The sequence below is a fragment of the Balaenoptera musculus genome, chromosome 2, assembly GCF_009873245.2.
Source record: "Balaenoptera musculus isolate JJ_BM4_2016_0621 chromosome 2, mBalMus1.pri.v3, whole genome shotgun sequence".
NCBI classification, from domain to species: Eukaryota; Metazoa; Chordata; class Mammalia; order Artiodactyla; family Balaenopteridae; genus Balaenoptera; species Balaenoptera musculus.
Window position 1 is genome coordinate 142,832,617 of NC_045786.1, and position 129,081 is coordinate 142,961,697.

The following is a 129,081-nucleotide window of genomic DNA, read 5'->3' on the forward strand; positions in this document are numbered from 1 at the left end:
TTTGTTTCGGTTTTAATTTATTTATTTTATTTATTTATTTTTTTTGGCTGTATTGGGTCTTTGTTGCTGCGCGCAGGCTCTCTCTAGCTGCGGTGAGCAGGGCTACTCTTCATTGCGGTGCGCGGGCTTTTCATTGTGGTAGCTTCTCTTGTTGTGGAGCACAGGCTCTAGGCATGCAGGTTTCAGTAGTTGTGGCATGCGGGCTCAGTAGTTGTGGCTCACGGGCTCTAGAGCTCAGGCTCAGTAGTTGTGGCGCATGGGCTTAGTTGCTCCACGGCATGTGGGATCTTCCTGGACCAGGGCTCGAACCCATGTCCCCTGCATTGGCAGACAGATTCTTAACAACTGCACCACCAGGGAAGCCCAGAACATGCTTTTTAGTGAGTGTATGATGTTACATCCTATAGGGATTTTCTAATTTGTTTAACCAATCTCACTTGTTGGACACTTTGACTGCTTCCAGAGTTTGCTTTATAACTAGTACTGCAGTGACCCTCAGGCTGACGTATCTTTGCGCCCCTCCTGACAACTTCCCTAGGATTGAATCTTAGAGGTGGAATGTCTAGAATATCATAGGACACGTTCATCTCAGCACTCTGGAAACAGGTTGCCAAAGTCCCCTCCACAAAGGTCATACACTTGGGTGAGTGGGGTGGGAGAGGCTTGGCCCCTGACTGCTTCTCTGGAGGAAGAGCAGCAGTAGCAACATGGATTGGACGGCTGCTATGTACAGAGCACCGCACCAGGCACTTGATACAGATGATTTCACTCAATTTCACAACAAAAGAGGCGTTATTATTGTCTCTGTTTGACCCACTAGGAAACTGAGACTAAGATTCAGACACTAACCCAAGGTCAGTCTCCCAGTCTGCACCAAAGCCAGGCCCGAACATCAGGTCCATCAAAGTCCAAAACCCATGCTCCTCAATTTTTAAAAAGTTTTGGTAAATTTTCAAAGAAAACCATTTTTCTAGGTATCCATGTACCTGGGGCCACAGTTAGGGTTTCAGAGCAAATTGAGTAGGTCCATGAATTGGTCAATAGGTTTTGAAATGCAGATATAAATTCCACGCAGACATAAAAACAAACCAAAACAAAACCACCAACCATTTAGCCAAGATACTGGAAATGACAACAACAAAAACTTTTGGGAAACAAATTCTTGATTCATAACCGTCAGCCTTACCTTAAGAGTGTGGCAAAGGGAAGTCAAGTCGTGAGTCGTGGATTGAAAAACCTTGGACAGAACAGAATGACGGTAGAGCCAAATCATGGCCTGTGTCTGGGTGAGCAACAGAGGCTCCCAAGTGCCTCAGTCAGGCCCTGGGGCGCAAGTGGTCAGGGCTGCAGCTCAAGCAGGGCTGAGCGAGCCTGTGGCCTGTTTCACTGGGTCCTAAACCCCTGCATGAAGTAACCAGGAGAAATCAGACGGGCCTGTCAGCCTCCGAAAGATGGGAGAGCCACGTGGGCCAACATCCACGGCCCAGAGGCAGTGGCAGAGCCTGGACACAACATAAGCCGCTGTAAACCCTGATTTCCTGGGCCCCTGGGCACAGGGGCCTCTGGGCCGGACACCTGACCCCGAAGGGATATTAGAACCCAGTCAGCAGGCTATTGCTTCACTGTTTAGAGAAGCCCCACAGAGCCTGGGGATGGCGGGGAAGAAAGTTATCTTTGTCTCTCAGGCCAGCGCGGTCCGGTGGAAATATAACACGAGCCACCTACATGGCTTTAAGATTTTCCAGTAATAGCATTAAACAAGTAAAAAGAAACAGGTGAAACTAATTTTAACATATTTTATCAAACCCTGTATATCAAAAATAGTATCATTCCAGCATGTATTCAATATAAAAATTACTAAGATATTTTAATAACTTTATTCATATACTTTACATTCTTTTTTTTTCATATTAAGTCTTTGAAATGCAGCATGTATATTACGTGGACAGCACAACTCAATCTGGACTCGTTACATCATTTCAAGCGCTCACTGGACACGCAGGCTGGTGGCTGCAAGACGGACAGCTCAGGCCCCACCCCTGGTCCCCTGTAGTCACCACCCCTGATGTGAACAGGCCCACAGTACCATCCCACCCAGCCTGACATCTCTCCACCCCTGCTCTCCTCACAGTGCTTTGCACCCGGGAGCCCCTTACAGAGCCTTTGTAACAAGGGAAAAGAAGCCACTAGGATTGGCCTGGGATCTAATCGGGCGCTTATGAGACAGGTAATGCTATCAAATCACTCCCTAACTCTAGTTCCTCATGGGGAACATGGGGAGCCCAATGGTTTCCCTGCTTCCTTCATGGGCCTGGGGTGGAGAGGATCCAGTCCCAACCCTTGCCAACCTCATGGCAAGGCCAGGGATGGGCTCATTTGTCCTCATCCACAGTTCACTACACTTTTACCTCCCATCTTCTGAGAACCCTGTGTGCTCAGCTCTGCCCCAGGAACTGCAGAGTGGACCCGAGAGATAGAAAACAGCTTCCGTGGCCTCAGCAGGGCTGCCCAGCCTCCTGGATGTCAAGATGGACATTCAAGGCAGCCAGAAACCACATGCATGCCCCAGACTCCCAAGCACAAGCCCTGGAAGGGCAGCACACTTGCACAGTTTGGAACGGAGAGGGTAGAGGGTCCGAAATGACCTCTCCAGTGGGGGTACTTAGGCGGGGAGAGGTCATAGCACCCTTCTGTTACTCCAGAGGCAGAAAAACTGCCTCTGTTACTGCAGAGGCAGAAAAACCTCAGATGAGAAGCAAAAAAGAACTACTACATTTCATCAATACTAAGATGTACATTTTTTTTCATATTTTATTGCCTCTGAAATCTGAATGTATCTCACAATTGCTGGCAGGTCAATTTATCTGGCAGTTTTTTTCTTTCTCTCTTTCTTTCTTTCCTTGTTTTATTTCTTTCTTTGATGCCTCTTAGAAATTTTTTATTGAGGTATAATTGACAAATAAAATTATAAGATATTTAAAGTGTACAATATGCACACAAACATCATGAAAGGATTCCCCTCGAAAGATGCTTCTTAAAATTGATGGCATGTTAGACTCAATGAAATACATTATTTATTGAGCCCTGAATATGTTGCATGCACCATGTTGGTCAATTAGCATTCATTATCATACAACTTATTACAGATGAGGAAAGCGACTCAGAGAAGTTAAGTAAATTTCCCAAGGTCACACAGCTAGTAAGCAGCCGAAGCAGGATTCACACTCAGGTCTGCTGGTCCCCAATGCCCCTGTGTTTCCCACCACATTGTCCTAGCCTCCCTCCTTCTAGATGAAATGAGGGGGACAAGGTGAAATCCAGGTTGTTATTTTTGTCTTGGATGTGTATGTCCTGGATGATTCTCCTGGGTAGGTTACTCCGTCAGCTCTACTTGGATCCTTACTATTCAGCTGCAAGCTCAGAAGCTTAGGAAGCCCTAGTTCATGGCTCACAACTCACCTGGCTCTGGGGCAGCAGCACAGACATCCCTGGCCTGTCTCCACCTCCCGTCCTCCCCAGCTCTAATTTTGGGTTTCCTGTTGCCTTCCCAGGCTCACTGGGTGCTTTCCTGGGCAAGCCTACCCCCTGCTCCTCCGCCCACCCCAGATTCTGGGGAAAGAGGCTAAAGGAGCTCCACAAGGCGGCAGTTTGGGGCAAGACACTATTGCTAGTTGTCTCAGCAGACTGAAACTGACAGGATGACCAGGCCAGGGCTCCCACTTTCAAAACAGCCCATGACAGAAGAGGCCACTGGGAAGGCCTGCCTGGGTTCCAGCCCTGGGGGAGCCAGTAGGATTGGAGGTCAAACCAGGGTGAAGCGAGGGGACAAGTCCCGAAGAGTCTGAGGGACCCCTCTCCTTTCTCCTCCTCTATGCTGCAGCCACCCACCCCCCAAGGGCCTGACAGCACCCCCCAGGCCCACGCCCCACACCTCGGGGCTCCGGCTTTGCCTGTGTGTTCAGTTTCCCCCTGCCAGGCCCTGAAGTTTACGTGGACCCGAAGTCGATGCTTTGGGTCTCAAATCTTTGCTGGAAGACTGCTGCCTCTAGGCAGCCTTCAGCCCTCCCAGGCCCACGGGTCCCCTTCCCCTCCGCCAGAACCCGCCTCCCTGAGTAGTTCTCACCTGTACCACCATGTGGCCTCGTTACTCTCCTTGGCTTGTGGACAAAAAAAGCTGCCTGCCATTTCAGTAAACAGGCTGCCCGCCCCCAGGCCACCAGCCACTGCACCTGTCCCCAACAGGGGCACCCTGACGGGAATTCGGGATGGAGAGAAACAGGATACTGGCCCCGGAGAGCTGAGGTGCGTATCAAAGGAATGATTTCAATCAGCCCAGACTCTTGCATCTTCCCCTACAGAGAAAATCTCTAAAATCATTAACTTGAGATGTCTGCTTTTGTGATTAGCAGTAATCTTTTGATGTTTGACTACATGTTTGTTTGTTTGTTTTTCAGCAAGAACTGTACATCCTATCTCCTCCCTTACCCGCTTGGAACAGTTCCTCAGAGCGAGCTATCTGAGAGGCTGTATCCCGGGCTGTAGTCCTCAGTAGGGTCCCCGAATAAAACATAACTCTCAACTTTTAGTGTGTGCATTTTCTTTTAGTCAACAGGCTCAACAAATATTTGTGCCTACAATAGGTGGACACTCTCCTGAGTGCTGCGGGGACAGGACACCACAGAGGGGACGCGGCGTAGGAGCAGACACGGTAGAGCGCTGCAGGCGGCAGCAGCGCTGCCAGGGAGCGGGCTCACACCGCCCGGAGAGCAGCAGTGGGCACCTCCGCTCTACCCTCCGGTCTCAGTGCCGTCAGCTTGGTATTGGAACTCAGCCCTGCTGGGAGGATTTACTCCATGGAAATCAGCAAACCAGGACCTTTTTTTCCCCCCTAAACAGCAAGTTGTTAAAGACGGACCAACAGGCCACTGTGGGAGGAGAATGATGCGGGCCATGGGCCTAGGGGGAGCCACTGGTTTGGGTTCCTCCTAAAAACACACCCTGAGACAAGGATCTAGGAAGAAGTGGTTTATTTCAAAAGTGATCTCAGGGGACAGCAGCAGTGAGGCAGGGAAGGGAAGGAACTTATTTCAGGGGGTATTACAAGGCATTTCGCCAACATGGGCAAGCAGAGCTCAATCCTGGGGACCACAGACAGCGAGGAGCAGAACTCAGTCACCCACCAAGCCCTGACGAAGCTGGGGCGTTTATTCACCCCTGTGAGTCTTGTCGGCACTGACTCCCTGCTCCTTGGACCCAGCCTACTTCTGCCTTTCGGAGACTATAAATCCCCCAGGGCAGAGACTCTGCTACTCTGTCTACTGAGGTTCTTGAGACTCTTCCGGGAAATCCATGAAATCAAAACTATTTCTATAACAACACTAAGACGTTAGTGTTTTGCCTTCTCATTCTCACATGGGTCTACAGTAGAATTTTCCAGAGGCTGCATGACATGTAATATTGCAGTAGATTGCAAGCAGAAGCAAATGTGAATGTCCAGCTGTTCTTTTAAGCCAGACATTAAAGAGATTTGTAAAATTGTAGAAAAAATACTGATCTTCTCACTACTAACTTTTTTTGCTTTGGAAGGTAAAATTATTTTTCTTAAAAAGTATTTCATTATAAATATGACAATATTTACATTCTTTGTTATTTTTAATCAATAAATTCTATTTTAAATTTTTCTTAGTTTTCAGTTATATGGTAAACACTGTTAAAAACAACAGAACAGGCCCAAAATGGAGTCACTTATGCTAAGCCCCATGTCACCAAATTAAGACTTAAATACTTAATTACTCTTCCAGAAATGGAATCTTAAACCAGTCAATCAGGAATCACCTCTTCACCACTAGGGAGGTGATGTGCCTGGTTGATCCCTGCCATCCCCTAGAGGAAAGTAACCTTGCTACAACCAATCCACTTTTTGCTAGTATAACTTCTTTGTCCTGCTCCCTTCTGCCTATAAAATGTTTCATCTTGTACAGATCTTGCTACATGGTCTGTTGCCCAATTCATGAATAATAAGATCTTTAAAATTTACTCAGTTGAATTTTGTTTAAACAACATTGATAGATATAACCCATACAAACAAAAGCGTTTGCGGGTTCACAATTCTTTAAGAGTGTAAAGGAGCCCTGACACCAAAAAGCTTGAGAACTGAGGAGTTACTGTTTAATGGATAAAGTTCCAGTTGGGGGAAAATGAAAAAGTTCTTGGAGATGGATTATGGTGATGGTTATGCAATAATGCAAATGTACTTCACGCTGCAGCACTTTACACTTACACTTTAGGGCTTCCCTGGTGGTGTAGTGGTTAAGAATCCGCCTGCCAACGCAGAGGACATGGGTTCGAGCCCTGGTCCGGGAAGATCCCACATGCCACGGAGCAACTAAGCCCGTGCGCCACAACTACTGAGCCTGTGCTCTAGAGCCTGCGAGCCACAACTACTGAGCCCACGTGCTGCAACTACTGAAGCCTGCACGCCTAGAGCCCATGCTCCACAACGAGAGTAGCCACCACAATGAGAAGCTGGTGCACCGCAACGAAGAGTAGCCCCCGCTCGCCAAAACTAGAGAAAGCCCGTGCTCACCAATAAAGATCCAACACAGCCAAAAATAAATAAAAATAAAAATAAATAAATTTATAAACTTACACTTTAAAATAATTTAAATGGTAAATTTTGTTATGTGTATTTAACCACAATTAAGAGAAAAAAGGGGGGAAAAAGTCTGAGAATCACTGTGGGCTCAGCTCAAGGAACAAACTGCAGATGTGTTGTGGTGACCATGCAGAGAAGGTTCTTTGGGGAGAATTAGGCCTGAAACTTTAAAAACTAGGAACATACCAGATGATTGCTTCATGTATCATTATCTCCTCTTTCATCAACCCCATTTTACAGATGAGGAAACTGAGGCTCAGAGAGGTGGAAAGATTTGCCCAAGGTTAGTACCCTCAGGATTTGGCCCAGGCAGGATGGTCTGACCCTACTGGACCCTCAGTCCCCCAGGCCACAGTCCACCCAGACCAAGAGCTCAGCTCCAACTGAGCAAGTCTTTGTCATGACAATATGTAACTTAACCCAAGGCAAACAGTCCCTATCTAAAAGGAAATACCCCATTCCCACTGCAAAGCTGTTTTGCAAGATGCTTTGTCATTTTCCCAGATCTTTGAGCCTTATTGCAAGTGCTTAACAAAGTCTCAGCAGGGGACCAGATTGGTTGCAATACAAAAACCCCATCACCAAGTACTGGGGACGGAAGCCAAGCACACAGGTCAACAGAGACACTATGGGGGCAGCTTCTGTTATTGAGTCCAAGCTCACCCTGCTCGCCTCACGACAGACCAGTGAATCGGGAGACGAGGTGTTGAGGCAAGGAATAGCTACTTTATTCAGAAAGCCGGCAGACTGAGAAGATGGTGGACTAGTGTCCCCAAAATACCACCTTCTTGGGGTCTGGATGCCAGTGTCATAAGACAGAGAGCCGGAGGAGGTGAGGAAGTAAAGTAAAAATGCCATTAGTTTTGCCTGGCTTGGCCAGCATAGGGAGGGGATGTGTTAATTTCTTCTTTTCTGCAGCCATTCACAGGCGGGCAGGGTCAGATTGTCTCCCTGTGAGCTGAACAAAGGCACTGTAGTTTAACATTCAGGCACAGGGGCAGGGTTCCCTGAAGCAGGCCATTATGTATGATTATAATAACATAAGCAACAAAAAGCAAAGTTTAAAGTCAAAGAAACAGATCCAACATGGAGTCAGATTTGCTCTTCCCTCTTATATGTGTACCTGCAGCTGTCAGCCCAGAGGAGCAAACCAGGCTGCTGGGACTGTTAGCTGTTGATTCTACTTTAGAGGCAGCAAAAACTGAGAAATGTACACTCTCTACTGCAGCCGTGGTGTCTGGTCCATCTCCATTAGAGGAATGTGACCAGGGCCATGGGCCCAGGGAGACCACAGGGCTATGTGGCCAGGCTGGACTTGGTCCTCATCACTGTGCTTATAGATACTTTGATGAGATTTGAAAGGAAAGTTCATCACACAGTTAAAATCTGAGGCCCATTATGAGACCATAGAACCTATGGTAATTGAATTAAAATGCTAATTAATCCTGCAGTGATTTTGTGATGCATTCATTTGTTAAATGTAAACTCTTAAAATGTGGGCAATTTTGTAACCCTGGTTTCTTTCAGTCTCCCTCTCTCTATCTCTCTCTCCACATATGTGTGGGGATGTGTTTATAAATATACACATAAGTATACATGTGTATACACACACATATATGTATATATGTTATACATTTATATATACGTCATAGCCTTCAGAACCTAGCTGACCCAAGGGGGTGGTCAGGGGAAGGGACAGTCCCAGGTGGCCCACCATCCCAGCGCCTTCTCCAGGCGGAATCCCAGCTTGCCAGCCTGGAACCTACAGACAGCAGGCCACACAATCTACAAGAGCCTGCTAGAGGCCAGTGTTTCTGGTTTCCACCTAGGATTAGTCCTCTGGGGCTGCAAAGTGGGGTGTAAGCCCCCACTCTGCAGATGGGACCACCTCCCAGCCCAGCATACAGAAACTACCAGGGCCTCTGAGCCCCTGCCTCTGGTCTAATGGAGAAAATTGCAAATAAATAGTGAAAACAGCGCCACATACAAGATTGTTTCACGCAGGTTATCTCACTTCATCCCCCCAGGAACCCCACTGAGGTACTGTTGAAACTGTGCAACCCAGATTGGGACTTGAACTCATGGTCTTTTAACTGAGATCACACACCTGGTCTCAGGACTTAAAGAAGCTCAGGTTCTTGATGTCTCATCCCAGAAAGAATTCAGTGAGGGACAAAGTGATAGGTAAGAAGTGGATTAATTTAGAGAGAAACACACTCCACAGACAGAGTGTAGACCATCTCAGAAGGCCAGAGTGGCACCAGGGTATGGGATTGTCAGTTTTTATAGGGGTGGGTAATTTCATAGGCTAATGAGTGGGAGGAGTATTCCAGCTATTTTGGGGAAGGGGCAGGGATTTCCAGAAATTGGGCCACCACCCACTTTTTGACCTTTATATAGTTGGCCTTAGAACTGTCATGGAGCCTGTGGGTGTGTCATTTAGCTTGCTGATGTGTTACAGTGAAGGTATACTGAGACTCAAGGTCTAGTGGAAGTCGACGCATGCTCCATCTTGGACCTATCTGGTTCTAATGGGTTTATGTCATTCTTTTCAAGGTTGTGCCCTGCCCCCTTCCCTTCTGTTTCACTGTTACACCCACTTTAGAGAAGAGATCAGGAAATGGGAAATTGAGAGAAAGTGTCAGAGCTGGGATTTGAGTCCAGGCGGGACTCTAAAACCCTCACCCTTACCTCTGAACCCAGCTGCTGGGTGAAGAACTGTACAAGTGATCCCTATTTAGGTGGCCTGCAATATTTTCTATTTCTTTCCGTGGGAAAGGCAATTGATTTTTTTCAGTTATTATTTTATTTTATTTTTTTTATTTTTAAAACTGAAATGAATTTTAATACAGAAAATGAAGACAGCGTTTTGCAAATTTATCACTCACAGGGGTATCTCTATTTGAGGACATCAGCGTGTTACACTTTGAGAGATGAAATGTTACAGCTTGTACACCAAAATCAAAAAATGAAATTAAATTTAAAAATGAAATGGTTACCAAGGTAATGGCAGGTCAGGGGATCAAAGGTGAAGGGTCACACATTATTAAAAAGAAATCCAAAAGGACGGCTGCATCATGAGCCCTCACTAGTGTTCCAATGGTGCCTCTCTTTGGGAAAACTTGAACATTTCGGCAGACATTCAAGCAGCTTTTTCAGTAAAAAGATTTTTACATGACTACTATTGCTGTTCCCATGGTCACTTTCTATAGGTGGCACGGTGCTGAGGACACAGTAGGTACTAGTTCCGCAGAATACACTTTGGGAAACGCTCTTCCGGCTTGTTTCCGGCAGCCGTTTCCCCTCCACCCGCCACATCCTCCTCCTCCTCGCGACCGGGACCCTGAGCGCGCGGGTACCGCCGCAGCTGCCAGCCCACCGACCCTGCTGCCGCCGCGCACCCACTCAGTTATTATTTTAAAAGGAGTCTTTTCTAATGGAGAAGTTGGAAAAGTATAAATAGTTACAGTCAGCATGATACCAAAACCAAGCAGGACCCTAGGGGGCCCTCCCAGATACAAAAGCCTTTCTGGGCCCCCCTTTCTCATTTGCAGAAAAAGGCTTTGGTTTCCTAGACCTTACTCGAGTTCCAAAGAGCAGAATCAACCAGTACTAATTAGGGAAGTGAAGGCATGGAGAAACCAAGGAAAAGCAGACAAGAAACAACAGTGCAGAGATAAAAGAGAGTCCTAGTTCCTCCTCAAGAGATGTACATAACAATCTGATACATATCTTTGAGTTGTTCTGCAGGAACTAAGGCCCCCACCCAGGAGGAGGATGGTAACTACATGCTGAGACCCCAGACTGGCTGGAACCAGAAGGCTGATGATTGAGATTCCTGGAACACTGCCCTGTTACCTCACCACCAACCAATCAGAAGAAAGTCACACACCTGCAGCCCTCACCCCAAATGTTGCCTTTAAAAACTCTTCCCTGGGGGAGGGAGGGATGAATTGGGAGATTGGGATTGACATATATACACTATTGATACTATGTATAAAATAGATAACTAATGAGAACATACTGTATAGCACAGGGAACTCTACTCAGTGCTCTGTGGTGACTGACCTAAATGAGAAGGAAATCCAAAAAAAAGAGGGGATGTATGTATACGTATAGCTGATTCACTTTGCTGTACAGTATAAACTAACACAATATTATAAAGCAACTATACTCCAATAAAAATTAAGACAAACAAACAAAAAAACTCTTTCCTGAAAACCCTCAGGGAGTTTAGGTCTTTTGAGCACAAGCCTCCCATTCTCCCTGCTTGGCCCTTGCAATAAACCTTTCTCTGCTCCAAACTCCGATGTTTTGGTTTGTTTGGCCCCCGTGTGTGTGTTGGGCACACAAACTTGAGTTCGACAACAATACCACCACCCAGAAATAAACACTGAACATTTGGGGTATGTTTCCTGTATACAGTCATTCACTGATGTATAAGCTCAATATTGGGATAGAATGTATTTGCTCTTGTTAAAAATAGACTGAAGCTATTACAAATTTTATGAGTTTATTTGAGGAAAAATTGATTCAAACTGGGCAGCATCTCATCTAGCAGAGAGAAAGGGCTCTGAGGAGCTGTACAAAGTGAGACGTCTATAGGCAGAAAGGAGCAGGGACAAGGAAGTTAAACCAGACAAAAAAGCAGATTGGCTACTGCAAGGCCTCTTTCCTCTAGGGGATGGCAGGGGTCTACCATGCAGATCACCTCCCTAGTGCTGATCAGGTGAGTCCTGATTGACTGGTTTAAAATTCCATCTCTGGGAGAGGCCAAAACTATAATTAAGTCTCAGTTTGGTGACATGGGGCTTTGAAACAGGAGAGAAGGAGGCAGGGCACAACATTTAAAAGAATGACATAGCCATAGGACATGACAAAAACTGGTTAGAACTAACTAGATCCAAGATGGCAGAAGATTTGACTTCCAGTGAACCTTGAGCCTCATTATACACTCACTGTAATACATTAGCTAAATGACACACCCGCCAGCGCCATGACAGTTCTGAGGCTGACCATCAAAGATCAAAAAGTGGGCAGTGGCCCAGTTCCTGGATATCTCTGCCCCCTTCCCCAAAATACTTGGAATAATCCTCCCCCTCATTAGCCTACGAAATTACCCAGCCCATAAAACCTAACCACGCCATATTTCAGGGCCTCTCACCTTCTGAGATGGCCCACACTCTGTCTGTGGAGAGTGTTTCCCTCTAAATAAATGCACTTCTTACCTATCACTTTGTCTCCCACTGAATTCTTTCTGCGACGAGACATCAAGAACCTGAGCTTCATTAAGTCCTGAGACCAGGTGTGTGATCTCAGTTAAAAGACCGTGAGTTCAAGTCCCAATCTGAGTTGCACCGTTTCAGCTTTGCATAAGTGACTCCACTTTGGGCCTGTTGTCTTGCTTTTAACAAACCCCATGAGGAAACGGAGGTTAAGAGAATTAATTAAGTTGCCCAAAGTCACACAGACAGGAAGGGACAGAGCCTGGGAGTTGAACATAAGCAGCTAGGCTCTGGAGCCTGTGCTTTCAAGTGACAGGGTTCAGGACACGCTACCCTTAAATACGGCACCTGGCATATTGAACATGCCAAGCTGAAGGATTTGAGAAATTGTACGTGCAGGAAGGAATTTCTGACCTTCCCCTGAAGCACGTTAAAAAAAACCTCGTGTGAGAGGTGCCCTCCCTATGCCCAGAGGAAAAGAGCATCCTTATCTTTGAAGATGAAGGGACACAGAGAGGAATCTGAAGGAACAGGCCTTGCTAAGTTTCCCCCAGTTTACTACACTTCCCTCATGCTTTCTGTCCTTTCATATTTCTCCATGACTTTCCATTCTTCATCAAACCTAATATAAAAGTGCTCAGGTTTAACCATTTCTTTAGGTCTTCATTTTCCTTACGAAGGCTCTCAGGTCACATAAAATGTATATTAAGTAAATGCATACACTTTTCTCTGGTTAATCTGTCTTTTGTTACATGGTCCCCAGCTCAGAGTCCAGAATTTAGACGGGTAGAAGGAAAGATATCTTTCCTCCCCTACATGACTCTACAATTTCCTTTATATCCTACTTTGGGCTTAAATTTTGGGCATTCCTCCATGCCATCCTGCATTCTTCTCCTACATTTGTGTAATACTTTGTATTTCTTAGTGAGCAAGGTTTAACCACACCACCAAAAAAACAAAAACAAACCAAAAAACAAAAAAAAACTCTCAGCATCAGCCTGACACCTGACTTTAGCCTTTCTCAGATCAGGGTCCTTAAACCTTCCCAAGTTCAGGAATCAAAAATCCTATGAGTATTTTTAAGTTTTGTGTTCATTGAAATAAATAATCTTAAGATTTTTTTTACAGGTTTTAAAGGTGAGGTTTTTATATCGATATTTCACAACTGAAAGACACTTTAAAGTTGAATAAGCCCTTAAATTTTCAAGTCAGGGGGCTTCCCTGGTGGCACAGTGGTTGAGAATCTGCCTGCCAACGCAGGGGACACTGGTTCGAGCCCTGGTCTGGGTAGATCCCACATGCCGCGGAGCAACTAGGCCCGTGAGCCACAACTACTGAGCCTGCGCGTCTGGAGCCTGTGCTCCGCAACAAGAGAGGCCACTATAGTGAGAGGCCCATGCAACGCGATGAAGAGTGGCCCCCGCTTGCCGCAACTAGAGAAAGCCCTCACAGAAACGAAGACCCAACACAGCCAAAAATAAATAAATTAATTAATTTTTAAAAAACAAAAACAAAAAAACAACACTTTGTCGAAAAAAAAATAAATTTTCAAGTCAGAATTTCTCAAACTGGGTTCTGGGAGGTTTTCTTAAAAATCTGTGAGGACATGTTCCTTTTAAATGAAATTATTGCTCCCGGTGAACTAGCCTGTTTTACTGAGGATTGCCCAATATGTGCTTTTCCCCAAATGAAAAGTATTTTAATATATGTAATTGTAAAAATAACACTCGCTTCATGTAAAAAAAAAAAAATCAGGTAATACAAATGGTACAAAGAGGAGGTCGTGAGGAGGGCACACCCTAAAGAAAGGAGAGCTATGGCGGGCGAGGAGGAGTGAGGGGGAGCCCGAGGGGTCCTGGGGGTGGGGACGAAGTCCTCCTGGGTAGGAAAGCGAAGGCGGGGGTGGGGATCCTCTTGCAGGCAAGGCTGCTACTTAGGGACCCAGTGCCTGGGCAGGAAGAGCCGGTGTGACCACCACCCCCAGCCTCTGGTACACCAGGGCCAGGCGGCCCCAGAATTCTCCCTCGGCTGCCAGTGTTACCGAACCAAAATCGGGTCCCACGTAAATCACATACACATTCTGGCAACTGCCAGAGGCCGTGCATCAGGTGAAGCAGAAGCCAAGAACCTAGTGCCCCTGCCCCCAGCTCTGTCCTTCCGCAGGCCTCCCCTCCCGGCTCGCACAGCTCACAGAAACTCCTGGCCCTCTCTGGCTGGAGGGCCTGGACCCCCGGGGCACAGAGGAGGGGTGGGCGCACATCGCCCCCTCAGCCCCTCAGGGCCCAGCCACGGAGGCAGCCCCTTCCCCACGCAGCCCTGTTCCACAGAGCCGGGTCAGAGGACTCACAGGCTGTCTTCTGCCCAAATAACTGAAGGTCTAGGCAGGGACCCCAAGACCCTTGAGGCCCTGAGCCTGGGTGAACATCAGGCCTGTGGCCACAGCCCCAGCGGGCTTTCCCAACTCCCTCGGGTGCCCTTCCCTGGCTGTTAGGTTGGCCGGGGGCCTCAACTGGGGGGAAGCACAGCAACAGCAGTGGCAGCGGGGCCCAGATTGAAAAGCTGGCCTCCCTCCTCGCAGCCTGCCTCAGAGTTTTCCTGCCGCTCCTGTGCAAGCCCTGGGTTTACCTGGTGGGAGCTCTTCACTGCAGAGGGTGTGTCCTGATTGGATGGCACTTGTGGGCTCCCCTGAAAAGCAGCCCCACAGCGACCGGGACTTGGCTCCCAAAAGGCTTGTTGCAGCACCTCGTCTTCCCCTGTGAGGCCCTTCCCAGGGACTAGCTGCTCCAGATCCCAGGACTGATGCCACCCTAGTGACACCTGGGGCGGCTGCTCGGCAGGCCCACCAAACCCTCACTCAAGCCTGCTCGCGGCAGGTGGGGCGAGTCAGCTCAACAATATTGAAACCCAGTCTCCCAAACCCGAGTTCCTCTGCTGAGTTTATGATTTATCTCTCTATGCAAAACTTTATTCCCTTTCTTGTCCCAACCCTGTACCCTCAGGATTGAGGAGTATCAAAGAAAAGGGGGATTGAAACTGAGCAGGATCCTGTGAGGCCCTCCCAGGTACAAAAGCCTCCGTTTCTCATTTGCAGAAAAAGGCTTTAGTCTCCTAGACCTTCCCTGAGTTCCAAAGAGCAGATTCAGCCACTTACTAATTAGGGAAGTGAGGGGATGCAGAAACCAAGGAAAAGCAGGCAAGAAACAATAGTGCAGAGATAAAAGAGTCGTAGTTTCTCCTCAAGGGATGTACATAACAACCTGATATATATCTATGAGTTGTTCTGTGGGAACTAAGGCCCCTACCCACGTGGAGGATGGTAGTCATGCTGAGACCTCGACGGGCTGGAACCAGAAGGCTGATGATTGAGATTCCTGGAGCACCGCCCTGTCACCTCACCACCAGCCAATCAGAGGAAAGTCACACACCTGCAGCCCTCACCCCAAATGTCACCTTTAAAAATGCTTCCCTGAAAACCCTCAGAGATTTTAGGTCTTTTGAGCATAAGCTGCCCATTCACCTTGCTTGGTCCTTGCAATAGACCTTTCTCTGCTCCAAACTCTGACATTTCGGTTTGTTTGGCCTCACTGTGTATCGGGCACACAAACTTGGGTTCAACAAGGATGCCATCCTGTGCTTTCTCCGTGCCTCCTGCCAGGCAACACAAAGGTCTCCAACAATGCCAAGGTGCTTGATTTCCATGGGGGTGCAGGGGAGGGGAAAAAGTCTTTTTTTCCTCTACCCTTCTTAGGTTCATTGTACAGGGGCCCTGTATATTATACTAACAAAGCACAGATTAACCAGAGAAAAATAAACAGAAGTTTAACATGTGCACCCCACTTGCACATGGAAGCTCTCAGAGTTGAGTAACTCGAAAGAGTGGTTAGAACTTGGGCTTGTGTAGCATCTTAACAAAAGAACAATACATTTTTAGAGAAGTGACATGCAGCTCGATATCAAAAAAACAAACAACGCAATCCAAAATGGACAGAAGACCTACACAGACATTTCTCCAAAGAAGATATACAGATTGCCAAGAAACACATGAAAGGATGCTCAACATCACTAATCATTAGAGAAATGCAAATCAAAACTACAATGAGGTATCACCTCACAACAGTCAGAACGGCCATCATCAAAAAATCTACAAACGATAAATGCTGGAGAGGGTGTGGAGAAAAGGGAACCCTCTTGCACTGTTGGTGGGAATGTAAATTGATACAGCCACTATGGAGAACAGTATGGAGGTTCCTTAAAAAATTAAAAATAGACCTACCATATGACCCAGCAATCCCACTACTGGACATATACTCTGAGAAAACCATAATTCAAAAAGAGTCATGTACCACAATGTTCATTGCAGCACTATTTACAATAGCTAGGCCATGGAAGCAACCTAAGTGAATGGATAAAGAAGATGTGGCACATATGTACAATGGAGTATCACTCAGCCATAAAAAGAAACGAAACTGAGTTATTTGTAGTGAGGTGGATGGACCTAGAGTCTGTCATACAGAGTGAAGTAAGTCAGAAAGAGAAAAACAAATATCACATGCTAACACATATATATGGAATCTAAAAAAAAAAAAAGGTTCTAGGGCTTCCCTGGTGGCGCAGTGGTTGAGAATCTGCCTGCTAATGCAGGGGACATGGGTTCGAGCCCTGGTCTGGGAAGATCCCACATGCCACGGAGCAGCTGGGCCCGTGAGCCACAACTACTGAGCCTGCGCGTCTGGAGCCTGTGCCCCGCAACGGGAGGGGCCGCGATAGTGAAAGGCCCGCGCACCGCGATGAAGAGCGGTCCCCGCACCGCGATGAAGAGTGGCCCCCACTTGCCTCAACTAGAGAAAGCCCTCGCATGAACCGAAGACCCAACACAACCAAAAATAAAATAAAATAAATAAATAAAGTAGCTATAAAAAAGAAAAGTGCTTTTAAAAAAAAAAAAAAAAAAAAAGGTTCTAATGAACCTAGGGACAGGACAGGAATAAAGATGCAGACATAGAGAATGGACTTGAGGACACGGGGAGGGGTAAGGGTAAACCGGGACGAAGTGAGAGAGTTGCACTGACATGTATACACTACCAAATGTAAAATAGATAACTAGTGGGAAGCAGCCGCATAGCACAGGGAGATCAGCTCGGTGCTTTGTGACCACCTAGAGGGGTGGGATAGGGAGGGTGGGAGGGAGACGTAAGGGGGAGGGGATATGGGGATATATGTATACGTATAGCTGATTCACTTTATTATACAGCAGAAACTACACAACATTTTAAAGCAATTATACTCCAATAAAGATGTTAAAAAAATTTTTTTTTAGAGAAGTGATAAGACACAGGAAAAGGACTGAGTTTCTAGGGTGGAAAATTGTGGGAAGGCAAATATATGGGGAAGCCAATGGTAGCTAAGAGCTAGTTTTAGCAAGGTTTGTGTGTAGATTCCTCTGATGCTGTCTCTGGGTTGCTGAGGATCTAGCGTTGCAGCCAGTGATAAACTTCTGGACTTCCTGGTAGAGAGCAAAGTTTACAAATGATACATACATTTACAAATTTATGTCCTGCTTTTAGGCAAATAGGAGAAGGGAAGAGAGCTTTTCTTGTATCTTCTTCTTCTCAATTGCCTTCAGTTCAAAATAATCCTTATGTTGAAGTGGCATTTTTTGCAGTGGCATCAGGGGCTACCCACCATGATGGAGTGCCAATGAAAGGAACCTCAAAATAGAAGAAAGGAGAGGAGGGATTTCTTCTCTCTTGGAGGTTCACACCCTGGCATCCTCATCTGCAAATTGGGGCCATCAATCTCCAAGAGTCACCAAGGACGGGAAATGAGATTGCATCTGTGAGCACCTACCAAAATGCTTGGCATGTAGACATTAGTTTGAATCAGAATATCTGACTATTATAAAGTTCTTTCTTATGTCCTGACAAATTATCCCTCCTATTAATGATGAGATCTTAATCTAATGCTTCCCAAAGTGTGGCCCGTGACCCTGCTTGGACTACTTACTAGATTCTACCCATAATGTCCCGGGGACAGATTTCCAGTTGTCTTTGCTCCTCTTAGACCCACTCAATCACAATCTTAGGGGACAGAGCCCTGGATTCTGCATCTTTGACAGACTCCCTAAACAATTCTTGGGCATAGCAAAGTTTGAGTACCACTAGTAAAGTGAATGAAACATCGTTTCTGGAGATTAGAGAGACCTGGGTTCAAATCTCAGCTTGGCCACTAACTTAAGGTTTCTATGCCTTGGTTTCCTGGTTTTTAAAATGGGGATAATAATAGTATGTGTGATGATTAAATGCAGAGAAATTGCTTAAGACTTGGGCCAGCACAAAGTAAGTGTCAACAAGTGTTAGTCATTGTTTTTCTCCTGCTAAATGTTGCTTCTGCTGTCCCTCTGTGGCACAGACCATGGCCCCCAACATCCCAGGAACAGCCCAGCTGGGACCCGTTGGGAGCAGTGCAAAAGCAAGCAAGGAGGATGTGAGGGCTCAGGCTCGGGTCTTGCCCCCTGCTCCTCTCAAACTGGGTAACGCTGTAAGGACACATCTGGCCACTGGAGGGCAGCATCCACCTAGCTATTTAAGAACAGCTTTCCCAAAAAGCAGCTTTCTGGCAGCAGTGGGGAAGGTGGAAGCCTTAACGGGGGCTTACTGGACACTGGATTAGTTGCTTCATTCTAGGATTTCATTTACATCCACCCTACTCTAGGCAACCCTTAGTGGATAGATGTGTTCTAAAATATAACCTATAAAGAGAGGTTTTACGTAAAGAACCCTATTTTCCCATTGCCTTGAATTATAAAATGAGAATTTTGATCCTGACTCTGGGCTCTCCCACAGGTGCCCAGTGACAGTTTTCTGAGTGCCCACATGCCTGACCACCAGGACTCCCCACACCTCCCCAAGGCATGCAGGAATCTCCCTATTTTCCAATCCTGCCAGCTGCTGGCTGCACATGAAGAAACACGTAGGCAGCCCAGAGAGAGGTGGCAGCCCCCTTCCCACACCTTTGGTGTTCCCTTCTCAACGCAGCAGCAAGGACAGTTTCTGCAGCCAGCGGGTCCAAGTGTTCTAGTACTGTGTGAGGACAAGTCATGGGGCCCCTGGGCGCCCATCTCAAGAGTCTCAGGTGCAGTCACTCTCCCAAGCATGTCCCCAAGAATGGTCTGTGTCTTAGTTTGGGTTACTTACCCCCAAGGAAATCTCTAGACGATGGTGTGCTGTGAACTCACTGGACTGAAGCAGGACAGCATGTTTGAGAATGAAGTCCATCCAGAGAGACCAGGTCCTGCTGGCAGCATGTAAGCCCCTGCCTCAGGCATTACCTCTGGACACTTCAGATATCCAGGCCAGTAAATCACCCTCTGGCCTTACCAGCTTGGGTTGGGTTTTGTGGCTCTTGGTCTAGAAGGGTCCTAACCAAATACACAAGCTAATAGTTACTGAGCATCATGCTCAAATGACGCTGGGTTGAGTACATGCATGAGGTATTACATCTAATCATCTCAGGCTGATTGTGTATGAAACCAAAATACCCTTTTCTCTCTCTCCATCCCCCCTTTCTCCTCCCACCCACCTTGGCTCCAAGCTTGGCTGTTCTGGACAGAGCAGGAAAAGGAAAATGTGTCACGAGGTACCAGGATCCAGTTCATCTCACTCACAAGCTTGAGCAGACATGGGGCTAGGTCTCTCCCCCACTGCAGCATTGCTTCATTTTGTCTGTTAAAGACCAGCTTTCCATGCTTCTCCTGCAATTGGCAGATAATGTGAGCACAAGCGTCTTCTGAGTTTCCAAGCTATTGGTCCAGCGCAAGATCAAATTAGCTCTTTGAAGCTGCTTCTCCACACTGTTCACTCATATTAAGTTGAGGATCTTGGTCTCGTTTCCAGGGTATCTCCCACATCCTGTTTTTTTTAGACCCACTTTCAGGGTTTTACATGCATTCCCATGAAATGTAACCTTATAAGATTACTCCCATCATTATTGCCTGTTGAGATCTTTTGAGATCCTAATTCTCTCATTTACCTTATAGGCTTCATAGCACCTGTGGGTTTGATGAGTCCAAGTCAGTAGGACTTAAACAAAACAGAACCAACAATCAGTCCTTACAGCCTATAGCAACCTCTCAGAAGTCATCAGATTCATAAGGCAGCACACTCTGGGCACGCTTTTTGTTTACACAGCCACTTAGCACTGCAGTGGGGCTCTCTATCGTCCCCACCAGGAATAGAGGAGACGCTGCTTGTCTGAATTTCAACAAGGACTGAGACATCTTTATATTGCTGTTTCTGAAGAGCCCAGTACCAACCCCAAAAGAAGACAATGTTAGTCAAGCAGCGCCTGCTCTTCATGGAACCGGGCTGCCCCCAGGGATGACTGCATCCTTTTACAAGTGTTCACAAACCTCTTTCAAATAGCTTGCTTTCAGAAGCCATCTTCCCAGGTATTAAGAGTTTGCAAAATCTCTCTTGCACTTTCTGTTGGAAAAGTAGGATTCAAGGAGATGTCTAAGAAAAAAAGGATAATTAGAAATGGAAGATGCTAGAGAGGGGCGATTAGAGACCATATGTTAAAGTAATCTGTGATAAGAATGGATGTTTTACATTGCCTGAGGATCTCTTAGCTTGCCGAATTACATAGAGTAGGTTTAGGATGAATCTTTCTTTTGTTCTCTCATCAAAAATAGAATCCAGAAGGTTGGGGAGTTGACAGGGAATCTGTTCCGTGGACCATATTTCATTGAATCTAAAATACGGTCAGATTTAGAAGATGCTCCATTATTTTATAAACCATCAAGAAAGAAAATGTGTAACCAACTAAACTGTAATACAATGCTTTCTTATCATTCTTTTATTTTGTACTTATGTGCATTATGTACTTATTGAAAGAGCTCTTTTAGACTTTAAACGTTTTTATCATCTGTCACTCTTGCGCAGAGATAAAAAAGAAAGTATGAGCAAAACAAATTTGCTAAAACTTCCTCAAACGCAGAGTCCAACTCTTCTGAATTCCTTGTCAGAGTCTTTAAGTGCATTTTCCACACGCCATTTCGATCCATAGCATTAATAATGCAGCTTTTCATAAGAGAGAGCTCCACTATGACCTCCAGATTGTCTTTCTGTATACCCCTTCTGCAGGCTTTGATCCTGGTGCCTGATCTTACTAGAAGGTGTTAATGGAAGTTTGAGACAAAACCAGGTCTCACTTTCCTACTTCAAAAGGGCAGGCAATGACTCTAGGTCATGACTGCCACCTTGCCAACAGCAATGGTAGGATACCATTCATTCTAACGTGAGATTGGTCATAAGCTACATCCCAATCTCAGAGATGTGAAAATTGATGATGAACTGAGGTAGCTCTTATAAGGCCGCCTTTTGAGTTATCTGTCGCACCCAGCTCCTGACCGATGGCCCCAGCCTCATCCACTGGTAGGAATCACCGAGTCAGACCAGGCCAGGCTGGGCCAAGTGGGTCCTGCCATCTTGGAATTGGGACTAGCTCCTTGTGTAGAGGAAAACACTGGGGTACGTGGGGTCAGCCTCTCCCACCACAGGGGTCATGACCAGAGAGAGCCGGGCTTGAGAGAGGAGCAAAGCTCCCACACAGAGAGGGGCCAAGACGAGATGGAGAGATGGCAGGCTCCTGGCTTCCCGAGGGCTTTCTGGGGGCTGTGGCCAGTCCCTACCTGAAGCTGGGCTGCCGCCTAGGCCCTGGGTTCTGGACACACCCTGAAGCCTATTTCCCCTTTGTCTCTAAGCCGGCGAGGTGGTCCAATCACTAGCAAAGGGTCCCACTGCAGCACCTTAGCTGTGCTTGCTCAGACAGGGGCTCCTCCACCACTCTTGGGGCTCTGAAAGCCTCCACGGTCACAGAGTGGCTTCTAGAGCTGTAGTTTAGCTGAAGGATCCTATCCCACCATGTCTGAGCGTCCTGTTATCTCTGGGCCCTCCCTGCCTCGACGTAGGCTTCCAGCTCTGATGTCCAGGTTTGCCCGGTGCTGGGTGTGAGAGGGGTGTCTGTCCAGTGTCATCCTCCAGGGCACTGCATGTAGACAAGGTTCTTCAATGGTTTCAGTGGCGGTGCTGCTGTTTAGTTACCTCTCTTCTGTCCCCCTAGGTTTGGCCTGGTCTGGGGGTGAAGGAGCAGCCTGTGACCTCGGGGCAGACTTGTCCGTGTGAGGTCATCCACCCCATCAGGGGTTAAGCCCACAGCCTTCAGCCCCTCAGCCAGTGCCACTAACCAGGTGAGCTAATCAGCCTACCCACCTCCTGCTGGGCCTAGTCATTCTGGCCCTTTTGGGGTTTCAGAGCTTTGAAGCTTCCATCTCCCTCCTCTGCAGACTGGCGATTTTAGGGTTAGGAGTTCTGGTCCAGTAGCTGTGACAGCCTCCCAGGGCTGACGTTGCAAGTTCAGGCCTTTGAAGCGGGGGTGGTTTCTCCAGAGCCTCAAGCCTGTAACATGGGTCACTGGCGTCAGGGAGACAGCCAGGCTTCCCAGAGGCCTGGATAATGGAGCAAGTATTAGTGTCCTATTGTTGCTGTAACAAATTACCACAAACGTAGTGGCTTAAAATATGAATTTATTATCTTACAGTTCAGAAACCCAAAATGGGTCAGCAGGAGGCTGACCCCTGGAGGCTCTAGGGGGAGAGTCCACCTCCTTGACTCCTACCAGCTTCTAGAGGACAGTGCATTCCTTGGCTTGTGGCCTCATGTCATTCCCACCTCCACCTCCATCATCACATCTTCCCTCTGACACTGCCGCCTGGCTCCCTCTTAGTAAGAGCCCACCCAGATAATCCAGAATAACCTCCCCATTAAGAACCTCAACTCAATTACCCTCTGCCAAGTCCCGTTTGCCATGTAAAGTAACACGGTCACAGGTTCCAGGGATTAGGACATGGACATCTTGTGGGGACCGTTATTCAGCCCACCACAGAGTTCAAAGACTAGAAGAGGACTCCTCTTAATGGTATTTTCCTAGATATACATTATATGTTATCACCTGAAACTTTGACCCCAAAAGCCAGCAATGAGTAGGAAAGGGACTTGAAATCGCCTATTTAGAAATAAGTAAACAGATGAAGTAAATCAAACTCTTAGTACTAATACTTTGGTGGTGTTCAGCAGTTTTGTAAGCATCATGACAACCAGTGGGTTAATTTAAGGTGACTGAACACGTCAGAGAACCTGGCATATATTAGCTTTGTGGTTTTTCATCTGAAATGTATAATTGAAATGAGACGTGTGATTTTAATTCTGGATGTGTAAGAGAATTGTTAGTAAACAGCTTTGAACTGCTCCAGAGAACGTGATTTACTACATTTATAATATTTCAATTGCTTTGTGCTGAGTGAAACTTTGCCGCTTGGATTTGAATCTTCCTGGGTTGGGAGTCTGTTGTCCTGGAAAGAATTATTAAAACTTATAAATACATTTAAAATATCTACAGGAATTTAATGATGTTTGCAAGTGGGGTTGTTTTGGGGGATTAAATCTGTTAAATGTATGAATGATTAGGACAAGGAAGAGTGTTTTTATTTTTACAGAAAAATTACATTATCAATAAAACAAGATGTCCATGATGACCTTAAAAGCTTAAGAAATCAATTCTTAAGATTTTACCTCTTTAACAGATTGAAAATTAATTTAATTATAGTCATTTGCACACATACAAGCACCCCTGAACACTGAGAAACGCAAACTCTTGAAGGCTGTGGAATAACTCTGTAAACACTTTGTTCAAATGACTCACACATTCTTTTGAGGCTTTTTTTAAAAAAATATTTTGGCCACGCCGCATGGCATGTGGGATTGAACCCACATCCCCTGCAGTGGGAGCATGGAGTCTTAACCACTGGACCACCAGGAAGTCCCTGGAAACTGAAGCTTATTAAAGCACTTACACCCTGAGTTTAGGAAACTTTCCGGTTGGAACAGTTTCCCTCTCCTCAACTCCTATACCACCATGCCCTTGGGTAGACTTGCACGTAAATAGCTAAAACAATGTATCTTGCTTATCGGCCTCTCTCAAAAGACTTTGAGGGCAGGCTCCGGCCTTTCTCCAGTTCTCCCCACAGAGCTGCAGTTAAGAGCAGACCCACCTTGAGCATTTACTGGCTTTTTACCAGCCAGTGGTAAAACCTATAGGAATGTTTCCCAAAGCAAAAGTCAACCTCTCTCCGCATGTCTTTTCTCCCGAGCAGCCTTGCCTCTTTCCCAGGGCAGGGGTGTTCCAGAAACTCATAGAACTAATTCCTAAACAAGAGGGCCTCACACTGAAGAACTTGTTATCTTTGGCCCCAGTTCAATAAGTTCTGATTTAGGCTTAGTCCTCTTACATGAGGGGACGCATCATGTTGAGGGTTCTCTTTTTAAGAGATCCTTCAAGCAAATCCCTTTAAACTTAAAATAAGATTGACCACAGCTAACATTTATATGCACTAATATTTTAGGAGCTCTGTGTACTATAGCATCAACTTTCCAACAGCACTATTATTCCCTGTTAACAGATAAGGGAACTGTAGTGCGCAGTTACCCATTTTGTAAATGGCAGTCATGAATTTGCACACTGGCAGTCAGACTCCACAGACCCAACTCCCTGTAACCACTACACCAAACTGTTTTACTCCTAGACACAGCCAGAACTGGAACACAGAACTTTAGCTTCCGTTGCTAAGTTACATTTCTGTAAATCACTGCACTGTTACTATTACTGATATCATTATTGGCAGTCTTCATCGCCTGATAACCTCGAGGAGGAAACACATGTAAGGGGAAAAAACAGGAGAAGCTAGAGCAGTGCACACAGATGTCCCGGGGACCTTGTTATAAGGCAGATTCTGATTCAGGAAGGTCTGGGGTGGGGCCTGAGAGCCTGCATTTCCAACAAGCTCCAGGTGATGCTGGACAGCGGCCGCCTGTGGGACAGTCTGAATAGCAAGGGATGAGATGCCTCTGAGAATGTGTCCCCTGTGGCAAAAATAAAAGGAATGGGGGCATGTAGATGTCACAGAGCTGTTTGATGCTGTGGGAAACAAACGAAGGTGGAGTTTACTTTCAACTCATAGGAGCCTCGTGAGGAAACTACCTTCTCCTTTTAAAAACGAAACTGGTGTAAGAAGATGGAACGCGCCAAGGTCAAGAGCATACTAGGGGTGGTCCAGGTGCCCCCACACCATCGACCCCACACACACTTCTGGAAAACAGTAAGCAAGGAGCAAGCAAAGAACTGACATGGAGTGTTGTTGCTTTAATATGGTGTGTGCCAAGCTGTATCAAAGTGGTCCACACTTGCCAATTTTCTCCTGACCATTTTTTTTTTAAGTGTTGCTTTTTGTAAAAAAGTAATTAATTAATTAATTTTATTTTTGGCCGTGAGGGTCTAGGGTCTTCGTTGCTGTGCGTGGGCTTTCTCTAGTTGCGGCGAGCGGGGGCTAATTTTCGCTGCGGTGCACGGGCTTCTCATTGCAGTGGCTTCTCTTGTTGCAGAGCACGGGCTCTAGGCGCGCGGGCTTCAGTAGTTGTGGCACGTGGGCTCAGTAGTTGTGGCTCACGGGCTCTAGAGCGCAGGCTCAGTAGTTGTGGCGCACGGGCTTAGTTGCTCCGCAGCCTGTGGGATCTTGCCCGACCAGGGATCGAACCGTGTCCCCTGCATTGGCAGGTGGATTCTTAACCACTGCCCCATCAGGGAAGCCCCTGTCCTGACCATTTTTAATGAGCAATATTGTTTTAAAAAAAGTGTGTGCTGATAAATAGGCTAATTATACCTCTGGACTTAAAAATGAGAAGACAAGCCACATAAATTCTCTTCCTTAAAAAAACAGCCATTTCAAAAGATTTTCTTTAATATCATAAAATATTTTCATGGACAGGTGAGCTAGCAAACACACATGCACCAATGTGCCTTTGACAAGATTATCCCCTACCCTCACCCCCCCACTCCACATCAAGGTGGACATGAGATTGGAGAAATGAATACAGCAGATGGTACAGATAGAAAAAAAAAAAAATCGATAAAAAGGATGGATATAACATTGTGCTTGGTTATTTTCCTATGTCACAACAAAACAAAACATTTCGGTGCAAATAGTTAATTCTTCCTCTTTTCCATTTAAGTCTGGTGGAGAAAAAAATACTTTTTCTATAATAAAATATGTGGTTTTTTTGGTTTTTTACTTTTTCTAACGTAACTTTTTTTCTTTTTTGCAGAAAATAATTTTGTAAACTGTCACTTCGCGGGCTGGGAGGCTCGATGCCACTTGGGTCCAGCTCGCCCCTTTGGAGGCAGAGCGTGAACCAAACCCGGGCGGGAGAGGGGGGACAGCTGAGGCGCAGGGCTGGGCGCGCATGGCGGACGGGGGTGAGGGCGTGGGCCGGGGGGAGCGGGCTAGAGGTCACTCTCGCCGTACAGCGCCGTGGAGAAGGACATGTAGTCCAGAGCACCGGGCACGGCGTCGGGGCCGGTGTAGGGGGCCATTCGCGCGATGCAGTACTCGGCCTGGTCAGGCGGCAGCTCACGGCGCAGCTCGTCCACAGTGATGTAGTTCTGCGGAGAGAGCGCGGTCAGGACGGCGGGTCAGGGCGGCCGTAAAGCAAAGCGGCCGCAAAGGCCGGAGGCCGTAAACCTCACTCGTGACATTAGGTACCTTGTTCCGTCCCCGTTCTGGCCCTGTCCTCATACTTCTGGATATAGAAATACGTGTGTGTGTTGTGTACATATACACACGCACATGTATATTACACATATATATGTACGTATATATGTATGTGTATGTATATATATACACATATATAACCATATACATGTGTGTATATAAATACGTATGCTATATATACATATACACATATATAACCATATACATGTGTGTAAATATATGATATATATACATATACACATGCACATGTATATTGCACATACATATGTACATACATATGTATGTGTATGTATATAAATATATATGATATATATACATATACACATATATAACCATATACGTGTGTGTGTGTGTGTGTGTATGTAAATCCCCTTACAAGTTTTCCACTTCTATAACTACTTGAGGCGGTTTCCAAGCTAACTGGAAGTGCTACCTGCACCTGTAATCTTTCCACGTATTGCTCTAGCCCGCCCCGACCTCAGGCTGGAGCAGGAACAGCAACACCATATCTGGTGGGACAGAGTAGGGCCCCTCACACCCACTCAGCTGGGCTCCGAGGACATCACCCAATTCCTGCAACTTACATGAGCATCAAGTTTTGGGCATCATCGCCACAGACAGCTATCTGAACCGTGTTTGCAAACTTGGGACCTGACCCCACCTGGCCTGGTTCCCAGCCTGGGCCTCTGCTTTCTCCCCGCCTTGGGCTTGCCCATGAAAGTCTACTTGGAAGCTACTTCTTTTGGGAGCTTGAGGCTCCACAGGAGCTCAGGGGCTCTGACCCACAAGGCGGGCCCCCGTCCTATGCCCTACTTCTGCCAGAGTCCCCCAGGAGCCAGTCTGAAGGAGGGAGGGGCTGGCCCTCAGGTCACTTCAAAAGTCAGAAGACCAGGTCCCTTTCTGGGCCCCGGAGACCTCCTCTACAAAATGAGTCACTTCAAGGAGGTGGCTTCTCAGGGTCCTTCCAGCTCCAAAGTGCTATGACTCTAACATGCTGCCCTCGAACTTAAATCAGACCTTTAGGAACCACTTTGTGGGTTGAGCCTTTATTTCCACATAGATTGAGACATTGCAGAAACTATACTCCCTATTGGCTAAGGAAGATTGGCATAGGGATTATCCTGTGAATTTTTCAGAAAGGGAATCTGGCCTCTAGATGCCTCTGCCCCCAAATTCCTCTGGATGCTCCCATGTTTCCACTGTCAGGCAGGGCACTGCAGGGAACTTGGGAGATTTGGAAAATTGAAGCTGACTGCTGCTCAGGGTAGAAAAATGAGACACACGCTTCCTTCCTGCTCCCCACCTATACGCCATACCTTGTGCCCAGAATGATATAGGGGCGAAGTCCAAGCTCTCAGATGGACCTTCCATCACCCACTCACACACTCCACCTGACTGGACTGCCCTCCACCACCCATCATTTCATCACCAGTATCTCATCACAAGTATGACATGCAGTGTCCCTGGCAGGGGACCCCCTTAAGCTAACGCTGTGTCCTAATGCCTTAGCTGATCCCAGGACATTACAGAAATGGGTAGAGGTGACAGCAAGGAGGCCCGGGGCGGGCGGTGGGGGGGGGAGGAGCAGTGGAGGTGCTCACGACCACCCCTCCAGATCAGTCCGCCCCAGCATGGTGCCCACACCACAGCAGACCCACCTTATCCCCGGCCAGGATCTTGAAGGAAGCCATGACTTGGTCTGCTGTATCTGTGTCAGCCGTCTCACGGGACATAAAGTCGATGAAGGCCTGGAACGTCACTACCCCTAGGCGGTTGGGGTCCACAATGCTCATGATGCGGGCAAATTCTGCCTCTCCCTGGAGGGAAGAGCCAATCCCAGGCCTGTCATCCTCTCAGCCATGATCTCCTCTCTCTATGGACCTGAAGCCCCTGTGGGCTCGGAGTAGCCTGAGGCTATTAGAGAGGGCAAAGCGGACCCCTGACCTAACCTGGGTTGTCTTGAGGGCATGATAGGAACATAATACCCAATAGTGAAGACCCAGTTCACGCTTCCCAACCTCTATGGATGCCTTGATTCCTCTTGGAGCAAAAATGATAATGCTGATAATAATTAATGACAGCAATGGCCGACACTCACATAGCGTATACTATATACCAGGCAGTATTCTAAGTGCTGTGTATAATTCATTTAACCCTCCTCACAACCATATGAGGTAGGTATTTATTTTATTATTTCCATCAGGTTTCAGATGAGAAACCTAAGGCCCAGACAGGTTTAGTGACTTGCCCAAGGTCACACAGCCAGTAGGTAGAAGAGCTGAGACTTGAACTTGGGTGGTCTGCCTCCACCGCACTGTACTTTCTATGTGTCAGACATGGGCACAGCACTCACGTGAGTTCCTTCATTTAACCATTACAACAGTAGGGCAGGGTTCCCCTCACCTTATCCAGGCCCCCAAGCTGGTGATGGCAGAGCTGGGATTTATTCCCGGGTTCCCTGTTTCTAAAGCCCGTGCCCCTGCCCCTCTGCTGGGCAGCCCATGGGCTCTGCACTCTGCACCACAGCCCAGGCGTCGCCGGGCTGCCTGGCTGAGGCCCCTGTCCTGCTCAGAAGGCTGGCACGAGGGCTGGCAGCTGAGAAGGTTGGGGATGGGCTTGAGGAAACGGCAAAGGGGCAGCAGGCCTGGCTGGAGCCATCACACGGGCAGAGGTGGAAATCTCCAGGCCTCATGCAAGACGAAGCAGGACCAAGCCCCACCCAGAGTGCCCACCACCAGTCCTTCCTGGCAGCCCTGGGGTCAGCCCCACCATCCACAGTGGGAGAGAAAAGGCCCACCTCCACTGTAAATATCAAAAGATAAACCAGCAGAGAGAGGCGAAAAGGCCAGGTCTCTGGGACACACACAGGCCCTGCGGCTGGGCTCAGCCTTCAGGGCGCCATCTTCCCCACGGACCAGAATCTTGAGGCCCCTCTGGGGAGGGCACCCTGAGCCCGAGGGCCTCCAGCCCGCCACAGCCAGGACTCGGCCTCTCCAGTCAGCCGGCTGCCCCTGGCCGGAGAGCGGGGTTTACGTTACCATGTTGTAACCCATGGAGATAAGGCAGGCGCGGAAATCATCCGTGTCCATCATGCCTGTCTTCTTCTGTGGGGCCAGTGGCACCGAGACACAAGGAGGAAGGGCCGGCCGAGGGCCAGGAAGACGTGGCACAGGTGGCCAGAGGGGAGGTCGAGGTGTACGGTTTGGGGGTCAGGAAGGGGAGAGGAAGGTAGGAGGAGCAGATGCAAATACACATCCGGGGAAAAAGTCCACAGGAAGGAGGAAGACAGAGCAGGGAGATGCAAAAATCCGTCCACAGGATGGAGAGCGGCGAGGAGAGAGGAAGGTGGGCACCGAGCGGGTTCCCACGAAAGACAACAGAGGGCAGAGGTCGGAGTAGTGGGAGGAGGAGCCCGACACGGGCCGGGGGGGGACAGCAGGAGAAGACGAGCCCCGCGGCCCACAGGAAAGGGGAGACAGGGAGATCCAGACAGAGAGAGAAAAGAAAAAGGAGAAACGCGTTATTTCTCGCCCCGGACGCCACCCCTGAGCGTGCTCCATGCGGGAGGCGAGTACCTGGGGGTCGTTGCCAATATCATAACCCAAGCTGATGAGGCAGGCTTTGAACTCCTCGGGACCCAGCGTGCCGGAGTGATCCTGGGGCCGCCGTGCGCCAGCCAGCGAGCCATGCGGTGCCGGGGAGGTGGAGGCCGTGAGGGGAGGGGTGGGCCATGCCCCGGTGGAGGGGGTGGAGGGTAGCGAGTGTGGGGAGACACAGGGACAAAGGCATGCGGATGGGGAGGGCGGAGGGTGGAGGGTCGGGGGAGGAGGGGAAATAAAAGTGCACACGGTTAGACACACAGACGAGGCCCAGGGGCCCTCTCCCTGGCACACTCAGCCCTGCTCCGGAAGGCAGGCCACAGGGGAGCACGGTGAGCCACAGGGGTAAGCAGCTGCCTCACAAGTGCCCAGCCCACCTCCGGCCCTGCTGCCCAGACCGGGGTTTCCAGGAGGGTTCCACCCACCCAGGTGCCTGGAGGGCAGTGAAGCAGGCAGGGGGGGTGGGCAGCACCTAAGCCCATGCTCCCGCCCCCTGTGGCCACCGCAAAGCCCCAGGGCACTGGGAGGGGCAGCCCACGCAGAACTGTCCTGTCCCAGAGCTAGGAGGAGAACCCAGGACTGACAACTCTGACGCCCCCGCAGAGTGTCCCAAAGGCTACACTGGGGGGGACGGAAGGAGGGAGCCCCTGCTCTGTCCTGAGGCGGAGGCAAGGGATGGTCCCCACAGCCAGGGGACAGCAGGCCTTCCCTTGAGGCTATGGCAGCCTGGCTCCCGGGGGTGGACTCCTGGTCGCAGGAGACCAAGGGTCAGGGGTCAAAGGCCCTCTCCTTAACTCACAATGCAAGCACTCTCTCCAGGAAAGCGGGGAAGCTCATGGGACACCAGAACAGCTCCTAAGGCTGGCTCGGTGTGGTGCAGAGTCAGGGCAGGCTGACAGCAGTTCCTCCGGGCCACCACCCCCTTCACTTGCCCAGGAAGCGGGCCCACGTGCTGAGCAGTGCCCTCCAGGGCCCTGGGGCAGGGGCTGGGGCTGCCCTAAGCGAGTGCAGGGGGCGGGGCTCACCCGGTCAAAGTGGTTGAAGGAAGCCCGGAACTCGTTCATCTGCTCCTGGCTGATGCCCTTGGCATCCCTGGTCAGGATCTGGTTCTCCACCTCGTTGATGGTCCTGGCGATGGTGGTGAGGAGTTGCTCCCAGCCCACGCGGATGTGCTGGGGGTGGGCAGGGCCTGTCAGCAAAGGGGTCCCAGGCCTGGGCCACCCCTGCTACTCCTTCCCCTGACCATCAAAATGGCCAAAGCAATCGAACCAGGCCTTCTGTCCAGATTTACAGTGTCACCAGAGGCAGGGGGACCAGGACCAGGACAACCCACCAGGACAGAGGACCCTGATGATGAAGGGGGAAGCACAGGAGGGTGGTGGCCTCTGCCCAGGATGGCAGAGACCAGAATGACCAGTGTGGTCAGGTCAGGAAGGAGGGCAAAGTTGGCAGCAGGAAAAACTAAAGGACAAAAAAGTGGGTAATTCCCTGAATATCCAACTCCATAACCTCACACACATGCCTTCACGGTCAAAACAAGTAGGTCATTTAGAAAGCAGATGCCAAGCCAGCGTTTGGAGACCACCAGCCTCAGAATCACCAGGCTGCTTGTTAAAAATTTAGATTCCTGAGCCCCATCCCAGACCTAGTGAATCAAATTCTGGAGACGGGGCCTGGAAATGTGCACTCTCAACAAGCTCCTCGGGAAATTCAGAAGGCACTGAGGACTGAAGACCCAGAGCTCCAGGAGTGAGGAGAAGCGAGTATCCCCTCACTTAAAAGCCAGTTTATCCTACTATGACCAGTTTTCTTGGATGATGGGTAACCCCCCACCACTACCCCAGCCCAGGATGGCGAAGCAGAACGGGATCTGGGGCTCCCTCTCTGGAGAAGCAAGGCTGGTGCCACCCACCTCCATGGTGTAGTTGGTGTGCTTGTTGTCGAAGATGAGTGCCTCCTGGATGAGCTGGTGGTCGCCCTCCAGCTGGTCGATCTTGGGCTTGTAGTTGACGATGCTCTTCTCGTATTGCCGCAGGTGGCTAAGCTGGTCCTCCAGGGTCCCGTGCATCTCAATGGAGATCCTCCCAATCTCCTGCTCACCCGGGAAGGAGGCCCTTGTCAGACCACCCCACTCTGGGCCCCTGGGGTGGAGACTGGGGCCCCCAGGTCATTGACCAACCCCTCAGATGATTCTTGGCATGGAAACAGCATCATAAAGGAGTATGACCAGCATCGTTATCACCGGCTGAATACCTCCTGTCTCTCGGGCACCTCTCAGCCTCAGGAAGGGGATGCAAGGTCAGTTGCTAACCTAAATGTTCACTCCTCTGCTCCTTAAACTCCCTTCTCAAGCCTATTCCCAGCTACCATCCATCTCAGGCACTCTCCCACTGAGCTGGGTTCCTCACAGGCTCAGCGCACCTCACCTACCTTCTCAATGGCCATGCTCCTGCTGTTCTGTTCCTAGGATGCCTGCCTTGCCCACCTCAATCCCACCTGTCTCCGTGGTCCAGGACTAATCCCCGTTTCTGTCAGTCTTTCATCCATGTAAACACACCTTGCTCGTAAAAGCACCTTCTGTGCACTCAGTTCAACTCAGCAAATATATCCCGAGCACCTACTATGCACAATGTGCTAAGCAGGTGGGGGTGGGATGCAGGGAAGACACAAACATGAACTCGATGTGGTCTCCGCCCTCAAGGAGCTCAGAGGGACACCATGCTCTAACCCACACAGTGTCCCTTCCTTATCTACATCACCCCCATACCTGGCCCAACAATTCAGCAAAAAATTCCACGCTTGCCCAAAGCTCGGTTCTCTCTCTGGGGAGATCACCCTGTCTGACCAAGATCACGACTCAGGAGGAAGGGAGACCTGGTCAGCCACATAAGCCAAAGGGCAAGCCGAGTCAGTCACCTAGGCACTGCTCCTTCTGTGGGACCTTGTGACTCTTTAGTGGTGTCCCTGTGTGGGTCTTTGCTCTCAAACCAGACACCGGAATCACCCCACAGGCCTTCCCCGCATAGACTCCGCCCCCACCCACAGGGCAGCAGACCAGACTCCACAGTCCCCGCAGGTCCCGTCCCAGAGGAGACAGGGCAAGCCTGACGGGCTGGGATGGTGCTGGGAAGGGTGGAAACCCTCTCCCTGCTTCCCACGATGGGCCCCACCTCCATCTTGGTCTGGATCCAGGGCCCGATGACGTTGGCCTGGGCCGCAAACTGCTTGCGTAGCCTCTCGTTGTGCTGCTGGCGGGCGTGCTCCTCCGTCAGGGCCTGGTCCCTCCGAGGCACCAGCTGCCGTACCTGGGGCAGGAACAATCATGGGACATTGGGATGGGCCAGCCATCTGCCCCCATTTCGGCAGAGGAAATGGAAGAGCCGTGAAGGGAAGGGGCCAGTCAGTAATAGAGTGAACACATTGACCTGTTCTAGAAATTCAGCCATTCATTCACTTGACAGATAATGAGTACTTACTATGTGACAATGAAATCAATGAAAAATCAATGAAAATCAACAACACACACAGACAAAAATCCCCGCCCCTCTGAAACTTACAGTGGCTCCGCCAACGCCCCACCCAGCCCTTGGACTCACATGGTCCCATTTGCCGTTGATCTCCTGAGGCGTGATGGTTGTGTAGGGGTTGGTGCCCGCCATGTTGACGTGGTAGGTCTGGACAATCTTGGACACCTCATTGTGGATGCCTAGGATGGCCAGGCGCTCCTTGTCCGCATCGGGGAGGGTGGCCTTGAACTGCTCATGGGCTGTGGTCAGTCCCTGGACATAGACGGGCATGCAGGAGAAGCCCAGTGACTGGGAGGGAAGTCCCAAGGGAGACCCAAGTCCCAAGGAGCCAAGAGAGACCTGCAGGCCCCAGGGTAGAGGTGGGTGGAGGGGCCACCGGAGGCCGGCCCCACACGAGCTGGGAGGCCCAGAGGTATCAACCCAGGGCTCTCGCGGCTGAGAACCAGGATGGCCGGGCTGCCCACAGGAAGGTGCCGACAGCTTCACGCTCAGGACTGGTGAAGTCAGCAGCAACCCCCCGGGGGGCGCTCACCACCCCACAGTCAGGTCGGGGACAAGGGGTGCTCCAGGTCTGCTCCTCAGGTGACCTCCCCCAACACACGTTCCTCAGCACTTTGCAAAACCTTTTTCATCTGACACTCTGCAGCTGTACAAAAGAACAGCTTATTGCTATGAAATGGGCTCCTAGATAATTGTTAGGTTAAAAATATAAGGCTCGGGATACAGTTTATAATGAACTTTTTGCATAAAAAAAGGGGCGTGGAGAAGAACATGTTAAGAAATAAATGTGCTTGCCTACGCAGAGACCATGTGGTCATACTGCTCACCTCTGGGGAGGGGCACTCGGGGCTGGGGGACAAGGAAGGGAACTCATTGCTTAGCCTTTTTAGCTTTTAGATTTTATACCATGTGCATATATTACTGAGTCAAAATAAATAAAATGCAAAGCTTTCAAATCTATAACATCCTGGGGATGCTACCCTCAGTCCTCTCCTTACAGGGGCAGTCCTGCAGTAGTGTGAGCCGTGGGCAGCTGGGGAGCCGGCCTCCGGGGGCAAGGGGGAGGGCGGCAGCACACCTGGATCTCCTCGATAGTGTGCACGATGAAGGTGTCCTGCAGGTCCTCCATGGCCCCCTCCATCCAGTTGTTGAAGGGTGCGGCCCTCTTGGCATATTCCAAGTACAGCTGGTCAATGGTCTCCAGCAGTTTCTCTGTCCGCTGGGAGTGCCAATGGCACGGGGGTGGGGAGGTGTTTAGCAAAGTCATGTCCAGAATCACCGCGTCCCCCCACCCCTATTCCCAACAGCCTTCGAGATCCTCCCGGCCAGCCCAAAGGGGTTCAGGTCTGGAAGCACAAGACTAACTCAGACAGAAAAAACAGGCTCTCTCTGAGGTGCTGGTTCTTAATATGGGGTGTATGGACCACCCCCCAACTGAGTCACCCAGCCTGGCCCCCAGAGAGTATGGTTTGGAGAACAAGAAAGTTCTCAAACAGCTGGGGTGGGGCTGAGTACACTAAACCGGGAGGATGGGATATGATTAGGACATCTTCATCAGGGCAAAGGCCAAGTCCAGGGTCAGTGTGAGCCTTCCATAGGCAGGCCAGGCCTGGGGAAGGCCCGGGGAACCCAGTGGAGCCTCTTAGCCCAAAGCAAAGAGAGTCACGAAGCTGGAAGGAGCACACAGAGTTGCTGGAGGCAGGCCTCCATCTCCCTCGGGGGCCCTCACCTCCAGAGCTTCCCTCCGCTTCTGGGTTAGGGCCCCCAGATTGTCCCACTGGTCACAGATCTTTTGGCACCGGGCGTTGACACTGGGTGAGTCGTAATAGTCCAGCTCACTGGGAGGGAGGAGACAGGAAGAGTCAGATGACCCAGGTGACTTCCGTGGCCTGCTCTCCTCTCCCTGGGGCTGGGGCGCTGGTGGCACCGGAAGGCCAGGTGTGCTGGCTTCATGAAGACCTTCCAGGACTCCCCTCCCACTTTCAACTCCTCGGCTTTCAGGAGACCGCTGGCAGGAGACCAGCGAAGGCCAGTTCTCCTCTGCAAGGGCCCCCACCCCAACCCCGCCTGTAGGCCATGCTAGTCTTGACCCCAATGCCCAATGACAGGAAGCCACTAAGACCAGCTGAGAGCTCAGAGCCAAGACTTGGTCATCCTCTGGTCCCACACCAGTTACAGGTGAGGACCGAAGGCCTGGGACAGAACGATCACAGGCTATTCCCCACCTGGGGGGAACGTCCTTAGCCTTCCGCACTGATGAGTTTTCAGGCCACACTCCCACCTCCCACAGCGCCCCCCGCGCCCGCTGGGCCGGGCCTACTTGAGCTCCTGCGCAATGGCGGCGATCTGCTCCACGCGGTCCTGGTGGGCGGCCAGGTCGCTCTCGAAGGCCTCGTGCTTCTTGAGCAGGGCCTTGATCTCCGAGAGGGTGGCCGTCTCGAAATCCTTCTGTTGCAGCATGGCCTCTTTGCCTGGGGTCAGAGACAGGGCACAAGGCTGGGCGGGAGCCGGGAGGCCCCACCTTCTTGACCCCAACTACCCACCCCTCAGGGCCCAGGAGGTCCACTTCTGGTACATCCCGAGGAGACGTGCCCTATACGATGATCAATTATCTGCAGTTCGAGAAAGCAGATGTGCAACCGGAACACCCATCCACGATGGGGCAGGGGCGGCAAAGTCACTACTTTCCACGGAGCATGTCAGGGCCATCGGGCGTGGTGATGTACAAAGGCTATGCCGGACTAGGAGGGGAGGTTAGGGCATAACATGAACTTTATAAACAGCAGCAAACAATGATCTATGCCTGTGGCATAACCAGGGAAAAACAAGCCAAGTCCCTCAGGGATACCCCATCTTTAGAGTTTCTCCAGTTATAGTTGCTGGTCCCCAGCAGCCCGGCAGGGACCCCTCCCCTCAATTACGCTCAGTGTGGGTACCATGTCCAGTGCACTCTGCACAAAAGCCATCAGTGGCCAGAATCTTCTCCAATCATCAGGTGCACAGCCCTCCCTTTTTAGGGGCAAGGCAGACTTGGATTTCTTGGATTTTAGTTTCCCAGGAGGAAAAGGGGATGAGAAATGACCTCCCAGACTGTTGTTAGACGATGGGTTATCAGCTGCCCTGGGAAGCAGCTGCTGCAGGACAGGGGCTGACCTGGCCTTGCCTGCACTCCCACCTCCTGTGTTTGCACCCATCAGGGATGCTCAGCCCCTCTCAGTAAATGAAGGCTGGGCTGTAAGGTGACGGCTTCTTTCCCTCTCTCTACTCTTTTTTCTTTGTCAGAATAATAATATGACAAGTTTAGGGAAAAAATATCACAGATGAGCCTACTTATCTACTCCTTTTCAGTCTTGCCTTATATGGATGTTGTGTTAAAACCATCGGGTGTATATAAATAAAGTTTCCTGCTTTTAAAATACTCAGCAGCACATCATCAGTTTCTACTCTGGCTCCAGCGGCTTCTACATGAGCCACTCTCATGGCTGCACGACATTCTGTTGCATGGCTGAACCGTCACTGGCGTAACCACTCATTGCCCTACCATGGGGCATTCAGGCCCCTCAGCTTGCGCTATTGTAGATGGTCTCATCGCAAACATCCCAGACACGTGACTTCAGCCATGCTTAGGGTTAATTTTTTTTTTTTTTTTTTTTTTAGACACTTTTTTTTTTTTTTTTTTTAATTTATTTATTTATGGCTGTGTTGGGTCTTCATTTCTGTGCGAGGGCTCTCTCTAGTTGTGGCAAGCGGGGGCCACTCTTCATCGCGGTGCACGGGCCTCTCACCATCGCGGCCTCTCTTGTTGCGGAGCACAGGCTCCAGACGCGCAGGCTCAGTAATTGTGGCTCACGGGCCCAGTTGCTCCGTGGCATGTGGGATCCTCCCAGACCAGGGCTCGAACCTGTGTCCCCTGCATTGGCAGGCAGATTCTCAACCACTGCGCCACCAGGGAAGCCCAGGGTTAATTTTTTAGACAGTCTCAAGAAATGGAATTCCCAGGTAAGCGGGCAATAACACTGTCAAGCGTGAGTACGTGTAGCCAGACTGCTGTGCCCAGCAGCTGTGCCAGCATCGACTACAGGCATGCCAGCACCTCTCATGCCCTTGCTGGTGGCTGGCAAGCTGGCGGGGCCAATCCTTGCTCTGTACCTTTTGGCAAGCTGTTCCTTGGCTCCGGAGAGGACACGATAGAAGCATGTGGGTGAATAGGTGCAATTTCCACCATCCCCCTTCTACTCCGCACAACCACGCTTGGATAAATAGCTCCGTACATGCACAGTGGAACGTGGGGCAGCAACCTCATATCACTGTATACAAAGCTCAGCAAACCCCCTCTGCTGAGTCAAGCACACTCCTATCCCCCACCAAGCCTCGCTACCCCCAAGTGGCCGTCCCTACTCGTCTCCAGCCTAATGTTCGAGGATCACAACAGAGCTGAGTGGGACTGTCTTAGGGCACTGAGCTCCACTGGCCAGTTGGTCTGCCCCGGGGGCTCCAGCTGAAAAGGCTGCATGGCCCTAGGAGATCGGCAGCATGGCCCCCTCTCCAGCCCCAGCCCAGGTTCTGAGGAAAAGACCATTCCAGGTATGATCTTCTCTCTTTGGAGTTAACCTTAGCTGCCAACAAGCAGACACCAGACATGGCCCCAAGAACCTCCAGGTCAGAGTGATGGAGACACACAGGTGCTAAGGCCAAGGCTCCAGGTTACTACAATGGGAGGCCAGAAACAGGAAAAGGGCAGGCACTGGAGGGAAGATATCAAGGGCTACCATTTACTGAGTGTGTTACATGTGCCAGGCACCCAACTAAGCATAAAATGCACTTATGATATGTACGCATATAACAACCCCATGAGGAGGTATGCTGAGTTGAATAGTGTCCCCCCAAAACTCCTGTGCAACCCAGAACCTCAGAATCTGACCTTATTTGGAAATAGGGTCTTTGCAGATGTAATTAGTTAAGATGAGGTCATACTGGATTAGGGTGGGCCCTAAACCCAATGACTGGTGTCTTTAGTAGAAAACTGAGAGGCAGACTGAGTCACAGAGACCCAGAGAGAAGCAGCCACGTGATGATGGAGGCAGAGACTGGAGTGACGCTGCTACAAGCCAAGGAACACCGAGGACTGCCAGCAACCACCAGACGTGGGGAAGAAGCATCGGACAACCTCCCCCTCAGAGCCTTCAGCAGGAGCCAACCCTGATGACGATTCAATTTAGGACTTCTAGTCTCCTGAACTGTGAGAGAATGCATTTCTGTCCTGTTAAACCACCCACTTTATGGTAATTTGCAGCCCTAGGAAACTAATCCGGGAGGGTACATCATCACCTGCATGTAATAGACAAGGAAACAAGACCACTGGTCCAAGTTACACTGCTTCAAGGTGGCAGCGTCGGGGTTTGAACCCCAACCTAATTCAGGGAAGAAGAAATCATTATAGTGACAAGAATAATTAACACATATATAGCATTGTACTATGCCAGGAACTCTTTTCCGTGCATCTAATGTATTAAGTCATTTAACCCTCATAAACCTATGAGGTTGGTACTATTATTGTCCCCACTTTACAGATGAGAAAACTGAGGCAACCAAAAGGCTGATGAACTTGCCTAATGTCAAGGAACTAGCAAGAGACAAAACAAAACAAATAAAAAACAAGAGAAAAAAGGAGTTGTGGCTGGTGGTTCAGCATGAAAGCCAGACCCTTGGAATAGGGGGCAGGGGCTAGGCTGGCCTTACCGTCCGTCCAGGCCTCGTGGATGGAGGCCTTCTGCCGGAACTTCTCTGCCAGGTGGTCGAGCCGCTCCAGCCTCCGGATCTCATTCAGCAGCCACTCCTCATAGCCCTTCTCTGCCTGCTCCAGGCAACCCCAGGCGTTGTTGATGTCCTGTTAAGGATGGGCAGCACAGGGTCAGCCCGCCTGGCCCCCGAGACCCCAGAGCTACTCCATGCCTTCCAGGAGGAGTCTCCCCCCCGTCTCAGCCATCCCCGTCCAGCCCGCACGGTGTTTCCCAGGGCTCCCGGGCACCAGGCCTCCTGGACAGAGAGTGGGGCCACCCAGCTACGGGGCGTTGGGTGTGCAGCTCAGTGGGGAGAAAGCCCAAGGCCCTCTGTGCTCCAGGACTGGCTTCTGACAGGATTCTGAGCAATCACAGAGGTCACAGGGCCAGCCAGGGAGACACAGCAACAGACTGAACGAGGCAGGCAGGTGTGGGAGCCTCCCAGCCTTCCCACATTTCTGGGTCCACTCACGGGCCCCAGCCTCCGGGCCCTGGACAATAGCCTGGAGCCTGTAGGGACCCTGGCCTGGGTGAGCCAGCCAAGAGTTGCCCAGAGATAGTGACAGGTGCTGAGCACAAACCCACAGGCCTTCAGACAGGGAGCCACTGACAGGGCCATCCCCTACAGTTAGCACAAGGGCACCCCTGGGCAGTGATGGCTGACCCAGCTCGAGTGCCACCCAGGTCCCTGCCATGTGCCTGGGGCTGCGCTGCGTCCCCCCAGAGGAGGGGCTTTACAGCACAGAGCACCCCCCAGCTAGCAGCAGCTCCGGCCATCTAAAAACTGCTGATTCATCCTGGAACCTGTAAAAGGACTGCAATTTTCCAAACTGCATGTACAACGTCACAGCCTTTTTCCTGTCCCCCAGAGTCCCCCCAGGATCCTGCTTCCTTTTCCAATGCTGTTTGCATGCTTCTCCCCTTCCCTTCCATTCCTGCCCCATGAGCTCATGTCTCCTCATCAACTCTCCATTGCAAAGGGCAAAAGCTCTATCCTGTTGAATTTTAAATTTTCTTTTACATGTTTCTCTGGCTCATAAAATTTCTCAAGTTCTGAGGAGAGGGTAAAGAGGGAGGAATAACAAAAAGTGACATAAATGAAGAAAATTTTATGACATGGAAACCTGGTCACAATATATTGTTGTTTTTTTAAGCAGCTTATTAATTAAAACATGCTTTAGGATTCCCTTAAAAATTATATTTACAGAGACTAAAAGAATCTCTTCCCCCCCAACATCTTTTAAGTTGATCCTGGGTAGTAAGATTATGAATAATTTCTATTTCCTGAATTTTGCTTATTTTTACCTTTGAAATATCCTACCAAAAAAATCTATTACTTAAGGTAATAAAAAAAATTTTTAAGTAAGATTCCATGAAAGTGAAAATTATCCTTATTGCTATTATACCCTGTTTGGTTCAACATGTCAAGAGGGATTTTGTTTGCAAAGATGATTTTTTTGAGGGGTAGGGAGGAAGGTGCTGGGGGCAGATCCAAGTGGATGTTCAGGGGTCTGGAAGGGCAAGTCTGACCCGGAATGGTGAGGAGAGAAGGGGCTCTGTTCCTGGGGAGGGAGGGAACCCCACATGGCTGAGTGTGGGCTGGAGCCTGGGCGGTCACCTGGAAGGGAGAACTGGTCTCTGGAGCACGGTGGGCAGGTAGAGAGCACACGCCCCCGCCCTGCCCCACTCACGATGCCGCCTTTGATGGTGACCGGGCACAGCTCAGGGTGGGGGCAGTCCGGGTGCTCACCGAGACCATCCTGCCCTCGGAGGGCATGAAGGCGGGCCGGTTGCTGAGGCGCAGCTTGGTCTGCAGCGTGTTGAAGTTGATCTCCAGCTGGCACTTCTCCTGCACCTTGGGCGGCTTGTGCAGGCGCCGGTAGTCGCGGAAGTCCTCCAGCTTCTGCTGCATGGCGTGCATGGTGTTCTCGGGCGCCCGGTTCTCCAGCCACGGGATGGTGCGGCGGATCCACTCCAGCAGCTGGAGGGAGTGGGGGAAGATGCTGGGATGGGGGCAAGGACTGGCCTCCCTCTCTTCCTGATGCTGGGGGGGCATCTCTCCTGACAGCACACTCTTTCCCAACTACCACCCCAGGCCATTCGGCCAGGTTCCACGGTGTTCCCTCTGAGAATCAAAGGCCTCATGAAGCCTGGCCGCTAGGGTACATCAACTCACAGCCAGCATCACTCAACCTCCCTGCTCTGCCAAGGGAAGACCTGGGGGCAAGATGGCTCAGCTAAGAGCAGGAGACCCGAGTTCTATTTCTAGGTCTACTACCTGGCTGGGCCTCAGTTTCCTCATCTTACCATGGAGGTGTGAACACTCATTCCCTGAGGCCCCTGCCACCTGACCTTCTAGGATTCTAGAATGTGGGTCCCTGACTCAAAAAGGAAGAGGCTGGCCTCTCGGGCACAGGCAGGGATTGTTTTCCTCGATGAGGTGATGGAGGAGGAGGAGGAGGAGGAGTGGAAGTGATGAGAGGAAAGACGTGATCCCCTGCCAGGTACCAGGCACGTGGCCTGAACTAACTCATCTGAATGATGACGAGAGCTACGTGGTCATGGGGTTAAGTACTGTGATCCTGCCTCAGGTGGCGGAGGAGGTAACCAAGGCACTGTGAGGCTCTGTGACTTGCCAAGGTGACCGAGGTGGAATGGTAGCACAGAGGTTAAACCCAGGCACCTGGGCACCAGAACTAGGGTTGTCACTATGCTGGACGGCAGATCTGATCTACCAAGAGGCTGGGCTGGGCTGTTCAGAGGGCTGAATTCTTCTAAGGAAGAAGCAAGTGGGGCTCTAACCCCAATGCAGCCAGTGGCAGAGCAGCAAATCCAGTCCTGTCCCCTCCTGTCCCCTGGGTGGGCCCGGCTGCTAAGCTAGCCTGAGGCAGCACTGATTTACTCCCCGTTCACGTCCTCTCTGAACCGCATACTCCTTTTCTAGTCCAAGCGAAACCCCCAGAACAACAGTACACTCACTGATCTCGAAGGGCCTCCAGGGTCCCTTAGCACAGCTTTCACTTGTTAAGTGAAAACAAAACAAGACCCAGAGAGGTGAAGGGATTTCCCAGGCTTACTCTCGGTGATAGAAAAAGCCTGGAACTCGGCTCTCCAAAGCCCAGATTGGCCCCTGACGCACCCTCTGCGGGAGCAGAGCCGAAGCTGCCCCAGGAGGACTGCTAGGGATGAGGGATGACACCCAGCCTGGGACTGTGCCTGGGCACAGATTTGGAGGTACGGGTTCTGGGGCTCCCTTGTCTCTCAGGGTAGGGCGGCAGGGCCTTGCGGGGCCAGGCCAGGAGCACCCAGAGGTACCCACATCGCTGGCCAGCTTCTCGTAGTCTTCCATGAGCTGCTCATTCTCCTGGTTGACGGCCAGCACCTTGCAGATGCGATTGGCGGCTGTCTCGGCCTGGCAACAAGACAGAGAGGGTCACGGTCAGCCTCACAACGGCGGGAGCACCTGGCACACGCCTGCGGTGACAAGGTCTCCTCCCACCCCTGCAGGTCACGCGGTTGGAAGGCACCTCCCAAGACTCTGAATTCACAGGCTCTCCTCACCATCCTCTTTGCCAGCCTGGGCCGAGTCCCACAGATCAAGCGAGCCCAGACGGAGATCTTAGTGGCTGAACTGGGGGCCCCTGAAGAAGAGCCTAAGTTTGAGATCCAACATGTATGTTGGGAAGAAACTAATCCAATGACTCGTATAATCGAAATACTCAGCTCAGGTGGAGGGGTGAGAAAATCCATGCCCATCCTGGGGCATGGAGACCCTGGGATTCCCAAGGCTCAGGCTTTCAGATTGGCTTTGCCAGGATCTTGGAGGTGCAGGAATTCAAATCTGGGAGTCCTAGAATAAGGTGCTGATAAGGAGCGGGGCCTCTCAGGACCCCTGCAGAACCTCTCTAGGCTCCTGGCCCAGAGCCCAAAGAACTTTAGAGAAGCTCCAGGAATTAAGGATCAACCCAGCACAGGCAGGATGTCCAGAAAGCCGGCACGGGCACCTCCGGGAAAGCTAAGCGCACATTCCACACCGAGTGCTGGGCCAGCAGACACCCGATGTGGGCCTTGGTGGCAAGAGGAACGAAATAGGACTGAACGGCAATCGGATGCAAAGGCCCAGAAACCCCAGGGGACACCGCTTCTCCCGCTTAGAGGGCATTGTGCACCTGACACCAGCAGGGGCCAGGCGCTCCTAAACCCACTTTGCTCAGGTGATCTTTAAATGCAGTTCTTGTGCACATCCTAACCCAACTGCAAGGGGAGGGGAACTCGAAGCCGTTTTGGGGTCCTGTGATAGGAAGATGGCCTAAGGGTGGCAGCAGATAATGCCAATGAGCAAACAGATACGCATCCTGGGGCCCTGGAGAAGGGTGACCCTGCAGATGGCAAAGGTTTAAGGGGGAGAAGTATGGGACCTTGCACCTGGTTGATGAACAAGACAAAACGGATTTCAACTGCAGCAAGATAAACTGAGGCTAGGCATCAGGAAGAAGTTCCTGAGAATGACGGTGCTTTGACTTGGGAAGGAACAACTGAGAAGATGTAAATGCTTTTTCATTGCAGAACTCTGCAAATAGAACACACGCCCACCAAATCATGTGATGCGTGGGTGACTGCCAGGAGGTGTGTGTGTGAGGGGGCAGGATGAGATCACCATAAAGGTTCTTTCAAGCTCCAAGCGAAGACACTGCACCCTCCAGGGTGAGGTGTCAGGGCGGGTGGGCCTCTAGCAGGAGAGCTGTGGGCGTGGCCAGAGGGGGGAGCTGAGAGTCCCAGGTCTCAAGAAACTGAGACAAGCAGTCACATCCTTAGGTCCTCACCCGCTGCGCCCCAACCTAACTCTGTCCTGGAGATGCCAAGGCCACTTCTCACAGGACCATCAGGAACGCCTGACGGATCATCCTTCCTCTTAGGAACCAACAAGCAAACATGGGGGATCCCAAGAGGCCACAAGGAGGGAAATTCCTTCCTGGAGCCCGTCCCAGAAGATGCGGGGCCCCGGAACGAGCAGGGTCATGGGAACTGGGCTGATGTCCCCATGAAGCTGCCCCAGGAATCTGCCTGGAGTCACCGGGGCCACTTCCCTTGAAGGCTGGGGAGGGGACCCGGGGGAGGCCAGTGCTCTCCTGTGTGCTGACATGTATGTAAGAATGTGGGGTGGCTGCAAAGCCCCCAGCCCAACGTGCTGATCAAGCAAGTAAGAATCACAGGTAGCCCCTAATCATCGGCAAGAAGCAGCTGCCACTGTGATGGCGAACGGATCAAGCCCACCTTCACCGTGTTATCTTCCTGATTCATCTTGAGATCCTGGGCTCAGAGGCCATAAGCTTTGATTTGTGTGTCAATTCATGAACTTGGTGGACTGAGTGAGGCCTGCGCTCATGGGATTCTAGAAGACATGTCCTGCGGGCCTTAAGGGCCTCGGCCGTCCCTCAGAGGCTCCAGGGTCAAAGGGGGCTCCTTTTGGATGAAGTCTAGGGGAGTTCCCGAGTGGACCTCCTGGGGACTTTTTATAAAGATCATCAAATGGGCTGAGAAAATATTTTATAGAAACAGGCCAAAGGATGACTTCCAAGTGCCAAAGGAAAAGATTACTGGAAATTTGTGTTGACCCTTCCATGGTTTGTTTTTTTGTTTTTTATGACCCACTTTAAGGTGTATTGTTATACAATGTAATACAAAACAATGTGCTTAGTTTTATATTAGTTATTTGTTTCTAAGTTATGGATTATTAGCCCCGGAGCGCTTAGCTATCCCCAAATGAAACCCTCAGCTATTCCAGGCCAAACTGCCACTCTACTAATCAGCATCACATTAGCTGGTACAGGTACCGTCTGGAGAAGAAGCAGCCTCAATGCCGGTGACATCAAACAGCCAAATGAGGCCAAATGACGCGCCGTGGCGCTGCCACCCACCACCTACAGAGTCATGCGAGTGCCACGAAGATCTCATCTGTGACATTTTTAGTCAAAAATTTCCCAAATCTAGCTAGAATTGCCCATTTCCTTCCTCCCACAGCTTCCCACTGCCTAGTCTTTCTCCACGTCCCAAGTCAGCTCCCTGCCCTGGTGTCCCTGGCAGCGAGGCCCCCAGACAGAAGGGAGCCAACCCCACGGCGCTCAGCCCTGACCCCAGCTACCGACTCTGGCTTTGCCCCCAATCCTCACTCCAGGCAGCGGGACGAACATGCTCTCCTCTGGAGGCTGCACTGTCACACCATGAAGCGTCGCACAAGCTGTGACCACCTTCCTCAACCTTCCCTGAGCCTTTCAGTTGCAGATCCCCACCACTCAACACTTAAGACCCTCAAGCTCCAGTGTGTCCTGCTCAAGAAAGCCTCCGTGTCCCGCAGCCCTGCAGCGCCCCCCCCCCCCCACCCCTGCTCAGGTCTGCAGCAGAGCAGAGATCAGACCACAGCATCATGAGCTTCTTTTATTAAGAGTTTTCCCGGATGGACCATGAATCCCTTGAGGGCAGGAACGGCGTTTCTTTCCCTTAGAAGACTCACAACCAGCTGGCGACAAATGGAAGGCTGCAAACAGCATCATCTACTCCTAAAAGCATCCAGAACCCCCTACAGCAAGTCCAGTTCGTGCCCTAAAAGGCTGTTTCTCAGAAACAGTTCCCAATAGGCCGTGAATGTTAAAGCAACAAACTACACAAAGAAACTCTGGTTGCTCACAAGCCATTCTAAATCCCTCCAGGGGAAGAGGAGGGGAGAGGAAAAATGAGAAAGAATGAGAACCAAAACCAACACGTCAAACAGAAGTTGGTCCTCATCTGACTAGGAACGTCAATCACACACACTTGCATCCATCCAAGTACAGTATCCACACAGGCACACAAACACGTGTACACCTGCATGCATGCATGTATTAGACACGGCTGTCTTTCTAGTTCCACCGCCCAAGGCTTGATAAGAGAAAGACAGTGAAGAGGATGCGGGGCACTGGGCGTGGGTTTCAGGAGACTTTCCCCCATTGGCTCCAGACATGGAGACAGTCAAGACAAGAAGAGTCTATGAGTCTGAAAGATTCCTCCTTCTTCCACGGGAGAGGGGCAAGGTTCCCCTCCCACTGGCCTGCTGAGCTGTAAGCAGTTGCCTGACTCCTTCGAAGTGGGATGGGAGGGGCAACTCCGGGTGAGGCCCCTGACCCAGGACGTGAGAGGAACACCCCCCCCATCCACACACCCCCACCCCATCCCCCCAGCTGGTGACCTTGTCCTCATGTATGGACAAAAGGAGCATGAAATGATTGCAACAGGGATGAGTGAGAGGGAAGAGGGCATGGGGGGAGGTGGTATGAGATTCGGGAGGGAGAAAAGCAGGCTGCTTCACACACACACACACACACACACACACACACGCACGCACGCACACGCACGCACACACACACACACTCCCTTCCGAGCATCAACAGCCAGGACACAGGGAAGGCTTCAGAGGCAGGGAAGGCCAGTGTCAACGGGCATGAAGCCCAGGAGAGAACCCTGCAGGAGCAGGGGAGGAGGAGGAAGGAGAGCTGGAAAGAGGGGAGAGACCACGGCCGAGAGCTCAGCCTAGCCCTGGGTGCAGGCAAGACTCTGTGTGGTTCTCAGGGCTGGAGGCCCAGTGAGGCAAGTAGACAGGTGGTGCGCACATCCTGCCTAAAAGGTGGGGCGGAAGAGGGGCCAGAAGAAGCTGGCAAGAAAGAGCAGCGGCAGAGGTGGGACAAAGAGAAAGAAGAAGCAAGAGGCAGGCCAGAGAAGAGGCTGCAAAGGGCTGGGCCTCCTGGGGATGCTGGGACACCCAGGACGGGGAGCCTCCAGGCCGGGCTGCTTCCTGTCAGGCAGTACCCATGAGGCCTGGAAGGAAAGTGAGGAAGGTCTTGGGTGCCCATCCAGGCAGGGAATGGGGCCGCTGCTAGCCCACATAATGCTTTTATATATATATATATTTTAAAGGCACCTCTTCCCCAAGGCACTTCTATTGCAAAACTGTCATACTTATTCTGTTAGAAGACATTTTTACTGCCATTTGCAAGGTTATTTTTGTAAAAAATATTCAACTCTTCATGGTCTATGGTGCACACAGGGCACCCTTGGGTAGTACGCAACCTGCACCACTGTCCCTGGCAGGCCTGGTTGGGAAGGATCAGGCAGGACCCTGAGCCTCTGGACTGGACACCAGGGGGAAGGCAGAAGACTTCGCCCTGCCCTGGTTGCTGGGTAATTTGAGAGGGTAGTCTTGCTTAAGTAGATGGAGGGAGAGAGAGAGAAGTGAGGAGGTCCTGGATATTTAAGAGAACAGGCAGGAAGCAGAGCCAGGAACGGTGCTGCTTGGGATAAGGGCTCTCAACTCAGCCCAGGGAAGGAGCTGAGACCGCAAGCTTGTTTCCCGTTTGTGGCACCTGTTATGCCCAGCGTGCAGGGGCAGAGATGCAGGCCGTCAGAGGCTGGCATTCTCAGGCATCTTTAAGTATCCTGGCCAAAGCTCAGAGAGCATCTTGCCCTCCTGCAAGAGGCTGGGGTTGCGGTAGGGGGAGGGGGGCTTTTCTAATCCCGCCTTTCATTCCAGGGGCTGCTGCTGGAGTATCCAGGGCGGATGGAAGAGATGGGCAAAAGGGCGCTGGGAGAGAGGGCGAGGCCGAGGGAGAGCTCACCTTCTGCGCACCGAGAAGGCGTGGCAGTGACATGAAACATTAGGTCACATGGCCTTCCCATCCGGCCTTAGCGTGCCTACACATCTGCACAGAGAAGGAGAAGAGGTTGAGAGAAGAAAGTAGGCAGCAGCGGCGCAGAACAAACCCAAACAGCCATGGTGGACAGAGCACACAAGACAGACAGACAGACAATGAGGGAATGGGCAGAAAGAGAAAATGAGACGATGGGAGGAGAAAGGGGCTGGGGTGGGAGAGAGTTAGGGAAGAGGTGGGGAAAAAGGGGGGGAGAGAGGGGGTGGGGCTGGGGAAGGCTGGGCAGAGGGTCGGGGAGGTGGGAGCGTCGCCCCATCATGCATTTCAAAACAGGCCACTCAGACTCCATGCAGAGGGTGGGAAATTTGCCTGAGTATGTGGCAGCTCCAAGGCCCAGAGCTGAGAGGGCCAAGCCTGTGGTCTGTCGTCATAGCGACCTGGATGTTGTGCTTCTGGGGTCCTGCCTGTGAGGGGACCTGGGGGAGGGGCGCCTGCCACCCGAGATAAGCCTGCTAATGAAAATATTCAAATCTTCAGTGTCTGCAGTGTGAATGACGCCTTTGTGGAGCGCAGAACCTATACAACTGGACTTTAACCTCAGGTCTCCCTGGGCAAACCTGGGTCAGGACACTTGAAGTGTTCACTGCGGCCCACCCTTTCCCTTCGTCTCCCCAAGGGGTTGTGTAGAATGACCCCGCATGGGGGCCCCAGGCAAGATATAGAAGGCGCCAAGGCCCAACAGGGCTGTGGACAGATTTGCTAAACCACGCCTGTGAGCGGGAGAAAGGCGGGGGCTTCGTGACACCTCTGTAGAACAGGTCAGTGAAGACAGGAGGCACCTCCCCAGATCTGCCTCCGTAAGGCACGCCTGCTGCTCTGTTAAAGCCGTAGCTTCAACAGAGGTGGGCACAGAGGGGCTGCTGCCCACAGCGCTTCCAGGCCTCCAGAACCACCCCTGGCTGATTTCACCCATGCCGCCCTTCCTGCTGAAGCCTGCCATCTGGGTCCCAGAAGGTGACCGCTTTCCCAGTGTTCTCCAAGGCAGTAGAGGAAGATGAGAGAAAGCAGAGGGGCGGGTGGGAGAGGAGTTGAGCAAGAACGACATGCCACGTTGGCACCGGGGGCTGACGCTACCGAAGAGACAGACCATTGGACCCTGTCGCCAAGGAGAGGCGGGGAGAGGAGGGGCGGGAGGGCATGGCTTGGGGTCTGGCATGAGGTGTGCTGGGCAAGGAAGGAGCAGGGGGCCCCGGGTACCTTCTGGGCTCCAGAGAAGGCGTGGTAGAAGCTGGACACGTAAGTCATGATGGCTTTCTCATCCGGGCGGGCGGTTCCGACGATGTCTGTCAAGAAAAATCTGGAGTTAAAGCCAGCTGGTGAACACATGATACGCTTCCTGATGTGATGGGGAAAGCAGCTCTCAGAACCACCAAGTCTTCTTGCCAAGACGCTGAGCCTGCATCTAACCAGCCATCTGGCATCAACTTCCACTTATGGGAACGCGAGAGGTAGAGGAAGGAGTGAAATGGTACCCGAGGAAGGAAACAGACAAACCAGAGTAAGGGGCACTCGGGACAGCTGGCCTGGGTTCTACAACAAGTTCAATGCCAGGAACGAAAGGGGTCGGAGGGAAGAGAGAAGTGCGACAGATTAGAAAAGACACAAGAAATAGAACAACGAAATGCCACGTGCAGACTCTGTTTGGATCGGGATCAAAACAAAGCAACTAAAAAGAAATAATGGGGAAATTTGATTCTGAACTGGGCAGCAGATGTATCAAGGAATTACTGTCAATTTGCTTGGGTGAAAATTATTTTATGATTGCATAAGAAAATATTGCTATTTTTAAGGTATGTATTCTGAAGTATGTAGTAGTGAGATGCTGTGATGTCTGGGACTTGCTTTAAAATATTTCAACAAAGAAAACAAAAGCGAAAAAAAAAGAAAGTGTGACAAAATCTCAATAACTGTTCTATCTGGATGGTGGGTATATGGAAGTTCATTATATTATTCTCCCTGCTTTTGCGTGTTTGAAAATGGCCTTACAACTTGACAGACATTGTCACAAACTATCATATCTTCCATCTATTCTCCTAAGGGCCCATTCACCTTTCCAAAAAGTCATTTGTATTTCCACAAGTGCCCTCTCTCCCCCTCCCTTTCCCCTGTGAAGTCAGGTATGTATATACACCCCAAACTCAAATCACCCCTTTGAGTTACTCATCACTGCAAGCTCCCATGTGTGTCCATGATGCATATGATAATAAACTTTTTTTTTCCCCTCCCCTACAACAACAAAGGACCACTGCACTCCACCCCAGCACCCACTACCCCGACTCCAAGACCAAGACGAGGATCATGCTCAGGCAGCCCTTTTTGACACCAGCTACCACTTCTCCCTCCAAACCTCAGGGAATCTGTCTGTGGAATCCCTGAGAGACAAGTGACCCCCTGGCTCCCCAAATGAAGACCAAGCCTTCTCCCTTCTGGCCTCAGGTGCGGGGCCCGCCCTTCCTGGCCGCTGGACGCAGCCAGGAGAAGAGCCGATGGCCCAGAAGGAAAGCGCCTTTCACCTTCTGCATCCAGCATCTTGGGGATGTCCAGGTACTTCTCCGCCACATCGAAGGCCGTGTTCAGGTTTGTAAGTGGGTCGTCCTAGGGGGAGAAGAAGAAGAAGGCGGGTGAGAGGCACAAGAAGTCTCTGGCTACCCCCATCTCGATGATCACCAAGACTGGGGGCGGGGGGACTACCACATGCCGCGGAGCAACGAAGCCCGTGCGCCACAACTACTGAGCCTGCGCTCTAGAGCCCGCGAGCCACAACTGCTGAGCCTGAGTGCTGCAACTACTGAAGCCCGTGCGCCTAGAGCCCGTGCTCCACAGCAAGAAAAGCCACCACAGTGAGATGCCCAAGCACCGCAACAAAGAGTAGCCCCCGCTCGCTGCAACTAGAGAAAGCCTGTGCTCAGCAACGAAGATCCAATGCAGCCAAAAATAAATACAATTAAAAAAGAAAGAAAGAAAGAAATGCAAGCTGAGACCAGGCACTGGCCTGGGAGCCATCAGTCTTGGCTTCTGGTTTCAGCTCCGCCACCAGCCAGCTGGACTGGTAAGTAACCTAACCTCAGTCTCCCCGCCTATTACTCAAGAGTTGGCCTAGGAGTTCTCAAGCCCCTTTGGCGCTCATATTCCATGAAATTTGGGGCTCCTTCAAACAGCTACAGTCTTCTGACTATATTCTGGCTCTGCTATCTTCTCAAGAAAACTTATTGGGGCTTGGTGAGGAGGTGGAGTAATCGGAACCCTTGTGCACTGTTGGTGGGACTGTAAAATGGTGCAGCTGCTGTGGAAAACAGTACAGAGGTTCCTCAAAAAGTTAAACAAAGAACTACTATATGACTCAGCAATTCCACTTCTGGGTCTATACCCCGAAGAATTGAAAGCAGGGACTCAAATAATTTGTACACCCACATTCATAGCAGCATTATACACAATAGCCAAAAGGTGGAAATAACTCAAATGCCCACTGACAGATAAACAGATATGGAATATTATTCTGCCGTAAAAAGAAAAGAGATCCTGAGACAGGCATACTATAGCACAGACAACCTTGAAAACATTATGCTAAGTGAAATAAGCCAGACTCAAAGGGACAAATATTATATGATGCCACTTATATAGGTACCTACAAGAGTGGTCAAATTCATAGATACAGAAAGTAGAGTGCCAGGGACTGGCGGAAGGGGGAGCGGAGAATGATGGTTTAATGGGTTCAGAATTTTAGTTTTGCAAGATGAAGAGTTCTGGAGTTGGGTGGTGGTGATGGGTGCACACCAGTGTGAATGTACTTAATGCCACTGAACTGTACACTTAAAAATGGTTAAAGTGGTACTTTAAAAGTTATGTATATTTTACCAAATTAAAAAAAAATTTTAATGTGGAAAAAAACCTATAACTTAGTTGGGGGAGTTCCTTGCTGGACCTCCCACTCGATTCTTGGTTCCCAGACTAACCTAAAGCAAACTGGCTTTGTCAGCCTACCACTCAGCTTCCGCATTTGCTAAGGTGAGAACCACAGGGTACAAAAGGATAAATCCATTCATCTGGGACGCTTTCAGGAAGAAACTGCTCAAAATAGAGAAGGTGGAGTCCTTCTGGGAAAGTCTCTGACAGCTTCCAGAATAATAAAAAACACTGTCAAGCAGCAACGGTCATTTCCGTCCAGGCCCTTGGCCATCCTCAGGCCCCGGGTGCACACCCACCTGCCCCCCTCGATTCCCAGGGACCGCCAGGCCCCCCACGCCCACCTAGAGCGGGTGCCGGAAGGAAGTGCTTCCCGGTCAGAGCCCTTGGCTCTCCCCTGTTCCCAAGCACCAGAGGCTCTGGTAACCTCTGTGCTTTCTGGAAAGAATCCACGGTTCAGTGGGAACAGGTCTGTGCTAGGATTTGGGCTGGATTGTACTGTTGCTACTGACTTAAAGAGAAGGGGAGACAGACACAGAGAAACAGGGAGAAATGAAAAGACACAGAGAGGGACAGAGGGTGGGGAGAGGCTGGCCGGGAATGAGACAAAGGCCCCTGGACTCTCCCCTCCCGAACGGCTGAGGCTCCTGGAGTCGGGCAGCGGGGCGGGGGCCGAGACTGAAAAGACACAGTCAGCACGGACCCCACTTTATACGGGGGGTGGGGAACAGCTGTGCACTGACTGGCTGCTGCCCACCCCGGCCCCCCAAGCAGGGACACAGGCACATGCACGCCTGTCACCACAGGGCATCGGCTGACCGCTAGGGCGGTACATGATGATGATACCTTTAAAAAAAGTCTCCGCCTCTAGGATTCCCCCACCTTGGCCCCTGTTTGATTTGGCCACACAGCTTTCAGGCGGGTCAGGGGGGTTCTCAAATCGATTTGTTTTCTCTTTGCAAAGTGGCTGAGTTAGAGGGCTGGGACCCGCCCCCCCATCCCCCAAGAGGTTAGCTGGACCCTCGTCCACATACACCTGGACACCGCCACGCACAGGGCCAGGCAGCGGGCTCTCTCCTTCGGCAGGTGGGCTCTTCCAGGTGGGAAGAGGCCCAGCCTCAAGTTTCAGGCCCAGCTTGGGGTTTTTGGAGGGGATAGGAAGCTACTCTTTTCCTCCCTCACAAATCCTTTTTGGCGGTTCACCCCACCACCCACACCCCAAAACGGAGGTTCTGATGCCACAGAGCTGCTGCTGCACCAGCAACATCAAGTCTTGCTTGGCCACTGGGGGCAGAGGCAAGGTGGGGGACTTCACTGAACACTGGGCTCTCCAGGTATCAAGGTCAAGGAGACAAATACCAGAACGGTCATTCCTAGAAGCCCTTTGCCAAGAGATTCAAGCACCAACAGGTGACATTCCAACCCAAGCTCCAGACCATATACCGGGGGCATGGGGAGGGCTCCACGGGTGGCCTCTCCTAGGATGTCTGCACCACAGGGCCTCTCGGTGCTGGGATGGGCTGAGAGGGGGGATGCTGAGTACAGTCCGAGTGTCCCGGACAGACCTCTCCCAGGTCAGGCCAGCATCTTGAACCAGCCCAGACACTAAGAACCACCACGAGGCTAGACACACAGCTCCCACCTCCCGGTCTGCTCCTCAACATCTTGTTGCTCAAGAAAACCCCCTAGCAACTTCACACCAAAAGCATAAATGAATCAAGCAGCAATAAAATCCCCAGCCAAACTTCAGCAATGAGGGAAAGCAAATCCATGGCGGGAACCTGCCCAGGACTGTAGAGCAAGTCTCGGACAAAGCTGGGATAGATGTCTCTAAAAATATGCAATATCTTAAATTATGAAAGTAATATATGCACCTTGCACAACCCAGAAAAACAGAAGGGGAAAAGGCCACTTAGTATCCCATCATCCTAACAAAATTGCTTTGGTGGTTTTGATATTTTTCCTGGCAGGTTGGACATGTCAGCAAGTATGCGCTATGCACATACATACTCAAGCAGCCCTGACAGAGGAGGTGTTTTTCTCTTACTTCTAGAAGGGTTGTCTCCTCAGCTAGTCTAAGGAGACTGACACCCCTTCACACTGGGCCATGGGCTCTCAGAACAGGGGGCCCAGTCCTGCCCATCCCCCACCCAACCAAGGGGGACCAGTCGGTAGGAGCTGCTGGGGGAGGGAGCAGGAGGGTCAGGTGAGCAAACGAACCTTCCGCAGCTTCCCATAGTCAATCAGCTCAGGCCGGTGTCGGTGGATCAAGGCACAGAAGCCAAGGCCGTCCTTCCAGCTGCCCGGGGGAGAGAAGGGGGGCAAGTTGGTGAGTTCGGCCAAGCAGTAGGGGCAAAGCACTAAGCAGGGGTCTCCTTTTTCCAGAGATGAGTACATAACCCTTAGGAGCAGGAGTTGGGAGAAGATACTATGGGAAGGAACTTTCTTCCTGCCACGATCCCAGGCACTGGGGTACGACACTGTGGGGCTTGGTAAGTTGAGATACACCTGCCACATCCAACCCTACCCCCACCCAAGGTCCAGGGCCCTCGTCTGCTCTGTTCCAGAGGCCCAGGCTAGAACTTCCCAGACACTCTCCTTGGGGGGCTCCAAGGGCATCAACCAAAGGTGTATCAGGCAGTAGCTAGGAGGGAGAGGGCTCCTCTCCAGGAGGAAGGGGGCATCAAACGATGACCCTCCCTTCCCAGAAAAGCGACTTCTTCCCCAAGTGTCTTTGTTCGTTCTAGAGCTAAGACTGACCCAGCCAAGTGTGCCCTGGGGTCCTTGGGGGAAGCAGCCCAGGTTCCACAAGGGTCCCTCAGACCCCAGCCACTCACCTTATGTGGAAGTTCTGGATGTTGACGTTTTTGTAAGGGGCTGTCTTTCTCTGACACCACAAGAGCAGCCCTTCCTTCGCTGAAGTCTCTGTGGGGAAGGGGATGACGGGCAGAGAGGTCAGTGGCTGGCTTGGTGGAGGCAGGGGCGTGGGCTCATGGAGGTCCCACCGTGACCACAGGGTCCATGCTCTTTCACACAGGGGGTCCACACAAAGACCCCTAGATTTCAACCCTGCTGCTACCAGGCCACCAAATCTATTTCCTTGACAAAGTTTGAGAACTTATTTGGGAAACATAGAAGTAAGCTAGGAAGCGTTTCATAACTGGCCACCTTACACATTTAAATACTGAGAAAATGGCTTTTCAAACTTTCAGAATATCTCCCCTTCACTCCCTTTTATGCAAAGAAATGGCAACAATACAAAATAAGCTGGCAACTTATGTCAGGTGGCCACTTTGGGGAGGAAGGTTTGATTGGTCTGTGAAATCTGAGACCCAGGAATCTTCAGAGAGGGGCCCCATGTGCCTTTTGGAGGACACACAGCCATGTGGGAAGAAAGCATTAGGACTTTCGGTCGCATTTAGTGTTCATCTTAAAAAAAAAATGGTTTCCTTATATTTAATGCCTGGATCGACACTGTTGCTGTGTGTAAAGCAGACATGTGTCAGTAAGATAGGGCAGGTATCTGAGAGGACCCCAGAAGCTCCCAGCCCAGGAGGGCTGCAAACCGCACCGCCCCCATGTGTTCGTGGCTGTGAATTGCAGGTTATAGTACTCAGTAAAGTGGGTTTGTGGATGATCTCATTTACTTTCGATTCACAAAATGGACTTTAAAATGATGTTAAACAATTCCTGCAAAGATAATATAATAATTCAAGCACAAGAAAACGATTAAAAAATCAGCAAAGCTAATGCTTCTGCTTTTAGTTCAAGCTCTTTGTCAGTCACATTACAAGATGAAAAAACAACGATTTAATCAGAGCTGACAAGATGTCTACCCAAAAGAATAAACTCATCAAGAAAGCTATTTGAAAACCAGATTTATATCTATTATCACTAACAAGCACCAAGCCCTAAGTGACTACTGTGGGTATCACTTCAGCCCTAAATACCAGGTATCTATAAACCAAACTTAGAACTTCACATTGCTGTATCACCAAGTGTCAAACCAAGATTTCCATAACAAAGCGATTTAATCCACATTGTTCTCATTAAAAATTATTTTGAACAAAAATCTTTTCAAGATTTGATTTCTAGGCCATTAAAATGAATAAAAAATATTTTAAAAATAACTCCACTTCATCTTTTAAAAATTTGGTTTGGTGTGTTTTATAATATGCATAGAAATACATGCATATAATTTAGTGCAAAATAAATACACACGTATCAGACATAAAGCTCAAAAACTGCTGGAGTGTGAAATCAAAAGTTTAGAGAGATCACTGCCCCAGACCATGGTGGCGCCTTGCAGATCTACAAGGTGGCCACCAGAGGGTGCTATGGGAGCAAAGTGGAGGACCTGGTGTCGGCTCACTCTCCTGTCACTCCCTCCTGACTGCTATTCCCCTACCCTTTCAGATTTAACAACCCAAGAGCCAGGTGGGGTGTTTCCAATACACTTCCCCACAGCAACCTTGGGCTTTCTCAAAGTGAGGGGTCTCCCTGGGGACAACACATCTAAGGAGACCAGCACTCCAAACAGTTCTTACTTCCCTGTAGATTAGGAGAGAGCACAGATGCCAGCGATGGGTAAGCGGCCCAGGATGTGGCCCGTGATCAAGGCCCTGTTGCCCCGGGGATCAGGGAGGAAGACGTGATGGTGAAGGCACAGGAGAGGTGGAAGCCTGGGGATGGCATAGGACAGAGCAGAAGACCTACCTTCCACGGAGATGTCCTGGATGGCAAAGCGGAGGATGATGGTCCAGATCATGCCCAGGGTCATTTTCACGTTCCCATCCACGATTTCTACAGAAACAGCAGTAGGACACATTAAGAAGGGTCTCGGGCTTCCCTGGTGGCGCAGTGGTTGAGAGTCTGCCTGCCAATGCAAGGGACACGGGTTCGAGCCCTGGTCTGGGAGGATCCCACGTGCCGCGGAGCAACTAGGCCCGTGAGCCACAATAACTGAGCCCGCGCGTCTGGAGCTTGTGCTCCGCAACAGGAGAGGCCGCGATAGTGAGAGGCCTGTGCACCGTGATGAAGAGTGCCCCCACTTGCTGCAACTGGAGAAAGCCCTCGCACAGAAACGAAGACCCAACACAGCCAAAAATAAATAAATAAATAAATTAAAAAAAAAAAAAAAAAAAAAAGAAGGGTCTCAGCAGGGACAGAGTTCACACTCCCTGAGTGCCCATGTCACTCCGTGCGCCACTTAGGAAGTCAATGACCACACACTCCACTTCTAGAGGGAAGTCTAAAAATTAGTGCAATTACATGTCACAGGTGTCAGGAAGGAAGTCTACTTGTGGGTGTCTTGGGGGCACCAGGAGAGTGGTCAATTCGACTGGGTACAACAGGAAAGGCAACAGAGAAGGGGGTGTCTTAAACCCTGAGTGGTGTCCACCAGCCTAACAGAGAAGAGGGAGAGAATTTCTATACCATCACAAATGTCCTGGCACCTCTGTGAGCTGAGGACCTCTGGGCAAGCACAGCTCTCAAAACAGCCATCCACAGCTGGAAAGCCAGTGCAGGCAACAGAAATTAACCAACCCGACTAACGTTTATAAACTGCCACTGGAAGGATCCACTAACTCACAAATCAAGTTCATGATGCCACTAGCTGGGTAATTTTTAATAAAAAACAAACAACGGCTTCAAGATCACAATTAAGAGGTACCCCACTATGGGTTTCCCTGGTGGCACAGTGGTTAAGAATCCACCTGCCAATGCAGGGGACACAGGTTCGAGCCCTAGTCCGGGAAGATCCCACATGCCGCAGAGCAGCTAAGCCTGTGCGCCACAACTACTGAGCCTGCGCTCTAGAGCCCGCGAGCCACAACTACTGAAGCCCGCGCGCCTAGAGCCCGTGCTCCACAACAAGAGAAGCCACCGCAATGAGAAGCCCACGCACCGCAACGAAGAGTAGCCCCCACTCGCTGCAACTAGAGAAAGCCCGCTCACAGCAATGAAGACCCAACGCAGCTAAAAATAAATAAAATTTTTTTAAAAAATGAATAAAATCTATCTTTAAAAAAAAAAGATACCCCACTAAATTCAGTCTAAGCAGCACTTTCTAGACTTTTTAAAATATGTTATAAAATCTATGAAGTAATTTTTTTTTTTTTTCTGTACCAGACTCAAAGGCAGGGAATACAAAGATAAATAAGCCCTGTCTTTAAGGAGCCTAAGACATGGAGTCATTTATAGTCTTGGGGGTTGAGAAGGGTAACAATCAAATGCAGACTCCTTACCCCCACCTGCTTCCAGGCCAGGAGATGGTAACCTGGCCCCATGGTGAGGTACTCTCAGTTAAGACTCAGGCATCCAAAGAATATCTCATTTTCTCCTACCTGCAACACTAGTTTTAGGGGAGACCCAACAAAACCATAAGAGGGGGCAACTTCCAGGGACTCCTAATCCCCTGAGCCCACATCCACTTGGGTTTGCTTCCCACAAAACAAACCCCTTAAACAAGAGTGGATTCCACTAAGGAAATTAGGATCTCATCCCCTTCCTCAAAAGGGAGGGCAAAATTACATGCAAGGTAAATGCACTGAGCAGTGATGCCTGGCCACAGCAGCTTCTGGTGGGGACAGTGGGTAACTCTGCTGAGCCTGCATCAGGGTGCTGAGTAAAGGAAGCACAGCGTCCACTCTGGACATGGGACAGGATGTGACTCTTCCTGTAAAGAAGGGGGTTTGAATGCCCCTCCCAGAACCCTAGGCATCCGCAGGACAATGATCCAAGTTGGAGAACCTGGGTTAGAGAGACAGAGAGATGTAGCAGCATACGACCATCCTCCTTAATAACTAAAACAGCCGGCTGCACTTTGCAGAGCAGGCTTGCGGGGAGCGGGAGTAGAGTCAGTTAATCAGTCAAGAATCAGTTCCTTGTAAAGCAACTATACTCCAATGAAAATTAATTAAAAAAAAAAAGAACCAGTTCCTAAAAGTTTGGTATTTTTAAAATGCCCTTTCATTTGTGACCCCCAATGGTTTTGCATCTGTAACGTTCAAAGTGTTTATATAAATTGATAAGAGAAAAGTCTAAATTCATAATACATAAGTAGGCAAAAGACATGAATACACTTCACAAAACACGAAATACAAATAACCAATTTGTAAGAATGTCAATCTCACTTGGAATTAAAGATATAAGATACCATTTCCCAGCTATTAAATTAGCAAAGTTGAAAAACAAGCGAACACACACCAGGATGGTAATAAGGCTACCATACTGTGGCTAGAAGTTTTTTAAAAAACAAAAAACACCTTTCTGGGAAATAATTTGGCAATAGGGAGCAAGCATCTTGAAGTTGCTCAATTTTTTGAGAGAAAAATTCTCTCTCTAGCCCCAGCCAGTGGAGTGAAATACAGAGCAAGGTTGCTGTGTGAAGGCACTTGCTGCCAGGGTATTTATCATGACCACACACTGGAAACCCTGTGAAGGTGCAAAGTACAAGGCATGACTGAGCAAATCCCCAGACTTGTCCACCCCTCTGCTCAAAACCTCCACTCGGAGCCAAAGGCAGTGGCTGGTGGGGCCTCTGGGACCCCTCCTCCCTCTACCCCTCCAGTCACACGGCCTCCCTGCAGCTCTCCCCCCATCCTGGGATACCCCTCACCTCCCTCCTGTCTCCACTCACCCTTCATCTTCTCACTGAGCCCTTCCTGGACCTCCCATTTTACTTTTCTACAACTGACATATATATTTTCTTTCTCCCTCTTCTAGAACGTAAGCTCCCTGAGGGTAAAGATCTTTTGTTTTGCATCACTGCTTAAGAGCCCAGCATTGTCCCTGACACAGAAAAGGTCCTCCATCAACATTTGTTGAATGAATGAACAAATGAATGAATGAATGAATAGGACACTGGAGGACACTAAACAGGCAGGCGAGCGGGCAGAGAACATAAGAGCACTCAGGCTCCTCCAGGACCAGACCCAGGTCTGGAGCAGATCACAGCTGTGCTCACCAAATAGACAATTAGAACATAATTAAACATTATGTTCACAAGGTTTTAATGACTTGGGGCCAGTGTCCCGCCCCCAGCTGCCCCATTTGTGAAGATCAAAATATCCCAGCCTCCTGCTGGCCTTGAGCTCAGTGTCCTCCCAGCGCCAAGGAAGACAAGGCAGCTTCTTCTCTGGGTCTTGCCTACTTACATCTCTCCTCCTTCCACAGAAACACCCAAGCCCTGGGGGTGTTGCTTACTGAATTCTAACTCCTACCAAAGAAGCAGTTTCACTCCAGAAAACAGAGGGGCCAAGGACAGGCAAAGAGAGTGGTGTGTGTACAGTTAACAGCCCATGGACCACCCATCCCCAGTGCCCACCTGATTCCCCACACACCCTCAGAGTGTAACCCTCTGCAGAGGGCTCTCCTGCCCTGGTCCCGAGAACAGTAGATCCTTTCCCCAGGCATCTCTGTGTTTGGAGTAAGGCTGCCCATCTCATAGGCATCTATATGGCCTGAAATGCTGGGTCCAAAAGAAGGGTTCCAAGGCCACAACCGGGCCCCTGGGGGAAAAACCATGACGCTAGATTAACAATGTCTGGGACTTCCCTGGCGGTCCAGTGGTTAAGAATTCGCCTTCCAATGCAGAGGGTGTGGGTTCGATCCCTGGTTGGGGAGCTAAGATCCCACACGGCTTGTGGCCAAAAAACCAAAACATAAAACAGAAGCAATATTGTAACAAATTCAACAAGGACTTTAAAAATGGCCCACATCAAAAAAATCTTTAAAAAACCAAATCAAACCAAAAAAACAGTGTCGCTGTGGGTGTGGGAAGAAGCCATTCCTAGACCACAGCTACGTGTGAAGCTGTTCACATCCTGCTTTTACTCAGAACCTGCCTCTCCCCTGGCCCCAGTCCAGGGCGGCAGTCACCTGAGCAGTATTCAGATGGTGGAATGAATGATGCCGAAGGAACTCCACGTGATAGAAACTAGAACCCTGGGGGTCAGCACCTCCCAAGACCATTGGGTTTAGCTACTGTACCTGCCGCCCCCTCCATCCTAAGGACAGATGCTAAATTACCGAGCCCACCCCCAGGCTCTAGCACCCAAAGCCATCAAGGTTTCCCTGCCTCAAGATTTTAAAAGGAAAAATCCTTCTCAGGTGCTCTCATCTGGTTAAATCCCAACCACTCACCCACATCAAGTCCCAACCCCGTGAAGTCTAGACATTCTAGAATCAAGTATCACACAAGAAATCCTAAGGATCTATTCTAACCCCTGCCGCGGTGTGGATGCTTCTTGCCTCTGGCCTCCATCTGAACATCTTTGGGGGCAGGGAACCCGTGCCTTTCCCAGAGCACCCTTTCCCTGCATCCCCTAAGGTTCTGTATGTTATCCACAGTCAGCCTGCCTACAGGGTCTTCCTTCCGGGCCTGGTTCTGCACGTCAGGGTCAGCCAGAGTCGACACCTTGCCCCACGTGATAACCCTTCAAAGGTCTGGGGCCTTTCGCCTGGGCTGGGCCTGGTCCCCAGGGCACCCCAGCCAGGACAATTGGCAACATCTCCCCCACCCCATCCCCAAGAGGGCTCCTTCCAGGTGATCCATTCCACTGCCTTTTATAGTCTACAGCAGTAAACTTCACTTCATTAAAATAAACAAAACCCATTCAGGGCCTCATCCAGTTTCCTGGCTCAGCAGAGCGGCCGTCCTGGCATGATCTCGGTGCTCAGCTTTTTTTGTTTTCTTTTTTTAAATTTATTGGAGTATAGTTGATTTATAATGTTGTGTTAGTTTCAGGTGTACCCCAAAGTGATTCAGTTATACATATACATATATTCATTCTCTTTCAGATTCTTTTCCTATATAGGTTATTATTTCAGCTTGAAACGGGAGCAAGGATCTCAAAGAGGGAAGCCTTGGCCTAAAGGCAGCAAGAAGGTAGGGAATGTCTCATTTTAAGGAGGCTTTAGAAATCTTCTGAGAAGCGAGGCCCGTGCCAAAGGAGCTAGAAAACTCCGGCCAGCTAGGTTAGGTGACTCCCCAGAGATTAGAGGGGCGTCGTGAGCGTTTACACCCATGTCAGTCTTTGCTCCTTACCCCTCTGTTGAGACAACACAGCCAGCTTGACCTGCCACTTCAGAGCTGAGGAAAATCAGACATGCAATTTCTGTCCTGGGCCCCTGCAGAGGAGGCAGCAAAGCCTTGGGGTGATGGGAGAGCTTTAGACCTCAGCTCCAGAGCCCAAACCCCCGGGGTTTACTGGGCTCTGCCATATGCAAGCAGTCTGGCCCAGAGCCTGTACTACACACTTCCATTCCATCAACTTCTTCGAGCCTCAGTTTCCTTGACTGTAAAATGTGGCTGGTGACATGACAAGCCTGTTAAAGTATCCTGTCTAGTCAGCCACAGATCTGGAACTCAGCAAGTGCTATTCTCGCCCATCTTCTCCTTTCTTCCTTCCCTTTGGTATTCAGAGTCTTTACAAAAATATTTTTTTAGGTAGTTGCTAAATTTTCCTCACTAAAAATCTGGATTTCTGGCTTCTTTTGAAAAATTGGAAGATCTAGCAATGCTTGATGAGTATTCCCACACAGCAACAACTGGTTAGATCTACATGGCAGCTGCCCTGCTTAGAAGAACATGTTCTCCCCTCTTCTCCCCACTCATCCCTACCGTTCACCACAGCCCACGTCATACATCCTCTACTTCCGTGTCCCAGCGAGCATCTGAGCTTGCACCAGACGACCTGAGTGGCAAGTTCTTTGGCTTCCCATACCTGCTTGGTTGAAACTTTTTCTGCCAAGTCTTGATTCCTCCCTAAGAGAACAAACTATTCTTTTCTTCTTAACAGGCAGCGATTATTTTCCCACTCACAAAGTGAAGTATCCTGCTACGCACAAGCCCTTCGAACATTTACTGAGCACTGACTGTGCATCATGCTGCTAGGAGCTGGGGCCACAAGGATGTAGAAGACGTGATCTCTGCCTCACAGCTGAGGGGATGGGATGCATAAGGCACCACCCGTGATGGCCTCAAGTACTAGCCTGAGTCCCCGGTAAGGAAGGGGTCAGCAAGCTTTTCCTGTCAAGGGCTTGATAGGAAATATTTTCGGCTTTGCAGGCCATATGGTTTCTGTCACAACTATTCAATTCCGCCTGTAGCAGGAAAGCAACCAATAATATGTAAACAAATGGGTATGGCCGTGTTCCAATATTTACAAAAACCCGGGTCAGCCAGGTTGGACCCCATGGACTGTAGTCTGCCAACCGCTGTGCTCAAGTTTCTCAGTTTGATGTTGATACATCAAATCCCTCAATTTCTAGAAAAAAAGAGGAGGACTTTAAAGTCATCAACCAGAGAAGAGATCAGCTCCTATGGATTTACTGAAGCAAGACCCTCCAACCTCTGCAAGGAAAGGCCACCCTCTGGGGTATTTCTCTGGAGTCACGCAGACCTGAATTTGAGTTCTGGCTTTACCACTTGCTGATGATGGGACTTGGGACAAGTTAATCTCGTCAGGCATGTATTTTCCTATTGTAAAATGGGGATAATAATTAGAGCCACCTCATAGGGCTGGTGAGGATGAAATGAGATCACTGGTGCAAAGGGCTTCAGCACAGTACCTGCTGCAGAGCAAGTGATCAGTAATCACAGCCAGGGTTATATCTACAATGAAGGAATGAATGAATGGAGACGGCGTCTTACTCACCTTTTGATCTCTGGCACCACACAGCAGATGCCCAACCCATTGCAGAATCCATGGGACACAGTCCTGACGGGGCCTAGTTATGGTATTTTATTCTCATCACCTCACGACCCTCCCTAAATCCTTCAGAACCATTACAGTGCACACAAGAAATTGTGCGAACTCCTTTTAACCATTAAGAACATGCTAATAATGGTTTAGACTGAGCTTTAAACAATTTTTTTTAATTGAAGTAAAGTTGATTTACAATCTTGTGTTAGTTTTCAGGTGTATAAACAATTTTTTTGTAAGTAAAGGGAAAAGAGTCAACAAGCTGCTCTGCAGGGAAATGATATTAAAGATGTTCCTAAAGGTGTGTAGACAGCCATCCTCCAGGGGGCTGCCTCCACCCAGCCAGGGTCTGCACAATCTCCCCAGACCACAGAACTCTCTGCTTGGGACAGCGCAGTGCAGCCAGGCCTGTGGAAGAGGGAGGTGGCATTCCACACAGGTGTATCCCACAGCGCTAGGATTCAGCGGAGGGGTTGCCAAGGTGCAGAGACTGGATGGAAAGTGCTGTTTTTACATGAAGGATCCACGGGTCGACCAGGTGGAGGTGCTGGGAGCCCCACTTCCAAATGCCCCCAGGGATGTCTAGGAGTGGGTGGGACATAGGAGTGGGTCTAGGAGTCAGGCTGGAAAAGGCCAAAAGAACCAGGAAGTTGGGGGGTGCAGAGAATCCAGCTCCGGGGGGGCAGCCAGGGGCAGGCCTTACTCACCTTCAGCTCCTATGGACACCAGCTTGACCCCCTTGCTGGCTATGAAGTCCAGGGCCTTGTTGACGTTGGAGATCTTGTGCACCCTCATTTTGCCTCTCTCCGGCTTGGCCAAGCGTTCACCTGAACACAGACCGAGAGGAAGGAACAGGAAGTGAGATGCTGTTCTCCTACTTCTCAGGTCTAAACTGCTTGCAGCCACTCAGCAAGTCTGTATTAAGCCCCTAACATATGCCAAGGACTTGGCTGTGTGCTGGGAATATGGGGGTGAACAGAACAGTTTGCTGCCTTCATGTACTTATGGTCCAGGAGGAGAGACAGATCTTCATCAGAGAAACACACAAATGAACAAATAGCCAGAAGGGTAAATGCTTAAAATAAGTGCTTTAAAAGAGACAGCAGAGGAGGGCAGGTAGGAGGGTGAAAGAGTTGTGAGGTGGTCAGGGGAGGCCTCTGAGTGGGAGGCAGCCAGGCCCAGACTGCAGGGAATGGTGATCAAGGCAGAAGGAACAGCATATGCAAAGGTCCCGAACTCCTAGCCTAGACTGTTTTGGCCTGGGAGAGTGTTTGGGTCGCTCTAGAGTATTCTGGAAGAGTTCCCTGTGCGCTGCCACGGAGTCCCTCTCTCATTTGAGAACCGCTGCTCTTGTCCAGTTACTGCCTCCCAGGGGTACCCTCGGCTCAGCTCTGAGTCAACCTCCCACCCTCACTCAGCAGCCACTCCCCCACCCCACCCCACACCTCCAGCTTCCACAGGGGAGCCCCTGCTGCTCGGCTTTTCGGTCAGAAGCTGCCGGGAAATAAGCGTTGAGGAACGGGTTCTCCAAACACCCTGTTAAGAGCACAGACCACAGGTGTCCAGGAACCTCCTGAAACCATTTGAAAAATGTATATGTACAACATGTGTGCCCATATCTGGGGAACGGGCGCACAGCGCTCGAGTCTCTAAGAGGTCAGGGACCCTAAAAGGCTGAGAACCACCATCCTAGGACCTGAAATTCAGGACCCTTGCACCTGCCAAGGTCTCCAGACCAGCCCAGCGGTGCCCTCCCCGCCCCCTTCCGAGCACATCGACAGTCTGGCTGAGAGATCTCGAGGGGCAGGGTGGCCCTGATGCTGGGCCATGCCCACCCTGTCAGAGCGGCACTTCTCCAGGGGGCCTCCCAACTCCCCAGGGGGCTCCCCAGCTTCTAGAGAACAGAATTCCTGCCACAGATGTCATTTGGCCTGGCAGCTCCCAGGGAAGCACAGCTGGGTTTTTATTATTAAATCAAGACTTTCCGCTCACGGCTTTCCCAAGGCTGTGGCCACTGCCCCCCTCTCTGGCAAGGCACCCTACCGCCCTCCTGAGCAGCTGAGATGCCGCAGGGCTCCCTTCCGATAGGATGGATGGAGGCAGCACCTCGTGCCCCGGAAGGCTGCTCCTGCTAGAGCCCCAGCCCTTAGGTCCTGCTAAGCCTGAGCTCGCCAGCCAGCCCGCCAGCCACGTACACTGGCTGGAACGGGGCTTCTCCAAGACAGTGGAGGCAGCAAGGATAGCGGTTCTGGGACTTCGATCAGCACAAAACCACCAGGAGGACCTGCTAACTGCAGACGTCCAGTCCCCTTCCCCTGCTTCCTGAGTTTCTGATTTAGGAGGTCTGGGGTGTGGGCTGGGAATCTGCATGTGGCCAAGCAGTCCTGCTGATTCTGCTGGGTGGTCCAGGGACCACACTCAGAGGACCTCTGCAGGGAGCACCCCCTTTCTTCTCCTGTTATCCTACCCACCTCCAGAAACGCTGGCAACATCTCGGTGACTCAATCTCTCCCCGCCCCACAGATGTGCACAGGCCGGCCCGTTCAGTGAGAGCACCTGGTGGGTATGCGGAAAAGCCCAGCGGGGCAGTCACTCTAATATTTGTTGAGCATCACCTACGTGCCAAGTACAGGTCTAAGCACTTGGGATACAGATGAGACTGTCCCCGCCCCAAGGGGCTCAGTGCGCAGTGGGGAGAAAACACATGAGCCAAAAATGATCCTGCTGCATGGCAAATGACACACTAGAGGAATCAACAGCCTGTTCTAGGACCCCAGAGGAGGGCAGCCACTCAAAGCAGGAGCGGGGTGGGGGGCGGGGGGGGGGCGGTGGTAGTCAGGGAAGCCTTCCTGGAGGAAATGGCTAAACAGAGTTTTGAAGAATGAAAAAGAACAATGCCAAGTTTGTTTAAACTAAGAAATGTTGGAGGAGGAGGTTGGGAAAGACACTCTAAAAAGCAGAGGAAAACATATGGCAGTTCCTAAAAAAAAAATTAAATATAGAATTACTCTAGGACCCAGCAATTCCACTTCTGGGTACATACGCAAGAGAACTGAAAGCACAGACTTGAACAGATATCTGTACACCCATGTTCTTAGCGGCATTATTCACAATAGCCAAAAGGTGGAAACGACTGAAGTGTGAATTGAAGATGACTGAATAAACAAAATGTGGGATATACATACACGATGGAATATTATTTGGCCTTAAAAAGGAAGGAAATTCTCATACATGCTACTTCATGGAGGAACTACGAGGACATTACGCTAAATGAAATAAGCCAGTCACAAAAGGACAAATACTGTATGAGTCCACTAGTACGAGGAACCTAGAACAGAATCTGTGAATCAAGTTCACAGAGACAGAAAGCAGAATGGTGGTGGGCAGGGGCTCGGGGGGGAGAAGGGAATGGGGAGTTGGCATTGAATGGTATGAAGCCTCAGTGTGGAATGCTGAAAAAGTCTGGAGATGGATGGTGGTGATGGTTGCACAACAATGTGAATGTACTTAGTGCCTCTGTGTACATTTAAAAACGATCAAAATGGTAAATTTTATGTTAACGTATATCTTACCACACACACACACACCCCACCCCCCCTCACAGATTTCACCTGCAGTGAAAATATTTTCAAGTACTGGGGAGTGGGGGAAGGCAGTCGGAGCTTGTGCAAAAGCACAGAAAACAGAGAGCGTGCCATCTGGGGAGGACTGCGTGTGCCCCCACGTGGCAGAGGGTCTGAAGTCTGACACCTTTTTGGGAATAGTTAGTTGAAAACAAAGCAGGTGCCAGCTCATGAAGGATCCTGCTAGCTATGCTAAGGAATGTGGGCTGCAGGCGCAAAGCCCCAGAGGGGCACTGAAAAGCTTCAAGCAGGGAACAGCGCGACCATATTTGGGCTGTTGGATGGACCCTGGCTGCGTGTGGGTAACGGAGGGCAGTGGGAAGGGAGAAGCTGGGAGGAGGGGTCAAAGGCCTCTGGACATTATCTAGGTGACAGCTGACGCAGGCGCACTGACACCGTGAGGTAGCAGAGGTAAAAGAAGGATAATAGAAGGAAATAGAATGAATGAAACTTGAATGCCAAAGAGCAAAGGCACTGAACCCTGCGGCACATGTGGGGGAAGATGCCCAGTGCGATTCAGTATTTAAAAGGAGGTTCCAGGGAGAAGGCTGGACGGAGACTAGTCTAGGACTGGCGGCAAGGTGGAAGGTAAAGTGAAGAAAGCAGCTGAGATCCTCCAGTGCATAAGCCAAGGCTAGAATCTCGGGACCTCCGACCTTTAAGGGATGGTGGAGGAAAGGTATCCATAAGAAAGAGGAGGTATGCATTGGAGAGGAGCAGTCCCTCCAGGTATCTGGACACCCAAATTCCAAGCTGGGGGCTGGAAAAGGGGCTGGGATCACCTGGATATAGGTAGCTAGGTAGCAGTGGAGCCAGAGTTTGAAGATGGTCAGCCATGGTTGCTTTCTTGAACCACAGAATCCTAGCATTTGGAGGAGAAGAGAACTCAGAGACCATCCTTCAAACTCCTCTTTATGCAAATGAGGATGCTGAGGCAGAAAGGCAGTGATTTGTCCGAGGGCACACAGATGGTGGGCAGCAGAGCCAGGTCCAAACCCAGTCTCCCTGTCTGAATTCACACGTCACCCACAACTTTTTTCAAGACACCCAAAGCTAGCCATAACCAAGGACAGAGCAGACGCAGAGGTGTCAGGGCAGCATTCCCAAAGTGGCAGAACCCAGTGGGCAGTGCCTGATCCTGGGCCATGGTGGCCCCACCCATCTGGCATCACCTCTGCTCTGGCTCTCCCAAGGCCAGTGGTCCAGCTCACCTGAGATGACCTCCAGCAGCAGCATCAGCTTCAGGCCATCCCGGAAGTCCTCCTCGATGTTCTCGATCTGTGTCCCTGCCTTCCGGAGGTGGGAATTGCACCATGCTGTAAACGTCTGCGCAAAGGAAAGAAGAGCAAGTGGTCAGTCTCTCCCACAAGCCACATGGTCTCTGAGGCCCTTAGGACCCGTCTGTCTCACGCCCTTTTTCCAGCTGTTCTGTACAAGGTGTTGGGCGGGCTGGTGTTGTCATCCTTGTTGGTCAAGACATCTAACCATAAAGGGCGAGAAACCCACTCAGCAGAGCCCATAAAACCTCTCAGCGTGATTGTTCTGCAGTCTCCTTCAGCTCATCACAGGGCAACAGCTGAGGGGTCGCCCTGCAGGGCCAGTGGCATGGGTGGGCACCAGTGGGATGGACAAAGCAGCACCTTCCTTTAACAGCTCCCCTCCCAACCTTCTTCCCATGATAGACAAGAGGGCTGTGCGTGTGCTGTCCCAAAGCTTTGGTAAGCCTGGCACACAGCTTGGGGGTGGGCAGGGGACATACACTGATTCCTCATCTCCACCCACACTGAGAAGTGGCACGATTCCATTCTAAGCAGTTCACCTCTTAGATTATAAGGCTTAGCTTCGATCTTCACAGTTACAAGGTCGAGTACCCCAGGGGTAAAGTATTAAGCCTCATTAACACCTTAGGGTAAATAAGTTTATTAAATCCTCGTCCCCTTGGCAGCTAGCTAAAGGAAGATTAATCAGTTTTGTTGGGGACAGAGTTCAGAGGGGCAGTGTCAGAATGAAGAGAGAGAGGTAAGTACCCCCTTGGTGTATGTGTGTGTATTTGAGGTGGGAGGTGGAGGCACCTTAAGGTGCAAAAGTACGAGCAAGAATTTCGAAAAGGGACTGTCAGGAGACTAAATGAAAGACCATCAGCACTGTAATTTTCTGATCTGTGGGGAGAGAGCAGCAACCTTGAAGCTTCTGTATTAAGCCGACCATCAGGCAGGCCAAGCTATCCTGCGCCAACAGCACCCTCTGGTGGCTCACACGAGGAACAGGGTGACTCAACAAACATGAGAAAGAAAAAGCGTGCACTTCCATTTCGCTCGCCCATCCAAACAGAACTTGGGCAAGTGTCTCTCCCCAGCTGTCACAAACAGAGAGAAGAGCTCTCTTTCTTTAGATCCAATCTATTCCTTGGCAACTCAAGACTCCTCTGCACCAAATGGTACTCTCAACCACATGGGGGCTCAAGAGCCAAACTTCCATCCCCCACAGCAGGGCCAGCCAGCTCTCTCCCCACCTGTCCTGCAAAGTGGCAATGGTGACAGTGTTAAATTTCTCATAACAGCAGCAACCTCCCTGGAAACACTCCTCCTCTTCGGAAAGGTCACCAGACCCATGACCCCCACCACCACGTCCTCTTGCCCTGGGGAACTCCAAAGTGAAGTGGCAATAAATGGGCAGGAGAAGGGGGCAGTGCCACAGCAGTGAGTACTGGGGAGAAGAAATGGCTGCGTAGGCTTATAACCAACAGTTGACGAGCCTGTGAGCAAGAAGGGGAGACAGCAGCCCACACGAGGTGGGGACAGGGGGCCGCACTATGACACCCCTCCAACACTGGGCCTCATTCTTAAATCATATCTCACTAGAAACTCAGCAACACAGGGTATTTCCCTCTCCCTGCAAACACAGCTCCACTCTGTAGGCCAGCCCACACCCATGAGAGCCAAGAGGGCTGTGCGTGTGCTGTCCCAAAGCTTTGGTAAGCCTGGCACACAGCTTGGGGGTGGGCAGGGGACATACACTGATTCCTCAGCCTGGAGTGTCCTCTATGTCATGCTTGGCTAACTCACACTCTTCTTCTAAGACTGGGCTAAGATATCACCTCCTCCAGAAAGCCTTCCTGATAGCCACCCGCCACATCGGGCTGATGTGTGAGCCCACGGCACCCTGCAACCCCTCTTATCATTGCCCGTATCCCACTGCATGGTGGCCACCGGTCAGCTTCACACCTGGACTCACCCTAAAGTCTCGGGGCACAGAGTCATAGACGCAGCAGTGAACAAAATAACAAAATTCCTTGCCCTGTGCAACAGACATTCTAGTGGATGTAAAAGCGAGACAACCGGGCGAAGGAGCAAGTGAGGAACCGACGCAAAGTGGGAGGGTCCTGGAAGATCCAACCACACCTGGATGGTATCAGTGCAGGGGGGTGATGGGCCAAACAGCGCTCTCAGAGACCCTCTGGAAGAGGAAGACAGCTCAGAGGAAAGGGGACGCAACAGGGCAAGAAAGAGTATCTACGAGGTCCCCTTCCTCTCATGTTGGCATTGCAAACCTAGCAGGGGATGAGAGGCTACTTAGTTTTTATTTTCACTGTGCTGTCAATTTTTTGATATAAAAAATATTACAGAATTTTTAAATCTTTAAAATAAATATGAATTTGTCTGTAGTTCCTTATTCTCTCCCAGCTGTCATGTGCCTGTATATGCACTTCTGCCCGGGTGTCATCACACTGTACGTTGACGGGGGCGGGCGGTCATTTACCACCATCTTGCATTTCCACAGCACCTTACTCTCATCTCCCTCCCAGGCCCACACTCAGCTTCTGCCTGGGGTTTCCTGCTGACTTGGCAGGAAGTGGGTCAGCCCAGCAGCTCAAAGGGATAGTTTTCAGGTCCAGTGGGGCCCGGGTCCTGGTGGGAATCCCCAGCACCCCCGCAGCTGGAGGGGCTGTGAAATCTCACTGTTTACCACCCAGTCGTGGAGAGGGGATGGGGTGAAAGGAAGGAGGAAGAGGCCATGTGGGTAAAAAGGTACCACTTTTGCAAGAGGAAAAGTGCTGTTGAAAGCAGCCAGCCCCATTTCCTGGAGAAGCCAGTCCCAGAGCCCTGGAGGCTGACACGCACCTGTGTTTGCTCAGACTCCCCACACAAAGCCCTGCCTCTGAGGCCTCAGGGGCTGCACTCGGTTAAAACCCCAAGCCCCCTTCCCGGCCCCTACAGGAGGCTGCTATGAAGGGGCCTCTGAGCACCTCCCCAGCAAGCAGCTCGAAGCTCAGGCCATGGAGGAAAGGGTAACTCAGTGATTAAGAACATGCACTTGGGGGGCACCAGATCCGGTTCAGCGCTCAGACCCACTCTTTACCAGTCTGCAGGTGAGACCTGCCGACTCACCTCCCTAAACCTCGGGTCCCTTAGCAGCAAAATAGGGATAGTAACAGCACGCTATAAAAGTCAGGCGGATTAACTAGAAAATATTTATAAAGTGCCTACCACGTAACACAAGCTCAGTAAATGGTAGGAGGGAGGAGAAAAGCTAGCTCCCCTGGAAGCTCCGGGGGAAGGGGCTCAGAGGACTCGGCCCCCCGTGCTCCCAGCCCACACCCTTCTCCCGGCCTCCAGCCACTAAACTCCATCCTGGGTTCCACCCCGGCAAGTGCCGCGCTGTGTCCCCAAGATGACACCTTGTGTGTGGGGACTCTTTTTCTTTGAACAGGTGCTGATGTGTTATGGGGGGAGGGCTAAGGTTGCGGTATGGGGGCAGAAAGCCTGTGACTTTGACCGTGGCCTTGTGGATCCCCAGCAGAGGAGGCTGACGGGGCCTGGGAGGGGAGACAGCAGGGTCAGGAGCGAGGTCCTCCACGTACACCGCACAGCCACGCTCTCTCCTCCGGCACAGGCAGGCCCTAGACTTGAAGCCTGAGCTCCCACATTATGACAGAGGGGGACACCTGCCCCTTAGCAGGAGGAAAAGCGAACAGCGACAAGGGATGCCCATGGCGAGAGACCCTGGCCCCATGGCCTCCAGCCCAGATGCCCAGCATGGTGGGCAGTGCTACCCCAGCAGGATTACGGTCCAGCCTCATTCAAATAAAGGGCAGGTGGCATCTTGTTGCCTCACTCCCAACCAGGCCCTGCCCTACCTGACCTTCCGCTTGCTCCAAGAGTCCCATCAGGGGATCCTTGCTGTGGCTCACTGCCTGACCAAGGAGATAGGAGGAACTGATGGGCCTTCCGTGGACCCGCTCTGTTGCAGAATGAGCTCGGGTATGCGGACAGGTCTCAGGAAGAAGGGCCTGGGCACCGTGCTGGAAGTGCTCCCAGAGCTACGGTGAGGGCTGCTTAGCTCTCTTCTCAGCAGCTGCTCTCCACACTTCCCCTACCTCCAGCCCCACTGCACGGCCTCGGAGGGCCCTGGACAGAGAGGGAGGGGCTGGCAGAGAACCCAGACTCCTGCTCAACTTCTCACTGACCTTGAAGCATCTACCCATGTTTAATCTGGCATAAAGGTGATTTTAAGGAGACACAGAGTTTAGCTATCCAGTACTGTAGTCCAAGGTTGCAAATGGGCCTGGCCAGGCTCCAACCCAACAGGGAGTGAGAGAGAGTACAGGACACTTGAGCTGGGCCAAGGTCCATGGAGTTGATGGAGAGAGAAGCATCTCTGTCTACCTTCTCTGTGGGTCTCACAGTCCTGCTTTCACACAAAATCCTCTAAGGGCTTTGCATTATATCTTTAACAAGTATCCTATCCATATATTTCCTTTTCTTTTTTTTTTTTTTTTTTTTTGGCTGCCCCAAGTGGCTTACAAGATCTTAGTTCCCCAACCAGGGATCAAACCCAGGCCTCAGGCAGTGAAAGCGCCAAATCCTAACCACTGGACCGCCAGGGAATTCCCTATATTTCCTTTAAAATGTGTTGAGAAGGCAGGTGGCTTTTGAGAACATGCTCTGCCTACTCCCCAGCTCGTATGCACTAGAATGCGACTTTAGCCACACAGGCCTCTTTGAACCTCAGCTTTCACGCTGTAAACTAGAGACAACAGCATCTGCCAGGCAGGACTGCAATGAAGATTAAATAATAATACAGTGTATTTTGCCACAACCAAAAAAACTAGGAAAAATGATAATGTTAACATATTAATATTGTTAATTTATATTAATAATGATAATATAATATTAATGTGTGTTTGAAATACATTAAGTGTGTAAGAAGTAGTCACTACCGTCATCATTATTATATAAATTTTAGATTCTAAAAGGTGTCTGAATAATCACACTCAGCTGGGATCTGGGGTACAGAGGATTACCCCATAAGCATGAGTCAGGGGCTGAGCTTTTGAAGTCAAGTGGCATTCAGAGTCTTGACCTTGGTGGGAGGAGGGAGTGGTAAAACACAAGACGCTGAGCACAGGAAGATCACAGGACTTGCTTAAGATCACTCCACAGAGGGAATTCCCTGGCAGTCCAGTGGTTAGGACTCCGTGCTTTCACTGCTAAGGGCACGAGCTCAGTCCCTGGTTGGGGAACTAAGATCCCGCAAGCCGCGAGGTGTGGCCAAAATCTTTTAATTTTTTTAATTTAAAAATAAAAATCACTCCACAGAGCAAGAATCCAAGAGCCTGGAAGGATTCAATCACTCTGAAGACAAGGCAAACCCCAGTCCATCAGCTTCTAGCCAGGTGGCAACCTTGGGCAAGTGAGTCAACATGGCTCTGCCTCAAGGCACTAGTCTGTAAAATGGGGTAATAACCGCATGGGGTTGGTGGAGAATTCAAAAAGATAATCCACTTAACACATGGAAAACAAGGTCTGGAACACAGTGACTGCTCCATAATTACCTATCGTTACTGGTACCACAATAATTAGAGATAACTATTACAAGTTCATGCTGTCCAACACATGTCATCAAAGAATGTTAGAGCTGGGAGAGATGCTTGGCACACCTGAGTCAAAACCCTCACTTTACAACTGAGGACACATGGACCAGAGAGGGTGAGTGACTTTTCCCAGGCCACACAGTTGGATATGTTCACAACCTGGCCTCCTGACTCCCAGTCCCGTATACTTTTCTGCTTCACCAGGATGACGTGGATTTCAGGTGCAGGTGTGGGTGGGGTGCTGGAAGGGAACAGCAGAACCAAGGGCAGACAGGTGGGCTGAATCTTGTGGCATGTCACTGAAAAACAGGTCACTGTGAAGTGAAAACACCACCCAGAGGGAACCTGGGTGACTCCGGTCAGCACTGGCACAGAGAGACTTGAGTTGATGGACCATCAACTGGCATGGGAAGGGCATGGGATGGGCAACCTCTCTGGAGGCAGCGTGATGGAGAGAGGCAAAGGGAGCATAGTCCCGAGGCAGGTAGCTGGTTGTCCAGAGGTGGGAGATCGTTCTGGATGGTGAGCAGATCAGAAACATGTCTTTGAGGAGAATTCTGGGAACTGGGGCTCTTTGACCAGGAAGAGAGAAAAGTGGACTCAGGGACTCATCCTAAATATTTGAAAGACTTGTTGGGTGCAGCCCCGGGCAGAACAAGGCAGGCAGTAATGGTGAGGAACGTGGATTCTAGAGCAAGACTCACCTGGATCTAATCCCATCTCTGGCCCTGAGTAAACTTGGGCAAGTGACATCATTTCTCCAACCCTCAATTTCCACATCTGTAAAATGGGTATAATAATAGAACCTGCCTCGAAGGGTGGTGTGGATCAGTGCAGCAACACATGGCAAGTGCTAAGCACAATCACCCACACATAAGGCTCGATAAATGGTAGCTACTCTTATTAGGATCAAGGATAGGAAGCTGCAGGGAAGACTAGAGTTCAGTGTAATAAAGAACAGACCAAATGCTGGATATACAGTGCATTACCCACCAAAGGCATGTGTTTGGTGAGGGTGCTGGGAGAGGATTCAAGCTCCCCATGGGGGCTGAGCTAAGTAGGTCCCTTATAATGCTGATTCTTCGAGAGCCCAAGGTAGCCCTTGAAAAGCTGGGTTAGAGATGTGTTTGAAGAGTTCAGTTAGACCAAGAGTCACACACTGAAATGTCTGAGCAGGGTTTCTCACCCTCAATAGCATTGATATTTTGGGTTAGTTACTTCTTTGTTAAGGGTTTGGGGCCTGTCTTATGCATCATAGGATGTTTAGCAGCATTCCTGGACCCTACCCACTAGATGCAGGTAACATCCTCCACCTCAAGTTGAGACAACCAAAAATCACCCCTGGTTGAGAATCTAGTCTGGAGAAGATAAGCACATATGCCATTAATAATAATAATAATGATAATGGCAGTATCTAACATCTGTTGAGTACTTGCTCTTGCTAGACCCTCTTCTGAGTGCTTTACCCCCTTTCACTCAACCTTCAAAACAACATTACAAGGCAGGTGCTATTATTTTCCCCATTTTACAGATGAAAAAACTAAGGCACAAAGAGGTTTAATAAAAGGCCAAAGGGGAAAGTGTAAGGAAAGTGGGACTGGCGAGCGCCCTTGCCTCCATGTGCGCTCATGGATTTCTCTTGAAACAGTGGCCCTCTCGGGCTATCCTTTGCGTTTCCACTCAGGAGAGCAACATGGGCACAGAGAACTGGTCCCGAGCATACACGGTGATAATGGCAGTTAGAACAAAATCTCGGTATCAGGGCAGGTGTGGTGAGGGGACGGGAGGCGTCTCTCCTCGGGTCATATGGGAACGTGCGTCCTCAGGTGCCAGACCTCCAATGAAGAGGAGCCAGAAATCTGGACTTTTATGTGAGTCTTCTCATTTTTAAACGCTGGTCCAACTTAAAAATAAGACATCCCACAGCCCCTCAAAAGGTAGGGGCAGGTTAAATCTGAATTAAGAGTGACAGGGTCTCTGGTTCCACAGTGGGAAAACGTGAAAACTTTCTAAGTCTCCTAACAAAAGAGTTACCATACAGGAACGAATGGCGTGTTAACGCAAGCAGACAGCTGTGCGCAGCACGGTTAACATTCCTCACAGACCACCACCGGCGTCGGCCATCCGGGAATCTGCAAGCAAAAACTGAGAGAACTTTCCGTGAGGGACCACAGGAGCTCTCCTTGTTTGGGTTGATCAAGGACCCACACCTGTCACCAGGGACGACAATCAGATGTGCGTCCCCCCCATACACACACACACGTGCACACACACCACCATGTTTTGTGAATTCAAACGAAGGTACCAATTTTCATTTATTACATCTGCAAAAATAAGTTTCTGCTGATTCCCGTTAAAGGGTGGGTACAGTGGCCAAGCCGCAACACGTCACAGCAGGTAGGCTGATTCGGTACAACTCTGGTGGAAGGCAACTCGCCGAGGGGAGCTAAAACGGGCATAACCTTTAGCCCAATGCTGGGACACTATCCTGGGTAAATATCACTCAAGAAAGAGAAGGGTCATGGGCACAAAGACATCCTCGCCAGCATTACTTGAGAGGAAACAATTAGAAACAGCCCCAAATTCTATTAATAAAGTATTAGTTAAATAAATTATGGTTCATCCACTTAATGGAACACTAGACGGCCAAAATGATGGGTTCTGAAACTATATATTATTATGGGAAAAGGCTGATATGTAATTACCGAGAAAGCAGGATACGAAACTGTATGTACCACAGGCTTAAAACCACGTGAGTGATCACAGGAACGAGAGAAAACGATGGAGACAAAACCCATCCCGACGCAAGCAGTGCTTGTGCTCCTGTAACTGAACGGCGATGACTTTCTTTCCTTGCTCAGCCGTCTGCAAATGTGGTTGGCAATCCCCATCTCCTCCCTGCCCTTCTCCCTGCTAGCACTCCTCTGTGATGTGTACTCTCCTCGGCGCACAAGCCAGGCCATCCACACCTGGCTGACCTCTTCACTGGTCCTGAGTAAACAAGATAACCCACCTGCAGCCAAAAGGAGGCCGGCTCAGCGGGTGGAAGGACACCAGTGCCACCCCACTGGCCACCAGGCCCCAGGCTCGCGTACCGACCACACCTCTCCCAGGCACATCCTCCTGCTCCCCTGGGATCCTGACACTCGACACCAGCCCCGGTTCACTCCAGGGGAGTTACTGTTCAGAGCACAGGGGTCAGGAAACCTGGGCTCTGCCCTGGCTCAGCCAGGCATGCATGTGACCTCATATGTATCACCTCAACCCCTTCCAGCTATGTAACCCCAAATGAGTCCCAGACCCTGCAGGTCAGAGCCCAGCAACTTGTCCCATCATAACGTGCAAAAGTAAAAGACACAACCAAGTAGAGCACCCAGGGACAATCTTCAGCTCCCATGTAGGGCTGATTGCGATTGATGGGTTCTGCTCCTGGTCAGAGGCCAATAAATCCCACAGGGGCGGTTTCACCTCAATGGCTCAACGCATGATCAGGGTTTCGGTCTCAAGTCTGCCTACCCCTCACGAAAAGACACCTGTTATTAGTTTACTGGATGGTCCATAGAAGCTTTATGCCAGAATATCCCTGGAAGGACCCACAGGACTTGGCACAGTGGCTGCCTCCAGGGAGGGGAGCTCGGAGGCTCCGGACAGGGGAGGGTGGGGCGTTTTCTTGTCACAGAATACGCTTTTGTTTCCTTTGAATTTTATACCATGTGCAGTCATTATCTGTTAAAACAAACAAACAAAAAGCCATGCAAATCTAAGAAAAGTCTGTGTGGACGTGTATACGTTTATCTGCTGAGTCAGACTTCTGGATGGGATAGAGGGAACTTCCCATTTCTCTGGGATTACTTGGGATGGGGGGGAGGGGTGGGGGTGGTGGTCAGGGCTCATGAATTCTCGGGGGGAAAAAACAAATGTTTCCAAATTTTCAAAGAATAGGAAGAGATGAAAAAGGAAAAATTCTTCCATCTATTTAAAAGAATTAGTAATAGAATAAAATATTATATAGAGAAAGGGTTGTGAAAAACTTTGAAGTGCCTTATCAGTGTAAACTATTATAAGGAAAGTCATAATTAGGGACCAGGACGTGAAGATAAAGCAGCAATTACACCCACACGTCCACCCCAACAGACAGCAAACTGTTAACTGCGGGGGTAGATGAAGGGCAGTACCCCCTGGCCCAGTGGCCCAGGAAAACCCACGCAAGTTTCTAAGCCTCTTGCAGGTGGTACAGGGCTTCCTGTACAAGCTGGCTTCTCATCGGATGATTTTCCCCTCCCTGGAGCACAGCAACCGGGACCCTGGTCCTGGTCTAGGCTCATCAACTGAGAAATCAGTTCAGCGGCCCTGCGATCTCCACACCCTTCTGGGCAGGCACCCTGCCATGGCTGTCAGTCACAGCCCACCCTCCTCTGCCACTCTTGGCCACCATGCGCAAGCGTCAGGCCAGGGCCCCTTGAGAGCTCAGGGCCGAGGTCTCTGCAGCATTTGCCGGCCCGGGGGAGGTCACTGTGGACCAGCCAGGGAGCACTCTCTCTCCCTCAGGCCACCGTGGAGTCCCTCTGACCCCCGCACGTGGCCAGCCTGGCCAGGGCGTGGGCACTGGGTGGCTTGTCTAAGCAAAGGCCTGCCAGCAGTGATCTCAGATGCCCAGTGTTCCGGTAACGTAAATAGAAGTATCTGGTTAACTTATCAAGGGCTGGCTGCCAGCCTTTCAAAGCAAGCAGTCAGCTGGTTCACTCCCAGATGAAAAGCAGAGTCCTCAAGAACATCTCCACCCAGATCTGTTTACTTTCCACCCCTGGGAGTGGTGCTGAACCACCAGGCGGTTTCCTCTGCTCTGAAAGGGCACCTCTCTAACCGCTTGCCCCCAAAGCCATGCAAATGTTGGGGCCCTGGAAACTCAGAGGCAGGTGGCTGGAAGCTCCCAAAGGAGCTGGACTCTGTAACTGGAAAGAGCTGGGCCCCCGCCTACACCTCTCATTAGCTCTGTCTCTTTGTACAAGATTCTCATTCTCAGCCTCAGGATGCCCATCTGTAAAATGGGGATAACAAGACCTATGACGGCACAGCATTAAAGAGGACCAAATTAGACCTCATGTACTTAGAGACTGTCTGGTGCTCTGTTCACAACAGATGCTTAAAAAACGTTAATCCAGCTGGCCTTTGTCACTCAGTGGCTGTGTGGCTTTAATGAACCTGTCTAAGCCTCAATTACTTCATCTGACAAATGGGGATACATAATATCACGAGTTTGTGGGGTTGTTGTCAGAATGAGGGCAATGGAAGCAAAATAGCCGGTCGTCAGAAAAGGGCAGGAGCCTCATAAATGTCCTCTGTCCTACTGCTCTCACTTCCCATTCCCTTTCTGTCAGTCAATCAAAGTTAATCATTCACAGAGCTCTACAGGTTGGGAAGAAAGAGGTCTGTTATTTCTCTCCTACTGACTGATGAGGAAACCCTGAGACCAGCCCCCGGCCAGGGTGAGGAGAACAGGAGAAGGAGGAACAGGGGCCTGTGTTTCCGGTTCATGTCCACCTGCAGCCCGTTTCAGGAGACACAGCACCAGACTCCCGGAGGGTCGCCAAGGCCACCAGGCCAAGCACAGGTGGCCAAACGGCTCATTCTAGGAGGTGATTTGACCTAATGACCACACCCTGGTGGGAGAGAGGAGAGCTGCCAGCCCCTCCACGAGGCCCAGGCACCCCTTCTCACCAAGGCCCTTGGAAAGCAGCCCGGTGCCTTCCCACAGGTGCAGGCAGAACCTGGGGCTCCTGAGAGAATTCAGGGCTGTTTTAAAAGTCAGGTGGCGCGAGAGTCCAGTGAAGAAACAAGGCCTGTCCTCTCAGCTCCTGGCCAAGGAGCATCAGCTGCTCCCACCCGTCTGCCACCATCCACAGCCTGGCCTCTCCTGGGGACCAAAGAGCCACAGCAATGGTCCAGTCATCGGCAGGCTCTGTCACTATGGCCTTTGGGATCCTGGACTCGCTGAGCCTCAGTCTCCACATCAGTAAGACAAAGACAAAAAAGAGCGTCTATCCCGTGCGGCTATCCTGAGGGAGGGCTGTGTGAGCTAAAACAGAAGGCTTAGCCCAGTGCCAGATGCAGACTAAGTGCTCACTGGATGTTAAAAAACCAAAAATGTATCTACAGAGGCAGAAATAGAGTAGTGGTAGCTTAGGGCTGGGGTGGGGGGGTGATAGCTAAGGGGGATGGGGTTTCTTCTAGAAGTGATGAAAATGATCTAAAATTGACTGCAGTAATGGTTGTACATATCTGTGACTACGCTAAAAACTTTACATTGTATACTTTAAATGGGTGAATTGTACAGTATGTGAATTATATCTCAATAAAGCTATTATTAAAAAAAAAAAAAACTAAAATATTCCAGAACCCCACTAAGTCTTTTATCAAGGGGTTTTTGTTTTGTTTTGTTTACCCATTTGGCCCACTGGCAAGAAACCAGGCTCAAAGGCAGGCCCCAGACACTCACTCTCTCCAGGTACTGAGGTAACTGAGACCAAGATTCTAAGGTGGGAGGTCTGGTCTCACCTTCGGGCATATGTAGCACTTGGGCCAGGCCTGAACTGTGTGGGCTTTAGGTGCCACTGGCCTTGTCGATGCCTCCCCAGGGAGTGGTTACTCTGAAGAGCAGGTCACGCCCCAGGACATCTGCTTAACCATCAAAGGCCTGTTGGCTCCTCCTGGGCACACTTGACACTACTTACGGAGGCCAGTATGAGAACAGCCTGCTCCCCACTGCCGACCCCAAGGTTGGGCCTGCCTATGACACCTCCCACACGTCTGGAGTCCGATTCTGGCCCTTGTGGGTCTGACAGCACACAGGTCTTGTGGGCTGCAGCTCACAGGAATGGACCACACATTCCTTCCCCAAAGAAGGAAAAGTCATTCACATGTGAGGTCATCTGGTTTTTCTGGCACAATGCTGAGAGCCATGGGCCACTCAATTCCACAGAGAACTTCCCCGCATGACAAGAATCTGGCCCAGCCTGGTATTCATAAAATATGGGGAGCTGTGGTCTGGCTGCCTCGAGCATCTAACCTGACTCCTCTGTATGGTTGAGCTGTGACCCTCAACTTCACAGCCCGAAGCCTCGATGGTCTCATCTGTGAAATGGGAATAATCAATCTGCCCCCTCCTGGGGTTGTGGTAAGAATCAAATAGCACAATACCTGACTTATGGTGAGGGCCCAAAAAGTAAAATCAAGTACAGCTAGCTCCCCTCCTCTCGCCAGGGTCATTTCTACTGAGTATGATTTGCTGACTGGGAACAAGGGTCCTGCCTAGGCTCCAAGCCCCCCATGTGGCCTCTCCAGAGGCCAAACCATTATTACAAATTTGCAAGAAGAAGAGAGATACTGCTTGGATAAAGAAAATTTCCAGGCCTCTTCTCTGTGTCCCTGAATAACCTGCTGGACTGGAGCTTCTTTTCTGGCCTGTCCCACAGTCCACCGCTGGGACCCCCGCCCTCTCGAGGCATCTCCTCTGGCACAGTGCTGGGAACTCTGACCCCCATGGTGGCCACTGTCGCCAGGCTTGCAGCTGGAGGCAGCGGAGGCATCAGCTCTATCAAATGCTTTCAGGGACTTGGGAGGGGTTCCTGGAGGCCCCAGACCCAGTAGGGACAGACACTGTACCTATTAGAGTGGGCATGAAACCCATGAAGAGAAGCCAAGGCCCAAAGTCTGTGCTTACACTGACTGGCCCAATGACACAAGCACAGGGCAGAAAAAATAAAGGCGAAAAAGGAGAGCAGAATAGCTCCATGTGGTGGTTCTCAGATTTGAAGGTGCATCAAAATCACCTGGAAGGCTCGTTAAAACAGATTTATGAATTCCCCCAGATTTCTGATTCCATAGTTCTGGACAGGCAGAGAAACTGCGTTTCCCACAAGAATCCAGGTGGTGCTGATGCTGCTGGCCCAGAGATCCCACTGAGGACCAGGGGCTTGACGGTTACGAGGATGGGTTTAGGTGCAGGTGACTTGGATGTGATCTGGGTCTGCCACTTAGTAACACTGGGACCTGAGCAAGTTCTTGACCTTTCAGAACCTCAGTCTTCTCATCTGTAAAAGGGGTTAATACCTTTCTCACTGGGGTATTAAGGGGTTTCAATGAGCTAACATTTGCAAAAAACCAAGCACATGATAAATTGTTAATAATATCTAGAGTTCATTATTAAAATACAAGAAGGAAAAGAAAAAGGATGCTCACAGAAAAGAGTGAGACAGAACTACTCGGGGCCCATGGAATTGCCCATGTGCACTAAATGGTCACCTGGCACCATCCTGGGGTTACAGAGGTCGCCTTCATGCCCAGTGTGTGCTTGAGTCTGGGCCAGCACGCACCAGCCAGCACTGTGCCCCAGCTCTCCCTGGCCCTAGGCTCCTTGACCCAATCAAGGACATAAGCTCAGTAAGACGACCTCAGCCCGGACCCCATGCCAATGCTATGATGCCACCCGCCTCCCTCCCGAAGGACTGCCACATGACCTCACACCGGAATGCAGGTAGACACGCAGCCTCCCAAGGGAAAGGTCAAAGCTCCAGGGAACCCAGAGCCTTCAGGATGCCACAGACACCGGAAGCAGAAAGCAGGCGGCAGGGGGCACCTCAGAATCCAGCAGCTGTGTAAGCTGTGTAAGCTGTGTAGCCACAAGGAATCCCACGAGTGATGTGCACTCTGGGTGGGGGTGGGGAGGTTGGGGCATTAACAGGCTCCCTATAAACCGCCACTCCCTGGGGAGTGGGGGGCTTTCTGCAGAGAACCTCCGTGACTCTCAGCTATGACAGCAATCACCCCATGCCTAAGAGGAAGTTTCTGGTTCCAGGAACTCTGAATGGAGGAAGGGAACAGAGAGGCTTGGCACTTTAAGAGTTCCTCCTCAGTTGCATATAAAACAATAATTTGTCCTTTACGCCTAAGAGACTGGTAAACAATTAGAGAGGGGATTACCCCAAATGTCGCTGTGGTGGAGGAATCCAGGAGCCCTCGTGCCTGGCTGGAAGGGTGGGCTGTGCAGCCATGCTGGAGAGCAAGCCAGCGCTACATCATGACATTCAACGCGTACCTGCCCAACAAGCCACCCGGGAAATCTCAAAGAAACCCTCACATGGTGAACCCGGGGGTCCGTGGGAGAATGTTCATCGTTCCGTTATCTGTGTTGGCAGGGAAGGGGTTGGGGACCCCCTACGTGCCCATCGCGGGGTGAAACGTGATGGACGCACAGTGGCCTCGCGTGGGTGGACCCACAAGGGGGCCGTGAGCTGAGGGGCCTCATTAAGCCAATTCTCTCCACCTGAGGTCCAGGAAAATAAAGTTTCTTCTCCCAAAATACAGACACAGATCAGCACATTATGAAGCGGCACAGAAACCCCAAAACCCTTTTCTGAAGAAATCACAGGCAACCTGTGGGCCATGAAAAACCCCACCCAGGCCCAGGCGGACGTGGCCCGACACCACCCCTGCCGTCCCAGCCTCCACTAAGACCCATCAGCGACCTGGGGCGTCGGCAGCCCAACGCAGCGGGCCCGCCGGCCAGGTCGCTGGCCAACACCTCAGCACGGCCAGCCCGGCTCACGGGACAGGGCGGCAGGGGGGTCAGGAGCAGGGAGCAGAGGCTAAAGAATAGAAACCTGTCTGTGGAAACGTCCACATTTCCAGAAGGTAGGAAGAAGTGCAGCTGTAGGCAGATCTGGCCAACTAACTGCTGGGATGGGGTGGGACACGGGGCTTCTGTCTGTGGGTGAGTGTGCTCACAGCCTCCAGGGAGCTCGGAGATCCACACCCGCTCTGTCTCCCGGCACCGGGCTTAAGCTCAGAAAGTGTGCAGTGAGGGGGAGAGGGGGCCGCAGAGAACACGGGCGGCCTAAGGGCACCGCAGCCTCCCCCTAACCTTGTTCCAGAGGAAAGTACTGTGTTAAGCCCTCAACTCCAAGATGGGGACACGGAAGGCAAAGTGGACCTCTGGGAGCCCCAAGGGGAGGGGAAGAGAGAGGGAATAAGATCTTGGAGTTGCTCAAAGACGTGGGCTGTTATTACCACTGGGTGAGGCATGCACCATCGCAGCAAATCCACTCAACGATCCTGCAGTAGGGGAGGAAAGCGAGGGTTAGAGATGTAAAGCAACCTTCCTAGCCACACAGCTAGTGAGAGGCAGAGCTGAGATCTGAACTGGGGTCCACAGGATGCCAGTGTGTGGGCCCTTTCCACTGTGCTGGGGGCTGCGGCTCTTCCAGGTAAGCCTTCCACCTTTGCTCAGGCTGGAGAATGATGAGGAATCGGCCAGCACCAGTCCCAGGTTTGCCGAGAACCACACGGGCACGTGTGCAGCTAGCTGTCCCCAGGCAGTCCCTGGGCCTGGACCGGGGAGGGCAGCCCAGGACACTGGGTGAGAATCACGCCAGCACTCATATCGAGCCATGCGAGAAGGTCCTGGACCTTGTGGCTCCCTGGAGATACAGAATGGGCCAGGCAACTCTTTCTCCTAAGTCTCAGTTTCGGGGAGGTGGAAAGAGGGTTTGAACTCTTGTCTCTTTTGGCTTTCCAAACACAAAGCCCGTTGAGAGAGGTCATGAATAATTATAGGGGCAGCCAAGTCAGGGGGTGTGTATGCCAGGGTGTGGGCAACTGGCTTGTTTGGGCTTGGATTGGCTTGATGTCAGCAGCTTCCCTCAAGGCGGGCCACTGCCCATGCTCCTGACCCACACAGGCTCCAGGCTCCCCCTGCCAGTGAGCAGGAGAAGGTAAATTCATTCATTTGTTCATTCACTCACTCATTCAGTAAATTCTTACTGAGCACTGACTGTGTCAGGAACGGGTCACATTTTGGGCAAGTAAAGACACAGTCCCTTATTTATTCATTTTTTTTTAATTTATTTTATTTATTCTTTTTTTTTGGCTGTGTTGGGTCTTCGTTGCTGCATGTGGGCTTTCTCTAGTTGAGGCAAGCGGGGGCTACTCTTCATTGTGGTGTGCGGGCTTCTCACTGCGGTGGCTTCTCTTGTTGTGGGGCACGGGTTCCAGGCACGCAGGCTTCAGTAGTTGTAGCACATGGGTTCAGCAGTTGTGGCTCACGGGCTCTAGAGCACAGGCTCAGTAGTTGTGGCGCACGGGCTTAGCTGCTCCGCGGCATGTGGGATCTTCCCGGACCAGGGCTCGAACCCGTGTCCCCTGCACTGGCAGGTGGATTCTTAACCACTGCGCCACCAGGGAAGCCCAAGACATAGTCCCTTAAATCAAGGAGCTTTTGGTCTAACAAGGATGACAAATGTTAATCAAAGACTCATATCAGTGAGTATATATTTGCAAGCTGAGCTTCAATGCATACAGGAAAAGTTCTGGAAGGCATGAGGCTAAAACGGGTCCCTAACCTGGTCCAGGGTGTGTGTGTGTGTCTGACCACTACTTTGAGGAAGTCAGTGAATTTTTAAAGCTGAGGAATTTTAATTAGATGAAGAGATTGTAAACGTGAAAGGGGGACCACAAAGTTCATCATCCAAACCGGGGCACTTGAAAATAAAGGGAGGCGCTATTAATAAATGCATCAGAACAACAGGTGCAAACCGAGATGGACAGTACCCAATGCACGTGTGTGGGGTCCGGGATGGTCAGGAGGGTGGGGCTGCCCAAGCAGAGGAAAGAACATATCAGAGGCCCCAGGGGTCAGTGACGAAGGCCTGCTCAAGCCACTGGAAAATGGCCACTGGGGCTGATGCAGGAGGAGAAGAGTGGGGTGCCAGAGGTCAGCATTACCGCAGGGGCATGGGGTCCCATAGGATGTTAGGACGGTGTCTCCTGAGAACAACGGGAGAGGTTTTATTTGATTTCAGCTGAGGGTTGAGGGGTGGGGGTAGGGTGGGTGCAGGAATCAGGTGCTAGTTTACACATAATTACACCTGCATCTTGGAAAGAGACTCCTAATTGCACCGTGACAAGCAGATCAGAGATGGGCCAGAATGGCAGCGGAGACCAGTCAGAGGGCCATGCAAAGGTCCAGGCAAGAGACAAAGGTGGCTTAGACCAGGGAGGTGGTGGTGGGGACAGAGAAGTGGGTGGATACAAGAGATACTCACGGAGGGAGGGAGGGATCAGAGGTCACACCCAGGTTTTGGACCTGAGCCAACCGAGGAAGGCGGTATGGGTGAAGGTGCCATCCACTGAAACGCGGCTCCCTGCCCGCCAGACACCTACAGCACTCACCACAGTTACAGAAGAAGGCCCACAGTCCTCAGCCTGACAATCTAATTTGAAGGTCAGCGCAGAAGGACTTCAGAGGCCAGGGATGCCCTCCCCAGCTCACTCTCCCAAGTGCTCTGTCAGTATTAACACAATTAATCCCCCCAGCCACCTATGAGGTAGGTGCTATCATTAATCCCATTCTACAGAGGAGAAAAGTGAGACATAGAGACGCTCACAAGGTCACATCAAACAGTAGCCAGAGGAGCCAGAGATCCGGGCGCAGAGCCCGTGCTCCTAACCCCAGGCTCGGTCAGCCTGGCCCTCCTCCCTCTTGCCCCTCCCGAGGGCCCAGCAGCAAGTCACGCCACGTGCACCAGGCCGGGGCAGGGCTCCTCCTCTCACACTGCGCACCAGCCCACCTCACCCCAGCCCAGTCGGATCACCCTCCGGGGGTGGGCCCAGGCACAAGCAGCTCCCGAAGCCCCCAGGTAGAAGCGACGCTGCTGTGCAGTCATGGGAGCCCACCGCAGCCTGGAACGCCCTAACGGAGCAATTCCAGTGCCTGCCACCCACCCTCCCCAAGCCTCTCCACCAATACTGGGAGAAAATCAGCCTGAAAGCATCATTAAGAGCCACTTAAGGGGAAACTGGAAAGGGGGGTGGTATACAGAGGACCTAAACTAGTTTTCCTTTAACGGACCAGGCCAACCTTGGGAATAAGGAAGCAGGGAGGCAGTGGGCCCCTGTACCTGGCATGGCCAGCTGACCTTGGCCACGCCCGTTCCTCTCTCCCCACACACGCTGCCTTCCACCATCTGAGCGGGGGAGCCAGCCCTGCGTGTGCTTCTAGAAGGCTTCCCAGACCTAATCATAAAAGGCGGGGAAGGGAGGGAGAAGCAGACCTACCTGCACAAAGGACTTCCAGGACTCCGCCAACAGCCCCGGGAAGGTGTTCCGGCACCTGGCCCAGGCCACCCCCTAACCTCCTTATACCTGCTGACTCCCAGTGGCTCTGGGACAAAGCCCATGCTCATCATGCTCACCTGGGCCCTGATTTTCAGAAGGCACACCTGGGGAAGTATCTTGGTGGGGGAGGGGCTCCAGCCCAACACCCTACACCCCTGTCCCTGTGGCTGGTCTCTAGGCCTCCCTCAAGGGGCATCAGAAGGGCACCACTGGTGCTCCTCTGCCACCACTGCAGCCTTGTTACTCCCCTCCTTCCGGTCACCCCGTTTCTCTCCATCCCCCACCTTTTCCATGCTTTACTAGAATGTCTGCAGGCACCATGGACACACAGCACTGGGAGATCTGAGTTCTAATTCTGTTTCCACCATGAGGGAACCAGTGGCTCAGACCACCACCACCTCGGGTCTGTCCCTTAAACTTCACCATCTCACCTATAAAGTCTCCCATTTACCTGCCTCAGACCTGCCTCAGTGGCCTCTTGTGAAGATCAAATGATACAGCCACCGGGAGGGCAATCTGAGGGAGGCGAGTTCTCCCAAGTTGGCCTACTGATAAAACATGATGAAAATACAGACCCCAACCCGACAATTGCCATTCTGGTTCAGAAGTTCTAGGGTGGGGGCCGAGAATCGGTATTTAACAAGTCACAAGTACTCAGATGAATCCTAGAATCAGGCGAGTTTGGGCAACTCTGGGCTGTGGAAACAAACAGGAAGTCTTTACCACGTTGCCTTCTGGGTAGAGAAGGGAAAGAAGAGTTTGTGAAAGGGCTCCTTGGCTTTGGGCTCGCTTCCAAGATAACAAGCCCTGCCCCTGCTCAGGGAGCCCACCAGGTGCAGGACACCATCATCTCGTTAGTCCTGGCAGTGATCCCACAAGACAGATTGCCTTCTTTTTATAGATGAGGAAACTGAGGCTCAGAAGGAGGACCTGTTCAAGGACACAGCTAGTAAGATGGCAGAGCTTCCCCCCACCCCAGAACTGGCAGCTCCGAGGCCGGGCTTTTCCCAACACCCCGAAGCCTCTGCAGGATGGACTCTCCTGCAGGGAGGGGCAGAAAGGAGCCAGCAGCTCCAAGCGGGATTCGCAATCCTGTTCCCTCCCCAGAGCCTAGACAGGACCCACGCATGGGTGGTCCCAGCCATCCTATCCTGCAGGAGAAAGGAGAGCTCTACTGCATGGTGTTGGAGGCTGCAATTTCCTGTCCTCAAATATGAGGGAGACAGGGGTCCTGGAGCCTGCAATCTACAAAGGTAGGTAGGACCCCCCCTAAGAAACAGTCATACAGCAACCACGGCAGGGGCAGTTCTGAGCCAGACCTCCTGGTGCTGGGGAGCGGGGCTCCAAGGAGGTCCGGCAGGGAAGGGTGCTGAGATCAGAAGACATGTCACATCTGGAATGAAGCCCAAGGTACCCCGGACCCCTTCTTCCCCCCAACACACAATCCCTGCTCAGCAAGCAGCAGCCGGCCCCACGGAGGGTTCCGAGCAACTGCGGACTCCCTGGAGAGGAAGTAGTTTCCTCCTGCAGAGGAAAGTGCCACCACCCAGCCAGACAGCATCACACGGCGCCTTCCTTCTCTCACCCAGCCTCTCCAGGGACCAGACAACTGAGAAGCAGAGGGAAAGCGCCATGGCCATCCTAAAACCTCGCCTTCCTGCAGAGTCCTCACCCAGGCCTGGCAGCTGATGACGTCTCTCCCACTTAGAGGGCACAACAGTGACACAGCTGACATTTAGTGACACTTACCAAGCACTTTGTACTGATTATCACATTTACTCTTCACAAGAGGTAGATTTTTTTTTTTAATTTATTTATTTTGGCTCTGTTGGGTCTTCTTTGCTGCATGCGGGCTTTCTCTAGTTGCAGCGAGCAGGGGCTACTCTTCGTTGAGGTGCACAGGCTTCTCATTGCGGTGGCTTCTCGTTGCATAGCACGGGCTCTAGGCGCACAGGCTTCAGTAGTTGTGGCATGCGGGCTTTGGTAGTTGTGGTTCGCGGGCTCTAGAGCGCAGGCTCAGTAGTTGTGGAGCACAGGCTTAGTTGCTCCACGGCATGTGGGATCTTCCCGGATCAGGGCTTGAACCCGTGTCCCCTGCATTGGCAGGTGGATTCTTAACCACTGTGCCATCAGGGAAACCCTAAGAGGTAGATTTTGATCCCCATTTTAGAGATGGAAAAACTGAGGCTCCAGAAGGTTAAGTAACTCAGCTGGCAAAGAGCAGGCCTCAAACCCCAAACCAGGAGTTCCCTAACCAAATTCCAAATTCTTTCCACTTTCTCTTTCTCTCACTGAGCATCCACTAAGTATAGTGCACTAGACCAGTGACTACTAGAACAAGAGAGGGCCCAGCTCTCAGGAAGCCATGGCCAAGCTGACAGATAACTACACACCCCACCAGTGAAACACAGACTGAGCACCCAGGGGAACGATACACAGATCCCTGCAGGGGGCAGGTATGCGGCACGTGGTGGAGGTCCATTCCAGACGGCAGGCAGCAACCAGTTTGCTCTGCGGTGTGAGCATATTTGGGGGCCTGACTTGAGATAGTGGTCGACTGTGGGTAGAGCAGGCAGCAGGAGAGGAGAGCCTGGTCTGTTAGCAAGAAATAGACCTTTTCTCCAAAGGCAGCTAGGAAGTGTTGCATTAGTCTCTGGAACTCCCCGGCCAGCAATCGTTCACACACTAACCCTCTGGGAGAGAAATGGCCTGGGGCAGGAAGAACTGGGGGGAAAAAAAAAAAAGTGAATGGGGAGAGTGGGGCCAGTTGGCTCTGGGGTCCCCGTTCCACCCCAGGGCACCCAAGAGACTACAGCCCCCTTCCCCACATCTGCAGCAGAAGGGATAGGAACCTGGCCCAAAAAGGCCCTTCTTCACCAGGAGATGCCGGAGCTTCACACTAGCTCAGCAGCTCCAAACCTCCCTAGTGCTGCAGCCAGCCCCGGACACGGTACACAAAGGAGACCCAGCTGGCCAGCCCGCCCACCTCTGCCGACAGCTACCATGGCAGACCAGCGGGCCAGGGACCTAGACCTGGGGGAAAAGGAAGGAGGGCGGGGTCGGGGGGTGGGGGGAAGGGGCGGGTGCCCAGGGCGCTGTGCTGACCTATCAACCCTGCCATGGGGGCTCAAAGAGCCTGAGAGTTGCAAACAGTAATTACATAAAATTTAGCAATTCCATTTCTGGGTATATACAGAAAAGAAATGAAAGCAAGGACTTGAACAGGTATTTGCACACCCATGTTCACAGCAGCATGATTCACAATAGCCAAAAGGTGGAAGCAACCCAAATGTTCATCAACAGATGCACGGGTATGCAAAATATGGCACGTACACGCAACGGAATATTAGCCAGCCTTAAAGAGGAAGGAAATGCGGACACACACCACAGCGGGGATGAACATTACAAACATTATGCTGAGTGAAATAAGCCTGACATGAAAGGACAAATGCTCTCTGATTCCACTTTAATGAGGTCCCTAAAGCAGTCAAGTTCACAGAGAAGAAAGTAGAATGGTGGTGGCCAGGGGCTGGGGGAGGAACAATGGGGAGAGCTATTGTTTGACGGTACAGTTTCAGTTTTGCAAAATGAAAAAGTTCTGGAGATGGATGGTGGTGATGGTTACACAACAACGTGAATGTAACTATTGCCACTGAACTGTCCACTTAAAGGTGGTCAGAATGGTAAATTTTATGCTATGTATATTTTACCACAATTAAATAAATAATATATAAATTAAATACAAAATCTTATGTGTGGCATAGAAGAATAACCATGTCACCTGTGGGGAATTGTTTTTTTGTTTTGTTTTTTTACCATGAGCATGTCTTAGTTTCATAATAAAACCAAAAAAGAGATTGAGACTTATAAGGCAAAAACATTCCAGATCACGACGCGTGAGGGGGTTTAACAACTCCCAGTTCTTAGAATGGGACAATGCTGTCACCGGACTCCTCCCTTGCTGCCACCACCAGCCTGCCCTGCAGAGGACCACAAGAAACGCCCTCCCAAAGGCAGTAAGGCAGACCTTGGGGTGGGGGACAGCGGTACTGTCGCCCGGCCCTCCTCCGCCCTTCATGAACCCGGCAGGAGGGAAGTGCCCCCGACCCAGGGCCAGAGGCGGTGGGAGGGGCTCTGACTCCAGGGTGACTCCAGCTCTGGTTTCCCCGCGAGGAAATGAGCCCGCCCGCCCTTTTTCCCCTTCCAGGACAGCACAAGGGAATGACGTGGCCCATCCCTGCATGCCCCGGCCTCTCCCCAGTCGGCTCTGGTGAAACCACCCTCCCCACTGGGGAGGAAGGTAGAGCGAAGAGGGAAGCAGACGAAATGGCTCGTCTGCCCGACTGAGGAAGACACGGGGTGGGGAGGCCAGCGGACGCTCAACTCCCTCCACAAACACACCAGGCTCGGGCTCCAGTCCTGTGTTCCCACTGACCAGCCGTGTGGCCTTGCCTCAGTTTCCTTACCTGTAACTTGCAGGGGATGGACCCTTTGCTATCGAAGGCTCCTTTCAGCTCTGAAACTCTAGACTTCCCTGAAAGCTGGGTGATGTGCTGGGGCTGGAGAAGACAAGACCCAGCCTTGGAACAGGACAGCTTCAGAACAGATGCGCAGAAGGAAGCACAATGATTCTAACTGGAACACCAGCGCCTCCACCCTCAGGCCAAGCCGCCCACTCATCCATTCATTTAATTTTTTCTGAGCTCTTCTTCCCCTGAGCCAGGGACCATGCCAGGGCTGGAAAACGGCGGTGAGTCAGCCAGCCTTCGAGGCGCTCACAGCCTTGTGAATGTTGCCACCAAATTTCAAGACTGGCCATCACAAGCTCTGTCCCCAAAGCCGGCCCTTTGAGGAAGCAGAGCCTGGAAGAGTAACAGCAGGCAGAAGGGGAAGCCATACGGGGCCCTGAAAAGAGCACTGAACCAAACTGGAAGTCAACAAAGTCTGGTTCGAATCCCGAGTCTACCGCCGACTCTCTGACCTTGGACAAGCTTCTTCAGCCCTCTGGGCCTCAAGTTCCTCATCTGTCAAGAAGGGACTGGATCTGGTCTCTGCAGGACCTTCCAGCTCTGACAACCGGGGCCTCCTGGACGCAAGCCCTCAATCCCGGAATCACGGCCGGGAGGCCTGCGGGAGCCAGAGCACTGCTGACCCATCGGGGACCCTCAGACGCCAGACAAGCCGAGCTGACAGCTGGCCAACTCCGCGAACTCTGCAGCTCCGCCCGCAAGGCCCAGCTGCTGGAAGCCAATGCCTGCTTTAACCTCAGGGATAAAATGGATGTCGAAGTTTTCTCAAAGTTGGAACCATTTATCTTGGGATGGGGTCGGAGGACCAGAAGGAAGCTGTGTGCATTCCCTGTGCCCCACTGCCTAGTACGGGAAAGTGGAGCCCCTCTCGCCCCATCTCTGCCAGATTTGAACCATAAACACAGCCCTTTTCTGAAGGGAAGGACTTAACACAAACCAGATGCAGTAAGGGACTTTCCCCCACCCCCTCCTGGCCCTAAAATTAAACATTCAGTGTCCCTTCTGCCAAAATTCACTTGAAGGCCAAGCCTTAAGGAGCCAGCACCTCCGGTTCTCACCCTCACACGCTCTCAATCACACCCCCTCTTAAACAAAATGTCAAGGTCTCCAAATGGAAAATGGGGATGGGCGGCCTCCCAGCAGTGCCCGGCACCCCTGCAGGCCAGGGAAAGATTTAAAAGGAGAGATCACTGGGGAAGGAACACTGATCCCCACCGCCAACCCAAAAGGGACCAAAGGGCAGCCTCCCAGGAGTGGACCCTGAGCAGGGGATTTGCCCCTGGGGAGGGCACGGGTGGGGCTCGCAGACGGGGCACAGCAAACCCACGGGGAGCGGGCCTGTGCAGCAGCCCTGTCCCAGGGGACTCTGCAGAGTCCTGGAAGAGTTCGTTTCCTGGACTTCAGTTCCCAAGTCTCTAGAAATGGGGTGAATCACAGGCATTTATTTAAAGAACTCTGATCTCAGTCAAAGCGGTGAGGACCTGGATAGAGCCCATCTTAGGAGAACTGGACTCTTCTTGCTGGGCTTTGCAGGCTTCCCGGCTGCCAGGCTGGTTGCTCTACTGGTCCTGAAAGCTCTCCTGGTCCCACAGATCCTTCCAACTCCGGCTGAAGGCCCAGACCATCCACCCACGTGCCCCCTCCCTTCCCCACGGCCCCTGGCTGTGCTAGGGCCAAGACTCAACACCCAGCACTAATCAGCTTGCCCAGCACATTTTGTCTCCCCAGGGAGAAGAAACCTCCCCCTGAGCTCTCAGGCTCAGGGGACCATGTCTTACCCCCTCTGTGTGCTCCATGGGGCTCAGCAGTGCACAGCACACACCAAAGTGCTCAGAACGGACAGTTAAATCTCACTGAGCTGCCATTCCTCAAGAAAAAGGACAGGTGATAGCAGAAAAACATTTGAAGCAGGATGTTGCCTCAGATAGCAATTCTCTGACTTGCTATAAAATCTGAGTACTATTTTTTTTTTAAGTATTTAATCCTACAACTTCAACACAGCCATTTTCACTTTTGTACGTTATCTTCCTGTTTACATGGGTTTTACAGTTGCAACCGATTATAATGTACATGCTACATAAAGTTCTCCTACTTTCAACAGTCTGTTGAACATTTCATTCCTGTGTAATCTTCCTAAATGTCATTTAAAGGCTGTAAATATGTTCCACCACTGTCACGTGTCAGGACGGTTTGTTAAATTCCTCCCCTGACGTTAGTGAGACACAGAAGCCTTCCTTTTGCTCCTATGGAGAGCACAGAGAATATTCTGAAGCATTTCTTTGTTTCAGTTGGACAGTTTCCTCAGGACACTATCCTGGGGGTAGAATTACCCAGCCCAAGGGTAAGAACATTTCCATAGTTTTTGCTACATAAACGAGCCAGATACTAACCCAGGCTGCACCAATCCTCAAGGCCTTCAGAAAAGAGCGCAAGCATTTATTTGACCAGAAACTTGCCCTGATCGGATTTTATTTTTATCTTTTTAAAGTTAAGTTGTACTGACTGGAAGAGTTCATCTTCTCTGGGCCTCCAGGTTCAGCGCTCTGGAGATCCTTTTTCTAAAATCTTACCTCCTCTATAGCCATCCTTCTTGTAACCCTAGTCTACTCTGACATCAGCAGACCTGTTGTGGCTCCCTTGACGCCTTCCCTACCAGACTCAATGCCCCCCCATTTCTGAGGCCCCTGATCCCCTTCTACGCCATGACCTCCACAGCGCCACATCTCCCCTGCAGAACTCCCACTAGGCAGAGAGGCTGCCAGAGGGTTTCTTGACCTAGAACCCCCGAGAGGACCCCTAGTGGTGTGGAGTCATTAGGGAATTGCCTGTTGAGCTCAGTCCTACAGGCCTTCTAGCTTCCTGCTGCTGGGACCCCTGTCTCAAGGGGGCAGTTTGAGTCCGTGCCAGCAAAACACACTGCTGCTGGCAGACCCGCAGGCTGAAACAATCCAGGGCCGTAACAGTGAGGAGGCGTTCACACAGTCTAGGGCCAACCCAAACTCCTCTTGTCACGCTGTCTGGATGAAAGCTAGAACCCAGACAACAGCCCACGGTCAGAATTTGGCTCAACTGAGTGTAGAGGACCAGAGGTCACTAAGGTGGGACAAGGAGAGGAGCCAGGCAAGGCAGGATACACAACACTGAAAAGCCCTCCCTCCACAGGAAACCAAACAACAGAGCTGGCAGGTCACTGCAGGACACAGATGTTTGTGCTCAGTGGCAAGGCGGGCCCTGAGCAGGCCCGGAGGGACCGGAGGGCAGGATGGGCCGCCTGTCTGATACAGACACCCTTCCGCATGCCCAGGATGAGAAAAGTGGCTTCCACCATTATCACTGCAATACTGCTTTAACACAGCCTTGCAGATAGTCGACTGGCCCACCTGCTCCAAAGCCAAAAACAATCACAGTCAGAGAAGCAAGAGGAGATTTTCTTTCCTTTCCTCTATTAATATTCCCCCTCTGGGTCTGGGGTCCAAAAGAGATGCTTGGCTCACATTTTGGAGAGCTAGTGAATTTGTGGTCTAAGTCTACAAGGAGACGAAGCATCACCAGGATGTCCCAGAGGAGGAGTGAATGAGAATGAAGGAGTTGAGTTTGTTTAGCTGAACTCCTGCCATTCAGACTGAAGCAACAATATTCCCAGGTAATCCTTCACAGAGGTCCCTAGTGTTACCTAAAAATTAAGGCGGGAGCTTGCTAGAAATGCAGATTCCTGGGTTCTGAGCCCAGTGTACTTGGTTCAGCAGGTCTAGGCAACGCCCAGGAAGCTACAATTTTTACATGAACTCTAGGTGGTCCGTGGACCACCCTTTAAGGAATACAGCCTTGGAGTGAAACTCTCCACTTGGGTGGCAGAGGGTGGATGTGCCCTCAGGAACCAGAATACCTACAGGGAAGCCGTGGTCACCTGGAGTCGGTGGTCATTTAATAAGGTGTAAGGAGGAGGCCTTAATTGCTACTTGCCTCCACTCCTCACAGCAAAGAAACCTCTCCTTCACAGAGCAAAGCACAAGTCACGGCCTCCTCAGGAGTCCCTCTCTCCCTCCAATTACCATGAATTGTAACTGGACCAGCCTTGACAGTTCAGGTGGTTTCCTGGGTGGGGAGAGGCAAAGAGGGTAGAGTGTCTAACAAACCAGACAGAACAAATCAATCCCAGCCTTTCCACATGGCCGCAAGCTGGAGAGCCTTACAAGGCTCCAACAGGGAGCTCTTTACCCAAACAACTAGAACAGTAGCTGAGACATTCTGATGGCTTCACCCTTCAGGGCCCCCAAGGAAATGTCCCAACACGAAAATTCTCTGTGGTGAATCCCATGGTTCCAAAGTTCTGATCATCCACAGCCCCCGGACCTTGGAAAACTGTCCCCAACTGTGTCAGATGGGCTGGCCATAGGACAGACAGCACTAGGAACATCAAGCGTCCTCTAGGTACACCTCCTAGAGGCCTGAGAGTCCCACACGTGGGTAACTCTAACATGCCATCATTTAAGCATCACTTCTTCCTCCCCCAAGAGACATCTATGAGCCTCCAGCTATGGTCCCTGCCCAAATCCCACCCAACTCAAGGGGAGGGCCAGAGTTGTAGGGAAAAGGAAGCTTCTGTGCACCACCTCCTCCATACTGAAAATAACACAATCATCCAGGTGTGTCCTACTGTATGCACTGTACCAGGCACCCCCAGTATAATCACCCATTTTGGCATTTGAAGCCACCTAAGAAATCGTTAGTCAGCTCTTAGAGTTCTTAGGAACTGACGCATCCATCCTTACTTGAAGTCAAGTCATATCATGAACAGACCTTCTTCGTCCTCTCACTCCAGCATCTGGGGAATTCAGAGCAGATGCGTAACTGCTCGGGTGACAGAAGTATCACTGTGGGTTGGAGGTGTCAGCAAGCCTCAGCCCAGCACCAGCACCCTAACCAAGAGTTCAGCAAGGGCCCGTCCAGATCAGGAAGTGGTCTCCCCTGCCTGGAGGCTTCCTCCTGAAGACGAGCGGTAGAGGAGAGGGTCACCTGGACCACGGGCTGCTCGGTTCAGAGAAGTGAGAACCAGCACAGAGACGGCAGGCGTAGGTTCTCACTTACGACTCGTCCTACTTCCCTTCAATTTCACCAAAGACCCTGGCTCTTCTGACGAGCCTCACAGACAGACAGGAACTTGGGGAATGCGGTCAGGAGCCAGGGCTGGGCAGAATCTTCTCAGACACAGATTCTACTTTTTTTTTTTTTAATTTATTTATTTTTGCCTGCGCTGGGTCTTCGTTGCTGCACGCGGCTTTCTCTAGTTGTGGTAAGCGGGGGCTACTCTTGTTGTGGAGCATGGGCTTTAGGCGTGCTGGCTTCAGTAGTTGCGGCTCGTGGGCTCAGTAGTTGTGGCTCGCGGACTCTAGAGCCCAGGCTCAGTAGTTGTGGCACAGGGGCTCAGCTGCTCCGCGGCATGTGGGGTCTTCCCGGACCAGGGCCAGAAGCCGTGTCCCCTGCATTGGCAGGCAGATTCTTAACCACTATGCCACCAGGGAAGCCCTCAGATTCTACTTCTTGACCGCCTGTCCCACTGGCACTCATCAGCTGTACCCCACCCCCAGCCCTTAGATCTCACCTGGTATGTGGTAGCTACTGAGGAATCTGCTAAGTTGCCACTAGGTGATAATATTTCACATTTTCCATCCAAATATCTAAATCCTGACAGTTTCCAAGCCATCTTCTTATGTATCTAGCACTAGATGAAAATGTTATGAAGGTCTTTAGAACCTTAGAAATGTAAGTCCACAGCCAGACAGGCCAATGGCTGAAAAGATATTTTGGGTCAGAGGAAAATCAGGCACCCCCCTGCCAGGTAGGGGCGCCTAGGGACAGCCATTAAAGCAGGGACTGTCCCAGCTCAAACTCCTGCCTGACAAGAGGCGACAGGTTCACCACAGCAGACCATCAAAAGACACACCTCCATGCTCTCAGGTGGTAGAATTTCAGGCAATCCTTATTTTCTTCTTTGTATTTTGCTGTACTTTCCAAATCCACCACAATAATAATTACTTTCCTTTTTAATTAGTTTTAAAAAATAGGTTGAGTGTGCACTCTATAAAAATTTTAAATCGCTATGTTGTACACCTGAAATTAATATAATATTGTAAATCAACTATACTTCAATAAGAAATAGGTTGTGTATTGCTGGTGGCACACTAAGCTAGTCTGCCTTTTATTTTATTTTTTTAAATTTTTATTAGTCTGCCTTGTAAAGGCAACTGATTAATATGTAAAAGGACGTATAGAAACGATCATCTCCTTTGACTGATTAACTCAGCTCCTAGATATTATCCTAAAATGCAGGAAAATGTCCACATGAAAGGAATATTTATAGAGGAATTATCTATGAGCGCTCAAACCTGGAAACCATGGGGCTTTCCTGGTGGTGCAGTGATTAAGAATCCTCCTGCCAATGCAGGGGACATGGGTTTGAGCCCTGGTCCGGGAAGATCCCACATGCCATGGAGCAACTAAGCCCATGCGCCACAACTACTGAGCCTGCACTCTAGAGCCCGCAAGCCACAACTACTGAAGCCCGCGCGCCTAGAGCCCGTGCTGTGCAACATGAGAAGCCACTGCAATGAGAAGCCCATGCACAGCAATGAAGACCCAACACAGCCAAAAATAAATAAATTAATTAATTTTTTAAAAAAAACTGGAAACCATGAACATGTCCAATAATGGTAGAATTAAAAGGAGACGTATGGCTGAGGAGTGGGGCAGCCAGTAGAGGTCCACGCCCACGCCCACGCCCAGGCCCAGGCCCAGCCCCGACTGCACGGCCTCCTCCCTCCTCTGTGGCAAAGAGCCTGGGGCCAGGAGCACCTTGTTGAGATGCACAGCAGACCCCCAAGTGCTTCCGAAGACAGCTCTGGCCTTGACAGCTTTCCTGTGAAGAGGTGATATAGGCCAAACTCTCATTTTCTTAACGAAATAGCAGCTTTGGCCCTCATGTGCCCAGCACTGAAAGCAAAAGTTCTCATCTCAGTAAAGGCCTCAGGAAAACTCTGCACACAGGAGTCCACACAGATCGCCCTCCGGCTCCTGTCAGACAACTGCATGTAAGTCTCCAGGAAACGCTGACAAGCATCTCCAAGGACTGGGGCCTCGCTCAGGCTGCACCTCCAGAAACAGTAGAACAAGATTTCATTCTTCAGCTCCCCACAGAAATGCCTTCACACCAGTGTGATTTAACATCATGCCTTTGGCTCTACTGGGGTTGATTTAAGAACCAATATACAAAAAAGGTCTCTATGTTCCATGAAACTAACACTGATGGCACCATCCACCACACTGCTCTCCTAAAATGGAAGAACCCTTGGTGTTCAGTGCTTACACAGAAAGGCAAAGTGTCTCTTTCCAATGAACTGGTACACTTCCCTTTACTAGGAAATAACAGATGTGAATTCTAATTTCTTCTTTTGTTTTGGCTGCCGGGAAGCTCAAAACTAGGGTCAGTGCTGACTTACAAAAACAAACCTTTTTTTTTTTTTTTTTTTTAGTATTTATTTATTTAGTCGCATTGGGTCTTAGTTGCCACACCCAGGCTCTTCGCTGCAGCGCGCAGGCTCTAGAGCACGCAGGCTTGGTTGCCCCATGGCATGTGGGATCTTAGTTCCCCGACCAGGGATCAAACCTGCGTTCCCTGCATTGGAAGGCGGATTCTTAACCACTGGACCACCGGGGAAGTCCCAAGACAAACCTCTTTTAACACTGTTTTCTCAATTACCTCACCCCACCACCATCACCCTGACAAAGCTCTGGGTCTTCTAACTTTAATTTAAAACTCTGTTTTACATGAGCCTTTTAACGTATCTCCTCAAACGTTTTTTGGAAAGAGGCAGGAAAATACAAATAAATATTTATTCATGAAAAAATCCCTACACTTTCTCCAGGGAAGGAACATAAAGGCTATGAGGCTATATAAGAAAAACTATCTTTGATAAAATGCCAAGTGGGGAAATATAAAAGCAAACTAAATTGCAGATCCACTGTGATTACCACTATCAAAATAATACAAGCAGGAGGATAAAAAAAAAAAAATAGGTTTTTGAAAATATAAGTAGTTGTGTTTAGGTGAAAGGGTTAAAACGGTCATTTCCTCAAACCTCCGAAGTTGTTTACCTTCTCAAAAGGAAACAGAGGCCCATGTAGGTGAAACAAGTAGGCAAGCCAGAAACTAGGAAAGCAGAGTTCCCTTGGCCTTTCCAGTGTCATCCCCAGTCTGCCACACCAGGAGGGAGAGAACAGGTTAGGGCCCTCATCTGGATCCTTAGAGACTGGAATCCAGTGGATGATGGTCTACATTTCACAGGGTCTTGAGGAAGATGCTTGGTGCCCTGAAATCACAGTTGCTTGAGATTCTGGCCATCCCCTGGCAGTCAGTGGACATGCTCTGCGCACTCCCGCACAAGAACAACAAATCGCACACATGGTGGGTGGAGAGGAAGGAGATGAGCCACAACCCCGGACCTCCAAATACCTAGGACTTGATTGGCAAACCAGTGACCCCTCAGCCTTCCAGTGTCAGATCAAATGCCACTCCCTCCCGGAAGTTTTCCTCATCCACCCTCAGAAACCAGCCCACACCTGACCAATACACATTCATGAACAGTCTGAACTTCTTCAAAAGCCTCAGCACACTTGAAATCACAGCATCCGTCCAGCCTACGGGACTGCAGGCCCCAGGCCCAGCACAGGTGTAGTTGTTGCCCCATCGATGTGAGCTGAGTGGCCTGCAGAGAGCATAGTTCAGCCCTGCTGAGCGCCATGGTTTGGCCAACTGGACTAGAGGCTTCCTCCTGCCTCTACCGGAGTCAGGCTCCCCAGGGCCACCAGAATGGTGGGTGGCTTCCTCTACTGCCCCCGTCTCGTCTCTAGTGACAACAGCCCACATCAGGCAGAGAAGTATCAGTGGTCCGAGGAGGGGCAGAGGCAGGGTCTGCCACTCAACTTCCTGCCCAGCCCTGGATAGCAAGCAGGACTTCCGAGCAGCCTGACTCATCACCTTGCAGGTGGAGTGAGCTCATTCCCTTCCAGGGCATCCTTGGAACTGGAAGCCCACAGCAGAGATGGTTCCCATGGCAACAGGCCAGCACCTCCTCCATGGCTGCCTTCCTTGGAGCACCATTCGCCTGTGCCCACGGGTCACTTAACCCACTCTCCCCCAGCTTTTAGTCTTAGAACCCAGAGTGAGGAAGGGCCTTGAAGGCCCAGTGTCCCCCCTCCCTCCACGTCCCTCCCATCTCATTTGTTTTTGGGTTAGTTGAATACCTCAACTACAAGGTTTTTTTAATTTTGTTTTGTCTTTTTGTTTTTTGGCTGCGCCGCACGGCTTGCAGGATCTTAGCTCCCCGACCAGGGACTGAACCCAGGCCCTTGGCAGTGAAAGCGCAGAGTCCTAATCACTGGACCACCAGGGAGTTCCCCCATTGCCATTTCAATATCTCAGGTCTACCTAATCACATTCAAGACCAGGAAACTCCCAACCTAACAGTTCATTCCTTCTTTGGAAAGTCTGACTATTAGAAATTCTGAGCTAGACTTCATTTCCACTCAACCTCCCCCAAGGCCTGCTTCTCCGAGCCCTTGGGGCCACCGAACACAGCAAATCCAGCACAGCCACTCTTCCAGCCTGGAGCTTCTCCCAACAGCCAGGTTCCTTCAAATATTCCTCTGCCGCAGTTCCCACCCTTCCCCAGACTCCACAGGGGATTATGTTGGTCTCTAATCCTCTCAGTGTGCAGTGTGCAGTTCAGACAGGCCCAGAGCCTGCTACTGCCCCACAGTCCAACTCCCCCTGGACTCACTGTCACCCACCCTCGGGCCTCTTCCTCTCCGCCCCTCCCCGCCCCTCCTTCACACTCATCCCCGGCCTCTCCCTTCCCAGAACTTGACACTCACTGTCTCAAGCCTTTGGTCACACACGGCCTGGCACGCCTGGCCCACTCTTCGCCACCACCCCCCTTGCCTGACTCACTCTTGACATACTCTAGATTTAAATTTTAGCTCACATTATCACCTCCTCCAGGAGGTCTTACACCAGTCTCCTCCAAGGTGGCCTGGGGCCTACCTTGGGCTCCCTTCACTATATGGGCTGTGACATCTTTGAACATGACAGGGAAATGCTAGTTCATGGGTCTCTCCCCCACTGGCCTCTTCAGAGGCAGACATCCTGCATCATCTGGCCCTAATCTGAAAAGAGTGAGTGCTTAATATTTCTTAAATCTGGGTGGCAAGCGCCTGGGTATTTGTTTTACTATTCTGTACTTTTTAAACATTTGAATGTTTAAAAGAGATCCACAATAAATGTGAACTGAGTGGATGAACTATCGTTGGCTGCAGTGCCTTTAGCCCCAGCGTACATGTTTGAGCATCTCATGGATCTGCTGAACTCATGCTTCAGAAACTTTCCTCCCACCCTGGGGCTGGAGCCCAATGCCACCTGGTCCAGTTATCAAGTGCAGTCAGGTCAAACCTTCAAATAAGCACCTGCAGCGTGCTTGGCACAGTGGCGTCACGAGGGCACCATTTCATCTCCATTTGTCCTTTTCCACTTGAGAAGGTCTTAGCGGTTCATCCTAGCATGCTAATCTCACTGTAAAGTATCCCAGATGGCTACATACGACAGACAGGTTCCGCTGCTAATTGTTGAAGCTGGGTAATGGGTACATGGGGATTCATTATACTACTCTCTACTCCTGTGCTTGAATTTTCCATAATAAGGTTTTTTTTTAATTCATTCATTCATGCAACTAACATTCCTTAAGTGCCTACCACATGCCAGGCATCATGGATAAAGAGAAATAAGAAACAACCCCTGCCCCCCACTTGTATGAATTGATAACTTTATTAAATTCTAAATTATTTGCTATCTTATCCCTCCCTGGGAGTTAAACACCTAATGTCACTTATGACAGGAAGCCGGGGAGACCTCCCAAAGGAACAAATAGCTAATGAGGGGTTTCTGGGCTCTGTGTCTCCTGGGCTTTTCTTCCCAGGCTTGCCGACCCCATCTGCACTTGAAGTCTCCCCATACACAGCGCTCCCCCCATTCAGTAAGTGGCTGCAGGAGCCCCAGGGTGGGCCTCAGGGCTGCTGCCCATCTCACACCCCCATAGGAGCCCATGCCAAGATCCCTGCAACTTAAGGGCAACTTCCTCTCAAAGGGCAGGATCCAAATGCCCTACATTCTATCATTGCAACTTTTCCTAGAGCCTACTCAGTATCCGGTGCTAGGCCAGCTTTGGGGATAGAAATAGAAGCCATAAGGAGGTCCCTGACCTCCAGGGAATCATGCATGGTCTTACTGACTGGAAATCCTTGGATTCAAATCCTAGTTCTGCCACTGGCTAGCTGTAGGGCCTTGGGTGAATAACTAAACCTCTCTGGGCCTCGGTTTTCCAATCTGTAAAATGGGGATACTAATGCCCACCTCACAGGGTTGTTGTGAGGAATATATATGGGTTAGTACATGGAAAGTCCTTGTCCCAGTGCTTACATGTAAAAAGTTAAGGACAATGCCAGGCACACAGCATTAGAAGAGTCAGTGCATATAGCTCTTACGGTATTATTATTATTTATTATTATTATTCACCAGGCTCCCACAGCCCCTATTAACAGGTCCCGATGACAATGGGCACTGAAACTCTCTGAAAAGAAGGAATCACAGGACAAGGCCAGACACAAAGGGCAGGCTCTGACTGGCTTCTGGCTGACCTTGAATCATGTATTCTCTTGAATGAGCTTTTCTGAGCAATGCCCCAGCGACAGCTTAGTGAGTAAGAGGTGCCCACAAGCCTGTAAATGCTTTCCACCTGCCCTCTTCTCTCAGAGGAGGCCAGCAAGCCGCCTTCATCAGGGAGCTACCCCAGCCCACCTGGACCCAGGATGCTATAGCCGGGCTGGGAAGTGTTTCCTTGTTGTTGTCGTTGTTGTTTGGGGGGGATTCTGTTCAGCTGTCACTTTCTGCTCACACTGGGCTATAGCGGATGTGGGCACTTGGGCCCACAGACCTGGGCATTAACCTCAATCTGCCGTATACTAGCCTCAGCGCATTCTCTGGCTTCGCGGGGTTTTGATTCCCTCACCTGCAAATAGGGCTGATACCTCCTACCTTGTGGTGGGGAGGAAATATGATCGAGGATGTGAAACAGCCAGTACAGGAGCTGCAGCAAAGATGGGGAAACACAAGCGTGGCTATTTCAGAGGGTGGGGGCCTGGAGCACCTTTACAGACACAGGAGAGCCCAACCCTGACACAGCCAAGAAGGTGCCCCGCTCTGGGGCAGCCAGTGAAGGCAACCAGCACCCTGCGCCCCCCAGGAAGGCAAAGAAAGCCGCCCCTCCCCAGGGGTGAGGCCTGGCCAAGCCTCACCTCCCAAGGCCATCCTCGGGGTGGCCAGTGTCTGGGGTGCCACTGCGGGGCAGGAGGAAAAGAGAACAGACAAGGAGAAGAAAGGAGGAGGGCAAAGAGAAGTATGGAGGGGACATAAAAAGCCCCCATCTGGCCCTGAGCCCCACCAGCCACCTCCACTGCTTGACACAGTGCTGGGACCTGCAGCGTCGGGGACCAGAGAGACGCCACTTCCTGATTCCTCAGGAATGCGCAGGAATGTGTGTGTCAGGAGAGAGGTATTTGGGGCCCAGGGAGGGTGGAGACTCAGCTCCTTCTCTGGCGAGGGGCTTCCCTTCTCCAGTCAGGGCTGACTTGCCGTCAGGCAGCTTGTCCTGGAAGAGAGGAGACAGCCAGGGTGCTGGGTAGGAGTGCAGGCTCTGGCCCGGCAGCCCTGGGTTCACAGGCCAGAGCCCAGGAGTTGGTGGCTTGGGGCGAATTATTTAATCTCGATAATGGTCAAGGGCTTCTGTAAAGTGAAGATGAAAATGTATGAGGACCTAGATTTTATGGGGTGGTTATGATGATTCATTGATATAATACGTGTAACGGACTTAGCACAGGGCTGGGTGTGCGGTACTAAGTGTTAATATCAGGACCAGGACCACTAGTGCCACCAGCACCACCAGCACCTGTCCCTCTGACTCCTTTCTTGCTCCCCTCCTCAACGGCAAAATCAGAAGCCAGTGCCAGGAACGTCTGAGTGTAAGGGCAGCCATGCACAGGGCCCATCTGTCTGTCCATCACCCCCTCCAGCCTGGCAGAGCACAGCTGCCAGCATGTGTGAAATTCACCTGAACTTGACCACCCACACACCAGCCAGAAACCCGTCAGCTCCATCTGCCTTCAGAGCACAGAGGCTCACCCGCCTATCTGTCAGCAGTTGTTCCAGAGCCCACCGGCAAGGATGACTTCAGAAGATGATTTATATGTACCCAGAATAAATTCTTTACTAAAACCAGTCCCACAAGGAATGAACTCCTGGCATTGCGTCTTGGACAAGTCAGATCACCACTATGGACCTCAGTCTCTTCATCTAATGGGGGGAAGGTCAGGTAACAGTATAGGTCCCTTCTGGTTAGGCATTCCATGAATTGATTTCTTCAAACTGCTACAAGGGAAAGGATAGAGCTGGGTTCTGGGAGTAAACAAAGTGAAAAACAAGGCCGCCCATTGACACCAGTCCCTTGGGCAGATACCCTTGCTCCGGCAGGAGTTTCTCGTACCCACTGAACCCACAGGAAGGCCGCCTCCCTCGCACCAGGCTGTGGGTCAGCCAAGCCTACACAAAGGACTGACTATGAACCATCCACCTTGCAGTGGGCAGAGATGCTCTCCCCGCCCCTCCAGAGCCACCCCCAGTATCCCCACCCCCAGACCATACCTGGAGCATCCAGTCTACAAGGCAAAGCTAAGGGGCCCATCACCAACCCAAACAGGGCTCCCCACTCTCCCCTCCCCAGGCACCTGGCTTTCCACTCGGCCACACCCCAAGCAGGCATTTCCAGAGTAAGAGAGTCCATGCAGGGCCCAAGACACAGAGCACTGTGGGTCCATAAGGGAAGCTCATTCACCAGGCCCCGCCCATGCCCTCCCTAGAGGGTGGGAACAAACTGCTGAAAGTTGAGGACATATAAGACTCTGAAAGGTAAGAGACTGTGTATTAGCAGGTTATCTTCCAGGGCCAGACTGGGAAGCCCAGGGATCAACCTCAAGGTCACCTCAAGAAGTGCTAGACTCTGCTGAGTAACCCCCCCAAAGAGGACGAGAACACAGAATACTGGCACTGACTCAGACCCTGGAGATCATCTCCATGTGATAATCCAAGCAAGACATTTACAGCAGAGCACCACCGTCATCCTATAACCCAGCCCCCTCATTTTGTAGGTAACGATCGGGTGTGACCTGTCCAGCATCACACAGTAGCCACAGGAAGCTCTAAGAGGAGACCTCAGGTCTCCTGAGGCCCCGGTACATCATGTACAACCGTTCTCCCTGTTCCAGGGATAGAGGACAGGGTCCTCCCAAGCAGCTCTCTGGCCTAACAGTGCAAAAAAGGGGCAGTCTCTCCATACCTATCCCTCTCCTAAATGCCACCCCCCAAGGTCCCAACGGAAAGGGAGGAGAAGGCAGGTGGACCAAGGTCCTGCTGAACCCCATATCCTGGTGAGCTGGAGAGCCCAGCGTTCTGTCTGCTTCCACACCCCCAGGAGGTCGAGCCCAAAGACAGCCAGCTGCTGATGTCCAATAATGGAGAGAACCCTTGGCTCTGGGCCTGGACGGAGAAGGAAAACTGAGGCCCAGATTTTACTTCCTTTGAGGTCCACAAACCCACACAACAGGACCAGAAACTCCCTAAGAATTTCTGAAGTAGAGGCCTCAGCCAAATGCAACAGGGCAGGGAGTGGAGGGATGTGTCAGCAAGGCCAGCTCCTCGGGAGAGGAATCCGAAGGGGGCCGCTGGCCAAAAGAGGAAGAAAGGCAGCTGGACTACCTAACAGGGAGCTGGAGCCCTGCGCTGGTTCCTGTCTCCCCGCAATAGGACACCCGGGGAGGGGGTGCTGAGCAGAGCAGCAGCGGGGCAGGCTCAGACCCCATCCCGAGCAAAAGGCCGCTTCCCCAGCTCGGCCTCCTCTTGACCCCAGGGCACACTTCTGAGTCCTGGGAGCCAGCCCTGCTCTGGGCCCTGGATTCAGCCCCGTCACTGGAGTGACCCTTGGTGACTTGGGAGGTCATCACACCCAGCACCTCGGCATCTGCAGACGTCTCCTGCGGGACTGTGGCTACCACACCCCCCTTGAAATGCACCCACTGTCACCGTCCATCCAATATTTGGTGAGTACCTACTATGTGCCGGCAGGAGGCTCCTGAGGAGTCACCCTTTCTTGGGGTGCAGAAGCACATCCCCCTCCCCAAGCCTGGGCCTCCCAAAGACAGAAAGAACATGGTTTTTCTTTTGGGGGAAGGGAGAGGAGGCGCTAGGTAGACATTATCAGCAAAGTCACAGTCTGGTTCAAGACCTCTACGGTAGATTGCAAAAATAGCCCCAATTCTTCACCCCTGCCTACATCTACCCCCTCTGCGAGTAACTTTAGAGTGTCACCTCACTTGTTAAAAATGCAAATTCTCGGGCTTCCCTGGTGGCGCAGTGGTTGAGAGTCTGCCTGCCAATGCAGGGCACACGGGTTCGAGCCCTGGTCTGGGAAGATCCCACGTGCCACGGAGCAGCTGGGCCCGTGAGCCACAATTACTGAGCCTGCGTGTCTGGAGCCTGTGCTCCGCAACAAGAGAGGCCGCGATAGTGAGAGGCCCGCGCACCGTGATGAAGAGTGGCCCCCGCTTGCCGCAACTAGAGAAAGCCCTCGCACAGAAACAAAGACCCAACACAGCCAAAAATAAATAAATAAACAAATAAATTTATAAAAAAAAAGCAAATCCTCAGGCCCCACCCCAGACCCACTGAATGACCAATACTGAGGATGGGGCCCTGCGACCTGTGTTTTAACAAGCCCTCCAGGTGATTCTGATGCACATTTTCAAGTTTGAGAACCATTGATCTACTCCACAAACCACCCCTATCCTTCTAGGCTTCAAGGCTCTGGGATGAGGTGGCATGAGTGTCTGGATCCCAGTGGCACAGCCTTCAGGAGCTCCAAGTAATGGACCCCTTACTAGGAGGCCCCAGGAGACCCCACAAACCCACCTTCACTCATCCGAGGAGTCCCAAGTCAGTCATAGATGAGTGACATCCCCTGAGAACCCTCCGAATGTCCTCAGAGGCAAGAGTTTCACAACAGTGCCCTAAGCAAGTGCGGTGAGGGCTGCCAACACAGCTGTCCTTTCCAGCTCTCTCCAGCCCATCCTCTACCTAGGCGCTAAGTGAGCAAGGCAAGGGCTGAGTGGCTGAGAGCCATGGGATTAGGAAGAAAGGGCCGGAGCTAGGAAACCAAGCGGGGACAGAGAGATATAACTGGAATCCCACTGGCTGCCCCTGGGATCCAGGCAAGACGGGCTCAGCCATGGCTTCCCACCTCCCGCCTCTTCCAAAACTCTATGTGCAGAGAACAACTAACTTCCAAATGTTGCAAGAAGCCACTGTGAGACATACAACACACATTCATCTAGAAGCATTCCCAAATTCACAGTAGCTTTCTGTCGTTGCATATTTGCTTCATCAAGGAACAATAAAAGCAGAAGGGCTCTCTCCTGGGAGGAGAAAAAAATGGCAATGTGGTGTGAGTCCCTAAGAACCTGACTCTCGAGCCCCAGAAAGAGGGCAGCAGACAAGGGTACAAGTGCCCCAGGGGACGAGAACCAGGTGTCAAAAGCACACGTGGGAGGAAAGAAAATAAGAAATAGACTGACTGCTCCTGCCCTCCCTCACCAAATACCAGTGAGTCTTTGAACTCCGATGGGGCAGGGAGCTGCAGGTGAACACAAAGAGCCACCTGCAGAGGCAAGAAGTCCAGCTTCTGGTCCCACCTGCCACCTGTAAGCAGCTGCGTGACCCGGGCAAATCCCCCAAGTCCTCCAGCCCCTCCAGACATCAGCCGTCTCATCCACGCAAGAGGGGTCGGACCTCCTGCCACGTGGGGTGCGGGACAAGTGAGAGCAGAAAGGGAGGTGTGCATGGCGACACGTTGTGTGTGACACCATCTGTCACACAGACAACTACACAGGCAAGAACTGTACAAACAGATGTTTAGGAATGAAAACACCAAACTGGATAGCAGTCAGTTTCACTGAGGGACAGGAATGGGACTGGGGAGAAAAACACCGTGACCTCAAATCTGGAATGTTCATCGTCTTTGTGAACTGGCCTCAGAGCAGAAAATGTGGAAATAATGGCTGTAACCACCTGAGCCTTTGCAGTCCTTTCTAAATTTCCTTACCCCCAGCCAAATCATCTCACACAGGTGTTGTGAGGATTAAATGAATTAATATCTGTGAAACACTCAGAAACATTCCTGGCCCATAGCACAGCACCAGCTTGCCTCATGCTTGGGGGAGGGGGTAGGTGGTCCGCTGTACATAATTCCAGACATACTCCCTGGGCCACAAGGTGGGCCTAAGCTGGCCTTGTCCTGAACCAGCAGCTTCCATGGAAAGGGACTGGGGGCAGGTCCCCTAGCCGGGCACCCCTGGGTCCCAATGTGGCCTCACTGCCTGCACCAAGCAGCCCATTGAGGGGGTTCCAGACAGGCCCAGAGAAGTGAAACCCCAATGTGGAATTCCTTAATTTTTAAAAAGCTGATTATATACAATGAAACTCAATTTACCACTGCATAACTTACCAAAAAAAAAATAAATATACATAGGTGGCTTTCTTTGGGGCTAGAGTTTGGGGCGTCCTCAGGACTTCATGCATGCAAAGATACCTCCAAACAGCCCCGGCCAGCACAGCATCCAGGATGAAGGGCAGGAAACCAGGGGTCTGGCCCCCACTTCCCCTGCTCCGGGAAAGCAGGATTCCTAAGCCACCTCCTCCATCTCCCAGCTCCCGGGGCCAAGTCTGGAAAAGCACTTTGGGTTCCTGGAAAGAAAGGCCTTTCCGAAGTATCGGGAACTCTACTGGAAAGTGCCATTATATATTATCTGGAGGATGTCTGTGGTGTTTGAAAGGGGGCCACTCCCCTGCCAAAGTCAAGGCAGTGGCCAAAAATAACAGCGGGGCTTCTCAGAGCCAGACACACACATACGTGAACACACACACACACACACACACACACACACACACACACGTGTGCCTGCATTCACACTGACATACACATCCTCGCTCACTCACTCAACAGAACTAGAGGTCAAAACAGACACGGGACCTCAAAGCCACTGGCCCTGTCCCCACCAGACCCTCCCACGGGGGGAGGTAGTGATCCCATTTCCTGGTCTTGGGACTTAGAAGAATTAAAAGCCCCACTTCTCTCTCCATCCTCAAACCACAGGCTGTGACATGTGCACATTTCCACATGGGACATGAGGAGAAAGAGTCTGACAGTAACAAGTCCCTTCCCACCCACATGCAGGACCTGCCACCCCTCTTCCAAGATGGAAAGCCAAGTTCCATTAGGAGACCTGCCTGAAGGGGGTCACCCGCCTCACCGCTCCCTCCCCTCGTGTCATTTCCCTACAGATGATTTGAAAACAGAGCCAAGCACCGCTCTGTTCTGCTGTTCTACTCCCGTTGGTTATAATCAGCTTTGCCGATGGCTTTTAAAAAATAAAATTTCAGGCCCATAAAAAACGCTCCCCTGTATGACCTGGCCTCAAATCACAGGCCTGAGACCACGCTCCACCGTACCAACCACCACGGAACAGTAAACACAAGGTAGAGAGGAGGCTCCCTTCCCTTCCCCACCCCCATCACTTTTCTGCCCTCAGCTGAACCATTCAGGGCCTTTGATTTAGACCCTTAGCTGCAAGGTTCAGAGGGAAGAGGGGGCAGGAAGGGCACTGTCCTCCCCTCAGTGCTGTCCTCTGGCCTGGCCCGTGGCGCTGAAAGCCAAAACTGCTTACCCCAGCCTAAGCCCCCAGACTTTCCCTCATCAGCTTTCTTAACAGCCTCAAAGCTCAAACCAGAACCTCCACCTTTGTGTTTCACACGCACAGGCTTCTAAAATCAAAATAAACACTGAGCCTCAGCTACCTGGTTCAAAGGGTGCTAGGTTCCCCTGGCGACCAAACAAAGGGGCCGGCAGGAGCAGGTGAAGCTGAAGGAACCCAAGCAGCAGAGAAGGAGGGGACGTGGCTGAATTTCATAGCGGGGGAGCCCGTCTCCCAAAGCTGGGGTCAGCTCCAGGAGAGGCCACCGGGGACCTGAGTCTATTCCTGACAGTTACTCCTACTGAAAAGTGGGGAGAAACACAACTAGAATCCTCCACTACCTTTCCAACCGAGAAAAGGAACTTCGGAAAGGCCCACACCCACCCCTTCAGCCTCACAGACCCTCTAGTCAAAGACCTGGATTCAGAACCAACTCTACCCCATTCAGGTTGCGAGAGGTAAAATCACTCCCCCTTTCTGAGCCTCACTTGCTCTGTCTATAAAATGGGGATAAGGCCTCATAAGTCTATTCATCATGATGAATGGAGAGAAAAACCATATGTGAAAGCGTAAATGTTAAAAATCATGAACCATATGATGAGTACTTGGTTATATTTCATCTTGACTTGTTCCTTATTTCATTTATATAAACCATGTATCAATTAAAACGTAACCTCTAAAATAACAAAGGATGCATCTGTACTTATGGTTAAGGGTGGAGTTCCAAGGTCAGTCTGCCTGGGTTCATTCATAACCTGGCTTATTACCTGGTCAATCTTGGGCAAATTACTTAACCTCTCTGAGCCTCAATCTCCCTATCTGTAGTAACAAGGGAAATAAAAGTACCTTTCTCAAAGGGGTTTTTGACAGATTGAGATAATCCAAACCATGCAACCTTCAATCCATGTGAACTATCAGTCTTTTTACTTATTTGGGGAACCAAGACTTTCTTAATAAATACTACTGGCTGGTTGTTGGATATAAAACAGACAACTCTCCTTTCCAGGCTTCCTTCTCTCATCTTCTCTTCCCTTCCCTGAAGGTGGATAGTGTTTACATTACCTCCCAGATCCTGGGCATGTGAAATGCTTTAAACTGAAATGAAAGGTTTGTTTTAAGCACCAAGGGTACCAGCACCTTCATTCCCAGCCCCTTCTCACTGTGAGCCTTCCGGTGTGAGCCTGTTAGTTTATATCTCTAAGCTCAGGATCTTCATCTATCAAGTGTGATCATCCCACATGCCTTACAAGGCTGTTGTGAATGTTAAATGAGACCGCAGAGAACACATCCACCACAGAGGCCATGTGCAAGAGGGGTTTCTCTACGTCCCCCTCCCCCTGACACTGTGGGTGACAGGCCTAGAGAGGACCCCACAACCTCTCAATGAAGAGTGGATCCCAGCCCAGAAGTAGCCCGCTCTAGCCAAGGACCAAGCAGGCAGTTTCCAGGGTAACAGCATCCTCTGCAACTACTCCCGATTTCTATCCTCGGCTGCCTTTTATTCGCCTCCCGCCTCTGTAGTGGGCTAAGTTACCTGTTCCCATTATTGCTAGGCAACCTCTGAGAATGGGCAGCTGCCTCCTGGGGTAGGACCCTGGCCCTGCCCTCCCCTCTTCATGCCTCAGGCCCTGGGGAAAGCTGCCCCACTTGGACCCACCCTGTTGACCCTGGGGATGGCAGAAGGTGAGAAGCAATCCCAGGCCAACAAGGCAGGTCCCATGGGACTTGGCCTTGGAGAAATGAGGACAGCCACCTGTCCTCCCCCAGGCCCAGCCTTCTGTCTGCCTGTTCTTATCTGTGATCTATTCTTAAGCAGTTTCCAAGAAAAAGGCCACATGATGTTTTATGAAAGCCATCCTTCTTGATTATTTTCCTCTTCTCTTCTCCCACTCACTCACCATGAACCTGGATCCCTGACCTTAGAATAAACAGTGAGCAAGACAGAAAAGGTGGGCTCCCAAGTGAGAGGAAGAGGGGTAAGGACGGAGAGAGCTCACCTCTAGGAGGTGGGATGACAGGCAACTGTCATTCTCTTCTTATATTAGCATTTTCTGAGGGTTTTTAAAAATTGAGATATAATTCTTATACCATCAAAGTCACCCATTTAAGGCCTACAGTTCAGCGGTTTTTAGTATATTCACAAGGCTGTGCAACCAGCACTGCTATCTAATTCCAGAACGTTTTCATCACTGGGTTTCATTTTGTATATGTTAGGCTTTGGTTAAATTGTTCCTAGATTCGCAAGCATTTGCTTTATAAGCAGGAGAGCACAGTTTGAGGAGGCAAACTCGGGAACCACACTGCCCGGCTACGGACCCCTGCTCCACCTGTCGCTGGCTGTATGATCTTGGAAAAGTCATGCGGCTGCTCCAAGCCAGTTCTGTCATCTGTAAAACAGGGTAACAGTATCCCCCTCGCAGGATTAGATGTGTTAACGCACGTAGAGTCCTTAGCACAGGGCCGGATACTTAGCACATGCTCCGAAAGGATGAGCCACTGTGATCACTATGAGAAAAAGAATTTCTTCAACTTAAAAAAAAAAAAAAAGTCCAGTCCTGTTCCTGGCTCTGCTCTCGGGCTGCCGGGACGGCCACTTTCTGCTCATTTGTCTGGGAGGGGCTGGGGCTGGGGCTGGACGAAGGCCTTGCACCATTTGGGGCGGCTGAACAGGGCACGAGGCGGGGGCAGGTGGGGGTCGTGAGTGTTGCCCGCGTGGCTTTGAGGCCAAAGCGTCACTACCTGGGACTCACTGCCCTGCACAGACGTGATGGGGGGTGAAGGAAGAACAGGAAAGATAAGCAGTGGAGTGCCTGACCAGCCCTCTCCACGCCATCACCCTCTACCCGCTGAGACGGGAGGATTCTCGGACCTGATGCTCGGCCTGAGAACCAGCGAGCAATCTTGGCCGTGTGTTAAGAGGAAGGTGGCCTCCCAGGGTGGCTCTGAGGGTCTCCTGCCCCCGCCACTCCCCAGGTGCCTGGCGTCGGCCACGTTTGGGCAATTAGAACTTAGCAGGACACTGCCTTGGCCGATGGAGACAGCACCCGGGGCTGAATCCCGAGTCCCAGCAGGGTGACCCCGTCTGACCAGGACTAAGGAACCAGGCTAGGGGGGTTCCTCTGCCTGCCGCCTCTTAGCCGAGACTCCTCTGGGGAGCTACAGACTGGACTGGGCTTCCAGCACCCCAGGTGAGTAACTCAGCCCAGCTCCTGGGGCCCTTCCTGCAGCGATATGGGCCCACTGACCACACGCCGGGGGGATAAAAACAGGGCCCTGGGAAGGCTCCCTGACACCACAGCCCTGGGCCGCACGCACACCAGGTCCCAGGAGAACCTTGGGCGGGTCGCACATGGGGGCAGCTCGGGTGGCGTTGGTCCCAACTAACACCACACCTGCGCAGAGGTGTGGGGTTCCAGAGCCCAACCCGTGAGCCGTACAAACAGCCTGGCCTCTCAGGAAGGCGACAGGTCAGCTCTGGGAGGGGCAGAGAGAATGGGGGGAGGAGAACAATGAGGGAAAACCACGGCAGGGTGTTCCCGGCCTGCAGGAGGTCCCACAGGACTACTCACTGCTGCCTGGGGCTCCTTTCAGTCGTCTCCCTCTCCCCCACTGTCCTACCCTTCTGTACACACACACACACACACACACACACACACACACACACCCCTAACTGCCAGGGGAAGGGGAGCCTTCCCAGCAAGGCCTTCCCTGTCACCCCAGGCAGCAGCGGTGGCTCCTGCTCTACAGTGGCCAATGCCGCGCCCCCGGCCGCGACTGGCGTGGCCTGGTGGGATTTTCTGTCTTTCTGGTTCCCTCTGCACCTAAACTGTCATTTCCACAACCCCACATGGGTGGAGCGTCTGAAACCTAACAGGGGTTCGATCAGCGCTCACTGATTGACTCCACAAGGAGAAATGGTCCAGGTTCTTACACTGTGAAGGGACTAAAAGGTAAGAGGCAGAGACACGGCTCTTCCCTAGAGACACACAGTAGCAGGTCTGTGGCTGGGTCCTGTCTCAGGCCGCCCTACCCTGGCAGGGCAGGAGGCACCAGGTCTCATGTGACAAGTCCTCCAGCCAGGTTTGTGGTTTGTGGCCACTGGCCAGGCGCCCAGCCCCAGGCCTTCCTCGAGAAGCTGGAAAAAGGAGGCCCAAATCCCAACCACAAATCCCAAACGACAGGACGCCCACTCGGTTTGACCTCCTCACACAGAACCGTCCCACAAGGAAGGTCCCAGCGGTGAGGGCCTCTCCCAGCCCCGTCCCACTGAGCACAGCCTTGGCAGCCTTCCTCAAGAAGTCAGACTTCAGGAAATGAGTTTCCTCCTTTTCCCTTTGAAAAGGCTGGATCCTGCAAGCCCATCTCGAGTGACCAGCGGGCCCTCAACGTCTCATCATTCCTCAGAACTGGAAAGTCTGGTTCGTCCTGTGCTCCGGGCACTCTCACATCTACCTGTCTGGGGCAGGGAAGGTGGCAGCCTGCACCCACAGCCCTGATGCGCCAGGCCTCGTCCATCTCTTCTCTCTTTCAGGCTCTGTCAATCACTTCACCAACCAGTGGGGCACCTGTGCTCAGCGCACCCATGTGGGACAGGTTTCAGAGAGGAAGCAGCTGTAACCGGTCCTGGAGCAAAGCAGGGCTGGGTAAGCAGCTGCGGGTGTGGGCCGGACCCAAAGAATGGCCTCAGCTAATTATCAGAGGGGGCTGAAGACATTCTAGAATTGTCTCTTTTAGAGGAAATTCATTCTCTGAGGTCATTTTACCTGTATTACAACCAGCTGACAAAGTTTTTAAGCACTTCAGCATTCATCTCTTCATCCTGGATACCTAGGGAAGTAGTGAAAGGGTAGGCAACGGATTCTGTACCATTCTATAGGTAAAGGTACTGAGCAACCGGAGAGGTCAGGTGACACTGAATAAGCCAGAGCTGATTTCGGGGTCAAAGGTCAAGGACAACACAACTCCCACACACTTCTAGTCAGTGTCTCCTTCTGAAATGGGTTTATATACTACATCTTATCTCAGAGCATCATGGGTAAAGGCAATAGCAAATCTGGTCCCTCAAAATAGTTAACATTTATTGAGCACTCACTATATGCTAGGTGCTATGCTAAATTCCCTACATACATTACTTGGTTTAAACCTCTACGCAGCTATTTCAAGTGGGAACAATTATTATCCCCATTTCCCTCTTGGCATCAAGAGGCACAGAGCAGGTAAGTGATTCACCCAGGATCACACCACTAATCAGTGGAGGGGCCAAGACTTGAACCCAGTGCGCCCAGAGCATGTCCACCTGCAGAGGTTGGAGCCGGGGTCCAGCCCCAGGATGGGGTGTTTTATCTGGAATGTAAAGCATTTCATCCCAACCTCCACCCCACTGGCCTGGAGTTGGGAGCCATGCATGATGCCATTTATCCAATTATTCACATCATTTCTGGACCATGTACAACAGGCCTGACTCTCTGCCAGGCAGAGCACAGGACAGGCTGGGTCCCTGCTCCCATGGACACTGGCACGGAGTGAAGCAGGAAGGAGTGAAGAACACTGGGGGTATGAGGACGGAGACGATGGCCAATTCTCTCCTCTCTTAGGCTTTATCTCCACCAGGTATCACTCTGGCTTTAGAAGTCCTAACCTCCTGCCTTCAGGGTAAGCAGACGTCCCACTCCTCCCCAGGTAAACCCACCCACAGCAGGCCCTCCCCTCTTTGCAGTCCTCCATCTTGATCGGTGGCCTTGGTAGCTCCTGTGATGATGGTCTCACAGCCCAGAAGCAAGTGTAAACAAAGTGGCCTCTCTTCCTGCCATATCCCCTGACAACCTGGCTTGACGTGGGTACAGAATCAGCATCTGGGCCTATTTACAACCACCTTCTTTCACATGCCAGGGCCGCCTCTCTGTTTGAACTTCCATCAGCTCAACAAATATTAATTAAGGTCCTACATGTTAAAAAAAAAAAAAACATGGGCTTCCCTGGTGGCACAGTGGTTGAGAATCTGCCTGCCAATGCACGGGACATGGGTTCGAGCCCTGGTCCGGGAAGATCCCACATGCCACAGAGCACCTAAGCCTGTGTGCCACAACTACTGAGCCTGCGCGTCTGGAGCCTGTGCTCCGCAACAAGAGAGGCCGCGACAGTGAGAGGCCCGCGCACCGCGATGAAGAGTGGCCCCCGCTCTCTGCAACTAGAGAAAGCCCTTGCACAGGAACAAAGACCCAACACAGCCAAAAATAAATAAATAAATAAATAAATAAATAAATAAATAAATAAAAAAAAAAAACAGGGGCTGGCACCTGTGGGAATACACATTAAACCAAAGCCTCCAGGATTTAAGAGGGAAGAGTGAGAATAAAATTGAACAGCAGGGGGACTTCCCTGGTGACGCAGTGGTTAAGAATCCGCCTGCCAATGCAGGGGACGCGGGTTTGATCCCTGGTCTGGGAAGATCCCACATGCCATGGACCAGCTAAGCCCATGAGCCACAACTACTGAAGCTTTTGCACCTAGAGCCCGCGAACCACAACTACTGAAGCCCACGCGCCTAGAGCCCGTGCTCCGCAACAAGAGAAGCCACTGCAATAAGAAGCCCGCGCACCGCAACAAAGAGTAGCCCCAGCTCGCCGTAACTAGAGAAAGCCCGCACGCAGCAACAAACCCAACGCAGCCAAAAATAAAAGTAAATTAATTAATTAAAAAAAAAATTTGAACAGCAGAAGCTGCCATTTTACATATTCTCTGCCGTCAGCCCAGCAGGGGGGTATTAGCTCCTTTTTATAAATAAGAAATTGGAGGCTGAGAGAGGTTAAGTAACTTGCCCAGGGCCACAAGCCTAAAAGTGTAAAGCCAGGATGCTACTCAAAATCTATGCTCTCGCCAGCCCACCTGACCCCGGGCATGCGTGCGCGTGCACACACGAGGACGTGGGTGAGATCCACATGAGGGAATAAAGTGGGGACTATGGTCATCCCCCCAAAATGGGCATTCAGACCTGGGGTCCCTAGAAAAGGTGACTTTGGCGCTCAGCCACCAAGATCAGAAAGACTGTGAAAGCCGGTAAACTTCCCCAATCCACTGCATTTTGTGTCTGGAGGCAGGGAGTCCAGCATGATGAACTCTGCACTGAAACATTCTTTGAAAGGACAAGCCGTGGCCAACCTGAGGCAGGTTCTTGAGTCATGCCTGCTGCCTGCACGAACTTCTACCTGCATCTGCATCAGCCTTACCATTTGCCCAAGAAGTCATTTAATCTGATGCCTGTTAAGAGCCCCGAGGGGTGGGCAGGGCAGGGCAGGCACACGGCCAGAGGAGGAAACAGAATGGAAGGGCTACAAGGACAGGGACCTCACCTGTCTAGTTCACTGCTCTACCCTCCGCACCTGGAACTGGGCCTGGCCCAGAGTAGGTGCTCCAAAAGTATGTGCTGAAGTTTCTAATAACAGCTCAGAGAAGTGAAATGACTTGCCTGAAGTCTCACACATAGCACTGATTGTACCAGGGCTAAAAACAGGGTCTTCAGCCTCACACCCAGTGGCCTTTGTATCCCACGGCACTGTGTCTTCCTCCTCCCCGCCCTCACCCCCAGACTCACTCTCCGGCCTGCATCTGGAATGGTCGGCCTCTGTCCACTCATTAACTCTGGTCCCACTCAACCCTCACCTCCCATGGTCAGCAGGGAGAGTGTCAAAAGCACCAAGTTACTTTAAGTCTGATCCTCCACTTGTTGTACCACTCTATATCCCTACCAGCCCTCTGAGAACTAGGGGAAATGTGCAGAAACTGAGAGGTAACAGAATTAATGGCAGGAAACAAACAAACCTTGGACCAGATTTTCCCAATCAGGCCCAGAGCTTGTGCCGTGTACCCCTCTCCATCAACCCCACCAAAGCAGGTGTTGGCTCCTCTTAGTCTGAGATCTTTGCAGGGTTGGGCGCCAGACCCAGCTTTCCGGCCTCTCTCACCAACAAGGAACAAGTGAGGGGAAGCTGCCTGCCCAGAACACGGCCGCATCGCAGCCCCACCGTGCACCCGTCAGGACGCTGGGCTGGTTACTTCCCCCTCTGCCCCTTATTTCTTCATCCTCACGTGTGCCCAGCTCACAGAGCTGTTGGGAGTAACAACTGAAACAATATATATGATTAGAAGAGTGCCCGGCACACATCAGCCAATGCCAGCTCTTGGAACTGTTGAGTTTGTCCCTAGATAACCAACTTTCCCAGGTGACCCTGTTCCCACCTGGCTGCCCAAAAGCCTGGTGCACACCCACTACCACCCAGGTCAGAGTTTTTGAGTGTGAGTGCGGGGGTGTGTGTGTGGAGAGAAAGAGACTATATAATTTTTCTCCCCAACTGCTTTTAATATATTCACTCATTCATTTGATAATAATGAGTACTGTGTGCAGGTCCACTGCCCCGTGCTTAGTCCCACAGTCCTTAAAAGGACCTAATTCCTAATTCTTGGGCAGTCCTGTCACTCCTGCCCCACCAGGCACACAGTAGGTGCTAGGCAAACAGGAATTTTTCCTCTTCTACTGCCCATGGACGATCCCAAGATATCCACCACACCCTAATCCCTAATTCCACCCCTCACATCCAATTTAAAATCTATTCTCAAGAAAGCTGCACCTTGGGGGAAAAAAAAAGAGCCCCACCCTTTCCCACATAGGAATCTCCAAATCACTCCCTTCTCAATTCCACCAACAGCCCAACTGACCCAGGAGATAAATCGGGTGAAGGAGGACTCACCTCTCCCCCAGCTCTCCCAGAGGGGCCGACAGGAAGAGGGGGAGGGGTGTTTAAGCAACTGCCACATGGCAAAGAAGTCAGCTGAAGCCCGGGAACCCTCGGATGCGGCCAGAGGGCTGGGTCCAGGAGAAGCCAAGACCCTAGAGCTCAGGTCGCCCGGCTTTGGGAAGCCCTTTGTGCGCGTGTTTTAAATTACCTCTTCTTGTCTGATGAAGTGAGTAAAAGGGCGCCGTTTCAGGGCTTAGGATTCCTGAGTGAGCTAATACAGGATGCCTTTGGCTGAAAAAAAACTTCAGTCGGCTCCCTAAACTCCCCCCCCTTTTAAGTTTAAAAAAGGGAATGAATGTTACCATTTTTGGACATGAGCTTTCTCCCTCAAGCCCAGCCCTAACCGCACTATCCAGAGGGACGGCCATCCTGTCCCCCCCCCATTCCCAGATCAGCAGAGGGGTGGAGGTGGGGGGTTGGGGGGTAAGGAGGGACCGGATGGGAGCGGGGGAGGGGGAGGGGGTTGTTCAGGGTACGTGGCCGCCTGGGGCAAGAGCTCACCGCGCAGGCAGGAAGCAAGGGCAGGGTTGGGGCAGGGTTGGGGCAGGGTTGGGGCAGGGTTGGGGCAGGGTTGGGGCGCCCTCCCCCCCCCAACAAGAGTGGGTTGTGAACTCTTCCTGCCACCGGCCACTGTGCCCGGATCCCATCGCCAGCTCCGAGCCCAGCGCCGGTGGCGGAGCACGCCCTCGCACGCGGCGCCTGGGACGCGCCTCGCTGGCTAAGCATGGAGCCCCAGTGACTGACCCCAAATATCCCCGGAGACAATGCCTTGCCCTAAAGCCCCTCGCCTCAGATCAAGTTGCCCAAATTCGCGATCTCCCGGGAATCATCGGGGGTCAGAGAGGCAGGACGCAGACGCAAGCCCATCTCGGTTCGCAGCTACCAACCACTGAGTTAAGCAATAAAACGGTTTGCCGTCCTGACCCCGCCCCCTCAGGGCCCGCTGGGGAGCTAGCGTTTGCGCCCGGGTCCTCTCGGCCCCAACCCCACTCCGGCAGGTCCACCTCCAGGCAGACCCAGAGGAGGCTGCCAATCCCGCCGGCGCCCGCTTCCCCCTCGGCCTGCGGGCAGGGGCTGGGAGGACCCGTGCAGCATGTCCCCGCCAGGTACCAAGGCGACCCAGGAAGCGCGCTGCCACCGCACGCCATACGGAAAGGCGGTCAAGGGGCGGGGAAGGGAAGGGAAAATCGATCCGCAGCTAACAGCCACCGAGCCGGGGACTCAGCCCCAGCCTCCCGAGCACCGCCCCCGCGCCTTGCCCTCCCGGGGCTGGTGCGATTGTATAGCCGGGTGGCCTGGATAGCCCGCCCCAAGGCGACCTGCCCGCCGGCGGCCCCACCTCCCCGCGCTTGGCCTCGGCGTTCGCGGGCTCTGGGACCGGGGCGCTCCCCCTTCCGCCCCGCGCCTGTAACCCAACACCCCTCCTCGCTGCGGCCGCGCATCCCCCGCCCTCGCTCGTGCGCGCCTGGAACCGGTTCGCAGCCGGGAGCCCAGAGCCCCGCGGGCGGAGTGGCCCGGGGCCGGGGGCTGCGGTGGGCTGGGGCGGTTGCTGACCTTTCTCTGCTGCTTCTCCCAGGCTGGGTCCAGGAGCAGGTCTCGATCCCAGTCCTCCTCGGGCTGCATGTAGTCATTGGTTTGCTGGGAATCATAATGGTCCATGATGGTGAGCGCGTGCTAGGGGCTGGATTTCTTCCTCCACCTTCTCTCCCGGTGGCGGCTGCTGCGGCTTGCTGCCCCGGCGTGAGGAGGGAGTCGGGGATGGGCTGAGCTGGGCTGGGCTGGCGGGGCCGGGCTAGTTCCCCTGCGCCCGGTTCCGCCGCGGCGCTGCTCGCGAAGGCGGCTGCTAGGGGCGGCGGCGGCGGCGGCGGGTCGAGCTCGCTGACTGCCTGCCTCAGGCGGCCGCTCAGACCTAATCTCCACGCACACTGAGCGAGGCGGACACACTGGCGCTGCGGGAGCCGAGGCGGGCGGGGGCGAGGGGACGGGGCAGAGCCCTCCCGAGGTTCTCCATTGGCCAGGCCGAGTTGCCCAAACTTCCCCCCATCGCCTCTCATTGGGAATTCCTGGCATCCGTCAGCCGGGCCGCGGCGCATATAGGTGGACTGGGCGGCCCCCTCCGGGCGCGCACGCCCCCCCCCACTCCCCGGTTTCCCACTCCCCCACGGCTCATGTGACACCAGCTTAAGCTGAACGGGACCGAAGCTGGGGGACGCCTCCCCGAGCTCGGGGACCGAGCGGGCGCGCGCTCGGGAGCCCCAGGAGCCGCCGGGGGGTTGGACACGCTCCCCGCCGACACGAAGGCCCCGAACTCCGGCGCGCCGGCGTCCTGCGCTCCCGCGCGCGCTCCAAACCCCAGAGTGCCAGAAGCTGGAGGACAGACGCTTGGAAACCCGAAAAGCATTCCATTTTCTCTTTCCCAGGGTCCGGAGAGGTCGGCACCCAAGGAAGGGGGGCGGGAAGTGCCGGAATGGAAAGGAATTTCCTGGGAATTTCCTGATTCTGCCGCCCCGCCCCGCCCTGCGCGACCCCGCAGACCCCTGCCCTCCCGGAGCCAGGTTTCTTGCCAGCCAACTGTGCTCAGAGGCCACACAGCTTTCCCGCCTCGCCGCGGGGTCCTTTGCCGCCCGCCCTTGGGCTCAGGGGCTATGTCGCTCAGCTTCCCCGGATCCCCTGCGAGTCCCCGCGGGCTGGCAGGGCTCGAGCTACCCTCATATACACCTGGGCAGCATCCCGATAATTCCGAGTGATCTACCTACGCCACGTCCCTCCAACACACACCCCTGACCGATGGAGAAACTGAGGTTCAAAGAGCTGAGCTTAAAAAGGGTTTATCAGGTTCTCAGGACTCCACAGGCCAACCCTGTAATCTTATGCCTGACAAACAAAGCCATATTGTTATTGGAGAAGGAGGGAGGGCAAGATTGACGAAACACCTTTAACTTCTTGGTGCCTGCCTGAGCTTCCTTCCTCAGGCCTAGTAAGAGGGAGGTCTACCCAGTGGGCTCCAGCAGTGACAGGCACCAAGAAGAGGCAGGCCTCACACCCTGGTGGGCTCCTCTGAGGGGTCCTGGACTGAAGAACAGTAGCAAGAAGGCCTCCAATAGCTTATGCACAGAGTAGTGCTTAATCTATATTTGTTCCCCTGAGGGATGACTGGGTCTACTGCAGAAACGTAAGCGTGTCAGTCCAGAGGTGAGTGAAGAAGTTAGAAAGGGCCGTGAATTAGGATACCTGAAAGGCCACAGATGGAAAAGGTGAAGAAACTGCCTGTGACTCCCAGGAGAGCCAGCTGATGCTGTTGTAAGCAGATATGGGTGCTGCAGATATGGGTGCTGCAGATATGGGTGGTGCTGTCGCTCCCTGCATCATTAGTCAATCTCGCACGTTTATGCAAGTGTCACTGGTCAGCACTGTGCCTGCCACAAGTCCCTGGCTGAGGAAGCACTGCTTCAGAACCACGGAGACAGCAGATTTGTGGACTATTTTATATCCACTTCTAAACTATGGCTCTAAACCTGACATAGAGGGTAATGATGGCGCTGTATCCATTCATTCACTCAAATATTTGCTGAGTACCATCCGTGTGTCAGGGGATGTGCTGGATATTATGTATCTAGAGATGAAAAAGATATACTCCCTGCCCCCATGCAGCCCTGCAGAGACAGACACAGAAACAAAAATATGCTGCAAGGAGATAGATAGTTCCCCGACCAGATACCGAGTGGGGTACAGAGGACAAGCTTTGAGCCCAGCATAGGAAAGGAGGCTCCAGGTATCACTTTTTGGAGGAGGTGAAATTCAAGTGAGCCTTAAAGAACAAGAGTCAGCCAGACAAAGAAGAGAGTGGGAGGTTATTTCAGGCAGAAGGAACAGTGTGAGCTAATACATGGGGGCAGGAAACCATGGTATAAAAGGCATACCTAGCATTTCAGCATGGCTAGACTAGAAACTCAAGGCAAGGATGGGCAAGAGGTGGGGCTGGAGAGGTGGGCAGCAGCCAGACCATGAAGGCCTCCTGTGCCTTGTGAAGTGTGGCCCTGAGGGGAACAAGGCTGGCTGGAAGCTGTGACAACCAGTTGCAAAGGAATTGCAGTAATCCAGATAGGAATGGTGTCTTAGCCCATTTGGGCTGCTATAACAGAATACTGTAGATCACATGGCTTAAACAAGAACATTTATCTCTCCCAGTTTTGGAGGCTGGAAAGTCCATGATCAGATTTGGTGTCTGGGGAGAGCATGCTTCCTGGTTTAAAACCAGCCATGTTCTCACTGTGCCTCACATGGTGGAAGGGGCAGGGAGCTCCCTATGGTCTCTTTTATAAGGGCACTAATCCCACTCACGAGGGCTCTGCCCTCGTGACCAAATCATCCTCCTCATACCATCATATTAGGGGTTAGGATTTCAACATATGAACTTGGTTGGGAGGGACATAAACACTGAGTATTTAGTAAATGGAGAAGAGTGGATAGACAAGAAATACTTGATAAAACTGAGAGGCCTAGGAGTTTGGATGTGAGCAGGAGAGAGAGAAGCAGGAGAGACAGGAGTCTTTGCTGTTCTCAACAAATGTTTTTGTTTGGTTGTTTTTTTGTTTGTTTGTTTTTGTTATGTTTTGTTTGGCCACGCGGCTTGCAGGATCTTAGTTCCCCGACCAGGGATTGAACCTGCACCCTCAGCAGTGAAAACGCAGAGTTCTAACCCCTGGACTGCCAGGGAATTCCCTCAACAAATGTTTGATATAGGACAGACCATGCACTTTATGTATATTATTTAAGCTCCACCTTTGATGTGAGAATGTCTCCGTCTTACAGAGAAAACCAACTAATGCTCAGAGAGGTAGCTAACTAGTCCAAAGTTATATGTGACTCCTAACCTAAAACCATGCCTTTAACCCAGTGGTTCCCAACCCTGGGATAGTTACACACACACACACACACACACACACACACACACACACACGATATTTGGCAATGCCTGGAGACATTTTTGGTTGTCACAATTGGTGGGTTACTATTAGCATCCAGTGGATAAAGGCCAGGGATACTGCTAAACATCCCACAGTGGACAGGACAGTCTCCCTACAACAAAGAATAATCCAGCCCAAAATATCAGCCATACCTAGGTTAAGAACCAGTGTTTTAGCCATAGATTTCTAGTTTAGAGGATCTGGTGAATGGTGGAAGTACAATCAATTGAGATAAAGAATTTTAGGTTTGGGAGCAGAATCATGGATTGAATTTGAACCCACTGAACTGGAAGTGCTCTGAGAATGTCCAGTCAGCTGTCCAGCAAGCAGGTGATGGCACAGCCCTGACCTGAGGGGAAACAGTGTCTGAAAGTCATCTGACTACAGATGGTATGGACACCATGAGAGCTCTTCTTCTGCTGAGAAGAGCGCCCAGCAGAACCCAGAGGATCAGGACTTAGAAAGGAAGTGTAAAAAACAAGGACCCCTGGAAAGAGAGGAAATGGTCGGCAGGAGCGCAGGGAGCCTGGACAACATGGTGTCATAAAAATCCAGAGTGAAGCTTCAAAGTGAGGGGCATCAGCAACATCAGATATGGCAGAAAAGCCGGGAAAGTAAGGCCTGAAAAGTTGTTTTTAGACTCATACAGTATGCACACTTTGGTTTCTGGATTTTTCACTCAGTTTAATGTCTGTGGGATTTGTTTATGTTGTGGTTTGTATCAGTAGTTGATTTTTTTCTTTGTTTTTCGTTTTCTATTTTTTCCTCCTGTGTAGTATTCCATTGTATAAGTATATGCTAAGTAATTTATCTACTCTCCTGTCAATGCATTTGCATTGTTTCCAATTTGAAACTATGAATAAAGCTGCTACGAACAGTTTTGTATTTTTATGTGTGTTCTTGATGAACATATGCATTAATTTCTCTTGGGTATATATATACCTAGGAAGGGAATTGTTGCATCATAGAGTAGATACATGTTTCATTTTAGTGGATATTGCCAGTTTTTCAAACTGGCTGTAACAATTTACTCTCCAAGCAGCAGGATGTGAGAATTTCAGTTGCTCCACATTCTCCCACCACTTGGTGTTATCAAAAAAAAAAAATTTTTTTTTTAATTTTAGCCATGAAGATGGGTGAGTAGTGGTCTCTTCTTATGGGTTTAATCTGTTCATATGCTTATTGACCATTTGAATCAATAACTGTCATTCCCACTGCCATTAATAATAGCAATTGATTTTTTTAGCTGCTTGAGATAGATGATGACATGCATATTTTATTAATTTCCCCAAATTTAATTCACTCATTCATTCATTCAACAAATATTTATCAAGCAACTGCTCAGTGCACAGCACTGGGCTGGAGAGTAAAGATACAAGAGCAAACAAGAAAGATGTGGTCCTGTCTCTCTTAAAATAGGTAATAGATACTCAGTAAATATTCCATGAATGCTTGTCTGGGGAGGCTGTTTGGCCCCTGGTGGGAGCTGTTTTGGTTTCCATTGGAGCAGGTCCATTATGACTTTTCAATAAAAGAAGGTTAAGAAAAACAGCTCCAAAAAAAAAAAAAAAAATTCCCCAGGGTCACATGGGCAGCCCAAGTGAAGTAAGGTAAGATCATAAAGGAAAATGAGAGGGTTCATCTGGGGAACCACCCTGACTCCTTTCTTCCCAGAGGCTCAGCCTTTCTTGCCCCTTTTCCATCCATCCTTTGGATTTCTCTGGATGCGATGACAAAGGAACCAAGGTTGTGGGCAGAGGTCTTGCCATTCTACAGGCCAATGGGTGTGAATCGAGACTGAAGGTGTCTGCTCAAGTCAGTGGCCGGGAAGCGAATACTCAGGTCCTTTCCACCAGCTGGGGCTTTCTCTGGAGCTGCTCAAGGAATGGAACTCCCAGCTCAAAAGCAGCAGGCTCTGGGACGCTGGCCCAGTCCATTACCAGCACTCCAGGCAGCCCCAATCCAGCTGGTGATGAATCACCCGGAAAGCCAGAAGGGCTTTGCTGCTGAAAGAACCTACCTCTGGAATAGATGACCCAACTTCCCTTAGAAAGAGGGAGGAATTATGATGTCTGTGAGTTCTGGGAGTACTTACCAAGCACCTGCTTTGTGCCAGGCAGAATACTAGGAGACTCAGAGAAGAGCCCTGGTCCTCCCAAACCTCCAGGTCTAGCTGGGACCAAACCATGGGCTTCCTCTCCTAGAATTCATCCATCCAACAGATAGTTACCAACGACGCAGTCTGAGGGTAAAAATGAACTGGATTGACATATGCAGGGACATAAACAATGCAGAGTGCCACAGCCACTCCAATGCTCCTCAGGCCCTTCTTCTTACCCCGCCATGAGTAATTGACCACACGAGGCCCTGTGGGGAAACAGAGACATGTAGGATCTGCAAGATTCTGGAAACTAAAAGCCCAGAGATCTGAGGGTTTCCTTCATTGTGTCCTGAACCTCTGACCTTACAGCCTAAGGCTCCTTATGGGCTCTTCCTAAGAGCTAAGGACATGGTTGTATTTGTAGAAGGCTAGAAGAAGAGGGGAAATCACTATGGTTTCTTGGGTTTCCAGCTCAGAAGGTCAGAGGCCTCGGTTTTTTCCAGTCCCAATAGCAATCTAATTCATTAACTCGCTTTCCCCTGAGCTCCCACAGGACACCATTTGTAACTGAGATAGCATTTTTTGCTTTATTGTAGTCCTTTGCCCACATTTCATCTCCTACTGTTCCTATGCAGTCTTACCCCTCTACTGGCCCCCACATAGCCTACTACAGGGCCTAGCACACAAAAGGTGCTCCAGTTCAATCTTTACTGAAAGAAAAATGGCCTGAGTCAAATGCCATCTCTGTGCCTCCTTTTCCCCCATCAACCTGTGGGAGGCTCTGGGAAGCCAGTCCTCTGCCATAGTCCATGTAAGCATTTCACCAGTCCCCTGACCTCCCAAGAAACCAGTGCTGGAGAAAGTGACTAGGCCATCGTCCTCCTGCACCCCAGCCGGCAGCTCTCAGACCTCAGGCGTAAGTCCTCAGACACCGGTACCAGTTCCTGCCCCTCCCACCTCAGGCCCATCAGGAGAGGAAAGAAGACAATCAACAGCGTCCCTCCTGCAGAATCTTTACTAAAAGACTGGCCTGGAGCAGGCAGAAAACTTTCTTTGGTTCTCATGCTCTGCCCAGCTCTCAGGTCTTAGACCTCAGGTGATGGAACACCTGGCCTGTCTGGTGCCCTCTTTTCCATCTTTTCTGCATATATCTCTCCCCCAAAGTCCAGGGGTCAATCCAAGCAGAAGCCTCAGAAATCTCCCCCTCAGATAGCCACCCTGAGGTCAGCTCTGTGAGCAGGAGATAGTCGTGCCTGGTGACTGCCCGACCTGAGCCCCCCAAGGAGCAGGGGGAGCTCTCCCCCAGCTGCCTCTAGTTCCCAGCAAACACTGGAGCAAAACATCCAAATCACAGCTGGGAAATTCCTGGTGAGTAGTACACCCCAACCTCCACCCCCTTGGGAGGTGGCAAGGGAGTGAGTTCCATGGGAGTCTGATCAACCCCAGCTTCCCCCCCTTAGCAACTGGGTCCCACTGGTCTTCCACAGAGGCTCAACCCTAGAGACCTTCTCAGGTCACTCCATGGAAATAAAGGGATAGCTTTTTGGGAGCAGGTGTCCTTAACTGGGCGCAGGAGGGGGTGAGGATGTCAGAAGACATGAGCTCCTCAGTTTATTCACCTGCAAATTGAGAGAGCTGGACTCACCCGATGGTCTTTAAGCTCTGAGCTCTGTTCTAAGAATATCTTCCTTAGGCTCCTCCTTCAGATCTCCAATGACAAGAGGGTCTGAGTCTTTGGAAACAGTGTTTCTCAATCTGGAGTACTCAATTCCTTTATAAAGGATACAAATTTTCACAAAGTTACTTAATTTTTGTTTTAATGTTCCTTAAATGTGCACAAACATAAAACTAGGCACAAGCTCTTTTCTTTTTGGCCACACCACACGGCATGCAGAACTTCCCCAACCAGGGATGAAACTCGTGCCCCTGCAGTGGAAGCGCAGAGTCTTAACCACTGGACCACCAGGGAAGTGCTAGGCACAAACTTCATAAGGTTGACGATTGAGATAAAATCAAAACAAGCTTACAAATTGTATTTAACAGGAACTATAAAACCAGTAAGACTCAAACAAGCCATATTAATTTAAATGTGACTGTTGCTATTTGCTGAAATTAAACTACAACTCCCAGCGTGATGTAAGTTCTGACTGTGGTAGAGCAGGTGCTTCTTTCGCATTCAGGATACCTGTATCACCACGTGCCAGGCGATGACTCAATTCTCCTATTAATTTCTCTATTTGAACCACCACATCAGGGCATCATTTAACC

The 129,081-nt window shown here is 51.2% G+C and overlaps 2 protein-coding genes across 4 annotated transcripts; both read right to left on the reverse strand.

Annotated features, from left to right (window-relative positions):
• Positions 1-9,730: 9,730 nt before the first annotated feature.
• LOC118891304 (calmodulin-binding transcription activator 1-like) lies at positions 9,731-10,003 on the reverse strand. The gene has a single exon (XM_036845104.1). It carries the CDS (start codon positions 9,971-9,973, stop codon positions 9,731-9,733), a length of 243 nt encoding a protein of 80 aa, XP_036700999.1. The 5' UTR covers positions 9,974-10,003.
• Positions 10,004-25,711: 15,708 nt separating this feature from the next.
• ACTN1 (actinin alpha 1) lies at positions 25,712-121,690 on the reverse strand. Of its 3 annotated transcripts, XM_036842623.1 has the most exons (22): positions 121,300-121,646; positions 68,632-68,746; positions 64,505-64,624; positions 56,803-56,889; positions 54,924-55,011; positions 54,307-54,385; positions 50,697-50,778; positions 49,381-49,466; positions 42,765-42,857; positions 41,196-41,426; positions 39,405-39,552; positions 35,986-36,136; positions 35,395-35,503; positions 34,744-34,884; positions 33,735-33,917; positions 33,309-33,443; positions 32,051-32,230; positions 31,164-31,310; positions 30,115-30,195; positions 29,578-29,643; positions 28,198-28,356; positions 26,018-26,430 (listed from the first exon to the last, which is right to left on the reverse strand). In XM_036842623.1, the coding sequence occupies exons 1-22, from the start codon at positions 121,402-121,404 to the stop codon at positions 26,272-26,274; spliced, it is 2,745 nt and encodes a 914-aa protein (XP_036698518.1). In that variant the 5' UTR covers positions 121,405-121,646; the 3' UTR covers positions 26,018-26,271. The 3 variants fall into 3 exon arrangements, with proteins under 3 accessions (XP_036698520.1, XP_036698519.1, XP_036698518.1); XM_036842625.1 differs by lacking the exon at positions 30,115-30,195 and having other exon boundaries at positions 25,712-26,430; positions 121,300-121,690; XM_036842624.1 differs by lacking the exon at positions 29,578-29,643 and having other exon boundaries at positions 25,712-26,430; positions 121,300-121,671.
• Positions 121,691-129,081: the final 7,391 nt, after the last annotated feature.

Coding starts and splice junctions, on each gene's coding strand:
- LOC118891304 (XM_036845104.1), bottom strand. CDS start 9,973: ATGTGGCGGGTGGAGGGGAAACGGCTGCCGGAAACAAGCCGGAAGAGC.
- ACTN1 (XM_036842623.1), bottom strand. CDS start 121,404: ATGGACCATTATGATTCCCAGCAAACCAATGACTACATGCAGCCCGAG. Junction 68,747..121,299: donor GGGAGAAGCAGCAGAGAAAG/GTCAGCAACCGC, acceptor TCCTTTGCGCAG/ACGTTTACAGCATGGTGCAA. Junction 29,644..30,114: donor ATATTGGCAACGACCCCCAG/GTACTCGCCTCC, acceptor CTGGCCCCACAG/AAGAAGACAGGCATGATGGA.